The 144,179-nt window shown below is 40.6% G+C and overlaps 1 protein-coding gene and 1 pseudogene across 1 annotated transcript; both read left to right on the top strand.

Moving 5' to 3' along the window:
- The first annotated feature begins 52,310 nt into the window (after positions 1 to 52,310).
- LOC122026283 (cytochrome P450 714B3-like) lies at positions 52,311 to 54,353 on the top strand. The gene is made up of 5 exons (XM_042584954.1): positions 52,311 to 52,632; positions 52,742 to 52,968; positions 53,058 to 53,305; positions 53,400 to 53,751; positions 53,903 to 54,353. Exons 1-5 carry the CDS (start codon positions 52,347 to 52,349, stop codon positions 54,326 to 54,328), a joined length of 1,539 nt encoding a protein of 512 aa, XP_042440888.1. The 5' UTR covers positions 52,311 to 52,346; the 3' UTR covers positions 54,329 to 54,353.
- A 19,079-nt stretch (positions 54,354 to 73,432) lies between these two features.
- LOC121998746 lies at positions 73,433 to 101,839 on the top strand (annotated as a pseudogene).
- Positions 101,840 to 144,179: the final 42,340 nt, after the last annotated feature.

The raw sequence follows: 144,179 nt of genomic DNA, 5'->3' as shown, positions 1-144,179 counted from the left end.
TAATTTCATACTTATCATCATGCTGATTATTTAAGCTACTATTAGTAGGGGTATTTTGGTAAATATTACTCACCTTGAGTGCAACCCCTAATTCAGTAGGCTTCTCCATTGGATTTGACTCGAGCCCATATTTGACATTAACTTGATCTTCTAGCTCCATCGGCGTCTCGTGAAGCTTGATCAACTGGGTCCACAACTCATATGCATTCTTGTACTTTTCTAATCTGCATAAAATATTGTTAGGTAAAACATTACAAATAATGTTACTTACCTTTTTGTTCAGTTCCGAGTTTTGAGAAGGTTTCCTCAAAATTAACATATAATCGATGTCTACGCTTCCTAAGAAGCATTCCATTAATCGTTCCAGTAGTTGAAGTCTTCATGATCGTATGGTGGTGGTTCGCAGGGGTTCCGTCCTTCTAGAAGAGTCATAATTTCTTGCACACAAAGAAACAAACAAAAGATCCCAAGTCTTGGATTAGCAGTGCTGAAAGAAAATAATATTTCACTATTTTCGAAAAAAAAAACTAATAAAATATTATTAAAATATTAATAAAAAATATTATTTCAAATTTTTGAAAATGTAATATCTTGTCAATACTAAGCAATGGTGAAGAGATGGCGATGTAATTTTCAAAAATAATTTTGGAGGGAAAAAAACGAAAGGTGTAAGGTTTTATTTTAAAGACAAACGATATCTAATATTTCTTTCAAAAAGTCCCCCCTTTGCCTGACTGGTGGTTGCACCAAATCAGAGCGGTACCTGCTCTGATACCACTTGTAGGACCGTAGATTCGATAGAGGGGGGGGGGTGAATATCGATTCGAAAATACAGAGTATAAGCGTAGCGGAAAAGTAAAATAGACACAAATGTTTTTTTACTTCGTTCGGAGCCTGTGACGACTCCTACTCGAAGGCCCGTACTCCGTGAGTACTTTCGTTGGGCAATTCACTAGCAGTTCGAAATAATGATTACAAAAAACAGTACAATGAATTCTAATGAAAATGAAAAGCAAATACCGACAATAAAGACAAGAAAGGAGCGTAGTGTCGGAGCTTTGTTAGCGTCGCAGAAGTGCAGAGCAGTGGAAGACTTTTCTTTTCGTTGTTGTTCTGAAGCTCTCCTCTGACCCTTCTTTTATATGAGGCTCGGGGCGCCCTGGATGCCTTCCGGGCGCCCTGGTGAGACGTGGCAAGTCCAACCAGCGAGCTCCACGTGGCGACGCGCGATCAGGATGAAATTTCCCTCCCGGGCGCCCGGATCCCTTCCGGGCGCCCGGATTCCTTCCGGGCGCCCGGACCCTGTTTTCTCGCAGAATCCGTCCTGCAAGACAAATGTTAGTCCGGAGGCAAATTTACCCTGCAACACAGATTGTTAGCAAAAGCAAAGTGAGTATGAATTAGCAAAAAGGAGTATGACTTAGATTCCGTCTTTCCGAGACCGGAATCTAGTCACGATCTTGACTTAGATATCCGAAATGGATCTAAGCCGGATCGACGCCTAATGTTCCCTTCCCGGGAACGCGTCCTCGCAGTCACTCCCCTCCAGTGACTTACCTCACTTACCTGCCAGACGTCCGGTCAGCCCTTCGACCCGTCTGGACTTCTTGCCAGCTATCCGGTCAGCCCGTCGACCTAGTTGGACTTCTCGCCAAGCGTCCGGTCAGCCCGTCGACCCGCTTGGACTTCTCGCCAGCTATCCGGTTAGCTCGTCGACCTAGCTGGACTTCGTGCCAGACATCCGGTCAGCCCGTCGACCTGTCTGGACTTCTCCTGCACACTCGATCAGAGTGTTAGATCAACAATAGACTAACTTAACCTGATTTGTCATTCATCAAAACCTGGGTTAAATCGTTAGTGTTAACCGCACCAACACATTCATTCCCTCAACTCCTCTTTTCCCTCACTCCTTTAATTCCCACGAAAATAGAGAGAGGAAGGGAAGTAGGCAATTCATCTTTTGCTTGCTTCTTTTCTTAACCAAGAGGAAGAGAAGGTAAGCAACTTGGTTTTTCTTGCTTTTTTGCTTAGTTTTTCTTTTATTTTCTTCTCATCTTTAACTAAATTTCCATTCCTTCCTATCCATATATTATTCATTATTCTAGTGGTTATCATACATCAATTTATCTCCATTATTTATGGAAGGTTCAAGGTTCAATCCTTGACCTCACCTCTTCTTATTCTATTTTTGGTTTCTATTTTCCCTTTTCTCTTATCCTTTTTATTTCTATGCTCTAAAGAAAATAATACCCATATACTTATCTTATAATTTTGTGGGTGTTACAGTTAACCCTATAGGTAGGAACCTCTATTGGGTTCCGAAAACATGTTTAACTTGAATTTAAAATTAAACTTAGCATTTTCAGCAAGAAAGTTAAACATGTAATTTTTTTATGCGGCTTTGTCTAAGGAAGTGGTTGTTGCTCCAATAACCAAGAAGGTCTAGTACCTCGCTATGACCTGGAAGCCAAAATACTGAAATCAAATGTTTAATTAACTTTCTAGAAAAAGTATTAAAGTTAGAATTAAATAATACTTAAAAGTTTTTAAACATTTGTTTTGAAAATTTTATTTAAACTTAGAAAATGTGTCTGTTGCAAATAATGATTTAAAAGAGTTATTCAATTTGCTTTAGAAAATATATTCAAAAACTTAGAAATTTTTTAGTTAGAAAATTTTTCCATTGCAAATTAAAATATTGTCTTAAAAGTTAAAAAAAAAAATTGGTATCTATTGTGTCACACAAAATTTTGTAGAAAATTATTGTTTTACTTAGAAAGTTTTGCAAACACTTAAATTTTTGAAAAATTAACACATTTTTTTTAGAAGATTAAAGTTTGAAATTTTCTTACTTAGAAACTATTTTGCAGACCCTTAAAATTTTTTTTTTAACTTTGATTAAGAAAGTGTTTAAAATCTTCTTACTTAAGGATTCATTTAACCTTAGGCTTGTGTAGGAACCCCAATTTTTTATGTCATCAAAGGGGGAGAAGTATGTTAAGTCTAGGGGGAGGTATATACTAATTTTTTTAATTGACAAATCTTGGACTTATTTTCATATTAATTATTTTTATTGCATTTGGTTTATCCTAGCTTAACTTGGGTTGCTCACATCAAAAAGGGGGAGATTGTTGGAACTCCAAGGTATTTTGATGTGATCAAACAAGTTAAGCTAGGTCCTGTTTTGCCTAACCCTTGTGTCTAAGTGAGCTTAGGAACACAGGAATGCAACACCCACTAAGCTTTTAAGATAAATAAGAGAATGATGAATTTTGCCTTAGAAAAATAATAAGAAGTGAGTTGAAGCAAAAAGAAATAAAGTGAAATAAAAAGAAGAGGAGGTCAAGGATTGAACCTTGAACCTCTTATACTATAATAGATAGAATTAATTAGTAGAAACCAATTGGGATAGAGAGAAGATATGGATAGCAAAGGAGGGAAACTCATGATAAGGGTGAGAGTAAAAGTTAGCCAAAAGAAAACAAGAAAAGAGCAAGAGAAAGGCAATTTGCCTTCCTCCCTTCCTCTCTCTTTTCCCTCTCTTGCCGTGACCTTAAATGAAGAATTAAGGGGATTCATTCCCCCTTGTTTCATCATGAATGATGAGAATAAATTAGAAAACAAAATAAAGAAAAGAAAATAGAAAAAAAGGCTAAGGGAGAAGGAAAGCAAAAACCAAGTTTGCTACCTCTTCCCCCTTAACATAAAAGAGAATATGTAAAGGGAAAATTCTATTTTCTCTCATTTTTCTCATTCTCCCTCTCCCTCACCGAAACCTCAGTCCCCTCTCCTCCATCTTCGGCCCCAAGCCAAGGTTTTCTCCTAAGAAAGCCTATGATACAAGGAGGACTTAGCAAGGGAATCAAGGGAAGGGAACAAGAAGAAGAGGCTACTTCTTCCATCATCACACCTTAGATCCACAAGCGAAAAGGATGTAAGCTTCCCCTCACCTGTGGTACAAGGATTTTTATGTGATTTTCGTATTTTATGTGGATTAGAAAACCTAGAAAAGAATTTAAGAAAATTCGGCCAAAGAAGAGTTTTTCAAATCTAGGAAGGTTTAAACAAGTCCTCACTTCATGATATTTTTCTATGCTATGTAGGAAGGTTTTTCCTTCATGTTTTTATACCTATATGATGCTTGATCAGAGGAGTACCTAACCCTAGAATTTCAGCCAAAAATATTTTCAAAAGGTTGGAGAAATCATTGTTTAACCAAACTAGTACAAGATTTCCCCCATGAACTACTAAGGGTCTTTTATTGGTTTTCTTGCTTGAAAGTTACTTGGAACCAAAAGAAATCCACTCATATGTTTCGGCCAAGAAAAGGGCTTAGGGTTAGGAAGACCTTTAAATTTAAGTAACCATGTTTGTATGATAGAATATAGAGTTCTCTTAAAGAATTGCATGTTGAATATTGCTAGAAATTCATGAACTCTTATTTTAGATTTTCGGCCATGATAAGATGGATAGCTTAGAAAAGCTTAAACAAAATTTTAACATGCTCAAGACCTCTGTAATATTATGATATGGAAGTTGTTTGATGCTCTTATGCTTAATTAGAGTATAGAAAATTTAGTTACATGATATATGACATGTAAGATCACAAGGGTCCTAGCTTGTTTATGAACCAACTTTGTATATGATGTTCTTAGTAATTTTTACCATGAAACTTACTTAGGTTTTGTAATGACCCGCCTTCTACTACTAAGCTGTAAGGCCGATCGCTACAGTTATGTTGTGCTATACTGCGTCGAAAGCTGGGCTAATTAAAATTTTACTCTACTAAGGACGGATACAACTGATAAGAAAGGTCTAAAGACCTTCTTTGCTGGTGTACACATGCTAAGGAGGGGAAACTGAACATCCCAACTGAGCTAGGGACTAGAAACTAAACTTCCCAACTACCTACAGACCTGCCGATCGATCCACAGATCGATCGGAGCTGCGGTCGCTCTGTTCCCAACTAGATCGGTCGACAGACCGATCTAGGTGTGGCTGGATCGGTCGGCAGACCGATCCAGGTATGTCTGGATCGGTCGGCTGACCGATCCAGGCACCTGAAACTCTCCTGGAACGCTACTGTATCGTGCTGGATCGGTCGGCTGACCGATCCAGGAAGATACAGTAGCATACTGTATCTGTCTGGATCGGTCGGCTAACCGATCCAGTGGCACAGCCCAGGCCCTGATCGGTCTGGAGACCGATCAGAGTTCTGATTTCGCCCGGGAACTCTGATTTCAGCACTTCGGCGTGCCAAAACTTCACACAACAATTCTAACATGGCTAAGAAACACTCTAACAATGGCAACTAACATTCTCACATCATAAGAGAAGGGTTCTAAGCATAATAGAGTGCATAGCTAACTAATTCATAGTGATTGACAACTAGAGTGCAAATAACAAAATACTGTAAAGTTCTGATGCTTAAATAAAACTTGCTAAAATCCCTTAGAATCTTTTATTCCAGTTCCTGCCACACACATCTTGATCTGCATTGACCTCCAGCCTCCACTGCTAGTCCATTTTCCTTTTACCTGTATCTGCAGTATAAGGAAAATAGTATCTGTAAGCTAAAAAGCTTAGTAAGAAACCATCTACCTCACTAAAATATGCATACGATGCAAATATGATTTTAAATCATGCTGTTTGAAAGGGTATGCTGAGTATACTGAATAAACTAAACATGGCATGACATATAAGCATACAATCATGGCATACCTAAAGCTGAACATAAAGTCATCATGCATATTCACAAGGAAAAAGTAAGCTAATACTAAGAACTGAGCTACTGCTAGAACTGTACTGAATTCACGAACTAATTTCTGAAAGGTTGAAAACCATATACATATAGTAAGTGAAAATACTAAACATGCTGCTGAGGGGCCCGGCAACTGTACGTGCTATGCGCGCATCTCTAACTAGACCCGGGGTTGCAAGTCCCGAATTTAGTAGAGCTACTAGGTTATCTAAACCTAGGGACCGACTATGGGAGCCTAGCCCAATGGATATCTAATCCAGTACAGTGCCAACTGAAAAGTAAAATACTGAGTATAGCTAAACTGTTCTAAATTGCTGTTTCTAGGTTATCTGAACCTAGAGCTAGGTGGTCTGAACCTAGAGGCGACTGTGGGAGCCCACCCATTTGACCGTAGTCCCATATAAGCTAGAATAAAACTAATTTGCTGTTTTAAATGCTTCTAGTGCATTTAATAAATTAATTAAGCTGTCTAGTACTAAGTTAGACCTTTAATCGAGCACCTAGGATGCCCTAACTCTTCTCTGTTAGTTAGAGCCCTAGAGCCAATCATTTGATGATTGTATGGACTCATTGTATCATATTCTTGTATATTAATAAAGGCATTTGTTTGGTTATTATACTTATTTGTATTAGTGTCAAATAGACTAAGTATAATAGCGTCCTTGAGTAGAAGGTTCATACCTATATCAATCGATTAGTTGAATCGATAGTGAGATGATATAGGGAACACTACTCTAAATCATTCCTAGTCGAGTATTAACATTCAGGGACAATGTTAATGCAATAAGACTAGCATGTAGGTCAGCTCGATGACTTGATCTCACAAGTCATGGATATAGAGATATCATGCTGACACATGGGTATACATTGGAGAATGTATACTGAATGACCCGCCATGAGAAAGTATCATGGATCGTTATATGAGTGTCATATACTTTCTCATGTGGCTATTAGTATGACTATTAGTCCTTAGACCTGAAGTCACCATGGATCCCTACATAAGGAGTTATGTACTTTAGTTTCGTCAAACGTCACCCGTAACAAGGTGGACTATAAAGGCGATTACTGGGTATGTAACGAATTATGCAGAGGGATGTGAGTGATGTAGATGGGATCTATCCCTCCCATATGACGGGAGCGACATCGCTATTCTTGATAGAGTGAGACCACGAAGTGCATGGCCATGCCCAAATGAGTCAACATTAGATGTTGAGCTCATTTGATCGAGTGAGTCTACTTGGAGTTCAAGATTTAGATTGATTAGAGGATGACACGGTCTATGCCTCACATTAATCAATCTAGATGTCTAGGATAGAAGGACACTTGTCACATATTGTGAGGAGTCACAATTAGTAGTCACAAGGTGATGTTGGATCTCAACATTCTTGTAACTTGGGTAGCAATGATGTATTGCTAGATGCCGCTCATTGCTTATGTTTCTAAAGGAGTTTAGAAACATTGCCAACGTTACAAGAACCTATTGTGTCACACACAAAGAACAAGTGGATGGAGATTAGGTTCATATGATGAACCAATTGGATTAGGTTCATGTGATGAACCAAATTGGATTAAGAGTAATCCAAATTGGGCTAATTGAGTTAGACTCAAGTTGATTCATGTGTTCAATGAGTCTAATTTGGATTATGACTAATTGAATCAATTTAATTAAATGAATTAGATTCATTATATTAAGTTGGCTTGAATCAAATGGTTAGATTAGATCAACCATGAGAGAGATTTGATCAAGTTTGACTTGATTTGAGAAGGAAGATCAAAGGTCAATTTTGAATTGACCATTTGCCACCTCATTTGTGAGTTGGCATAAGGTGGACCATTGATGATGCTCCACATCATCATGGTTGCACATGTGTGTGACACCTCATGGAGGTTACAAATCCCCTCTTTAATGACCACATTAAATGGGAAGGGGGTTACACACACATGAAGGAGAGTGAATGCAATTCATTCTCATTCATTCCATCTTCTTCCTCCTTAGCTCTCTCTTGCTTTCTCCTCTCTTTTGGTCGTGGGTTCCATGAAGGGAGAGAAGGTGGTTGAGTTGTATTCCAAGAGAAGAAAGAAAGGGTGAAGGTCACAAAAGAGGAGACTACTTCTTGAGTGTAAGAGTTTCCTTTCTTCTTTCTTTTTCCCTCCATTTAAATCCTATCCGAGAGCTCTAGAAAGTGCTAGCACACTTGGGGCTCTCTTCTCCATCCTTTGAGTGTGAGAGACACTCCTTGTTCGTGTGGATATCACTAGAGAAGTATCTACCTTGATACTTTGGAGATCCGACAAGTACCTTGGACGAGCGGGATTTTGCAAGGGCACGCATCGAAGGTAAAATGGTTTTTCCTTTGTAGATCTACTGTAGATCGTAGTATAAAACTCGTATTTGTGTTTTCGAAATTTTTCCTTGCACGGATCTACGGCTTTGGGTGATTCAGGGTTTCCGCGACGCGAAAAGCGGTTTTCGCGGCCCGAAAATCCCAACATTCTCCCTATTAGGGAGACCACCTCTAGGCACCCGACAACGTCTAACCTCCTATCTAAAGAGGTAAAACGTGTCCGGCCCCTCTAGAGGTGCTCAACTAAATCCCTAATCTGCGAAGAGAGTTAAATACACCCTAGATATCGATAAAAATCTACATACACCCTAACTAAAGCATAAAAACTCAAACGGAAGCTATTATACTGCAGGTGAGGGGTTTCTTACCTCCTGTTCATAATTTCTTACGATTCTAATCGCTAGAGTTCCGGTGGAGATGATCTTCTCGACGATCCGCTCGCGTCTACGTGCTCTTCTCGCGAAGGGGAACGTCCTCGTATCGAAGATCTCGCCGGAAGAAGTTCCCTTGGCCCTTGGGGCTTGGTGTGCCGTGCGTGAGGAAGAGGAGAAGAAGGGAGAGGCGGCGGTGGTGTTGGGTCTCGGTGGAAAAGGATGTTGCCGAACCAAGTTCTCAAAATAAACCAACCCCAACTTAACCTTCCTATTTATACTAAGTAATTAATTCGGCCAAACCAATTATAAATATAATTGATTCCCTCTCCTTTCAGTACGGCCCTGCTGGGTTCACCGGTTACTAAGGCTAACTAAAGGTTTAGCGGACCCGAGAGATCCCGGGTTCGATTCCCGCTTAAACCACTTTACTTTTCTATTCATTTTTGCTACTCCCGATACTCGGAAAATTCCGAAAAAATATCTAAAAATTCCAGAAAATCCTAGAATAATTCTAATGCAAGTTTGAGAATTTTCGGGCGTTACAATCCCCCATACCTTATAAAAAGTTCATCCTCGAACTTAGAACAATTCTGGGTACTTCTGTCTCCCAAGTTGCCTCTTCTGCTGTGTGACTATGCCAAATGACTTTGACTATGGTACTTCCTTGTTCCGCAATTTCTTAACTGCTCGGTCTATTATCTGAATAGGCCGACTATCATAGCTGAGGTCTTCGCGGATCTGTACCGACTGGGGCTCAATCACCTGGGTGGCATCTGGGGTATGCTTCTTCAGCATAGATACATGAAATACGTTGTGGACAGCTGACATTTCCTGGGGTAGCTCTAGCTCATATGCTACCTTGCCCACTCTTCTGCTGATAAGGTATGGTCCCACATATCTGGGACTTAGCTTGCCCTTCTTCCCAAAATGCATTACTCCCTTCATGGGAGCTACTCTGAGGAACACCGAATCCCCAACTGAAAACTCTAAGGGTCTGCGCCGTGTATCAGCATAGCTCTCTATCCTCTGGCGGATCTGCTGTATGGCTGTTGTGGTATCTGCTACTAGATCTGTCTGAAGCTCTAGTTCTTTCTGTTCACCACCCTCATACCAGCAGATTGGAGATCTACACCTCCGCCCATAGAGAGCCTCGTAAGGTGCCATACCGATAGTGGCCTGATAGCTGTTGTTGTATGCAAATTCTGCTAAGCTCAGATATTTGCACCAACTTCCTTTGAAGTCTAGGGCACACGCTCAGAGCATATCTTCGAGTACTTGATTTACTCGCTCTGTCTGACCATCTGTCTGCGGATGGAATGCTGTGCTGAACTTTAACTTCATGCCCAATGCTGACTGTACACACTCCCAGAAGTGTGATGTAAACCTACTGTCTCTGTCTGAAATAATGGTACGTGGGACTCCATGAAGTCTGACGATCTCCTGGAGATACAACTGAGCTAGCTTCTCCATGGAGTAGAATATCTTGATAGCTAAAAAGTGGGCTGATTTAATCAACCTGTCAACTATTACCCAGATGGCATCAAAACCATTCGTGGTTCTGGGTAGTCCCACTATGAAGTCCATAGAGATATCCTCCCACTTCCATTCTGGAATCTGTATAGGCTGCAGAACTCCTCCTGGTCGCTGATGTTCTGCCTTGACCCTCTGACAGGTGAGGCAGATGCTAACATATCTGGCGATGTCTCGCTTCATCCCGGGCCACCAAAAACGTTTCTTCAGGTCTTGATACATTTTGGTGGATCCTGGATGCATTGCATAGGGAGTCCTGTGAGCCTCATCTAAAATCTGTCTCCATAGCTCCTCCTGATCTGGAACACAGAGTCTGTCACCAAAATACAACACCCCGCTATCGGACACTCTGAATTCTCTACTTTCTGATTCTGTTAGCCCTTGCTTGATTTTCTGTATTTCAGGGTCCTGCTCCTGAGCTGACTGAATATCACCAAGAAAGGTAGACTCTAAGTCATAGTAGAGAGCTGTCCCACTATAAGCTCGAGACCGAAATCTATGATCTCCTTCTGTAGGGGCGGTGACATGGCTGCGATAGATAATAAGGTAGCACTGGACTTTCTGCTGAGTGTGTTTGCTACCTTATTGGCTTTTCCGGGATGGTAGAGGATATCAATATCATAGTCTTTGACCAGCTCTAGCCATCTGCGCTGTCGCATATTCAGATCCTTCTGAGTGAAGAAGTACTTCAGACTCTGATGATCTATATATACTCTACACTGGGCTCCATACAAGTAATGTCTCCAAATCTTGAGAGCGAACACTACTGCTGCAAGCTCAAGGTCATGAGTAGGGTAATTCTTCTCATAATCCTTGAGTTGTCTGGAGGCATAGGCAATCACCTTTCCGTCTTGCATCAGCACTGCTCCTAATCCCAATTTAGAGGCATCACTGTAAATGTCGAAGCTATCTGTATTTCCTGGTAAGGCTAAGATAGGAGCACTGGTCAATCTCCTTTTGAGCTCGCTGAAGCTGTTCTCACAGTCCTCTGTCCATTGAAATTTTCTGTTCTTTCTGGTGAGAGCTGTCAGTGGGGAGGCTATCCTGGAGAAGTCCTCTACAAACTTTCTGTAATAACCTGCTAATCCCAGAAAGCTTTTGATTTCACTGGCATTCTTCGGTCTTTTCCAGTTACTTACTGCTTCTATTTTGCTGGGGTCTACCATGACACCATCCTTTGAGATGATGTGACCCAGGAAGGACACCTGATCAAGCCAGAATTCACATTTCGTGAACTTGGCATATAGCTGATTCTGCTGAAGTGTCTGTAGTACTGTCTTCAGGTGCTCTGCATGTTCTTCCTGAGTTCCTGAGTAGATAAGGATGTCATCGATGAACACGATAACAAACTTATCTAAGTACTCTCTGAATACTCTGTTCATGAGATCCATGAATGTAGCTGGAGCATTTGTCATGCCAAAAGGCATGACTACGAACTCATAATGTCCGTATCTAGTCCTGAATGCTGTCTTCGGTATATCACCTTCCTTGATTCTGACTTGGTGATATCCTGATCTGAGGTCAATCTTAGAGAACACTGCTGCTCCCTTTAACTGGTCGAACAGGTCATCTATCCTGGGAAGAGGATACCTGTTCTTGATCGTGACCTGATTCAGTGCTTTGTAGTCTATGCATAGCCGCATGCTTCCATCCTTCTTCTTCGCGAACAGTACAGGCGCTCCCCATGGTGAGTGACTAGGGCGTATGAAGCCCTTGTCAAGTAGCTCCTGTAGTTGCTCATGAAGTTCCTTCAGCTCGGCTGGAGCCATGCGGTAAGGCGCTTTGGAAATAGGATTGGTGCCGGGGAAGAGCTCTATCTCAAATTCAATCTCCCTGACTGGTGCTAGGCCTGGTAACTCTTCAGGAAAGACTGCTGGGTAGTCACATACAACTCGGACCTCTGCTAGCTGTTGGTCCTGTCCTGGCTGGTATTGACTACATGTGCTAGGTACCCCGTACATCCTGAATCCATCACCTTCTTTGCCTTCATAGCTGAGAGAAATTTTCTGGCTTTTCTCTTTGGTTCTCCGATGTACTCGAACTGTGCTTCTGCTTCGGGTTGGAACACGACTTTCTGTTTACGGCACTCTATGGAAGCACCGTATCTGATTAGGAAATCCATTCCAAGGATGACGTCGTAGTCAGTCTTTTCTAGCAGGATCAGATCACAAAAGAGTTCCCTGTCTGCTATAATGACTGGCACTGCCCTGAGCCAGTGCGTGGACGCCATTACTTCTCCCGAAGGTAGTGTCGTCAGAAACTGACCACTGAGTACCTCTGGAGCTATTGCTGACTTTGCGGTGAACGCCCTAGCTATATAAGAATGGGTTGCCCCAGTATCAAATAGAACAGTTGCTACTTGCTGAAAAATGCTAAGCTGACCTGTAACAACTGTCGAGGCATTGGCTACGTCCTCTCTGGTGAGTGAGTAGATCCTCGCATTCGCCATAGCTGGAGGGGCTTCTATTCTGCCCTGGCTGATAAGTGGACCTTCTAGAGCGGCCTGCATCTGATATAACTGAGCTGGCTGGCCTGCATACTGAATCTGCTGTGGCTGAGGAAGACCGGTCTTGTTCGGGCACTGCTTGGCCATGTGCCCTTCTTGTCCACATTCAAAGCATCCTCGTGTGCCCTTGCGACAAATCCCTGGGTGGAATTTCCCACAAGTAGCACACTTTGGATAACTAGGTCGCTTGCTAGATGGTCCTCCTTTTGGGTCACTCCCTGATTTGCACTTGCTGTTGGAGTTCCCTTTCCAGTTAGAGTTGTGGCCTTGCTGTTTTTGAGTGTGAGAGTTTCCTTGGCCTTTGGACTCTGAGGAGGCTTGCTTTTGCTGCTTTATGTTGTTCTGGTAATGCTCCGTGGTCAAGGCACTGCTCACTAGCTCCTCTGTGGTTTGTGGCCTATGTATGCCATCAACCACGTTCACTGCTATCTTTGGCCTCAGCATCTTGAGCATCAACCGGATTCGTTCCTTCTCTGTGCTGACTAGCTCTGGGCACAGACGAGCCAACCTGTTGTTCGCTCTCCGCAAGTATACGGAAATGTCGCAAGTAATATAAAAGATTATCGTATCCATAGGGACTGGAATAAGAAATAGAAATGTCTCAATGCGAATTAGCTAAACAACTATCCAATCGTTTCAAAAGCAAAGTAAAGGTAAACAAATCTAATCTTAAAGATCAACAAACAAGAGTTTAGTGTTTTGGGTTATGATAAAGGGAGATTCTAGGAGTTTCGGTTTCTTTGTAAGATTTCTTGAATGTTAATGGTTCACCAATTCTTATCCCTCAATTGCCAAACATGTAGAAAGTTGTCGGTTCCCTCTTGCAATAGACAACCGGCTAAGGACTGAGAAATGTATCTAAATAGGATTAATTAGACATGAACCTACGTTGTCCTTACACAGAAGCGCACCTATTACTATGCCTTCATCGGATATCAACATAGAAGCCCACAACTTATTAATCTATCAAGATACAAGAAGCTAATCATAAAATCCATCCTACTCTCTTGAATGTTCCTATTTCCTCTTCAAGATTATCTCTCATACGTCCTTACACGGGCTTGCACCTGTCACGTGGATCCCTCGGATGATCAAGTGAGAGTTTATCTTTACAAAGTCCATAAGAAATCCAAACAATTAATCAAGAATGAGAATTAAGCACAAATCACCATTAATCATTCAAGATCTAATTGATACAAGCAAGATAATGTCATTGAAACAAGAAAATGGCAAATTCATAAGAGATTACATCAATCCATCATACAAATACTCCCTTAATCCTAGAATACAAGATCTACTCCATGAATCGAGGAAGAATACCCAAAGAAATAGAGATTACAAGCATTTCTTGAATCCCCAATCCAAGAAAACAAGAAGAGGGGGAAAGAGAAAACTTATCTATGAAGAAGCCTTGTCTTCGGATCCAATCCTCGCTCCGGAGTCGAAATCATCGAGATCTCCCTTAGAATCGCCCAGAAATCCTCCCAAGAATGGGAGGAAACCACCAAATTTTGCCTTCTCCCAAAGGGGGAGAGATCCCCTTTCAATTCATGAAGAAGGGTTTAAATAGAGGAGGGAATCGGCCACACGGTCCGTGACACGGCTTGTGTGATTCACACGACCATGTCCGATTCCCTCTCGCCAAAGTGCAGTGTGTGACTCCACACGCCATAACTCTTCTCTCTGGAAATGCTACACGGCCGTGTGGTGCACACGGCCACAGCCTGCTTGGTCTCTGCAAACCTCACACGGCCGTGTAGATCCACACGGCCATGCAAGGCTTCTGCTCTGGTTGGCTTCAAATCTTGACACGGTCGTGCGAGATTCACACGGCCATGTCATCTTCCTCTTCTGTTGGTGCCAAACTCCACACGGCCCGAGCTCCATACCAGTGCAGGGCCGTGTGAGGTACACGGCCCGGTGCTTTCTCCCTTTGTTTCCTCCAATGCATGCCTAAAGATGTAGATTCTTCACCAAATCGACTCCTTTGTACAGAAAATGCACAAAAAGCAGATCTCCGAACCAAAAGAGTAAATATGCTAAAAGGAAAGCTGGAAGTATAAAAATGCATAGATCAAGGATGCTCAAAATATGTAAATGTGCGTAAAAACATGCATAAAAGAGTATATAATCTACGCACATCACACCCCCAGACTTAAACCTTTGCTTGTCCTCAAGCAAAATGCTGCAGTCTAAATTCATATGTTCTACAACACATTCATAAAACCCAGTGCACTTTCCTAACTCCTTTTATATTGATGGGTGGGAGTAATTTGTCTATTACTTCCACTTTTGCTGGATCTACCACAATACCACGCTCTGAAATTTTATGCCCCAAAACTATTCCTTCCTTAACCATAAAATGACATTTTTCCCAGTTCAACACTAGGTTTGTATCTTCACACCTTTTTAGAACAGTAGAAAGATTTGACAAACAAGAATCAAAGTCATTCCCATAAACTGAGAAGTCATCCATGAAAACCTCCATAATTTTCTCTATTAAATCTGAAAAAACTGCCATCATGCACCTCTGAAAAGTGGCTGGAGCATTACAAAGCCCAAATGGCATCCGACGATAGGCAAAAGTACCATAAGGACAAGTAAAAGTAGTCTTCTCCTGGTCTTGAGGATGAATCGGAATTTGAAAAAAATCCAGAATATCCGTCCAAGTAACAAAAATAAGAATGTTTAGCCAATCTTTCAAGCATTTCATCAATAAATGTTAAAGGGAAATGATCCTTCCTTGTTTCTTTATTCAACTTCCGATAATCAATGCACATTCGCCACCCCGTCACTGTTCGTGGTGAAATAAGCTTATCTTCTTTATTATTGATAACAGTCATCCCTCCTTTTTTTGGAACCACGTGGACTGGACTCACCCATGCACTATCCGAAATTGGGTAAATAATCCCCGCATCAAGTGTTTAATCACTTCCTTCTTTACTACCTCTTTTAAATTTGGATTTAGTCTCCTTTGATGCTCAATTGAGTTCTTGTGCCCCTCTTCAAGTAAAATTCTATGCATACAGAGAGATGGACTAATCCCTTTTATATCATCTATTGTATATCCAATGGCCTTTCTATGCAACCTTAACTCATCCAACAGTCTCTTTGTTTCAAACTCATTTAACTGAGCATTAATTATAACTGGATAAGTAGAATTTGGCCCAAGAAATTCATACTTAAGATTTGGGGGTAATGGTTTAAGTTCAAGTTGAGGTGATACTATTTCTGGAAAAACTGGCTCTTGTTCTATCAACATAGTCTCCTCCTCAGCCAAGCTTTCTTCTAACAACTCTTCATTGTCTAAAGATAGATCTTCCTCCTTATGATCACCAAGACATACCCCCTTTTCTGTTGAAAATGCTTTTTCGCCAAACATTTTTGATAATGATGCACAACACCAAGGAAATAATGTTTGGAAATCACTTTGATTCAAGATAAGCCCTTTTTCAACATCATCCTTTCCTCTAATGATATCCATTGTCAAGAATGAACTATCTTGCTCTGCCCAATCATTGGAATTTTGCGTGATTCTGCCAACTATCTCAAAAGTTTCTTCTAGACTTTTGTTCAAAAATGATCCTCCAGATGCTAAATCCAGTTGATTCTTATTTGAGAAAGAAAGCCCAACATAGAACAGATGCATAATTAACCATTTCTCAATTCCATGATGTGGACATAACTGCAAAAGAGAAGAATATCTTTCCCAGGCTTGGTACAATTTTTCTCCATCCAATTGCTTAAAATTTAAAATTTGACTTCTCAAATAAGTAGTTTTCCTTGAAGGGAAATATTGGTCAAGGAATTTTTGCTCTAACTCATCCCATGTTCTGATACTTTGTGACTTTAGAGAATTGTACCATCTTTTTGCAGCACCCTTCAGACTAAAAGGAAAAACAAGCAGCTGAATAATATCAGATGAAACTTCTTCATATTTCAAAGTACAACAATATCTATAAAACTCCATCAAATGGGAATAAGGATTTTCAATCTCCAATCCTCCAAACTGAGTTTTCTGAACCATGGAAATAAAAGATGGTTTGAGTATAAAATTTCTTGCTTGTATGTTAGGGTAAACAATTGCTCCCATTTGTTTTGCAGACTTCGAAGCTCCATAATCTCCTAGTGACTTGCACACCATGTTTAGATATTCTTGTTCTTCGATTCGCCTTTGCAGAATTCTTCTTTTATGGAAATTTCTATCAATCTCAGGGTCAAAAGGAAAGAATTCCCCTACAAAGTTAGATCTTCGCATACACAAGAACAAGATAGCAGATGGCAATTCGACACAAAAAGAAAAATAGAAGGATCAAAAATGCAGAATTGAATTTGTACAAAAAGAATTAACAAGAAGTGAAAGTTATACAAGAGAGTAAAAACAGAAATCTACTGATTAGTTACAACTATGCAATATGAAAGGAAAACAAATGTTATGTTTAGTCTAACTCAATTGATAATTCCTAACGTTATAGCGCAGTCCCCGGTAACGGCGCCAAAAACTTGTTCGCTCTCCGCAAGTATACGGAAATGTCGCAAGTAATATAAAAGATTATCGTATCCACAGGGACTGGAATAAGCACTAGAAATGTCTCAATGCGAATTAGCTAAACAACTATCCAATCGTTTCAAAAGCAAAGTAAAGGTAAACAAATCTAATCTTAAAGATCAACAAACAAGAGTTTAGTGTTTTGGGTTATGATAAAGGGAGATTCTAGGAGTTTCGGTTTCTTTGTAAGATTTCTTGAATGTAAATGGTTCACCAATTCTTATCCCTCAATTGCCAAACATGTAGAAAGTTGTCGGTTCCCTCTTGCAATAGACAACCGGCTAAGGACTGAGAAATGTATCTAAATAGGATTAATTAGACATGAACCTACGTTGTCCTTACACAGAAGCGCACCTATTACTATGCCTTCCTCGGATATCAACATAGAAGCCCACAACTTATTAATCTATCAAGATACAAGAAGCTAATCATAAAATCCATCCTACTCTCTTGAATGTTCCTATTTCCTCTTCAAGATTATCTCTCAAACATCCTTACACCTGTCACGTGGATCCCTCGGATGATCAAGTGAGAGTTTATCTTTACAAAGTCCATAAGAAATCCAAACAATTAATCAAGAATGAGAATTAAGCACAAATCACCATTAATCATTCAAGATCTAATTGATACAAGCAAGATAATGTCATTGAAACAAGAAAATGGCAAATCCATAAGAGATTACATCAATCCATCATACAAATACTCCCTTAATCCTAGAATACAAGATCTACTCCATGAATCGAGGAAGAATACCCAAAGAAATAGAGATTACAAGCATTTCTTGAATCCCCAATCTAAGAAAACAAGAAGAGGGGGAAAGAGAAAACTTATCTACGAAGAAGCCTTGTCTTCGGATCCAATCCTCGCTCCGGAGTCGAAATCATCGAGATCTCCCTTAGAATTGCCCAGAAATCCTCCCAAGAATGGGAGGAAACCACCAAATCTTGCCTTCTCCCAAAGGGGGAGAGATCCCCTTTCAATTCATGAAGAAGGGTTTAAATAGAGGAGGGAATCGGGCGCCACACGGTCCCGTGACACGGCCGTGTGTGATTCACACGGCCATGTCCAGTTCCCTCTCTGCCAAAGCTGCACGGCCGTGTGACTCCACACGGCCATAACCCTTCTGCTCTCTGGAAATGCTACACGGCCGTGTGGTGCACACGGCCACAGCCTTCTTGGTCTCTGCAAACCTCACACGGCCGTGTAGATCCACACGGCCATGTAAGGCTTCTACTCTGGTTGGCTTCAAATCTTGACACGGCCGTGCGAAATGTTAGGATCCTTTGTACGCGGCTAGAGAGGGGGGTGTGAATAGCCGACCCCAATTTCTCGTTTTTCTTCCTACAATTCGTTAGCGCAGCGGAAAAACAAACAAGGAAACGAAAACAAGAAGATCAAACCTCAACGCGTCGATGTAACGAGGTTCGGAGATTAGGGCTCCTACTCCTCGGCATGTCCGTAAGGTGGACGAGTCCAGTCAATCCGTCGGTGGATGAGTCCCCGGAGAACCGGCTAATACAATATACTCCTTGTGGGTGGAGAAACCTCGCCACAATATTCTTGCAACAGCAAGAAAGGAATACAACAAGAAATACAAGAAGACAAGAACAATGAATGTAAAAACACAGGTTTTCTTGCCTCCTCGCCGACTGGATTTCGTTGAAGCAGCAGCTCCTCAGAACACCTACAACAGCAGGATATCCCAGTCGAGAAGCTCACGCGAAGCTTGCGAAGAAGAGCTCAACAAAGCTCAAGCACCAGAACAGCAGCTCTGTAGCAGAAGAGAAGAGGAAGAAGCAGCCCTGTAGAAGCCCTCAGCCCCTTTATACCTGCGAAGAAGAAACAGCGAAGAAACTAGCCGTTGCGTCGCAACGGCTAGAACTCTGATCGGTCTGCAGACCGATCAGGGAAGAGGTGGATCGTCTCTGATCGGTCTGTGGACCGATCAGAGAGGAGGTGGATCGGTTCACAGACCGATCCCCTTCCTTTCCCCTTCTCGCGATGCTCTCGATCGGTCCACGCCGATCGATATGGCCCGATCGATGCCGTGGATCGATCGGCACCGCTTTTTCGCCTCTGTTAGCGCGATGGTCACGGACGATCGATGGCAAGAAACTTCGATGTCGATCGGTCACCATACCGATCGAGCAAACAGGTATCCGGATCGGTCGGTGGCCGATCCGAGCTATTTTGCCCAAACCAAGTCCCAAGACTTCAAACCAATATCTGGTCAACCTTGACCTATTGGTACTTCATCCCTAGCATCCGGTCACTCCTTGACCTGCTACTCCCTCCCCAAGTGTCCGGTCAATCCTTTGACCTACTTGGACTTTCCAACACAAGTCCGATCATCCCGATCCATCTGGATTTTCCTTGCAGCTTCACTCACGGGACTTTCACCTGCCTCACCAGGATTTCCACACCGCCTAACATCCCAGGTTAGGACTTTCTCCTGGCTTCACTCACCAGGACTTTCCCACTGCCTGGCTTCACTCACCAGGACTTTCCACACTGCCTAACATCCCAGTTAGGACTTTCTCATTCACCTAGCTTCACTCACTAGGATTTTCACCTGGCTTCACTCACCAGGATTTTCCCGAATGCCTGGCTTCACTCACCAGGACTTTCACCTTCACCTAGCTTCACTCACTAGGATTTTTCCCCGTGCCAAACTCCCTGTTTGGACTTTTCCGTGCCAAGTCTCCATACTTGGACTTTTCCCGTGCCAAGTCTCCATACTTGGACTTTTCGCGTGCCAAGCTCCCTGCTTGGACTTTTCCGTGCCAAGTCTCCATACTTGGACTTTTCCAGTGCCAAGCTCCCTGCTTGGACTTTTCCGTGCCAAGTCTTCATACTTGGACTTTTCCCGAATCAGGTCAACCAGGTCAACCTTGACCTACGGTTGCACCAATAATCTCCCAAACATCTATTCTTGTCCCACATCAAGAATAGAACTCTCTCACGAGTGTCAAACATCAACATGCAACACAACTAGGTCAACCTTGACCTAAGGTTGCACCGACAATCTTCCCAAGTCAAACATCAAAATACAACTCGAGTCACGTCAACTCGAGTCGGGTCAACCAGGTCAACCTTGACCTAAGGTTGCACCAACAATCTCCCCCTTTTTGATGTTTGACAAAACCATAATCAAGTTAGGTTTTCAATCATCTTCCAATGTCCAATGTTCTTTCCTTGAACATTCTCTGGACATTCTCCCCTTAGGTTAACCCGATAACCTAACTTGGGGTCTCCAATAATTCTCCCCCTTTTTGACACACATCAAAAAGAATTCCAATGTTCTTCCTTGACATTCTTTCCCTAGCTTAGGTTAAACCGATAACCTAACTTGGGTTCTCCAATAATTCTCCAATGAACACTCTCCCCTTTTTGACACACATCAAAAAGAAAAAGGAGAGTATCAAGGTCAAGAGTTTCTTCCTAATAAAAGTCCCATACCTTTCATTGAAACTCTTAATTTCCCCCTTGATACTAAACTCAACAATCAATTTAGTGATAATCCCATATCACTAATCCTCAAAAGTCTTAAGGAGTACAAACTCCCCCTAAAAGTCAACTTCTCTTGACAATTAGGTAAAACTCCCCCTAAAAGTCAACTCCCCCTTGACCATTGCACCAACAATGTCTTTGAGAGTTCCAAACCTTTAGAAATCCACAAAACCCAACTTCCAGCTGAAATTTCAGACCAACAGCTGAAATCAGAAACTGGCACGCTCTGATCGGTCCCCAGACCGATCAGAAACCCCATGGATCGGTCCCCAGACCGATCAGGCCTTCACCAGATCGCACCCGTGCTACTGGAACCTACTGGATCGGTCTGCAGACCGATCCATGCTTCACTGGATCGGTCCGCAGACCGATCAGGACTTACCTGGATCGGTCCCCAGACCGATCCAGACTCTGATAGGCAGATTTCTGAAATTTCCTTCCCGAAATTCAGAAACTCCTAGAAAATTCCAGAAAATTCGAAAAAATGTGAAATTTTGAGGATACATTCCTCATAACATACACTATCATGGAAAAATAGTTTTCTATGAGAATAACTTCCATTTTCAAATCTTGATACAAAATTCAAAAACTTTGAAATAGTTCAAAGTTAAGTCAACTTTGTATCACAATGTTCAATGATGAATGCTATCACTAGGAAAGCTTCATCAAGGTTTTTCAAAACAATTTTGAAATGATTTCAAACCCTTTAATTTGGGACCACAATCTTAGGGCTATATGCACATGACTTGTACACAAGCTTTCCCTATGATCCCAATTTTCTTGAATTAGGCTCATCTAGGTACAAAAACTATGCACCTTGATCCTAACTCATGATCCTAATATCTCACACACATCTAAAGTGTATCAAACACATCCAAGTCAATTTTGATGTGAGATATGGGTTTAGGTATCTTAGACTAAGGTCTCATGCATTTTCTAAACACAAATTTGATCTCAATATCAAAGTGTGTTTTTCATCCTTAAATCAATTCAATTGATTACTAATGCAAGAGATGATGACATGGCATAAAATGGTATCATAAATGAAAACATGTGCCAATGTCATGATGTCATGGCATAAAGTTTGAAACGAAACTAACACATGACATATAGATAACCTAAGCATTATCATGACATTTCAAATGATAATAAAATAAATATGATGTCATGGCATGGCATATGGCAACCAATCATGGCAAGTTAGCACAAATAACATACCTAAATCCCTATCTAAGTATCCTTAGCCTTAGCTAACTTAAAATCTAACCCTAGATTGCCCATATATCCCTAAGAGAAAACTAAAATCCCAATTATAGTATTTCTCTAGGTTTTCCTCAAATTGTGCCACTTAAGATTAAAAATGATATTTCCACCATTAGGCACATTTAGCTCTTCAAAGGAGTAAATGATAATTCCATTTCATTTTCAAAAGTTCTCAAAACCTTGAAAATGCTCCTTGAGTGTCAATTTCCTCAAAGTTGGGTTAACTACCCTTCTAATTGGAGTTGACACTCTCTAACCCATTTATGGGGTAGAGAAGATGCTCCTAGGAACCCAATACCTATTAGAGCTCATTGGGTTCACTAAATATTCACTAGGGATAACTTCTCTAGCAACCCTCCTAATGACCTTCTTAGGCTTTGAAGCCTTGGTCATTTGGGTCTCATCAAGGTCAACTATAGGGGTGACTCCCCTTGTAACCTTGGTAATGGTCTTCCTAGCCCTAGGTTTTGTTCCATAATCAAATGGAACATTGTGGTAAGTGGGCTTGACCATTTGGGACTTAGGTTTGTGACCCAAACCTTTCTTGTCCTTGGACTTGGGTTTTTGACTCTTAAACCATAGAGATGACTTCTCCATGTTTTTAAGAGCCTTTTCTAAATTATCAAGTCTTGACCTCAAGACTTGATTTTCCCTCTCCAATACCTCAAGTTTTAATTTGTCATTTTCTCTTGAGATATTCCTAGGCATGTGTCTAGTCTTCTTGGGATTTCTACCTAGGTTTTCCTTAACTTTAGAAGCGTTAATCCTAGGGTTGGTATTTCTAGTGTTATCCTTACCTAGGCTAACATGTTTAGCTCCTAAGCACATGTATTGGTTCCTAAAGTTAACATGCTTATCATTATTAACAATTGCAACAAAACTACTAGCATGAGTTTTATTAGTATTGCAAAAATGAACCTTAGAGGTTACCTTAGAGTTCGCCTTAGCTCCCCCTATCGATGTGCTCGGTCTCTTGCCCTTGTGAGGTTGCCTCCCCCTCGGACAATGGCTCCTATAGTGTCCCCTTTGCTTGCATTGGAAGCACACGATGTGCTCCTTGCCCTTGCGTTTCGGGACTCCGGCTTCCTTGACCCTTGGCGCCGGTGGAGTCTTTCTTACCCTCTTTGGACACTTACTCTTGTAATGTCCATGTTCCCTACACTCAAAGCACATAATGTGTAATTTAATTGAGCTTAAATTGCTTGAGTTACCTAGGGTCGAAGGTGGATGCGAGCTCTCTTCTTCATCCCTTTCGGAGGTAGAAGCTTCTTCTTCTTGCTCCGAACTTGAAGAAGAACTCTCCTCCTCTTCGTCCTTAGATGTTGAGTAACCCTCAACTTCTAATTCCTCTCCTCCATGATGTGAGCTACTTGATGACTCACTTGTCTCCTCTTCATGGCTTGAAGTGGAGCTCTCCTCATGGTACTTGGCCAAGTTATCCCATAATTCCTTGGCATTGTTGTAACCTATCTTACACAAGATGTTAGTAGGCAATGAAAATTCAATTATTCTCGTTACCTCTTCGTTGATTTCGGATTTGTGAATTTGTTCTTTCGTCCACTCCTTCTCAAGAGGCTTTCCTTCCTTATCCACCGGAGGAGTAAAACCTTCTTGTACACAAAACCAATTCATTATGTTAGTCATAAGAAAGTACTTCATCCTTACCTTCCAATACGCGAAGTCGCCGCATTCGTAGAAGGGTGGAATGGTGACGTCTTCTCCATAGAGATCCATCTCTAGCCCGTGCTCCCCCGGGTGTTGATCCGATGAAGAGTGACCTCGCTCTGATACCACTTGTTAGGATCCTTTGTACGCGGCTAGAGAGGGGGGTGTGAATAGCCGACCCCAATTTCTCGTTTTTCTTCCTACAATTCGTTAGCGCAGCGGAAAAACAAACATGGAAACGAAAACAAGAAGATCAAACCTCAACGCGTCGATGTAACGAGGTTCGGAGATTAGGGCTCCTACTCCTCGGCGTGTCCGTAAGGTGGACGAGTCCAGTCAATCCGTCGGTGGATGAGTCCCCGGAGAACCGGCTAATACAATATACTCCTTGTGGGTGGAGAAACCTTGCCACAATATTCTTGCAACAGCAAGAAAGGAATACAACAAGAAATACAAGAAGACAAGAACAATGAATGTAAAAACACAGGTTTTCTTGCCTCCTCGCCGACTGGATTTCGTTGAAGCAGCAGCTCCTCAGAACACCTACAACAGCAGGATATCCCAGTCGAGAAGCTCACGCGAAGCTTGCGAAGAAGAGCTCAACAAAGCTCAAGCACCAGAACAGCAGCTCTGTAGCAGAAGAGAAGAGGAAGAAGAAGCCCTGTAGAAGCCCTCAGCCCCTTTATACCTGCGAAGAAGAAACAGCGAAGAAACTAGCCGTTGCGTCGCAACGGCTAGAACTCTGATCGGTCTGCAGACCGATCAGGGAAGAGGTGGATCGTCTCTGATCGGTCTGTGGACCGATCAGAGAGGAGGTGGATCGGTTCACAGACCGATCCCCTTCCTTTCCCCTTCTCGCGATGCTCGTCTCTGATCGGTCCACAGACCGATCAGGACATGGCCTGATCGGTCTGTGGATCGATCAGCCTGCCTTTCTTTTCGCCTCTGTTCGCTTGCTGATCGGTCACCAGACCGACTGTTCGGTATCTGATCGGTCACCAGACCGATCAGAGCAAACAAGGTATCACTGGATCGGTCTGGTGACCGATCCAGAGCTTGGTTTTTGCCCAAACCAAGTCCCAAGACTTCCAAACCAATATCCGGTCAACCTTGACCTATTGGTACTTCATCCCTAGCATCTGGTCACTCCCTTGACCTGCTAGAACTCCCTGCCAAGTGTCCGGTCAATCCCTTTGACCTACTTGGACTTTCCAACACCAGAAGTCCGATCATCCCTGATCCATCTGGATTTTCCCTTGCCTGGCTTCACTCACCAGGACTTTCACCTGGCTCCACTCACCAGGATTTCCACACTGCCTAACATCCCAGTTAGGACTTTCTCACTGCCTGGCTTCACTCACCAGGACTTTCCCACTGCCTGGCTTCACTCACCAGGACTTTCCACACTGCCTAACATCCCAGTTAGGACTTTTTCATTCACCTAGCTTCACTCACTAGGATTTTCACCTGGCTTCACTCACCAGGATTTCCCGAATGCCTGGCTTCACTCACCAGGACTTTCACCTTCACCTAGCTTCACTCACTAGGATTTTTCCCCGTGCCAAACTCCCTGTTTGGACTTTCCCCATGCCAAGTCTCCATACTTGGACTTTTCCAGTGCCAAGTCTCCGTACTTGGACTTTTTGCGTGCCAAGCTCCCTGCTTGGACTTTTCCGTGCCAAGTCTCCATACTTGGACTTTTCCAGTGCCAAGCTCCCTGCTTGGACTTTTCCGTGCCAAGTCTTCATACTTGGACTTTTCCCGAATCAGGTCAACCAGGTCAACCTTGACCTACGGTTGCACCAATAATCTCCCAAACATCTATTCTTGTCCCACATCAAGAATAGAACTCTCTCACGAGTGTCAAACATCAACATGCAACACAACTAGGTCAACCTTGACCTAAGGTTGCACCGACAATCTTCCCAAGTCAAACATCAAAATACAACTCGAGTCACGTCAACTCGAGTCGGGTCAACCAGGTCAACCTTGACCTAAGGTTGCACCAACACGAGATTCACACGGCCATGTCATCTTCCTCTTCTGTTGGTGCTAAACTCCACACAGCCCGAGCTCCATACCAGTGCAGGGCCGTGTGAGGTACACGGCCCGGTGCTTTCTCCCTTTGTTTCCTCCAATGCATGCCTAAAGATGTAGATTCTTCACCAAATCGACTCCTGTGTACAGAAAATGCACAAAAAGCAGATATCCGAACCAAAAGAGTAAATATGCTAAAAGGAAAGCTGGAAGTATAAAAATGCATAGATCAAGCATGCTCAAAATATGTAAATGTGCGTAAAAACATGCATAAAATGTTGGATCGAGACCACGCTAGAGGGGGGGTGAATAGCGTTCGTGGCTATTTCTTTCGATTCGTAAAACAAACGAGTAAAAGCGCAACGGAATAAAGAAATAACAAACACAGAGAGACAGGAAGATTTACTTCGTTCGGAGCCTAAGGCGACTCCTACTCGAAGGCCCGCGATCCTTGATCGCTTTCCGTGGGCAACAACTATAAGCACGATAAAACTATTACAGATTAACTATAATTTAAAGCAGTAAACAGATTATACCGACAACAAAAGACTAAATCGAAGCTCCGGGTTGTCGGGGTGTCGTTGCAGCACTTTCTGGATCGAGTCGTTAGCAGCTTGTCGCAGGGAGATTACTTAGATTCTTGTGTGTCCTTGAAGCTGCACCTTGACCCTTCTTTTATATGATGTTCCGGGCGCCTGGAGTGTGACGTGGCCAGCCCACCAGGATGCTGCATGTGTCAACTTCGCGCAGGGGATAAACTTTGGTCCCAGGCGCCCGGACAGCCTTTTTCCAGCAGGTTCCTCACCTGCAAACAAAGGTTAGTCCGAGCAAAATCCCTGCAAGACAGTGTTAGAATAAGACAAAACATCATAAAGAAGAATTGATAGTCTTGGACTGTCCGAGTCTGACTTAGGATTTCCAACCGGAAATCCTAGGTCGACCCGACGCCCTCTCGAGGAGAGTTTACATTTTGCCAGTCGATCCTCCGGATCGACTGGACTTTGCTCAGCACTCGATGCTTCTGGACTTTCTGCTGGACATCCGCTTCCCGGCTAGTCCAGACTTTCACCTGGTTCGCGACACCAGGACTTTCCACCTAGGGTTACCACCCCCTAGGACTTTTGCCTGAAGCCATCGACCTGCCAAGACTTTCCGCATTGGGTTACCACCCCCTATGACCTAGGGTTACCACCCCCTAGGGTTTTTCCCTTTGCCTAACCGTAGCTAGGACTTTCCTGAAATACTCATTCAACCATGTTAGATTACAACAACCCTTAACTTTGAATCCTTTGCCATTATCAAAACTCAGGTTCGATCGTCGGATGCTTCCTGCACCAACAATCTCCCCCTTTTTGATTATGGCAACCCAAATTCAAAGTTAAGTGAAAAAACAAACGCATAAGTATATTAAGCAAGCTTAAGTATCTAAATTCAAATGAACGCCTAACTTAAGCTAACACTTAATCTTTTTGTGAAGCTCCCCCTTAATACAGGGTTTCCTTTTTCTTTTGAATTTCTCTACTTTGAATTTCTCTACTCTCCCCCTTTGCCATATATCAAAAATGAGCTAGTTTTAAAAAACTTAATTTTCAAGATAGAATTAAAAAACATTTTATCTTAGTCAAGGAAAGTGAAGGAGAATACCTTAGAATTTATTTTGTTTGAATAGACATAGGAAAACATGAGCTCTTTTTTGAGTCTATAGAGTCTATAGAAAAACATTGGTTTCCAAAATTTTCATAGAAATTTTTTTTTCAAAATACAGGTTTCAACTTCAGAGATTTTCAAATAAATTTGCAAGGAAAAATAATTTTTAAAGCTTTAACAACTTAATGAATTTTCAAAAGGGTTTTAAAAAAATTTTCAAAGAAGAAAATATTTGAAAGTTAAGTTTGGAGAAAATTTTGATAAAACTGTTTAAGGAATGTTTTCGAGATAAATTTCAGGAATACTTAAGGCAAAGGAGAGGAGATAACCTTAATTTAGTTTTAGTAAGGTTTCAGTGTTCTAAAGTCCAAGCATGAGTCAAGATTTAGTTTTGATCAGGTATCAGAGCCCTTAAGTACAAACATGCTTAAACTTTAATATTGCCTCCACCAACTGTCTAACCATTTAGCTACTTGCTGATTGCCGAGGGAAACAGTGTTCACCTGGTTAGTCATGTCAAGTCAATTGATCCAGTTAGATTTGACTAAGGCTGGAAGACTTGATTTGATTACTGTTAATTATGTATTTAATGCCCAGACTCATATTGATGCACAGAAATAAGCATTCTTGAGTCCAGGCTGTACCCTATGCATCTCACACCGTTCTATGTTTTACAAACACAATCAAGGTAAACCTAGGTGTTTGTGAGATGCTCTGGCTTAATTCTAGGGGAACATGATGTCTAGGGGAAATCCTAAACTAAACCCAACTTTTGAAAGTTTATTAAAATTGCAGTTTTGAAAAACTGTTTTTCCTAGAATTTATAAAAGAATGTGACTAAAGGACTAATTTATTAGGTTAAGGTATAGTTAATCAAGCCTGAAGTGAAACTGTCCATTAGACTAAAAAGTCGATATAGATACAAGAGTCATAATAGAGCTGCTACAAGCTGTACTAGAGTCATAATAGAGCAACAGTAGGAACTACTGAGATGATGAGGGAGGTGGTCCGGAACCCAGCGACCGGAGTAGTGTCAGGATCTCAGTGTGACGAGCTCGGTCGTCCTCTCGTAGATCTCGACGCAAGTCGGAGAGCTCCTGTCGTACGTCTCGTCGTAAGTCAGAGACCTCCTGTCGAACCTCTCGTCGAAGATCAGAGACTTCTCGTCACATGGACTGATGAAACTCGGAGTTCTCGTGCTGGAGACTCGATCAGCGAGAGTGCGGGGAGCTGGGTGTGGTGCTCGAGGAGGTGGTGGGGCAGGAGCAGCCTCCTCAGGAAATAGTGCCAACATGAACTCATCATGCTCTGCCTCCTCCGCCTGCTGGTGCTGTGCCCCCCTACGCCAGGACATGGTACCCTCATCGTCTATATGGATATTCGCTAGGGAAAAGTTCCTAGCTCCTATGATGTCAAACTCGGTCATGTAGCGGATGTCACCTGTGGTGACGTCAATGTGTAATGAGGCCATGTAAGCTGTCAGAATATGACAATAAGGCATATGTACTCGTCTGCTGGTCACGAATCCAGCTGCATAAATGATAGTGGAAAAGATGTGAAGACTGATGTCTATATCTAACCTCTGACACAGGGCATAGAGCAGGAAGGAGTGAAATGGACGCATCACCGCAATGTCGTGAGTGGTAAGCGGTAGAATACAAAGTACTAGAACCCTATAAAGGGCGTAGTCCTGAATTCTAAGGTTAAGTGACCTAAATTGGGTCTCAGTGGGATCACGCTGGTCCTCAAAGAAGGACGAATAGATCGTATCAAGGGTAATATGTGAGTAGGGATCTCCAAAAGGTAGCTCCCTAAGAGGGTAGCATAAAAAGGTGCATGGTGACTCTCGTAACCCTAGAAACTCACGAATGGTGGTGGGAGATAATGTGATATCCGTGCTAGCTGCCCTAGTGGTATAGGTGTAGTCGTCTACTTTCACTAGGTTGTTGTAAAATTCGGCACATAGACTTATGTTTACTGCGCTAGCGCACTCAACTAGGTTTCGCAGCCTATAGTGGTTTATAGTCTCGGAGACTGGAATGCAGGAGAGTAAAAAGAACGATCTGTCTATACATTTGGTTCTAATGGCCATGTAATTTGTTGACATAAACTTAATCCTAAGTTCTTCGGTGGGAAACCTAGGGTCAATGCTAGGGGTAGAGGGCCCAGCACCAGATTTAGTACGCTTCCTAAATATCAAACTAACATTACACTAAGAAAATATTATAAGAAAGAAAGTTTAGGAGGGGATAAAAATTTTACCGAGGAGCCATTGTAATAAATTTTAGAACTGACGACCTCGGTTGAGTTGTGACTCGGGATCAACCGCGAAAAATTTTAATTTTCAAAATCTTCGCAAATAAGCTAAGAAGCTGAGGAAGATTTGAGTGCAAGGGTAGGGGGCGCCTGCTGCCCCCTATATATAAGGGGTTCCGGGCGCCCAGACGTGTTCCGGGCGCCCGGGGTCGTGTGAGGCGGGGCGCCCGGGATCGCTGCGGGCGCCCGGGGTCTAAATACCGGGGGCGCCTGGCCCCGGTTTTTGACCGTGGTATTATTATTAAGCTTTAATTTTTAATTTAATCTTAATGCAAGTATGATTAAAGATGCTTAAATAAAATTGATTCTTAACCATCTTTAATTGAGAATTAATTCAAATTTTGAAATTGAGTTAGAATTAATTTGGAAAAAATAATTTTGAAATTCATTTTGAAAAATTTTGAAATTCATTTTGAAAAATTTTGAAATTCATTTTGAAAAGATTTTTAAGTAATTTTGAGCTTAATTTTGAAAAAGATTTAAATAATTTTGAAATTGATTTTTGAAAAGATTTTTAGATAATTTTGAAATTGATTTTTGAAAAGATTAAATAATTTTGAAATTGATTTTTGAAAAGATTAAATAATTTTGAAATTCATTTTGAAAAGATTTTTAAGTAATTTTGAAATTGATTTTGAAAAAGATTTAAATAATTTTGAAATTGACTTTGAAAAGATTTTTAAATAATTTTGAAATTGATTTTGAACAGATTTTTAAATAATTTTGAAATTGATTTTGAACAGATTTTTAAATAATTTTGAAATTGATTTTGAGAAGTTTTTTAAATAATTTTGAAATTGATTTTGAACAGATTTTTAAATAATTTTGAAATTAATTTTGAGAAGTTTTTTAAATAATTTTGAAATTGATTTTGAACAGATTTTTAAATAATTTTGAAATTAATTTTGAGAAGTTTTTTAAATAATTTTGAAATTGATTTTTGAAAAGATTTTGAAAAGATTTTTAAATAATTTTGAACTTCATTTGAAATTGATTTTAAAGTAATTTTGAAATTCATTTGAAATTGAGTTTAAAGTAATTTTGAAATTCATTTGAAATTGATTTTTCAAATAAATTTTTAAAAGAATTTTGAGTTATGAATCAGTTTGATTTTAATTACTTAGTCATCTCACCCGATCTAAATTTTCAATCAGGGAATCCTATAATTGTTGTGAGATGAATTGAGGTTCAATTTAAGGGTTTTGTTTAGTCTTGTGTTAGATTCAGATTTAGCTTTGGATTCAACAAGTAAGCATTCTTTGGATAAACTTCTGGGCTATGGTGAGTCACAAGGAGCTCATTAAAGTAACCATGCCTTCGAGGTCTTCCAAATAGTCCTACCCATTGAACTTAATACTAAAACTTGGTCTAACTAGTTAGGATCCATTTAAGGGTAGCTTCGGTCAGTTCCACTTGGCCAAATGCACCAGGTCGAAGCCATATCTTCCTAGACATGCGATGCCCAAGTTTCCCTAACGTACTATCATCCAAAAACTTCACCAGTACTGTGGTTCAAGTTAAACTTATCCCTTTTTAATCTAACCTTAAATACCCTGCCAGGTAATCCATTCTTGTTTTACCCATTCCGGGTAAATTAGGTTCAGTTACCCTGTCGGGTAGTTCAGTTGGAGGTGCCAGCTAGTTTGGACCCTCCTTCTATTTTTCATTTATAATTTTGATTTGTTTAATTTTGAATTTCGAATTTTAATTTTTGATTTTTAATTTAATTTTGAATTTTGAGTTTCATTTTTGAATTTATAATTTAATTTCAAATTTTGAGTTTCATTTTTGAATTTATAATTTAATTTTGAATTTTGAGTTTCATTTTTGAATTTATAATCTAATTTCGAATTTTGAGTTTCATTTTTGAATTTCAAATTTTGAATTTAATTTTTGAATTTATAATTTAATTTCGAATTTTGAATTTAATTTTTGAATTTATAATTTAATTTCGAATTTTGAATTTAATTTTTGAATTTATAATTTAATTTCGAATTATCGTTTTTCTCTTTGCTCCCCCTGGATCACGACCTCGATATGGTCTATCGAGATAATGTATTTGATCCTTCGGGACCCAGTATTGACCAAGTCCAACTTGATTGATCAATTTGGACTTGGGGACCCATGCTTGGGCTGTGTTACTACTTTGTTTGTTTATTAAGGATAAGTAAGATTTATATTTACTTTTATATCCTAGCCCAGTTCTATTGTAAATGGTCCTTTGTGTCCCAAGAATCCCAAAGAAAACCGTTCTAAAGTAGTTTTTAAATCTTTAACCTGATTTTTTAGACTTGAATTTTCTTCCTCAAGTTTATGAACTTGATTTAGAAATTCAGTCTGACTCTGGTCAGGTAAGGTTTTAGTGTCAGCCACTTCTTTAAGGACAGATACTTCCTTTAGAAGTGACTTAACTTTCAGGTTTGACTTAGCTAATTTGCGCAATAAATAACTAACTAAAATGTTTAACCGGGAGATACTTACAGCGGGGTCTGGTCCTTCGGAAACGGATACGGATCCGTCGCTTTGCTCGGACTCCGCCTCGGACTCGCTTCCGGATTCGACGATTTGGTCCCGGGCCATTAATGCGAGTAGACTCGTCTATTCAAGCTCATCGTCGTCGTCCTCCGATGAAGATTCGTCCCATGTTGCCTTAAGGACCTTTTTCCTTCTTTGCTTTTTGACCTCCTTTAGGTTAGGGCAGTTGGATTTGATGTGCCCTTTTTGGTTGCAGCCGTAGCATGTAACTTCAAACTTCATCTTTGAGTTCTGTGAACCTTCCTTCGTTTTTACTACCTTTTTTAGATCTCTTTTGTTGAAGCCCTTCGTTTTGTAGAGCTTCTTTACGAGGTTTACCAGCTCAGTTGTAATTTCAATGTCTTCATCGTCTAAGTCTGGTTCAACCTCCGACTCCGGTTCCGTTCTTCGTCTTGATCTCGGTTCCCGTGTTCGACTTGTACCTGCAATCAACGCAATACCTTTCTCGGTTGGCTGTGCATTAGTCTGCTCATGAAGTTTAAATTCACAAAATAATTCGTCTAATTTTATTGAAGACAAGTCCTTGGAAACTTTGTAGGCATCTACCATTGATGCCCACAATGTGTTCCTTGGAAATGAGTTTAAAACATACCTTATGACGTCCCGATTCTCTATCTTCTGTCCGATTCCGTGAAGAGAATTGAGGATGTCTTGGATTCTCGCATGTAGAGAACTTGCCGTCTCGCCTTCCTACATCTTTAGATTATATAATTTATTAAGTAAAAAGATCTCTTTTACTTACCTTGGTGTCGTTAGTGCCTTCGTGAAGTTCGACTAGCTTTTCCCAGAGCTCCTTTGCGGAAGAGAACGGGCCGACTCTGTTGAGTTCTTCTTTGGTAAGGCCGCACTGGAGGGTGCAGGTAGCTTTGGCGTCGGCTTCCACCTTTTTGATTAGAGAGGCGTCCCACTTCTCGCAGGGGGTTGGTTTGCCGTCGTCATCGGAAGGTAGCTGAAGTCCCGTCTTAATGATCATCCATGTTTTGAACTGAATCTTCAGATACGTCTCCATTCTTCCCTTCCAATAACCGAAATCATCTCCGGAGAATAGTGGGGGACGAATAGTACTGAACCCCTCTTGTTGAGCCATTTGTAATATGCAACAAAACAAAAAAAATATATGTTCCAAGACTACGTCTTGGATTAGTAGTGCGGGAATAAAGAATAGTAATAATAACGAGCTCGAGTGGTGTTGCACCAACTTCGGGCAAAAGCCGATTCGATAAAAGAATTAGAATAAAACTTTAAGGCTAAATTCTAATTGACTCCGAAAAATATAAAATCGAAAGAAAAATTTGTTTTGAAAGGTGGTTGCACCAATTCAAAACGACCCCGCTCTGATACCAATTGTTGGATCGAGACCACGCTAGAGGGGGGGGTGAATAGCGTTCGTGGCTATTTCTTTCAATTCGTAAAACAAACGAGTAAAAGCGCAGCGGAATAAAGAAATAACAAACACAGAGAGACAGGAAGATTTACTTCGTTCGGAGCCTAAGGCGACTCCTACTCGAAGGCCCGTGATCCTTGATCGCTTTCCGTGGGCAACAACTATAAGCACGATAAAACTATTACAGATTAACTACAATTTAAAGCAGTAAACAGATTATACCGACAACAAAAGACTAAATCGAAGCTCCGGGTTGTCGGGGTGTCATTGCAGCACTTTCTGGATCGAGTCGTTAGCAGCTTGTCGCAGGGAGATTACTTAGATTCTTGTCTATCTTGAAGCTGCACCTTGACCCTTCTTTTATATGATGTTCCGGGCGCCTGGATCCCTTCCGGGCGCCTGGAGTGTGACGTGGCCAGCCAACCAGGATGCTGCACGTGTCAACTTCGCGCAGGGGATAAACTTTGGTCCCGGGCGCCCGGACCTGTTCCGGGCGCTCGGACCTCCGGGCGCTCGGATCCATCCCGGGCGCCCGGACAGCCTATTTCCAGCAGGTTCCTCACCTGCAAACAAAGGTTAGTCCGAGCAAAATCCCCTGCAAGACAGTGTTAGAATAAGACAAAACATCATAAAGAAGAATTGACAGTCTTCGGACTGTCCGAGTCTGACTTCAGATTTCCAACCGGAAATCCTAGGTCGACCCGACGCCTACTGTTCCCTCTACGGGGAGCGCGTCCTCACCTACTCCTCTCAGGAGATTTACCTATTGCCAGTCAATCCTCCAGATCGACTGGACTTTTGCTCAGCACTCGATGCTTCCGGAATTTCTGCTGGACATCCGCTTCCCGGCTAGTCCAGACTTTCACCTGGTTCGCGACACCAGGACTTTCCACCTAGGGTTACCACCCCCTAAGACTTTTGCCTGAAGCCATCGACCTGCCAAGACTTTCCGCATTGGATTACCACCCCCTATGACCTAGGGTTACCACCCCCTAGGGTTTTTCCCTTTGCCTAACCGCAGCTAGGACTTTCCTGAAATACTCATTCAACCATGTTAGATTACAACAACCCTTAACTTTGAATCCTTTGCCATTATCAAAACTCAGGTTCGATCGTCGGATGCTTCCCGCACCAACATAAAAGAGTATATAATCTACGCACATCACCTGTTGAATTTCTTCACGACTTCCTCAACTGAAAGGTTGCCCTGACGAAACTCAGTGAACTCGTCGTAGTGGCGGTTTGTAACCCGTATGTGAAAGAACTCCTCAAAGAACTCCTTCTCGAAGTCAGCCCATGACATCTGGTTCACTGGGCGCTTCGTTCTGTTTCTCTCCCACCACATGCGTGCGTCTCCTGTCAGGCAGAAGGAGACACACTTCACCTTCTCGTGTTCTGGCCAGTCCAGAAGCTCCATTGTGCTCTCCAGTGTTTTGAACCACGCTTGTGCATCCCATGGTTCACTAGTGCCTGAGAAGTTCTCTGGCTTGACCCGCTACCACTGGATCAGATAGGCTTCCTTTCTTGGCTCAGCTGCTGGGGCTGCTGGTGCTGGTGCTGATGCTGTAGGCTGAGCTGGTGGAACCTCCAAGACCACCGGAGTAGTCAAATTCGGTTCGGGGTGACTGTGGGGTACTCTGCTGATTAGCCTTTAAGGTGGCTATTTCCTGTTGCTGCTGTAACTGAGCCACTAATGCTGTAAGGTCTGGAGGAGGCACTGAACTGCCTGCCTCTTGCTGGGGCTCAGTAGCTAATGCCCTTCTAGCTGGGCGTCCCCGTGCCATTTCTAAAGACATAGAGAACATAACATAACTAATGTAATCACAGTTATATAACTACTGATGTCATATTTAAAAGCTATCACATACTAACAAGCAGTAGACATATAAACATGAACTGTAATAACAAAACAAGGAGCATAAATAAAGTAGATGTATTCTTACTTGGAAGCTGCAGGTTCAATGCTGATGTGTGTGTAGGAAGTATGGAACACTGCTTTGATACCACTCTGTAACGACCCGCCTTCTACTACTAAGCTGTAAGGCCGATCGCTACAGTTATGCTGTGCTATACTGCGCGGAAAGCTGGGCTAATTAAAATGTTACTCTACTAAGGACGGATACAACTGATAAGAAAGGTCTAAATACCTTCTTTGCTGATGTACACATGCTAAGGAGGGGAAACTGAACATTCCAACTGAGCTAGGGACTAGAAACTAAACTTCCCAACTACCTACAGACCTGCCGATCGATCCACAGATCGATCGGAGCTACGGTCGCTCTGTTCCCAACTGGATCGGTCGACAGACTGATCCAGGTGTGGCTGGATCGGTCGGCAGACCGATCCAGGTATGTCTGGATCGGTCGGTTGACCGATCCAGGCACCTGAAACTCTCCTGGAACGCAACTGTATCGTGTTGGATCGGTCGGCTGACCGATCCAGGAGGATACAGTAGCATACTGTATCTGTCTGGATCGGTCGGCTGACCGATCCAGTGGCACAGCCCAGGCCCTGATCGGTCTGGAGACCGATCAGAGTTCTGATTTCGCCCGGGAACTCTGATTTCAACACTTCGGCGTGCCAAAACTTCACACAACAATTCTAACAAGGCTAAGAAACACTCTAATAATGGCAACTAACATTCTCACATCATAAGAGAAGGGTTCTAAGCATAATAGAGTGCATAGCTAACTAATTCATAGTGATTGACAACTAGAGTGCAAATAACAAAATACTGTAAAGTTCTGATGCTTAAATAAAACTTGCTAAAATCCCTTAGAATCTTTTATTCCAGTTCCAGCCACACACATCGTGATCTGCATTGACCTCCAGCCTCCACTGCTAGTCCATTTTCCTTTTACCTGTATTTGCAGTATAAGGAAAATAGTATCTGTAAGCTAAAAAGCTTAGTAAAAAACCATCTACCTCACTAAAACATGCATACGATGCAAATATGATTTTAAATCATGCTGTTTGAAAGGGTATGCTGAGTATACTGAATAAACTAAACATGGCATGGCATATAAGCATACAATCATGGCATACCTAAAGCTGAACATAAAGTCATCATGCATATTCACAAGGAAATAGTAAGCTGATACTAAGAACTGAGCTACTGCTAGAACTGTACTGAATTCACGAACTAATTTCTGAAAGGTTGAAAACCATATACATATAGTAAGTGAAAATACTAAACATGCTGCTGAGGGGCCTGACAACTGTACGTGCTATGCGCGCATCTCTAACTAGACCCGGGGTTGCAAGTCCCGAATTTAGTAAAGCTACTAGGTTATCTAAACCTAGGGACCGACTATGGGAGCCCAACCCAATGGATATCTAATCCAGTACAGTGCCAACTGAAAAGTAAAATACTGAGTATAGCTAAACTGTTCTAAATTGCTGTTTCTAGGTTATCTGAACCTAGAGCTAGGTGGTCTGAACCTAGAGGTGACTGTGGGAGCCCACCCATTGGACCGTAGTCCCATATAAGCTAGAATAAAACTAATTTACTGTTTTAAATGCTTCTAGTGCATTTAATAAATTAATTAAGCTGTCTAGTACTGAGTTAGACCTTTAATCGAGCACCTAGGATGCCCTAACTCTTCTCCCTATTAGGGAGACCACCTCTAGGCACCCGACAACGTCTAACCTCCTATCTGAAGAGGGAAAACGTGTCCGGCCCCTCTAGAGGTGCTCAACTAAATCCCTAATCTGCGAAGAGAGTTAAATACACCCTAGATATCGATAAAAATCTACATACACCCTAACTAAAGTATAAAAACTCAAACGCAAGCTATTATACTGCAAGTGAGGGGTTTCTTACCTCCTATTCGTAATTTCTTACGATTCTAATCGCTAGAGTTCCGGTGGAGATGATCTTCTCGACGATCCGCTCGCGTCTACGTGCTCTTCTCGCGAAGGGGAACGTCCTCGTATCGAAGATCTCGCCGGAAGAAGTTCCCTTGGCCCTTGGGGCTTGGTGTGCCATGTGTGAGGAAGAGGAGAAGAAGGGAGAGGCGGCGGTGGTGTTGGGTCTCGGTGGAAAAGGATGTTGCCGAACCAAGTTCTCAAAATAAACCAACCCCAACTTAACCTTCCTATTTATACTAAGTAATTAATTCGGCCAAACCAATTATAAATATAATTGATTCCCTCTCCTTTCAGCACAGCCCTGCTGGATTCACCGGTTACTAAGGCTAACTAAAGGTTTAGTGGACCCGAGAGATCCCGGGTTCGATTCCCGCTTAAACCACTTTACTTTTCTATTCATTTTTGCTACTCCCGATACTCGGAAAATTCCGAAAAAATATCTAAAAATTCCAGAAAATCCTAGAATAATTCTAATGCAAGTTTGAGAATTTTCGGGCGTTACAGGTTTCCATGCTTTAGGCCACTTAAAACCTAGTTTAGGGATTGGTAGGTTTCGGCCATGAGGAAAAATAAAAGAAAAAGGGAAAGAAACCTAGGAAGCCTAAGACACAATTCACATGTATGTTTATTATGCTTGTCTTTATATATGCTATGAAACTTGTAAGACTTCTTATGCTTTTAGGCTATTTGAAGCAAGTTTATACACTGATGAGTCTCGGCCAAGTAGGGTTTAAAAGACCTAGAAGCCTTAGAATTGAAACCAATGGTGTTAAAAATGCTTCTTATTGAAAATATGATAATATGTTGATTGTGTCACATGCTTGTATAATTTTTCCATGACCTAAATGGACCATTGTATGTTTCGGCCATGAAGGGATAGATGCCCTAGAAACCCTAGAACAAAAATTAAATATGCTTATGTCACTCTACATGAAATATGATAAGTAGAAAACCAAAGTTCTCATGCTATATGTTATTTAGTGACCTAAATGAGGTTAGGGTAAGTTTCGGCCATACCTATTGTATGATGTCTTATTATGAATTTATACATGATGTTAGTTCAAGTTCACATGCTTGTATACTTGTTTTTAGCTCTAAGGGAATACTTGTTAAAAGTTTGGCCATGACATATGTTAAGGGCTTGAAGAACTTAGTAACTAGCTCAAACGTGCTTACTATGTTACTTGAAAAAAAATGCTATAAATATGGTTTAAGGTTTCCATGATTTCATGACATTTGAGACCTTGTTTCACATCTGATAGGGTTCGGCCACATGAGTTTAGGGACTTGGAAAACTTAGAAACCAAGTTAATCATGCTTATAATGCTTCCTATGAAATTGATGTGATGATAATTTAGGTTCCACATGCTTGGAAGTTGTTTTTACCTAAATTGAGATCTAAGGGGGTTCGGCCATGATAAGAACCCAAGGGATTAGGAAGCTTAGAACCCAAGTTAACTATGTTACCATGTTTCTTATGTTAGTATAATCACATGATACACCCTTATGCTTAAACATGTATGCTTGTGATTTATACTTTCCATGATATGCTATGTGGATAGAAATATGCATGCTTTGATGATATGTGATGTGCTTAGAATATGCATGCTTTCATGATATGCTATGTGGTTAAATTATGCATGCTTGATGATATGCTTTATGCTTAAGATATGCATGTTTTTATGAGCTATGCCTAAGTGATGCATAATATTATGATATGATGTATGCCTAAGTGATGCATATCTTTATGACATGATGTATGCCTAAGTGATGCATACTTTTTATGATATGATGTATGCCTAAGTGATGCATACTTTTATGACATAATGTATGTCTAAGTGATGCATACTTCTATGATATGCTATGAGACTAAATGATGCATTTTTATACATGCTACTTTACTTTGTAAGGCTTGTACCAAGGGTGGACTCCAAATCAGTCCCTAGGCCTTGCTGTGTGATCCAGGCTAGTAAGGGATGGGCTCCTTAGTACGCCTCTAGGTCTATGGCTGTGTGATCCTGACCTAGTTCCTAATATGATTCAAGACTTGCTACCTTGGATATACTTAGGACGCGCGCATCTATGTTATCTATGTATGGTACAAGCCGGGGCCCTGAATATGTTGATATTATGTTCAAGTATATATGTAAGAAGAAATGGTTTTAAAGATCATGAGACATACACATGTTTTTCGGATACATGTTTTCAAAATCATATTGCATATACCTTATGATCATGTTGTGATAATGCTATGATTTATGATATGCCATGATTAGATATGATTATGTTATATTTCATGCTATGCTTGATATGCCATGCTACCTTATGATGATGCTATGATATGCCATGATTAGATATGATTATGTTATGTATCATGCTATGCTTTAATACAACACAAAAGACTTCTATAAATTTAAATAGTGGTGTAGCTAAAGAAACTATTTTCTTCACTACTGATCAAATTTGGAAAGTAGTTTGTATCAATTACTTCGCTACATTTGAATTTTTTGTTGTAGTAAAATATGCTCTATTACTTCTATACGACGATGAAGTAGTACGATAATGAATACTTTGACTAAGTCAAATTATGCGGAAGTAAAATAAAATATTTACTATACCAAAATTTAAAAAATGTGAAGTCGTATACATATTTTACTTCGTCAAATAACGTAACTTATGAAGTAATATAACGATTTTACTTCGATATTTTTAAAGGTCTTGATGAAGTAATATAACTTTTTTACTTCAAAATCGGTTCGATTTTGAACCGGTTTTGAACCGGTGATAGACTTCGATAATGTGTGGTGAAGTAAAAAATTTACCCTTTTACTTCACGTGCATCTACTTCGGTAATTAATTACCTATTACTTCGGATAATATCCAAAGTCTATTAACGATTTTCACATAGTGTCTACTTATTTTTTTACTTGGTAATAATAGAGGATTTTGAGTGAAACTTCTAACAGCTAGGCCTTGTTGATTCATATTGGACTAGGGTGGTGATTAGATGCGTAAGATTAGATGGGAACAAGGACCCAAAATGTAAAATATCGGAAAATAGGCGAATATTAATAAGGGAATTTTTCGGAATATTTAGAAATTTTTCGGAGCTCGTATGGACGAGTTAACGGGGACAAAAACGGGGTCCGGAAAAGCCTGTTTTGGCTACCCCATTTAAATAAGGAAAAGTTGATTTTTCTTAATTCTTTTTTTTCTATTTTCTTTTTCCTTGTTTTTATTTGCTCTCTTCTCCTCACGCCGAACCTGTGCTTCTCCTCCCGACTCCTTCCCCCGCGTCTGCTCCCCCTCGCGGCGAATCTGCCCTAACCGCCGGCTGTAGCAGTTCCTCCCTTTATCTTCTCCTCTTCTCAGTGAAGCCGAGCCTTTCCTCCCGACGCCACCCCATGCCCTAGCCTCTCCTCCCTCACGCGAGCCACTGCCGTTCCGACGCCGAGACACCGCCGGCCACAGGAACTCCAGTCGCTTGAGACCTAGCCGGTGCCACCACAGTCCTCTTCCTCTACAGACTTGGTGTCACTCTGCCCTAGCGCCGGCCCGCCGCCGAGCCCTAGCATCTCCGCCACATCGCCGAGCCTCACACCTGTTGAACACTGCCGACGCCGCCCGATTGCTGACCGCTCGTGTCTCCTCTCTTCTTCGGCCATCTCCGCACGGACGCACCTCGGCAGAGCACCCCCTTCACTGATCTCTCTGTCAGTTTGATCGAGCCGGCACCGTGTGTTCATTTCACGTGCCCTAATCGATCATGGGAGGTAAGTTAGTTGGAATTAGGTTAATTCTTGGCAGGAATCTCCAATCTTGATCGTGATCTTCTCTTTGCTACTAATTTAGGTCACAGAATTGGTGAGGACGTGGGGCTGTGGCGTTATTTGATCAGCAACAGTAGACTTAGTCCACAGAAGTGAGAGCTGTGAATTGAAGGAAGAATTACAGCGGGTTTCTGTGTGCGGTAGATCAACAAACAATTGCTTGTTCAAATTTCAACAGCAAGCAACCTTCACTTGGATTGTGAATTAGGGTAAGGATTAAGTGTATTTGAGTTCTGTTGTAGATCATGTTCTGAATTGGAGGATTTAGTTAGACGATCATGTGTATATTGATTATGTGTATGTGTTTTTGGTTTAGGGTTTTGCCCTAAATAGTTTTAGGAATTTTGTTTAGCTAAATTGTACGATTTATCACAGGAATTTGACGTGAGACGAGTATCTCGGAGTCAGATTTGGATCATTTTATCGGAGGCGGGTACTTTTGACTTATTGTCTTTGATATGCATAGTAGTGAAATTAACAAGTTGCATTAATTATGTTCTTTATTTGTTTCGGTTAATCACTACCCGATTACCTATTACCTGCTTGATTGATTGTTTGTTTTGCATTTCGAGTCATTATGTACCTGATTACACATGCTCATAGGGGTAGTGATATAACCATGCTTCACCATGTTCAGGACCTAGGTTTGATACCTTATTTGATCAATGTACTTTGATATGATTTATTTACTATGGTGCACATCATTATATGTCCATAGACTGGTTTAGTATATTACCATGCTTAGTGTCATGCACCATTCGCATGATTGCATGCTGTGTGATAGATTGCTCCATTATTGTCGAGCACATCGCCAGTTTCATCACTGTTCGGTGCTCCGTTGTTGACGCTCATGGGTAGCGTGACGCTGCGTGGTAGCACGTCAGTTTGCTCTTCTGGTGCTCCGTTGGTCCGCTCAGGGGTAGTGTGACGCAACGTGTAGCACGTTAGAGATCCCTCCCCGTCATAGTGTACCGGGAGATGAGAGCACTGAGCTCCCCCATTTACGATTTGGGGTAGGAGTATGTATGTATTCCGACAGCATCCCGTTCTCTCGATCACTCATCAGGAGTAGTGATGCGGAGTGCACGGTCGTCACAACCCTACCCACTTGGTCCCACTTTTGTTGTGAGTTGGCTGACTGGCGTCAGGGGTGACCATGACATTGGCATCATATGCATGATGCATTTATTGGTTGTGTTTGTTTTTGCTGCATTTATATGCTGCATATTGTTTGGATACCTATGTTTGACATGCATACAGAATTTCCCTATCACTCGGACTGTTTGTCCTTATACCCAGGTCCTGGTTAATACAGTTTCTCTCCTATTTTACTTCGATTTGCATTTACCTTTATTTTATCAGGAGACTGTATACATGATTAGTGCTAGGTGTTATTTCCTTACTTTGCATATCAATTGTACCTGCTGAGTGTTGGACTCACCCCGCCTCCATTGTTGTTATATTTCAGGATGATGCTGTCAGGAGAGAGTTCTAGTTGCTGGTCCCCTGAAGACCCCGAAGACTTATGGATCTTTTGATTTTGTTTTGCTTCTTATTTGACCATGTTTACACTTAGTTTTCGTTTGATACCTGGATATTGTATGGATTGTCCTTGTTGATGGATTTTTATTCGATATGTTTTACTACATGCCTGCTTAGGTGGCAGAAGAGGTAAGTTGGTTTTATTGCCGGTTTTGAGCTTTACGAGTGTAGTGGAGTAGGAATATGTTTTGAGCTTTACGAGTGTAGTTGAGTAGGGTTGTTTTCGAGTCATCTTATTACTGCTATATTTGTCTACTATTAAACTGCGTGGTGATTGGTTTATTTACATGTTATTATTCCAGCCGCATGTGGCTGAGGTATATATAGTGATTGTAGAAAGTTTCAGATTGTCCGCCGTACAAGGGAGGTGATACCGAAATTTCTTCGGACAGGGACTCCTCCGGGGCATGACAATTTAGTGGTATCAGAGCCAGTTGGCGATACTTGTTTGATTTTCGTGTTACGAATTTCGAGATTTATCTGATATCAATTTATTGGTATCAGAGCGAGTTATGATACCTGCTTATGGTGTTCTATATTTTTGGAGTTAGCCTGAGTTTACTAGTAAACTTGGGTATTTATTTCGGAGCTACGAATTTCCATTATGTTTATGCTTCGGACTTCTATTTTGGATTTATATGGATTTCCGGTGATTTTCATGTTCGGAATTTTGAGGTCAGAAGTTGGGGATTGGACAGCGATGGAACATCTCCAGACGGCATATTGGTATGATGTTTAATTTAATAGTTTATGACATGTATTAGCATTCTTTATTTAGTGTCTGTCTGGTTGTTGTAGCACATAGTACATGTGATGGGTTAGCCATTGAGCATGGTTGACCTTAATAGAGATCAAGGATTATAGTCTCTGGTGATTTTTCATATCATACCATCAGTAGTTTTAGCTTCTATTACTACTAGTAGGAGATGGAGGCACATACCAACCTCTGATATTGTTTGATGGGTAGTGGATGATACCTATATATTCCTGTTGACTTAGCCAGTAGAGTTTTTATACTCATATCTTTTGGATATTAGGGTACCTGATATGATGAAAATTGGTCATTTGGGAGTTATCATGTTTGATGATTGTTGAGAATAGTTTGAGGTTGAGGGATATTGTGAGATCAGATATTTTGACATGTTGATTTCTATTGATTTATGAGAGTAAATGTTTTGTGGTTGTCTGATGATAAATTACTAGATATTTATTTTGATGATCTATTAGTGAATAAATATTTTGATGATCTATTATTTGGGTTGTCGTTGATGTTGACATAGTGAGTGTCATGTATATTATTCATAGGTTTGATGATTATAGTTGGTGATCAGATTATAAATCGGGTGCTAGAGAGTTTACGGTTGAGTGTGCCTATGAGATTTTAATAAATCTGGTTAGTTGTGGTTAGTTAACAGGATGATAAAAATTGATAATTGCTTCCTCTGATATTGGACTATGTGGATAAATAATGATTGATGTTTTGAATGCTAACTTACTCTCATGGGGAGTAGAGACTTATTCATTTGATATTATGTGGGCTGATATTTTTGAGGATAAAAATGAGGGTGTCTTGATGTTCTTGAATTATGACTTTTTCTTTTGGGTCGTACACATTTATACATATGATATTATGTGGGTTGACATTTTCTAGTTTGAGTTGATGTAATTAGTGTTGAATTGACCTATGAGCTGATTTAGTTATTTGATATTGTAGTATACCATTTTATCTTAGTTAATTTTCATTAGTGAATATTGATTTACTCTTGTTAGATCGGTCAGTAGAAGACTGATTTACGTTTGTCGAGTTGGGTAGTCATGGTTTGATATACCTTAGTTGCTTGTGGATGATTAAGGTATTCTTGATTAGTTAGTAGAAGAATGATTTAGTTTTGTTGGTTGATCAGTAGAGGATTGCCATACTCTATTTTTAGAGGTTCAAACCTTTAGGTTATTTGTGCTTAGTTATGTATCTAGAGCACTTTTGAGTACATGTTTGGTATTGACGTGGAAAGGACTGATTTAGTCATATACCATTATCAGCTTGGATAGTTGTAAGAAGATCAATGTAACTTGTTCCATAGGGTACTTTAATTTTTGACTGTACGTACCTAGTTGGATAACTTGGAAGGTAACATAGGGAATGCTAGGTTGATTGGGTTAAGTATGTTGATTTTTCATATGATTGTCATGTGTTGTAGGAGTCCTGTAATAGACTGCCATTTGCGAGTAGTATTTGTATACATGTTCTGATATGGTTATTATAGGTTCCTTGTGAATTTTTAGCTATGTAGTTAGATGTACGTGTCTGACTGTATTATTGAAGATATCTTGTCGATTAAATCCGAGTTGTAGTATAAGTACATCTGTGGTGTTTTGATGGAGGTATCTTGTCGATTTAATCTGAGTTGTGATATGTACATATGTGTTTGGTGTGGTATCTGAGGTATTTTTTTTATTATGTTTGATTTGTGAGTGCACCTGGGTTTAGTATGGTTTATTGGAAGTATATGTTAGTTATACTCTTGGCATAGGTGTATATATGTCATGTGAGTGTTGTTTGAGGTGTATTGTTGATTTTACCTATGCTGATTTTTGCACACGGGTTCGGTATGCATTGTTAGAGGTATCACGATGAATTATACCTTTGTTGTGAGTATGTGTGGTGTGTACAAATTGGAGGATTATGTCGATCATTACATATGTTGTGTGAGCAAGTGTGCCAGGTGTATTGTTGGTAGCAGCATGATGATTCTACTTATGTTGAATGCAGGATGTGGAGTGTCTGCATTATGTCATTTGTTGGATTACCCTGTTAGCCCATATTCTTATCAGTGGGTGATTCACTACGATGTTGATAGATTTGACGATGAGTTGATGTGATTGTTGGATTGTTATACCTTTGGCTGCCCACAGTAATATGTGGTTGAGTGATCTTGTGCAGTCTCTAGTTGGATAGCTAGGTGCCTTAGACTTATGGATCGTTTGTGGTGGAGCGGAGCTCCCACATATTATTGTTGGTTTGTGATAGAGTGTTGCTCTTACATATTTTGGATTATTGTGGTGGAGCGTTACTCCCACCTATTACGGATTGTTTGTGGTAGAGCGTTGCTCCCACATATGTGGTATTGCGTGTGATGGAGTGTTGCTCTCATACTGGAGGATCTATTTTTTTGGTGATTTATATCGTTGGTGATTAGATCTGTTTATTGTCGAGGATCTTATGGATTGGGAATGTCTGTGATACGGACATTATGTGTATTGATTTTACCATTAGGGCTTGCGGAGCCTTAGATGTTTTCATGGACTAGATGATTTGGGTATCCCTAAGATATTGGATCAGAATTCGTTATCGTTATTGACGATGTGGTGTTTTATTCCTGATCTGAGATGTATCACACACATCATCTTTGCATAGTTCTAGAGATGTTTCGATGGAAATGTCTAGATGTGAAGATCAGTAGTGCGTATTTTGATTGTCTTCTGTGAGATGATTGAGACACACGGTCACCAGTAGGAGTAGACCGTGGTTCCACAGGAGATCGAGGTTGTTACCGTTGGAAGTAGACGGAGTCTATAGAAGAGGCTCGCAACTTCCTTTGTTTGGTTCGATATTTCCGGAGATACGTTGAGGGTTTCTCTCGGATAGCTATGTCACTGACACGCCTGACCTGGAAAGGCGTGAAGTTCACTTGGACTGAGGATGACAAGACCAGCTTCTAGGAGCTGAAGTGGAGACTAGTGTCGGCTCCGATTTTGAATTTTTACCTTCTGGAGAGGACGGATATGTCCTCTGCACCGACGCATCTATTCAGGGTGTGAGCGCTGTTCTGATGCAGCACGATATGGTAGTCTCTTATGCTTCTCGTCGGTTGAAGGAGCATGAGAAGGTCTACCCTGTACATGATCTAGAGTTGGCCGCTATTATTTTTGCCCTAAAGATTTGGCGGCATTACCTTTATGATATTACATTGAGATTCTCACTGACCATCAGAGTCTCAAATATCTGTTCACTTAGAAGGAACTTAATCTTCGATAGAGGAGATGGATGGAGTTCCTGAAGGATTATGTTTGTACCATTAGCTATCACCCGGGAAAGCTAATGTGGTTGCTGATGCACTTAGCCGGAAGTCCAGAGGACTTTAGCTTGTCACCGAGTTGTAGTCACAGACTTGATTCAGAGTTTCTCCGAGTTAGACCCTGAGGAGCAGGGTATTCTTGTTACCCTAGTTGCTCGGTCGTCAATCAGGACGAGAATCCGAGAGGCCAAATTGTTGGAACCTCATAGAGCTCAGCGTGTGGCAGAGTTGGTCCATACTATCAGACCGAGGATGTTAGAGGCACAGGATCGCCAGAAGTGTTATGCTGATCGGATACGAAGACCCCTAGCGTTCTCTATTGGCGACCATGTGTTTCTGCGAGTTTCACCCACGAAAGGGGTGAAGAGATTTGGCCTCAGAGGTAAGTTAGCTCCGCGGTATATTGGCCCTTTCGAGATCTTGGAGAGGATCGGAGCGGTAGCTTACCGACTGGCACTACCACCGTTCCTGGCAGGCGTACATGATGTATTCCACGTATCTATGCTGCGGAGATACGTGCCCGACCCGACGCATGTGTTGGCAGATATTCCAGTTCCAGTTCAGCCTGACATTACATATGAGGAGATTCCGGTACGAATTCTGGATCGGAAAGAGCGTCAGTTGCGGAACAAGACTATCCGGATGGTTAAAGTCGGATGACAGTATCATTCGAACGAGGAGACTACTTGGGAGCTCGAGGATATGATCCGAGCTCGATATCCCCATCTTTTCACTTGAGGTATGTGATTTATTTACCGTTCAGCATTTATACTCTATATCTGTTGTTAGTACTTGCTGATGGTAGATAATGAAAATTTGGGGATCAAATTTTTATTAGTGGGGGAGAATGTAAAATACGGGAAAATAAGCGAATATTAATAAGGGAATTTTCCGGAATTTTTGGAAATTTTTCGGGAATTTTTCGGAGCTCGTATGGACGAGTTAACGGGGAATAAAACGGGGTCCGGAAAAGCCTGTTTTGGCTACCCCATTTAAATAAGGAAAAGTTGATTTTTCTTAATTCTTTTTTTTCTATTTTCTTTTTCCTTGTTTTTATTTGCTCTCTTCTCCTCACGTCGAACCTGTGCTTCTCCTCCCGACTCCTTCCCCCGCGTCTGCTCCCCCTCGCGGCGAATCTGCCCTAACCGCCGGCTGTAGCGGTTCCTCCCTTTATCTTCTCCTCTTCTCGGTGAAGCCGAGCCTTTCCTCCCGACGCCACCCCATGCCCTAGCCTCTCCTCCCTCACGCGAGCCACTGCCGTTCCGACGCCGAGACACCGCCGGCCACAGGAACTCCAGTCGCCTGAGCCCTAGCCGGTGCCACCACAGTCCTCTTCCTCTACAGACTTGGTGTCTCTCTGCCCTAGCGCCGGCCCGCCGCCGAGCCCTAGCATCTCCGCCACATCGCCGAGCCTCACACCTGTTGAACACTGCCGACTTCACTACCGGCGCCCGCCCGATTGCTGACCGCTCGTGTCTCCTCTCTTCTTCGGCCATCTCCGCATGGACGCACCTCGGCAGAGCACCCCCTTCACTGATCTCTCTGTCATTTTGATCGAGCCGGCACCGTGTGTTCATTTCACGTGCCCTAATCGATCTTGGGAGGTAAGTTAGTTGGAATTAGGTTAATTCTTGGCAGGAATCTCCAATCTTGATTGTGATCTTCTCTTTGCTACTAATTTAGGTCATAGAATTGGTGAGGAAGTGGGGATGTGGCGTTATTTGATCAGCAACAGTAGACTTAGTCCACAGAAGTGAGGGCTGTGAATTGAAGGAAGAATTACAGCGGGTTTCTGTGTGCGGTGGATCAACAAACAATTGCTTGTTCAAATTTCAGCAGCAAGCAACCTTCACTTGGATTGTGAATTAGGGTAAGGATTAAGTGTATTTGAGTTCTGTTGTAGATCATGTTCTGAATTGGAGGATTTAGTTAGACGATCATGTGTATATTGATTATGTGTATGTGTTTTTGGTTTAGGGTTTTGCCCTAAATAGTTTTAGGAATTTTGTTTAGCTAAATTGTACGATTTATCACAGGACTTTGACGCGAGACGAGTATCTCGGAGTCAGATTTAGATCATTTTATCGGAGGCGGGTACTTTTGACTTATTGTCTTTGATATGCATAGTAGTGACATTAACAAGTTGCATTAATTATGTTCTTCATTTGTTTCGGTTAATCACTACCCGATTACCTGTTACCTGCTTGATTGATTGTTTGTTTTGCATTTCGAGTCATTATGTACCTGATTACACATGCTCATAGGGGTAGTGATATAACCATGCTTCACCATGTTCAGGACCTAGGTTTGATACCTTATTTGATCAGTGTACTTTGATATGATTAATTTACTATGGTGCACATCATTATATGTCCATAGACTGGTTTAGTATATTACCATGCTTAGTGTCATGTACCATTCGCATGATTGCATGCTGTGTGATAGATTGCTCCATTATTGTCGAGCACATCGCCAGTTTCATCAATGTTCGGTGCTCCGTTGTTGACGCTCATGGGTAGCGTGACGCAGCGTGGTAGCACGTCAGTTTGCTCTTCCGGTGCTCCGTTGGTCCGCTCAGGGGTAGTGTGACGCAGCGTGTAGAACGTTAGAGATCCCTCCCTGTCATAGTGTACCAGGAGATGAGAGCACTGAGCTCCCCCATTTACGATTTGGGGTAGGAGTATGTATGTACTTCGACAGCATCCCGTTCTCTCGATCACTCATCAGGAGTAGTGATGCGGAGTGCACGGTCGTCATAGCCCTACCCACTTGGTCCCACTTTTGTTGTGAGTTGGCTGACTGACGTCAGGGGTGACCATGACATTGGCATCATATGCATGATGCTTTTATTGGTTGTGTTTGTGCTTGCTGCATTTATATGCTGCATATTGTTTGGATACCTATATTTGACATGCATACAGGATTTCCCTATCACTCGGACTGTTTGTCCTTATACCCAGGTCCTGGTTAGTACAGTTTCTCTCCTGTTTTACTTCGGTTTGCATTTACCTTTATTTTATCAGGAGACTGTACGCATGATTAGTGCTAGGTGTTATTTCCTTACTTTGCATATCAATTGTACCTACTGAGTGTTGGACTCACCCCGCCTCCATTGTTGTTATATTTCAGGATGATGCTGTCAGGAGAGAGTTCTAGTTGCTGGTCCCCTGAAGACCCCGAAGACTTATGGATCTTTTGATTTTGTTTTGCTTCTTATTTGACCATGTTTACACTTATTTTCGTTTGATACCTGGATATTGTATGGATTGTCCTTGTTGATGGATTTTTATTCGATATGTTTTACTACATGCCTGCTTAGGTGGCAGAAGAGGTAAGTTGGTTTTATTGCCGGTTTTGAGCTTTACGAGTGTAGTGGAGTAGGAATATGTTTTGAGCTTTACGAGTGTAGTTGAGTAGGGTTGTTTTCGAGTCATCTTATTACTGCTATATTTGTCTACTATTAAATTGCGCGGTGATTGGTTTATTTACATGTTATTATTCCAGCCGCATGTGGCTGAGGTATTTATAGTGATTGTAGAAAGTTTCAGATTGTCCGCCGTACAGGAGAGGTGCTGTCGAAATTTTTTCGGACAAGGACTCCTCCGGAACATGACACAAAAAGTAAGATGGATCAAGCTATGACAAACCAGAGTAACAATGTACTCATGCTTACTAAAGTTACGTTCTGAATTCTGGGAGCTAGGAAGAAAGTGCTAAACCAAAGACGGACAAACAATTAGCTTGTCAAGGAATAGCAAAAGTATTTAAGACTATAGAGTTTGTCATTGTGTAAATAGAGAGATTGGTAGGGTCCGAACAAAATGCCACATTAATTATTATAGATCAAGAGTTATCTTGACAAGTAATAGGAATAAATCAACGAAGATTTTGAAACTTATACGAGAGGCAACCAATGTTGGTAAGATTACCTAGCAATCATGATTGTTTTTGACATGGCACGCATGTATTTGTGATGGTTCGCAGTGGAAACAGAATCAGTATATTTGCACCAAGCCCAACAATTTTGTCTAGGTAGTGCTCAATTAACAATAAAGTAAATTCACTACAAAGATAAGTTGTATGTAGCAATCAGTTGTATTAAATTAAGCAGTACTGCTCAGGAGAAAGATATAGAAAAAGCAAATCCCATGGACAAGCCCTCTATGGACTACCTTCAAAGAATAAAGACAAGTCAGTCTCATCCAAACAAAAGGTACTACAAAGATTTTCTCCACCTAGGGCATCTTAAAACCTAACAATTTTCTCCACTTCAACTCAACATCTTCATACAGTCGATGCATCGTCTCCACCATTTGAAGCATCAACCACGTCAACTAGCTAGCAGAACCTTCAACCTTGGATGAGTTTTTATTCTCTCTCTCTCTCTCTCTCTCTCTCTCTCTCTCTCTCTCATATAGCTAAATTGAACTTTCACTACGTACTGTTGATCGAACTCAAATGATTTCAACAAGTAAATCCAATTATTTTCCATCCTCAACCTGATTGAGTGGACATCAGTATTGGCTTGTAGTGCTAACAAACTCCATCGCGTTGTAAAATACATATGGATAGTCTTCGGACTTTGTTGGGAATAGATAGCTTGATGATGCAGCTTCAACAATATAATAACTAATCCATCTCCATCCTTATCTGGACTTAAATGCTCCACGAGATTCCTTCCTCCATATTCACATTGCTGTCTAATCAAAGATTAAACTAATGTGACGACGGAAGGAGATAATTATGATAATTATGCAATAAAGCAATTGGTGTGTAGATACTACTTTAAAAAAACATTGAAAGATGTATCGGAAAATGAAAAACAAAGGACAGCTAATTTTTTTTTTTTTTGTTATCCATTAAGTTAACAATAGGGCTATTAAAAATAAATTTAATATGATTTAATCTGAATCCATCTAAAAAAAATAAAATAAGGTTTAGGTCTAATATTTTTAAATTTGGATCAAGTTTAGGTGGAAGGATTTTTAAGTTGAAAATTTTTAAATTAATTTTGGATTAGATTCGGGTTGATCCTAGATTGATCTGAATTTAATATTTAGTGAATTTTTTAACATTAAATTAAATTTTATTTTTAAAATTAAGATATTTTTATATATATTAATACTAATGTTAGTATGATAATGATAAAACATTGAGATAAAAATGATAAATTATAAGGAAAATAATTTAAAAAAAATCATTTTAAATTAAATTTTCAGATTATTCGGATCGGATTTGGGTTGGTTGAGTTTGGATTCGGATTTAAAGATTTCGAATTGAATTTTGGTTCGGATTGAAATTTTTTTTAAAAAAAAAATCCAATGCGATCCAAATTCGATCGGATCCACCTAAATTGAAACCCTTAATTAATAGGATGTTTGGATGCACGAAATTCTCATTAATGTGGTGTTTAAAAAAGAATTTATTACATATCATTAATTTTTAGACTCGAATTCATAACTCCTAAGTCACAACACAATCATTTTATTATTCAATGAACTAAACATAAAGCAATCAATTAAGTCTGAGTATTATAATTATAAACACCACCTATATATATTCTTGTTGCGCTCTCAAACAAATAAAAGAAATATACAGACGTAGAGATGTTTGATATGGAACTACGCTTGCAGATGTTGCTTTGCTTGTGCTTGACAGGAGTGTGCACCTTGATTTTGTATTGGTATTATATCGTTTGGTTGAAGCCACAAAGTATCCTTAGAAAGCTGCGGCAGCAAGGAATAGTAGGCCCTCGACCTTCATTTCTCTTTGGAAATTCAAAGGAAATAAAGAGGCTTCAAATGGCAGTAAATTCTCGAGGAGGACACGAAATAAAGCATGGATATACTCCCACGGTGTTTCCATACTTCGACAAATGGAGGAAAGACTATGGTGATTTCTGAGTTTTGCTTATTCTCTATACTTGCATATACTATATATCATGCATTTATATTTACCTTCGCATAGAACAGTTAATTATCAGCATGAATTTTTCATGCAGGTCCAGTATTTAGCTACTCGGTCTGCAATGTGGTCGCCTTGCATCTCTGCCAGACAGATTTAATTAGGGAAATAAGCCTTTCTTCATCTTTAAGCTTGGGAAAGGCTTCTCACCAGAAGAAGACACATGAACTTCTCTTCGGTCAAGGCATTCTAAAGTCCAGTGGAGAAGTTTGGGCTCGCCAAAGAAAAATTTTGGCACCAGAATTCTTCTCTGACAAAGTCAAGGTAAACTCCATTTTTTTTTTTCCATTTTTTATTTCGTTATAATTGGAAGTCATGGAAACATGTGTATAAAATAGAAATTGTAAATGCAGGGGATGGTGGATTTGATGGTAGATTCTGCAAGTTCACTGTTGGCGTCATGGGAGGAAACGTTGCGTGGGCAAGGAGGAAGTGTAGAAATAGAAGTAGAAGAGGAGTTGAGGTGCTATTCGGCAGACGTTATTTCAAGAACATGTTTTGGCAGCGATTATGTCCAAGGGAAGGATATCTTCTTGAAGTTGAGAGAACTCCAAGAGAATGTTTCAGCATCAAATATTTTTTCTGAAATGTTTGGTTTAAGGTAATTAATCAACTTTTTTTTAATATAAAGGTAGTACCTCATCATTAATTACTTAATCTTCTACTCCTACTATTGTTATTGTTAAATATGTCAGATTTCTACCCACAAAACAAGCCCGGGAAGCGCGGAGACTAAACGAAGAGATTAAGTCCCTGATCACGAAAACAGTGGTGAGGCAGCGGGAAGTCGACGGAGGCGAGCAGAAGCAGCAAAACTTGCTGCAAGCCATCATAAGAAGCGCCGGCAGCGACGAAGCTAGTAGCTTCGTGGTGGACAACTGCAAGAACATTTACTTTGCCGGCCACGAGACGACGGCCGTCACCGCCTCATGGTGCCTCATGTTGCTGGCTCTGCACCCGGAGTGGCAGGCACGGGCGCGAGCTGAGGCGGTGGAGCTCTGCCGCCGTGGGCTGCTGGATGCCACTTCCCTTCACAAGATAAAGATCGTGAGTAAACAATTGAAATTTCCTAAATCACATAAATCAATTTGTCATCTGATTTATTTTTGTATTTTGCAATAAAATGCATTCTAATTATCATCATTGATTTCGTTTTTGCACATATCTACTGTGTTTTCCACTATGGTTTTGGTGGTAGTTAACCATGGTGATCCAAGAGACGCTGAGATTGTACCCACCTGGAGCCTTTGTGGCAAGAGAGACGCTGCAAGACATGGACTTTGGAGGCATTCACATCCCCAAAGGAGTGAATATCTTTATTCCAGTCTCCACTTTGCATCACGATCCCACCATTTGGGGGTCCGATGTGCTTGAATTCAAGCCGGAGAGGTTTTCAGGAGGTATCCTTAAAGCTTGTCGACTGCCACAGACATACTTGCCCTTTGGATTGGGCCCTCGAACTTGCCTCGGCCAACACTTTGCCATGGTTGAGCTGAAGGTTATACTCTCACTGTTACTTGTTAAGTTTAGCTTCACATTATCGCCAAACTACCGCCACTCTCCCATCTTAAGGTTGATTGTAGTGCCTGAATTTGGAATGCAGCTTCTATTGAAGAAGGCTTGAAAAAAAACAAAAAAATTTATGCGTATCTGTTGAAGATTGAGGTAGATTTCAAATTCACGTCAATCATAAGGAAAGCGTATAAATAATTGATTTGCATATGACCCAAGGATTATAATTAAAATTTTAAAAAATCATTTTAAAATAGTTTTAAAAAAATCTTAATGTTATCTACCGGTGTTAGAAGTCACCATTGATGGTGATCATGTCTGAAGGTGATGAGATGATGCACTGACTCTGATAGATAGTTGATCGACGAATAATAAGTTTCTTAAGATATGAAGAAAACTTCTCAACAATTTTGCGTATAGTCAAACGAGCCAACAAAGCGTTAGTGACCTAAGTCCGGGGTGGAAATCCCTGGCTAGGCCCTCCGACACTCAAGTCAGTCTCCTCTCTTGAAAATTGGCAAAAGAATAGTAACGAAAAATGCAGGAAAGTAGGGTTTCAAATGCAGTTGTTTGCGTTGAGTACATTGCCAATAAAGAGGATTGTCCATTTTATACCAACTTACATAACCTCTGCAATCATGAAATGGTCCCCGATTTGTTAGAGTTTGTTAGAAGATGAGAGAAGTACAACCTAGACGTTGTGCAATAATCTTCCGAGGAATTTTTTTTCTATCCCAGATGTACCTCCTTTGTCGTTTATAACATGGGTCCTTGATGAAATACTCAAAGGAGTGTATCGCTGTAATTGATTAATTAATGAAGAAGTTTCAAGGGAATATTTTCCGACAAGTTTGCTAGGTTGTCATAAGGTTGTTGACTACCTGTCTGCTAGATATATCTCGACCGGTCATTAAGCCGGTCGTATATTGAGAATACCCTCTATTGATTGTATCTCGGCCAGTCATTAAGTCGGTCATATATTGAAAATACCTTGTATTGAATATATCCCCGCTGGTCATTAAGTCTGTTGTATATTGAAAATACCTTCTGTTGAATATATCCACACCGATCATTAAGCCTGTTGTATATTGAGAATACCTTCTATTGAATATATCCCGACCGATCATTAAGACGATCGTATATTGAGAATACCTTCTGTTGAATATATCTCGGTTGGTCATTAAGTTGGTCATATATTGAGAATGCCTTCTATTGAATATATCTCAGTTGGTCATTTAGCCGGTCGTATATTGAAATTCTTATAAGGTTGAGTACCTTTAAAATTGATCGGGCTTTGGCCTATCAAGTGCACACAGACAACCTTATGTTCGTTCAGCTTTCGCTCGGCCGATTGTATGCTAAAAGCTTTAAAAAGTTAAATAACTTTAAGCTCGATCGGGCTTTACCCGATCGAGCATTCACAGACAACATTATGTTCGTTTAGCCTTTGCTACACCGATCATATTCTAAAAGTTTTATAAGGCTAAGTACCTTAAACCTCGATCGACCTTTGTCCAGTAGAGAGAACAAAGGCAACCTTATGTTCGTCCGGCCTTCACTCGGTCGATCGTATGCTAAGAGCTTTATAAGGCTAAGTACCTCTAAGCTCGATCAGGCTTTGCCCAGCCGAGCACACACAGGAAACCTTATGTTCATTCAACTTTTGCTCGGTCGATCGTATGTTAAAAGCATTATAAGACTAAGTACCTTAAGATCGATTGGGCTTTGCCCAGTCGAGCGCACACAGGCAACCTTATGTTCATTCGGCCTTCGCTTGGCCGATCGTATGCTAAGAGTTTTATAAGGATGAGTACCTTTAAGCTCGATCGGGCTTTTCCCGGTTGAGCACACACATGCAACCTTATGTTCGTTTGGCCTTCGCTCGGCTGATCGTATGCTAAGAGTTTTATAAGGCTAAATACCTTTAAGCTCGATCGGGTTTTCCTCAGTTAAGCACACACAGGTAACCTTATGTTAGATCAGGTTTATAACCGGTCTGTTGGTGCAATATCCCCTGGATCTGCTTGACCAGGTTGAGTAAGCTTGAGTCTTGATGGTTGGGTTTCGATGTTTGACAATATGTGGAGATTACAGATGCGATCGTCCGATTGGGGAGTTTGTTGGTGCAATTCCCCACTAGTCAAGGGATGACCAGTTTGATGTGAAGAGAAGTCAAGTAGGTCAAGGTTGACTGGATACTTGATTAGGAAAGTTCTAACTGGAGGTTAGGCAGTTGAAAGTTCTAGTGGGTGAAGCTAGGCAATTGGGAAATCCTGGTGAGTGAAGCTAGGTGAAAGACCTAATGAGTGAAGCTAGGCAAGTGAAAGTCCCGACGAGTGAAGCCGAGCAATGTGAAAGTCCTGGAGAGTGAAGCCAAGTAGATGGAAAGTCCTAGTGAGTGAAGCTAGGCAAATGGAAAGTCCTGGTAAGTGAAGTCAGGCAAGTGGAAATCCAGGTGGGTCAAGGTGGACCGGACACCTAGTATTAGGAAGTCCAAGTAGGTCAAAGGAGTCACTGGATACTTGGCATGAGGAAGTCCAGATGGGTCAAGAGTGACTAGACATCTGGTGGAAGTCCAAGTGGGTCATGGAGGATCGGACACTTGGCATGAGACGACAAGTCCAAGTGGGTCAAGGTTGATCGGACACTTGGTACAAAGAGAAAAGTCCAAGTGGGTCAAAGCATTGACCGAAGACTTGGTAAAGAAGTCCCAACAGGTCAAGGTTGACCGGATGCTAGGCACGAGGAGTTCCAACATGTCACGGTTGATCGAATGTTGGGTTTGGGTGCCCTAGACTTGAATCAGACAAGCTAGGGTTGGTCAATTTGATCAAGTGATCAAATTAGACCAAGTCCAATCGATCAACTGATCGATTGGGCACAGTGTTGCGATAAATGGCAGCCCAATCGATTAGCCGATCAATTGGGAGTTTAAATTGCGAGCACAGAATGCAACCCAATTGATTGATCGATCGATTTGGCACCACCAATCGATTGGTTGATCGATTGGGGGTTGGTTTTCTCGTGCGATTGCGAGGAAGCCTGAATCTATTGGTCGATCGATTTAATCCTCTCCAATTGATTGGTCAATCGATTGGATGTGACCGTTGCGAAGGAAGCGTCGAGTTTAAAGTCATCTTCTTCGCAGCGATTTGTAACTTCTTTCTCTCCACCTCTTGCGATTATCTCTCATAGGTTTACACCAGTTCTTGAAGTTTCTTGGAGTAAAATGTTGTTGTACTTCCAAGGTTAAGAGGCGTTCCACACATGAAGAAGAAGGTAGCTAGGGTTTTCATTTGTATAAATCTTGTAAGGGATTCTTTGTATTTGCTTCTTCTTTTCTTCTTGTTGTATTGAGAGGTTGTACAAGGCTTCTCCGCCTTTGGTAGTTACCGAAAAGGAGTTATTTCATAGTGGATGAGTGAGTGAGGGTCGTATAGTCACCTCTTCTTGAGGTGGATACAAAGTAAATCCCTTGTGTTAGCATTGTGAGAGTTACTTGAGTGTTTTCCGCTACAACAACATCATCAAATAAGCAACCGAAGTGCGACGAGCTATTCACACCCCCCTCTAGCTATAAATCGACCCTAACAAGTGGTATCAGAGTGAGGTCGCTCTTCACCAGAATCATTGCCGGAAAGGGCAACAAGCTAGTGGGAGAAGAAATTGGAGCAAATTTCAACAATTCAAAGACTTCATCAAAGACTCAACTTCAAGATGGAATTCTGAGATTGACTCGGTTTCGACACAAGGGTGCCTCCAAAATTCACATAAATGAGGTTCGATTCCTGGAAATCAAGAATAAAATATTTTCTTATGATGGACATAGAGCAATGGTTTGCTCTAATGGAAGGTCTCCAAGCTCCAACAAATAGCAAAGGCAAAATTCTCAAGAAGAGCAAGTGGAGATAAGGGCAAGTTCAAAGATGTGAGGCCAATGATAAAGTGACCAAGCTATTGGTCAATCTATTTCCTAGCCACCTCTTGAAGCAAGTGGGAGAATTTTTGAATATGCCAAGGAGCTATGGAACAAATTGGCTAAACTCCATGAGATCCCCTCCACTGCACCAAATCAAGAAGAGCCCAAAGAGGACGACTCATGGGATCAAGACCGAGATAAAGAGGACTCCGAAGTTGAGAGATGCTCAACTTCCGAAGAAGAAGTCCGAGAAGCTTCATCCTCAAAGGAGTGCAACCAAAAGAGCAAAGAGGGAGCATACTCTTTGTTTCATTTGAAAGAGGATGAAGGTGAAGAGGACTCCACCTCTAGGATTGAGGGGGAGCGTCATTCAATGACACCGGAGTAAGAAGAGGCTTCCACCTCCAGGTCAAGTGAAGAAGAAGAATATGGTACCACCTCTACAAATCAAGAAAAATCAAATGGAGGATCATGTGCCACCCCTACAAGCAAAGGTATAACAATTTCAATTGTTAATAATAAAAATCATATCATTTGCTTTGAGTGTAGGGAACATAGACACTATAAGAGTAAGTACCCCAAATTGGTCAAGAAGGACCAAGTGGTACCTAAAGGCGAGGAGAAGCCCAAAAAGACCGTCCCCGTGACAAAGAAGAGCAAAGAGCATATAGTGTGCTTCTTGTGCAATCAAAGAGGACATCACCAGAGTCAGTGTCCTAAGGGGAAGAAACCGGTCAAAGTCAAAGGAGAAAGCTCAAGTAAAGGGAGAGTTTCTAAAAGGGAACTCAAGGTATCATTTATTGAATCAATTCCTTTGACACATGATAAAAAACATGTTAGGTCTAGTTTATACCATTTTAATACTATTTATCATGAAAATAAAAGGAATGATAGAATTAAGAAAAAATATGTAACTTATCTGTGTTGGGTTCTTCGGGCCGCGAAAACCACTTTTCCGCGTCAGGGAAACCCCGAGTCACCCAAAGCCGTAGATCCGTGCAAAGATTTGTAAACAAAACTTTTCGAAAAACCTTTTCTTGTACGAGTTTGTAAAACCTTTAGATCTACACTAGATAAGGGTTATACCTTCGAAGCGTGCCTTTCGCTTATCCCGCTCGTCCAAGGAGTTGCCGGATCTCTAGACCGTCAAGCGCCGGTCCTCTAGAAGTATCCACACGGACACGTAGGTGGAGAAAACCTCACACAAAGGTGTGCTAGCACCTTGGTGAGATTCGGCCAAGCAAGGAGGAGCGGGAGAGGGAGAGCTTGAGAGGAAGATGGAGGAAGATTCACCACACTTGAATTGAAAATGAATGAAAATCAATCCCAATTCAAAAGTGGCCGGCCACTTCTCATCAAGTGTAACTCCCCATTAAATGCAATTAATGTGAAGTTAATAAGAAAATGGCTTTGTAACTTCCATGAGGTGGCACACCATGATGATGTGGAACATCATCATTGGTCCACCTAATGCCAACTCACCAATGAGGTGGAAAAGGGTCAAGTCAAAATTGACCTTTGGTCTTCCTTCTCTAGTCAAGTCAAACTTGACCCAATCTCTACCATGGTTGATCTAATCCAACCATTTGATTCGAGCCAACTTAATATAATGAATCTAATTCATTAAATTAAATTGATTTAATAAGTCATAATCTAAATTAGACTCATTAAATACATGACTCAACTTGAGTCGAACTCAAGTTAGCCCAATTAGGATTACTCTTAATCCAATTTTATTCATTAAATGAATCTAATCCTCTTGGTTCATCATATGAACCTAATCTCCATCTAATTGTCCTAAGTGTGTGACCCTATAGGTTCTTGTAACGTTGGCAATGCCCTAAACCCATTTAGGAGCATAAGTAATGAGCGGTATCTAGCAACACATCATTACTACCCAAGTTACAAGAATGTCGAGATCCGACATCATCTTGTGACTACTAATTGTGACTCCTCACAATATGTGACATTGTCCTTCTCTCCTAGACATCTAGATTGATCAATGTGAGGCATAGACCGTGTCATCCTCTAATCAATCTAAATATTGAACTCCAAGTAGACTCACTCGATCAAATGAGCTCAACATCTAATATTGACTCATTTGGGCATGGCCATGCACTTAGTGGTCTCATTCTATCAAGAATACCGATGTCGCTCCCGTCATATGGGAGGGATAGATTCCATCTACATCACTCACATCCCTCCGCATAATTTGTTACATACCCAGTAATCGCCTTTATAGTCCACCCAGTTACGGGTGACGTTTGACGAAACTAAAGTACATAACTCCTTATGTAGGGATCCATGGTGACTTCAGGTCTAAGGACTAATAGTCATACTAATAGCCACATGAGAAAGTATATGACACTCATATAACGATCCACGATACTTTCTCATGGCGGGTCATTCAGTATACATTCTCTAATGCATCCCCATGTGTCAGCTTGATATCTCTATATCCATGACTAGTGAGATCAAGTCATCGAGCTGACCTACATGCTAGTCTTATTGTATTAACATTGTCCCTGAATGCTAATACTCGACTAGGAATGATTTAGAGTAGTGTTCCCTATATCATCTCACTATCGATTCAACTAATCGATTGATATAGGTATGAACCTTCTACTCAAGGACGCTATTATACTTAGTCTATTTGGCACTAATATAAATAAGTATAATAACCAAACAAATGCCTTTATTAATATACAAGAGTATGATATACATGAGTCCATACAATCATCAAATGATTGGCTCTAGGGCTCTAACTAACAATCTCCCACTAGCACTAGTGCTAATCAGTATAGGCTCTAAGGCCTAAAGACCTAGTGTGACCATCATGCTTCCTCTGTGCCAAAGCCTTGGTCAAGGGATCTGCGATGTTAGCCTCTGTAGGTACTCTGCAAATCTTCACATCTCCTCTATCAATAATCTCTCGAATGAGATGGAAGCGCCGTAGTATATGCTTGGTCTGCTGGTGTGAGCGAGGTTCCTTCGCTGTTATAGCTCCATTGTTGTCACAATAGAGCTCAACTGGTCGCGATGTTAGGAACCACCCCAAGTTCAATAATGAACTTGCGGATCCAAATCGCCTCCTTTGCCTCAAGCAATATACTCGGCTTCATTGTAGAATCAGCCATCTGATCATGCTTGAACTCTTCTAGTGACAAAGACCACCATTAATGCAAAATACGAACCCTGACTGCGATCGGTAATCATCCTGATCGGTCTGAAAGCTGGCATCACTGTAACCCTTTACAGTTAGCTCATCATTGCCTTCATATATCAAGAAATATTTTTTAGTCCTTCGTAAGTACTTAAGAATATTCTTGACCGCTATCCAGTGACTTTCATCTGGATCTGACTGGTATCTGCTCGTCATGCTCAAAGCATACGAGACATCAGGTCGAGTACACAGCATGGCGTACATGATCGATCCTATGGCTGAGGCATAAGGGATCTGATCCATGCGGTCTCTCTTCTCTCTAGAAGAGGGACCTTGAGTCTTCGAAAGACTCACGCCATGTGACATCGGCAGAAATCCCTTCTTGGAGTTCTGCATGGCAAACAGAAGGAGTACCTTGTCAATATATGTACTCTGACTTAGGCCAAGCAATCTCTTAGATCTATCTCTATAGATTTGTATCCCAAGAATGCGGGATCCCTCACCTAGGTCCTTCATTGAGAAGCAACTCCCTAGCCAGGTCTTGACAGACTGAAGCATAGGGATGTACTTCCCAATGAGTAGTATGTCATCCACATACAATATGAGGAAGACAACTATATCCCCTACAACCTTCTTGTAGACACAAGGCTCATCTTCGTTCTTAATGAAACCAAACTGTTTGATTGCATCATCAAAACGAAGATTCCAGCTCCGAGAAGCTTGCTTTAATCCATAAATGGACTTATGCTGCTTGCATACTCTGCTAGTATACTGTGGATCTACAAAACCCTCAGGTTGTGTCATGTACACATCCTTAAGTAGGTTTCCATTCAGAAACGCGGTTTTGACATCCATCTGCCATATCTCATAGTCATGGTAGGCTGCAATAGCAAGCATGATCCGAATGGACTTAAACATCGCTACTGGAGAAAAAGTTTCATCATAGTCAATACCATGAATCTGCTTGAAACCTTTAGCTACCAAGGGACCCTTATAAATAAGTCCATCCATGTCAGTCTTTCTCTTAAAGACCCACTTACACCCAATGGGTTTTACCCCTTCAGGTGGATCAACCAAAGTCCATACTTGGTTGGTGTACATGGATTCCATTTCGGATCTCATGACTTCTAGTCATTTCTCGGAATCTGGTCTTATCACAGCTTCCTGATAGGTGGTAGGCTCATCCTCTATGAGCACAATGTCATCATGGTCAGACAAGAGAAATGAGTATCTCTCAGGCTGACGACGTACCCTATCAGACTTGCGAAGAGGTATGTCTACTTGAACTGGTTGTTGTTCCTCAACTCCTTGTGGAACAACATCATCCACAACACTTTGTGGTTCCAGTTCAATTTCCATCGAGGCATTAGTGCTATTGTTCGCATCTTGAACTTCTTCAAGATCGAACGTGCTCCCACTAGTCTTTCTAGAAACAAAGTCCCTTTCTAAAAAGACCCCAGTCTTTGCCACAACCACCTTGTGCTGACTGGGAATGTAGAAGTAATATCCCTTAGTTTCCTTGGGATATCCGATAAAATAGCACTTGTCGGATTTGGGTCCTAACTTGTCTGAGACTTGACGTCGTACGTAAGCCTCACAACCCCAAATCCTCATGAAAGACACCTGGGCATCTCTCCCAGTCCATATCCTATATGGTGTCTTTATCACGGCCTTTGATGGAACTCGGTTGAGTATGAAAGCTGCCGTGTCTAGAGCATATCCCCATAGATATGTCGGAAGATCTGTGTGACTCATCATAGATCGTACCATATCTAATAAGGTACGATTCCTTCTTTCGGATACACCATTCCACTGTGGTGTTCCAGGAGGAGTGAGTTGAGATAAAATCCCACACTCAGCTAAGTAGTCACGAAACTCATGGCTTAAGTATTCACCACCTCGATCTGATCGAAGTACCTTAATACTCTTGCCAAGCTGGTTCTGTACTTCATTCTTAAATTCTTTGAACTTTTAAAAGGATTCAGACTTATGTGTCATCAAGTACACATAACCGTATCTACTGAAATCATCAGTAAATGTGATGAAGTACCTATAACCGCCTCTAGCAGCTACATTGAAAGGGCCACATACATCACTATGTATCAGTCCTAACAAATCAGTTGCTCTCTCGCTATGCCCACTAAAGGGCGTCTTGGTCATCTTGCCTCGTAGGCATGACTCGCATATCTCATATGATTCTAAATCAAATGAGTCCAGCAAACCATCCTTATGGAGCTGGGATAAGCGCTTGTCATTTATATGACCTAAGCGACAGTGCCAGAGGTAGGTTTGGTTCATGTTATTTGACTTGAACCTCTTGGTACTTATGTTATAGATAGGGCTCTCAAGGTCTAGAATATAGAGTCCGTTTATTAATGGTGTACTACAATAGAACATATCTTTTAAATAAACAGAACAACATTTGTCTTTTATTATAAAAGAGTATCCTTTCTTGTCTAAACAAGAAACTAAAACTATGTTCTTAGTAAGAGCAGGCACATAACAACAATCATCTAAATCTAGTACAAGCCCAGAGGGCAGAAACAGCTGATAAGTTCCTACAGCAACAGCAGCAACCCGTGCTCCATTGCCTACTCGTAGGTCCACCTCGCCCTTTGCCAATGCTCTGCTATTTCTCAGCGCCTGCACATCAGTACAAATGTGAGAAGCACATCCAGTATCTAATACCCATGATGTAGAAATAGATAGATTGACTTCTATAACATATATACCTGAAGTGGAAGTCTCACTTCGCTTCTTCTTAAGATCCTCCAAGTATACCTTGCAGTTCCTCTTCCAGTGCCCGGTCTGACCGCAGTGGAAGCAGGTAGCATCCTTGGCGACCCCTCCTTTAGGCTTCAGTGCCTTGCCTTTGCCCTTGGTTTGGGACTTTCCCTTACCTTTGGGCTTGCCCTTGCCCTTGTGCTTCTGGACCATCAGAATGGGCTTAACCTTCTTAAGGTTAATCTCAGCAGTTCGTAATATACTAAGTAGCTCGGGCAGTGTCTTGTCAATCGCGTTCATGTTATAGTTGAGAACGAATTGACTATAGCTATATGGCAAGGACTACAAGATCAAGTCAGTGGCCAGCTCTTGGCCAAGTGGGAACCCTAGTCTTTGTAGGTTCTCTATGTACCCAATCATCTTGAGTACATAAGGACCTACAGGAGCCCCGTCTGACATCTTGCACTGAAACAGTGCCATCGAGATCTCAAATCTCTCATGCCTCGCTTGTCCCTGATATAGTTGGCGAAGATGCTCAACCATATCAAAAGCGCCCATCAACTCATGTTGCTTCTGAAGCTCTGAGTTCATGGTCGCGAGCATTAGACAGGACACATCTAATGCGTCGTCTTGATGCTTCTTGTAAGCATCTTTGTCGGCTCGCGGGGCATTGGCAGGAGGAGCCTCCGGAATGGGCTGCTCCAGAACGTACAACTTACTCTCCTGGGTGAGAACTATTCTCAAGTTCCTGTACCAGTCCAGGAAATTCGCTCCGTTGAGCTTGTCCTTCTCAAGGACAGATCGCAGGGAGAAGGAATTCGTGTTCGACGTCATGGTTATCTACAACAGAAAATTTGCAGAAATAAATATCATATTCTTTAAAAATCATTTAATTAGGCCTTTAATTAAATGATGCTCCCACTGAATTCTATAATTCTTGTGGGACAAGATCCACATCATACTAACCCTTGAGTTAGCTTTGGCTAATACGCCCAAGACTTAGTATGATCGGTAGGTAACGATTACCAATTACATCTCTATGCAACTCTTGTTTATAGAATCAATATCCGCATTTATATTAAAACTCGAGTTAGCTTTGGCTAATACGCCCGAGAGTTAATATAGATGTGATTTTGACCTATCTTTCCAACTATTGGAAGAATGCCTATAGTTGACTCGATCCAACCGAGTAACTATGAATACTCAATCTAATTGAGTTTGTATTCACCCATGCGTTGATAGACGGGACGAAGATTGTCCCTCCGTACCCTACCAAGATAATATGTATTGCTCTGCTTTGGCAGATTCAACAATACATGTGATCGAGGTAGTGATAGGTATCACGGCACGGTTAGGCATTAGAGTTGAGTCGATTGAGATCTAATCTAATCGAAAGGGATGCATCTTGTGCACGACTTAGATCTAATCTAATCGCAAGGGTGCATCATGTGCACGACTTAGATCTAATCTAATCGTAAGGCACTATTTAATTAACTACTTATTAAATATGTATCACATACACAAGCAATTAATTAATCTATTTGTGATTTAGTCATGGCCCTACTACGATCTTCTCAAGCCAATGAGAAAATTGATTGGTCAACCTAGGGTCAACAGCTTCTTCAAGCTCCTCCCTTTGACCACCTTGTGTTGCTCGTGCCCGCCTCGGAACTCCGTCTCGTGTGGACCCTCCACCGCTCCAATTTGTACATTACAATTTGAAACTCGAGTTACATTCGAGTCTAAATCTAATTTACAACAAGAATATAAGAGAAGGCACGACGCGTAGGTCGCGAATAAATAAAAACATACAACACGCGCAAACACATAACGACACGCAGGCCGTATTATGAATTACAACACAACCAATCATATTGACTTTTTGGGCCATGACTATCACAAAATTTATATATAATTCAAAATTATATATTTTCATAATTTTCTATAATTTTAAAATTAATTTTTAAAATTTTCACGAGTAAAATTTCCCGGCGGTCCCGTTTAGCGGTTTCGGGCGCAATCGAATCCCCTTGCAGGGCCAGGGGCAGCGCCCCTACCCGCGATCTAACCATCGCGAGGGTTCCTTATCGATCTAACAGCGCCTAAACCCGCTGTCCCAAAATGATTTTGGGGCGAGACTTTGCCGTTTGGAAAAATCTTCCCAGCGATTTCGGGTGCAACCGCGGAGCAAATCCCCTTGCGGGGTTAGGGGCAGTACCCCTACCCACGATCTAACCATCGTGAGTTGCTCCTTTGCGATCTAATGGCACCCGACCCCGCTGTCCCAAATGTATTTGGGGCAAAACGAAGCCGTTTAAAAGAAAACTTTCCGGTAGCCGAAGCCTACAAGTGCCAAGACACTTGTGCTTCGCTTCTACGGAAAAATTACTCATAAAAACTCTAAAAACTCAATTTTTTACAGAAAATCAGAGAAGGTATATTTTTCATAAAAAATACAAACGAACTCGTACAAGTCTTTGCACGTGGCTCTGATACCACTGTTGGGTTCTTCGGGCCGCGAAAACTGCTTTTCCGCGTCGCGGAAACCCCGAGTCACCCAAAGCCGTAGATCCATGCAAAGATTCGTAAACAAAACTTTTCAAAAAACCTTTTCTTGTACGAGTTTGTAAAACCTTTAGATCTACACTAGATAAGGGTTATACCTTCGAAGTGTGCCTTTCGCTTATCCCGCTCGTCCAAGGAGTTGCCGGATCTCTAGACCGTCAAGCGTCGGTCCTCTAGAAGTATCCACACGGACACGTAGGTGGAGAAAACCTCACACAAAGGTGTGCTAGCACCTTGGTGAGATTCGGCCAAGCAAGGAGGAGAGGGAGAGGGAGAGCTTGAGAGGAAGATGGAGGAAGATTCACCACACTTGAATTGAAAATGAATGAAAATCAATCCCAATTCAAAAGTGGCCAGCCACTTCTCATCAAGTGTAACTCCCCATTAAATGCAATTAATGTGAAGTTAATAAGAAAATGGCTTTGTAACTTCCATGAGGTGGCACACCATGATGATGTGGAACATCATCATTGGTCCACCTAATGCCAACTCACCAATGAGGTGGCAAAAGGTCAAGTCAAAATTGACCTTTGGTCTTCCTTCTCTAGTCAAGTCAAACTTGACCCAATCTCTACCATGGTTGATCTAATCCAACCATTTGATTCGATCCAACTTAATATAATGAATCTAATTCATTAAATTAAATTGATTTAATAAGTCATAATCTAAATTAGACTCATTAAATACATGACTCAACTTGAGTCGAACTCAAGTTAGCCCAATTAGGATTACTCTTAATCCAATTTTATTCATCAAATGAATCTAATCCTCTTGGTTCATCATATGAACCTAATCTCCATCTAATTGTCCTAAGTGTGTGACCCTATAGGTTCTTGTAACGTTGGCAATGCCCTAAACCCATTTAGGAGCATAAGTAATGAGCGGTATCTAGCAACACATCATTACTACCCAAGTTACAAGAATGTCGAGATCCGACATCACCTTGTGACTACTAATTGTGACTCCTCACAATATATGACATTGTCCTTCTCTCCTAGACATCTAGATTGATCAATGTGAGGCATAGACCGTGTCATCCTCTAATCAATCTAAATCTTGAACTCCAAGTAGACTCACTCGATCAAATGAGCTCAACATCTAATGTTAACTCATTTGGGCATGGCCATGCACTTAGTGGTCTCACTCTATCAAGAATACCGATGTCGCTCCCGTCATATGGGAGGGATAGATTCCATCTACATCACTCACATCCCTCCGCATAATTTGTTACATACCCAGTAATCGCCTTTATAGTTTGACGAAACTAAAGTACATAACTCCTTATGTAGGGATCCATGGTGACTTCAGGTCTAAGGACTAATAGTCATACTAATAGCCACATGAGAAAGTATATGACACTCATATAACGATCCACGATACTTTCTCATGGCGGGTCATTCAGTATACATTCTCTAATGCATCCCCATGTGTCAGCTTGATATCTCTATATCCATGACTAGTGAGATCAAGTCATCGAGCTGACCTACATGCTAGTCTTATTGTATTAACATTGTCCCTGAATGCTAATACTCGACTAGGAATGATTTAGAGTAGTGTTCCCTATATCATCTCACTATCGATTCAACTAATCGATTGATATAGGTATGAACCTTCTACTCAAGGACGCTATTATACTTAGTCTATTTGGCACTAATATAAATAAGTATAATAACCAAACAAATGCCTTTATTAATATACAAGAGTATGATATACATGAGTCCATACAATCATCAAATGATTGGCTCTAGGGCTCTAACTAACATTCTATTGGTTGCTACTCGGAAAACCCAATGGCTCCACTGTACAAAAATTTTATACGTGATCTGAACCTTTCCTAGCTACCATGTGTTCTTTTAAACTTGTATCTCCTGCGGAACTTAACATGTTTGATTCCAAGTTTAACTTATATGCTTTTTAGGTTTAGATTTGGATCTCCTGCGGAACTTAACACGTTTGATCCAAATCACCTAGGTTATAAATTCAATTAAATATTAGTTTCCAAAATTAGCTTCCAGTGCTGCATGGCGAGGCACTTGGCCTTCTTAGATATGGGAGCAACCACCACCAACTAGACAAAGACTTTTAAGGAAAGTTAATATTTAATTTCCTTATATAACTTTAGGTTAACCAAAAGGAACAATCAAATCACAAGGAAAAAAGAAAAAGAACACAACATCAAAATTAAGTTCGAAAAACAAGAATCGAATGCCTCTTGTATTTGGTATTTATACAAAGAAAAATTAACTAGTATGATGCGGAAAGTAAATACTAGTTATACCTCTTCCTTGTATGCTAAAAACCTCGAGATCTTCTGCCGTATCCCTCGCCTCCTCTTAGACGTCGTGTGGGCGACGATCCTCCAAGACGAACACCACCCGGAAAGCTTCTCCTTCTTCTCTAGAATTCGGCCACCATCACCACAAAGGAGCAAAAGAGAGCAAAGGGAAGAGAGGGAGAGGGGCCGGCCACTTGATGATCTCCAACAATACAATATCAATTGTTATATTTTTCAAGGCCTCCCCTTCCCCTTTTTTTATATTAGTTTCCCAACGGAAAATTATGGAAAGAGTTTTATAAAAAATTAGACTCATTCCTATTTCCTTTTAATTTTTTCTTTTTCTTTCCTTTTAATTAATCAATTCTAGATTGATTTATTAATTAAACAACTATTTGTTGATGTTTAATTATTTGACCGGCCCCTTGCTTGGGCACCAAGCAAGGTGGTCGGCCACTTATTAAAAGGGAAAGAAAGGAAAATTTTTTATAAAATTTTAAAAGAAGAAAACTTCTAATAAAATTTTACAAACTCTCTTTTTTTTTTCTAATGTGGATATTAAAAGGACAGTTTTAAAATTTAAACCAAGTTTTAAAATTTAAAACATCTCAAATAATATTTCTTTTTAAAGGAAAGTTTTATAAATTTTACAACTCTCTTTTAAAACCTTGTGGCCTAATTTAAATTAGGAAAATTTTATAAATTTTTAAAATCTCTCTTTTTACAAATTGTAAATATATGAGGAAATTTAAAAATTCAAAAACAACCTTCCTAATTTAAATATTGAGGCCGGCCCCCTTGCCCAAGGCAAGGGCCGGCCACTCCTAGAGAATATGTGGCCGACCATTGCTTGGTCACCAAGCAATGAACTGGCCCCTTCTTGGACACCAAGATAGGCTTTTCTTTGGATGGACTTGAGGCTTTATTGAGGCTACAACAGGGACCTAGAGGAGAAATTGGTTTTGGCCTTCCGATGAGCTTGAGTATCCCGTGCTCGCCCTGAACACACAACTCAAGTTCATCGATAATAACTCATTCCACTAGAGAGTTATTACAGCACTACTGCACCAATCCCAAATTACATTATGGGCTTCTTCTTATCATGAGTGTGTTAGTCTCCCTGTTGTTAGTTAGAGCCCTAGAGCCAATCATTTGATGATTGTATTATAGACTCATTGTATCATATTGTTATATAAATAAAGACATTTTTGTTTTGGTTATTATACTTACTTGTATTGGTGCCAAATAAACTAAGTATAATAACGTCCTTGAGTAGAGGGTTCTCATCTATATCAATCGGTTAGTTAAACCGATAGTGAGATGATATAGGGAACACTACTCTAAATCATTCCTAGTCGAGTATTAACATTCAGGGACAATGTTAATGCAATAAGACTAGCATGTAGGTCAACTCGATGACTTGATCTCACAAGTCATGGATATACAGATATCAAGTTGACACATGGGTATGCATTGGAGAATGTATACTGAATGACCCGCCATGAGAAAGTATCATGGATCGTTATATGAGTGTCATATACTTTCTCATGTGGCTATTAGTATGACCACTAGTCCTTGGACCTGAAGTCACCATGGATCCCTACATAAGGAGTTATGTACTTTGATTTCGTCAAACGTCACCCGTAACTGGGTGGACTATAAAGGCGATTACTGGGTGTGTAACAAATTATGCAGAAGGATGTGAGTGATGTAGATGGGATCTATCCCTCCTATATGACGGGAGCGACATCGATATTCTTGATAGAGTGAGACCATGAAGTGCATGGCCATGCCCAAATGAGTCAATATGAGATATTGAGCTCATTCGATTTAGTGAGTCTACTTGGAGTTCAAGATTTAGATTGGTCAGAGGATGACATGGTCTATGCCTCACATTGATCAATCTAGATGTCTAGGATAGAAGGACACTTGTCATATATTGTGAGGAGTCACAATTAGTAGTCACAAGGTGATGTTGGATCTCAACATTCATGTAACTTGGGTAGTAATGATGTATTGCTAGATACTGCTCATTACTTATGGTCCTAAATGTGTTTAGGGGCATTGCCAACGTTACAAGAACCTATTGGGTCACACACAAAGAACAAGTGGATGGAGATTAGGTTCATATGATGAACCAAGAGGATTATATTCATGTGATGAATCAAATTGGATTAAGAGTAATCCTAATTGGGCTAATTGAGTTGGACTCAAGTTGATTCATGTGTTCAATGAGTCTAATTTAGATTATGACTCATTGAATCAATTTAATTAAATGAATTAGATTCATTATATTAAATTGGCTTGAATTAAATGGTTGGATTAGATCAACCATGAGAGAGATTAAGTCAAGTTTGACTTGACTTGAGAGGAAGAGGAAGAGTCAAGTTTGACTTGACTATTTGCCACATCATTAGTGATTTGGCATTAGGAGGACTAATGATGATGTGCCACATCATCAAAGTGTGCCACCTCATGGGGGTTACAAATCTATTCTCTTTAATGGCCACATTTAATGAGAATGGGGGTTACCTTTTTGGTTTTTAATGAGAATGAATTTTTCATTCACTCACATTCACATCATCTTCTTCCTCAAGCTCTCTTTTTGCTCCTTCTCTTCTCTTGGTTGTGGGTTTCACGCAAGGGAGAAGAAAGGAGACTGAGTCTAATCCAAGAAGAAAGGTTAGTGAAAGTCACATAGAGATTTTTTAGAGGAGTGTGCTCTCTTCTTTTCCTTTCTTCTTCTTCCAATCCTATCCGAGAGCATCAAGAAGTTCTAGCACACTTGTGGTGTTCTCTTCTCCATCCTTGTGTGTTAGAGAACACATCTTGTTCGTGTGGATACTTCTAGAGGATTGTGTACGTTGACAATCTTGAGATCCGACACTTCCTTGGACGAGCGGGATTCGAAAAGGGCACGCATCAAGGGTAATTTTCTAAACATATAGATCTAAGAGTAGATCTAGTTAGTAAACTCATACATGTAAAAAATTTTGTTCTATACTCTTCGCACGGATCCGTTGGCTAGGGAGTTTCGGGGTTTTCGCGACGCAAAAAAGAGGTTTTCGCGGCCCGAAAATCCCAACACCTGTGTTTAAGATTACGAATGTCCACTAATTGAGTGAGTTACTGACAACTCATTTAATTAATATCTAGCTCCAAGAGTAGTACCACTCAACTTTATTGTCATGTTGGACTAGGTCCACCTGCAAGGTTTAACATGGCAATCCTTATGAGCTCCTCTTGGGGACATTCTCAACCTAGATAACTAGGACACAGATTCCTTCTATAATCAACAACACATACTATAAGTAATATCATTTCCCAACTTATCGGGCATATTGATTTATCGAGCTAAACCTCACCCTTTGATAAGTCAAAGAAATAAATATTAAATATACATGCTTGTTATTATATTAGGATTAAGAGCACACACTTCTATAATAACTAAGGTCTAGTTCTTTTACTAAGTCAGTACAAAAAGAACTTACCTAAATGATCCTACTTAATACACTTAAAGTGTATCAGTGTAATTTATTAGTCAAGATAAACTAATACTTAATTACACTACGTCTATTCTGATGGTTTGTTCCTTTCCATCTTAGTCGTGAGCAACTGTTTATAATTTATAGAGAACCGACAACATGATCTTCTAAGTGTGACTCCACACTCCATTTTATCTATTATATAAATTAATTGAACAATTACATTTAACAAATAAATGTAAACATTTGACCAATGTGATTCTTTATTTCAAAATAAATGTGTACAAAAGCTAAACTTTTAAGTATACACTCCAACATTATCATTCTAAAACCACTAAATTTAAGGCTAGAAAAATAGATAACAAATTAATAATAAATCTAAGGATTTAAGGTTGGAAAACCAAACCTTGAGATCAAGGCTTGATAAATTAGAAAAGACCCTAAATAAAATGGAAAATATTATTAAGGGTCATCTAATAGTCATAGAGGTTTGGGGTACAAACCTAAGGCTAAGAAAGATGTGACATCTTATCATAGGGTTCCATATAGCTATAGAACCAACCTTAATTCTAGTGGTCAAGTCAAAAATACAAGGAAAGTTAACCCTAGGAGGATTTTTGGAAAGACTAATGTAACTAAGACTTCTAAGAAGTCAAAGAAAATCACCAAGAAGGTCATAAGGGAAGCTATCCCTAGAGTTGACCTAGAGAAAGTGACCAAGGTTTCTAAGAAGCTTAGAAAGGTCATTAGGAAGGTATCTAGGGAGATTATTCCTAGTGAGTACCTAGAGCATCCAAGGAGCACCAATAGATTTTGGCTTCCGAGGAGCATATTCTCTACACCCTAGATGGGCTTAGAGAGTGTCAACTCTAAATGGGTAGGATGGTTAACCCAATCTTGATGAAGTTGACACTTGGAGGCATTTTCAAGATTTTTGTTAACCTTTGAAAATAATAAGGATTAATTAATTACTCTTTGGAAGAGTAAAATGTGCCAAAATTTGATAAATTGGACTTAATTTTATTTGGCACAACAAATAAAGAGTAAAAGAAATGCCAAGTTGGGTTTTGACATTCTCTTGAGAAATGAGGGTAAATCTAGGATTAATTTTAGGTTTAGCTAAGGATTAAGGACACTTAAATAGAATATCTAAGTATATTTTACTTATGCTAATTGCCAAGATTGTTTGCCCATCATATGTTATGACATCATATGTTGCATTCATATTTATTATAAAAAATAAATAAAAATATCATGTCATGTCATACATATATCATGTAGCATTAGTATATTTTCTTTTGAAAATTATTTCTTTTTTATATATGCCATAACTCATCATACATTATTTTAATTTCTTTGTAAATAAGGACAATGACATTTACTAATAAGTGACATCCTAGGTGGATGTTCAAAATTTCTAAAATGCCTAGACAGATATGCGTGATCCCTAATTTAGGATAAAATCAAAATCTACATCTCACAAAAACTATATGGTGGCTTGTATGTGTTTTAGTGCATATTAGATACAAGTGAGATGTTAGGATGATGAAGAAGACTCAAGATGTTAATTTAGTGCATCTACTTGAGTTTTGATTTTATCAAAACACATAGTTGTGTGTACTCCAATTATTGGGAAAGTAATGTACAAGCCATGTGCATTGAGCCCAAAGAACATGGTTGGAAATTAGTTTTAAAAATTATTTTAAATATATTTTGGAAAACCTTGGTGAATGTTGTCTTTTGATAGTAATCATCATTGAAAAGTTAGACATAAAATAGAAGATAACACTGAAGTTTTTGCAAGTTTCCAAGTTTGTAAATCTTTGAAAATAGGAAGTATTTTCATAGAAAACTATATATTCCCATGATAGTATATACCCTAAATAATATCTGCAAGAGTTTTCATGATTTTTTAAAATTTTGTAAAATTTTTGGGGTATTTTTGAATTTCGCTAAAATTCACTTTCAGGAAATCAGAGCTTCAATCGATTGCCCAATCAATTGAAGTGTCTCAATCGATCGGGTGATCAATTGAGATAGGGTTTTCTTGTGAGCAAAGGCTCGTGGAATCAATCAGCCGATTGATTCACTCATGCCTGGATCGATCGGTCAATCGATTAAGAAGCATTTTCTATGAATAGAAGCTCGTAGAATCGATCAGGCAATAGATTTAACAAGTGACAATCGATTGAGTCCCAACTCAATAAATTGAAAAGGCTGATTTTGGTTGGGAAAGTCTGATTTCAACACTTTAAGCCATTTTTAGTCCCTTTAACCACTCCGAACCCCTTGGAATATATTTATATACATCTAAGGATAGTTTTCATAATGAAAATAAGGAGAAATTATTAAGGACTACTAGATTGGAGTTTATGATGAGGTTGGTTTCAATATTGAATTTGTTAAACCTCAAAACTTCAAGTTTTTGGGTTTCCTAAAGGCTTAGGGACTCCAAGTCATTGTTGGTACAATGACAGAAATTTGAAGCATGTCTTTAGAGGGAGTTACTTTTAAGGACATGAAAATTAATTCTTTCAACCACCTTGGAAGGTGGTTAACCCTTTTTAGAGTGAATGTTCAAGGTTGAGTATTAAAAAATAATGGAGAGTGGATATCTTCGTTGTTAAGTTATGAATGCTTAAGGGTGAGAATTGGCTACAATGAAGGATATGTGACCTTCACTGCTGGAATGATGAATGCTCTAGGATGAGCATTGTGAAGAGGTTTAATGCTCAAGGGTGAGCATTGGATACAATGAAGGGTATGAGACCCTCATTGTGGTGTTGTGACCAACATGGTAGGTTGTGAACAATGTTGAGTAACTCTTCAAGGGAGAGTTTTTGATTGTGTCAATAAGGGGAGAATGTAGAGTTTAAGTTAGACCTTCATTGCCCCTCTAGAAAAATTTGGGGAAGAATATAGGGTATAAATTATGCCTTCATTATCTAAAGAGGGAGCTTGTCCTCTAGGAAAGAAAGAAATGAAGGAACCCCTCATTCATGCATTAGCATGAAGAAAAAGTTGAGACTATGGGATTAGCCTAACTTAAAGGTATTATCAAACATCAAAAAGGGGGGGATTGTTGGTGTAATATCCCCAAAGTCCGGTTGACCAGGTTGAGTAAGCTTGAGTTGGCTCAAGCTTGAGTCTTGATGGTTGGGTTTCGATGTTTGACAATATGTGGAGATTGAAAATGCGATCTTCCAATTGGGGAGTTTGTTGGTGCAATTCCCCTTTGGTCAAGGGATGCCCAATTTGATGTGAAGAGAAGTCAAGTAGGTCAAGGTTGACTGGATACTTGATTGGGAAAGTCCTAACTAAAGGTTAGGCAGTTGAAAGTCCTAGTGAGTGAAGCTTGGCAATTGAGAAATCCTGGTGAGTGAAGCCAGGTGAAAGACCTTGTGAGTAAAGCTAGGCAGGTGAAAGTATCGGTGAGTGAAGTCGGGCAGTGTAAAAGTCCTGGTGAGTGAAGCCAGGAAGATGGAAAGTCCTAGTGAGTGAAGCCAGACAGATGGAAAGTCCTAGTAAATGAAGCTAGGCAGATGGAAAGTCCTGATGAGTGAAGCCAAGCACGTGAAAATCTAGGTGGGTCAAGGTGAACCGAACACATGGTGTTGGGAAGTTCAAGTAGGTCAAAGGAGTGACTGGATACTTGGCACGAGGAAGTCTAGATGGGTCAAGGGTGACTGGATATCGGTGGAAGTCCAAGTGGGTCATGGAGGACCGGACACTTCGCACGAGACGGTAAGTCCAAGTGGGTCAAGGTTGACCAGACACTTGGCACGAGGAGAAAAGTCCAAGTGGGTTAAATCATTGACCGGATACTTGGTGACGAAGGCCCAACAGATCAAGATTAACCGAATGCTAAGCATGAGGACCCCCAATAGGTCACGGTTGACCGGATGTTGGGTTTGGGTGCCCTAGAAATGACTTGGGCAAGCTAGGGTTGGTCAATTTGATCAAGTGATCAAATTAGACCAAGGTCAATCGATCAGCTGATCGATTGGGTACGGTGCTACGATAAATGGAGACCCAATTGATCATCTGACTGATTGGGAGCTTTAATTGCAAGCACAGAATGCAATCCAATCGATTAGTTGATCGATTGGGCACCACCAATCGATCGATCGATCGATTGGGGGCAAATTTTCTCGCGTGATCGCGAGGAAGCCTGAATCGATCGACTGATCGATTCAGACAGTTCCCAGCAAAGCACAAAGGTACTCTGAATCGATCAGTCGATCGATTCAAGCCTCTCCAATCGATTGGGATGTGACCGTTGTGAAGGAAGCGTCAAGTTTAAAGTCGTCTTCTTCGCAGCGATTCGTAACTTCTTTCTCTCCACCTCTTGCAATTATCTCTCATAGGTTTACGCCAGTTCTTGATCAATTGAGTTACTAATCAACTTAAGAATTTATAAACTTATTGATCAATTAGTAGTTAATTCGATTGATTAATATTGGGTAACTGATATAAAGGAATTATTAGAGTTTGATTGGTGTGAACAAATAATTATTTAGTTATTATTTGGATTAAGGAATTTACAGGTTATTATTAAGTTGAGTAATTATTAAATTCATTAATAACTAATTGAGTAATTAACAAGTTCATTAATTGTTTTGATTATTAATTAATAGGAATTAATTAACAAGATTGATTGATTAATGAATGAATTGAATTATTAAATAGATTAATGGGTTAATTCTTGGTATACCTTATATGTAGGTTTTAGTTAGAGACATGCTCTTTGATTTGAAAAATCAAGAACATTCTACATTGAGAGTGTAATAAACTATAGCGCTAAATACGTTGAAAAGCGCGGCGAAAAATAAGTTCCTTCCAGAAAATCCACGCGAAGGAAAATCATATACTAAGTTTAATAAAGGGAGTTATACCTTTGCTGTGTGCCCTTCGCAATCCCGGCAACAACATTTCTTTAGATGTAGATCTTAACACAATCAAGTGGCCGCACCTCTATGATATCCACACGAATAAGCCTCATTTGTCTAACAAACTTACGAAGTGGAGATTGAAAACAACCAAAGGTTGTGCTAGCAACCCTTCTTGGAGGTTTCGGCCAAGTGAAGAGAGGAGGAGGAAGAAGAGCAAGAACACGATTTTTTTTTCATGAAAATGAATCCAAAACCCCCTTTTATTCTTTCATGAAATTGCCTTAATGTCAATTGCCTTAATTGACATTAATATTTGTGTTCATCCAATGAATCCAATGCATCCAATGCATGAGCAATTCAAATTATCCACTCTTCATCCAATGCATCCAATGCATAGTAATTCAATTTGTACACTCCTCTTTTTTCATGAATTCAAATTCATCAAATAATGAGTCTAACTCACTAATCATCAATCTAATTGACTCGATGAATCTAATTTGAATTGGACTCAATCCAATAGTTGGATCCAATTGAGTCTAACTCAATTGAGTTCAATTTGAATTAGACTTAATCCAATGATCCATCATATGAATATATCTACAAATCAACTTGTTCTTTATGTGTGACCCAATAGGTTCTCATAATGTTGGCAATGTCTCTAAAACTATTTTAGATACATAAATAATGAGTGACATCTAGCAAGGCATCATTATTACCCAAGTCGCGAGAATGTCGAGATCCGACTTAACCTTTTCCTATCTATTATCATGTATAACTTAATCCTTCTATTTTTGATATCTAGATTAATCAATGAGGTATAGACCATGTTATCCTCTTATCAATCTTTGTGTCTCAATATCGCATATTGACTCATTTAAATATAGCCATGCATTTTTATATCGTACTAATCAAGGGGCCCACATATATCACTTCCGTCATATGGAAGGGATAGATCTCATCTACATCACTCACATCGCTCCAGATAACTTATTACATATCTAGTGATTGACTTTATGGTCCACCCTGTTACGGGTGACGTTTGTCGATACTAAAGTATACAACTCCTTATGTAGGGAACCGTAGTGATTTCTGGTCTAAGGACTATTCATACTAATCACTACAACAAAAACCCTCATAGACATCAGTGGAACAACAACGGTTTTAAGCAAAAACCGATGTCTTTGAATATTTTACACCGATTTTTCCAAAAACCGGTGTCTATGAGCGCAGATTTTCGCTCATAGACATCGGTTTTTTAGGCGATGTCTATGAGCATCCGTTTTTTCGTTAATAGACATCGATTTTAACATCGGTTTTTAAAATATGATGTCTATGATAATTTTCCCACCAATACTTAGCTAAAATTTTCAACTCTTCCCTCTAACCTAACCCTATATGATGCCGTCCACGGGAGGCAGAGAGAGAGAGAGAGAGCTGTCTTCGGGCGACTCACCTTCTCCGCCTCTATCTTCTCCTCCCCTCCCATCGCCGACCCAATCTCGACCTCCTTTATTCTCCCAATTCGAAGCAGACAGAAACAGAGATTGGAGATCTGTGCTTCTGATTCACCGCTCGATCCGCCAAGATGTAGATAGGTTCCGAGAAGGCGTCGTCCCTTGATCTCTTGTCGGTCGTCGTCGCCTCCCTCTTCGACGGATATGGGCTCAATTCTAGCACCGGGGATGCGTTCGTGGAGAACCGGCTGCTGATCGCCGTCCTGAGCATAGTCATCACCGTGCTTGTCGGTTGCGTGGCAATCTTCTTCGTCCGACGATCGAGCGGAAGGAAGCCCGCCGAGCCGCCGAAGCCGCTAGTGGTGAAGACCCAGATGGATACAGAGGAGGACCAAGGGAAGAAGAAGGTCACCGTCTTCTTCGGGACGCAGACCAGGACAGCTAAGGGGTTCACAAAGGTTAGGGTTTTTATCCGAGTAGTTCATTTTTTGAATTTTTCTCCCATGATCTTAGATTTTCCCCCCTTCTAGGCGCTGGCTGAGGAGGCAAAAGCACGGTACCCTAATGCCATATTTAAAGTCATGGATATTGTAAGATTATCTTCCTTCTGTTTCAGATAATTGGAAATACTACTGATTAATTGACTGATCTGTAGTTAGTTTCCTCAATTATAGGACGAATATGCTACTGAGGATGATGAGTACGAGGAGAACCTGAAAAAGGAGAGCTTGGCTTTGCTCTTCTTGGCTACATAAGTTGAAAGCCAGGAATTTTTTGTTTGTATAAACAATCATCTTCCTCAAAGTTCGAGCTGATCCCTTTGTTTTCTTTAGGTATGGAGATGGTGAGCCTACTGATAATGCTGCCCGGTTCTACAAATAGTTTACAGAGGTTTTGGAAGCATGAACATTTAGTTAATCTATTCTACCAATAATCCTTTTGCCTTGATCGATTGCTGATTATTAGTTTTTTATAGGGGAAAGAGAGAGGAATCTGGTTGGAAAATCTTCAATTTGGTGTGTTTGGTTTGGGCAATCGGCAATATGAACATTTTAATAAGGTTTGGCATGATGAAATTGTCAGTATTCTTTTTGTGGGAATTGCTTGGCTGATATATTTGTGTATTGTGTCCTTGCAAAGGTTGCTGTGGTGGTCTATGAACTGCTTCATGAGCAAGGTATATACTCGATTTATTTAGTTTGTGATTTGACTAAGTCACATATGCTCCTTAAGCTGATTTTAAATCCTATCTTCAGTTGCAATCTCAAAGTTCATGCATTTCATTTTCCTAAAGAATTTAACTTGTTTTGTAGACTAATTGTTACTCTAAAAACTTGTAAGTCAACATGGTCTGAGGAGTTACTAAGAAACAGTTGAGTAGTCATGTTATCTGTGAGTTTCATAAATACAACTGTAATGTAGTAGTCATGTGCAAGTTTGTAGATGTGTTTAATGAATTTAAGCATCATTCTTACTTGCATATTCTTCTATCTTTTTTTCCTCTGCATAGGCGCCAAGCACATTGTCCAAGTGGGGTTGGGAGATGATGATTAGTGTATTGAGGATGACTTCTCTGCATGGTATGTAGTATCGGCAAACTTTTATGCATGCCATCCAAATTCCAATGTCAGCTACAGTTATTTTTCAGTTTTCTGTTCTTTTTTCTCTTTTGCCCATCACTATCTCATTACTCCTTTGTGGAATATGAAATATCAACTGTACTTTCAGGAGGGAGCTTCTTTGGTCGGAGTTGGATAAGTTGCTTCAGGATGAAAATGAGACAGGTGCATCTACTCCTTATATAGCTGCCATTCCTGAATACCGGGTAGTATTTATCAAGCCTGAAGAAGTTCCATATCTGGACAAAAGTTTGAGTTTTGCAAATGGCCATGCCATTCATGACATACAACATCCATGCAGGTAGAGATGCTCTTTACAAAGACAATTTAAAAACAGTACTGGTTAGGATTTTCCAGTCCGTGAAAAGTATATCTAACACAACTTTTGTATCTTCAAGGGCTAATGTGGCTGTGAGACGAGAGCTTCATACTTCAGCTTCGGACCGGTCCTGCATCCATTTGGAGTTTAACATAGATGGCACTGGCCTTACGTATGTGTATAAATTATATCATTCTGAAATCATGATTTCTTATTTATCTTTACAATGACAATTATTTTAAATTTCTTCTAGCAATGCTCCCCCATCAATGAATTTGGTTTTGAGTAAATAATAAAATATATTATGGAAGGAAATCTGTAATGCATGCAAAATGTGTTGAGGCCACTAATGTGCAAATGCTAGCTAATTCTAAAGTTCAATCACATAATTCTGAATCTGATACATGTCATTATTAAAGAACAGCTGTTAGCCTAATCAAAGGCCATATATCTGATACTATTGTAATTATAAGTTTTAGAATGATGTTCTTGATTTTGCATACAACACTTCTACCAGACATCTAAACTTTGTTGGTCCCGGGGCTCGATAGTAGTGAAACTTATCCTTCCTGAACTTTACTTATTGCATGGAACTTTTTTTTTAAATTTGTGAACCGCTTGTTGAATTACCATGGGACAGCCTTCCATGAGTAATAATTTTGTGGACACATCTACCCTCTTGACACTCATTTAATCACAAATACTTATGTTTTCTTTAAGGAAATTTTACATGGATAGTCTAGCAATCAGTCATGTTGAGTGAAATTCAGATTCTTTTTTTTTCATTGTTTATTACACATAATATTAAGCCCATTTTAGTGATTGTGTGGTTACATCCTCTCATTTTTTTTTCATCTTCACATTCATACTGCTTAAGATTAAGTTTTTCAATTTGTATGTTAATCATTATGGATCATTGTGATATTCTAAAAGTTGATATGTTCTGCATTCTTGCACTGGATTGCTTTTCCTTTTTTGCTCGCCTCTTGTTAACAAGTAGCCAAATTTTTGTGTCGTTTAGCATCTCATTAGTTTTTTTCCAAGTCTCAGGCAGCAGAGGAAGTTGATTTTTCTGGCAATGGGATTATAGCAGTTGGCCTAAAGGCACTTTATGGTGTTCTTCAGACGAATACCATGCTTAAAACTCTGAACCTATCAGGAAATAATATTGGCGATGAAGGAGCTAAGGTAAGTCCATTTTTTAATTTTAATTTTACTAATTTTTATGTTTGCGCCTATTCATCTGGAAATAAGCAATTTGATTCTGCTGGAAGTACAGTAGTGTATTGGAATACAAGAAAAATTAAAGTTCATTATCACCATTAATTGATAATTTGATATTAGATGATTTCTTTGACGGTAAATGACAAAATTCTTGAATGGTATTAGATAAATTTACTGTGGTTGATATAGTAGGAATTCACACAAAGTAATTAGCATACAAACAAAATTCTTTAATGGTATTAGATAAATTTACTGTGGTTGATATAGTAGGAATTCACACAAAGTAATTAGCATACAAGCATCCTAATTGTAGTTGCTAAATGCAAATACCCTACTATGTTTAGCTAGTTCATTTAACTGTATTTATCTTAGTTTGTTTAGGTCAGTTTAATGGGGTTTTCATGGGGTAGTGAATTTTTTTTAATATATTTGTGTTCTAGCAGTGATGAGATAATTATTTGCTTGCCATGAAATTTATCTTTGCTTGGCTGATTTATTTCAGTTTTAAATAACTATAGTTTTTACATGATTCTTGCTTTGTAAATATATATATATATATATATATATATATATATATATATATATATATATATATATATATATTCGTTTTTAGATTTCCTTCTTGGATGATGATGCAGTTCTCCAATTTGCTGTTATTTTTTGTTCATTTCAGTATTTACCTAGTTGCATCACTCTTAACCATGTTTCTTTATAGCCCAGTTGTGCATGCAGTAGTGATTAGCATATCATGTCACATGGGAGATATACCTCATGTTATGATATTTTCTGTTGTCAAACTTTTTGTGAATGATTGGTATAGTGCATGATGATTTAAACTAGTCTTTTTGACTTCAGAAGAACATGCTGAATTTTCCATGTATGCTGGCCTTTAATATAGAGGGCTACAAGAGGATTATATCTTAGGTCAAGACACTCCAAATCCATCATAAACCAAAGGGAAAATAGTTTCTACTTACTAGAGGATTGAATGGACCCAAAAGGAAGCTCTAACTTGTTGTTTTGGGTGCTGAACTAAGGAAGCAGCTGCCTTCTTGCCGCATTCCTTGCTGCTGTGGTTGGTAGCAGAAATCACAGAAAATAGGGGGCTTAGTGCAGGATATTCAGGATACCAAGATGGCATTAGAGGTAGTACAATAAATAGTATATCTCTTCATCAGAGGTAGATTTGTTCTTCTATGATTCCTTCACTGGATTTGTTATGTAGTTATATTTCTTTGTTTAACCATTATCATGGCTAGTAAGTTGTTGTATGATGCTGTCGGTTCTTATCAATCTGTACACTTGAATTAGAAGGAGCAAATTATCTATGTTATATTCTAAGCAGCATATACTAAGTGTCATATATGAAAGTTTTAGATTCTATGTTATATTCGTTATCTTCCACAGCATCTTTTAAAAACTCAGTATTCTATTTTATTTGATACATGTACACATTTGTTTTAGTTATTTGACATATGGTGGATCTATGTGTTTTTACAGTTTACAAATCTCAAGTACTCTAGAGTTGAAATTGATGAAGTGCGGTTCGAGTGGGCTGAATGCATGCTAGATTACATTTGAAGTGCGGTTCTACCTTGATGTGTTAAAAGAATGTTCTACCTTGATTTTGATATCTATTAGCTAGCTTTTGATGTAAAAAGAATGTTTGGGTATTTTATGGATATTGTTGTAAGAAGATTATTTATATAATTTGTTAATATTTATGTATTTTATGGATATTATTGAATGAAGAATATTTGTATAATTTTTGAATATTTGTGTATTTTTTTTTGTTATTGTCGGTTTTTCATTGTTTCGGAAATCAAATTTGTGAAAAAATATACATATTACATCGATTTTCCACCGCTACAAAACCGGTGTTATTAACTAATATTACATCGGTCATTTACCGCTACCAAAACTGGTGTTATTAACATACAATATTACATCGATTTTACACCGTTGATGAAACGGTGTCGTTAAGTGATACTACACCGGTTAATAACCGATTCGAAGACCGGTGTCGTTAAGTGATACTACACCGGTTTTAACCCGATGTCTAAAATGGCAGACTTTTAACATCGGCTTCATAGACATCGGTCGAAAATGAAATAGACACCGATGGAAAACCGATGTCTATGAAGGTTTTTGTTATAGTGAATGGTCACATGAGAATACTTATGACCCTCATATAACGATCCATGAAATATTCTCATAGCGGGTCATTCAGTATACATTCTCTAATATATACCCACGTGTTAACCTGATATCTTATATACATGATTTATGAGATTAAGTCATCCGTTGACCTACATGCTAGTCTCAACACATTAATATTATCCTTGTATATTAATACTTTACTAGGAATAGCTAAGAATAGTGTTCAATATATCCACAACATCCTATTATCAATTCAACCAATTGATACATTGTAGACTAAAATCTACTACCCTAAGATATTATTATACTTATTCATTCAACACTGAACTGAAGTGAATATAATAACCAACTTTACCTTTTATTAATAAGTGAAATATGATACAAAAAGTGTCCTTCTCAATCATCTCATAATTGATACTAGGGCTAATACTAATAATCTCCCGCTAGCACTAGTATCAATCACTGAAATATTTAATACCTAGTGACCTAATGTGATCATCACGCTTTATCTATGCCAAAACCTTGGTCAAAGGATCCACAATGTTAGCATCGGTTGGGACTCTGCATATCTTCACATCTCCTCTATCGATGATCTCTCGAATGAGATGGAATCGCCATAGTATGTGTTTGGATCACTGATGAGATGAGGTTCCTTAGCCTGTGCAATAGCCCTACTGTTATCATAATAGAGGTCTATTAGGTTTGGTATACTAGGAACAATACCAAACTCTGTAATGAATTTCTGGATCCAAACAGACTCTTTAGCTACAACTGAAGCAGCAATGTACTCGGCCTTTGTTGTAGAATCAGCGACTATGTCTTGCTTTGAACTCTTCTAGCTCACAACACCACTATTTAAGTAAAATACATACCCTGACTATGATCTATAATCATCCTTGTCAGTTTGGAAGCTAGCATCAGTGTAACCCTTTACAACAAGCTCTTCATTGCCTCCAAAGATCAAGAAATAATCTTGAGTTATTCTCAAGTACCTAAGAATATTCTTGACAGCTGTCTAGTGGTCTTCACCTGGATTTGACTGATATCTGCTCATCATGCTTAACCCATACGAGACATCTGGGCAAGTACAAAGCATGGCGTAAATGATAGACCCTGTAGCAGATGCATAAGGAATCTGATCCATGCAGTCCCTCTCTTCCTTAGAAGAGGGGCATTGAGTGTTCGAAAGACTCACACCATGTAACATCAACAGAAAGCCCTTTTTGGAATTTTGCATGGCCAAATGTTTAAGCACCTTGTCAATATATGTACCCTGACTTAGGCTAAGCAATCTCTTATATCTATCTCTATAGATCTTAATGCCTAAAATGTAGGATGTTTCACCTACGTCCTTCATCAAGAAACAATTTCCAAGTCATGTCTTCACTAACTAAAGAGTAGAGATATCATTTCTAATGAGAAGTATGCCATCTACATACAATTTGAGAAACATAAATGTGCTCCCACTAACCCTCTTGTAGATACAAAGTTCATCTTTGATACGGGTTATGATAGGTCAGCCTGTCAAATGAAAAAGTTAGGATTGAGAAGGATGGGAGAAGTATATAACCAGGTGAATGTATAATTAATAAGATAATGAATGACTAAGTAAAAGGTATTTTTGCGGGTGCTCAGTTCGGCAAAGCCCGACTGAGCATAGAGGTACTTAGCCTTATAAGAAGCTCGTAGCATATTATCGGCCAAGCGAAGGCCGAGCGAGCACCACGATGCTTGCACGCGCTTGGTTAGGCAAAGACTGACCGAGCATAAAGCATTTAGCCCTATGGAAATTCTTAGTATATTACCGGCAGAGTGAAGGCCGAGTGAGCATTGATGTGCCTTCGCACGCTCAGTTGGGCAAAGCCCGACCGAGCGTAGAGGCACTTAGCCTTATAAGAAGCTCTCAATATATTACTGATCGAGTGAAGGTCGAGTGGGCACCAATGAGTGGCTACACGCGCTCAATTAGGCAAACCCTGATCGAGCGTAAAAGCATTTAGCCTTATAGAAGCTCGTAGTATATTATCGGTCGAGCGAAGGCCGAGCGAGCACCAAGGTGCCTGCATGCGCTCGGTTAGGCAAAGCCCGACCTAGCATAAAGACATTTAGCCTTATAGAAGCTCGTAGTATATTACCCGCCGAGTGAAGGCCGAGCGAGCACCAAGGTGCTTGCATGTGCTCGGTTAGGTAAAGCCCGACCGAGTGTAAAGGCATTTAGCCTTATAAGAAGCAATCAATATATTACCGACAGAGTGAAGGTCGAGCGAGCACTAATGAGTCTGCATGCGCTTGGTTAGGCAAACCCCGACCTAGCGTAAAGGCATTTAGTCTTCTATAACCTCGTAGTATATTACCGGCCAAGCGAAGGCCGAGCAAGCACCAAGGTGCTTGCATGCACTCTGTTAGGCAAAGCCTGACCGAGCGTAAAGGTATTTAGCCTTATAGAAGCTCGTAGTATATTATCGTCCGAGCGAACGCCGAGTGAGCACCAACGTGCCTGCATGCGCTCGGTTAGACAAAGCCCGAACGAGTGTAAAGACATTTAGTCTTATAAGAAGCTCTCAATATATTACTAGCCGAGTGAAGTTCGAGCGGGTATCAATGTGTGCCTGCACATGCTCGATCAGGCAAAGCCCGACCAAGCATAGAGGTACTTAACCTTATGTATAGTTTTTAATATATTACCGGTCGATCGAAGGCCGAGCGAGCACCCATGTGCTCGTATACACTCGGCCGAGCAAAGCCCAACCAACTTAAAGATACTTAGATTTATAGAAACCTTTAGTATATTCCTGGCCGAGTTAAAATCAAGCGAGCATCAACATACTTACATACGCTTGGCCGAGCAAAGCCCGGCCGAGCTCAGAGACTCTTAGCCTTATACAACTTTCAATATATTATCGGCCAAGCGAGCACTAATGTGATTATATACACCCGATCAAGTCAAGGCTCAGCGAGCGTTAAGGTGCTTACATGTGCTCGACCGGCAGAGCCAGATCGAGCGTAAAGTCACTCAGCCTTATAGTACATTCCTGGATGGAACATGCTCAACAGAAGGTATATTCTTAACAACATATGTGGCCAGTACAAATGACCGACCGAAATACACTTAACAGATTGTGCTCTTATTATATATGCGACGAGGTTAAAGGACCAGCTAGAAATATGACAACCTAGCAAATTTAGCGTGAAATATCTTCTAAAAGCTTCTTCAGTTATAATGACGCATTCCTATGCATACCTCATAACAAATATTAGTCACAAATGATAAAAGAGGTATATCTGGGGTACGAAAAAGATTCCTTAAAGGATTATTACACGAAACTCGGGAGATGACTTTATCTCCTAACAAACCCTAATAACCCAAGAACTAGTTCATGATTACGGAGGTCACATGAAGTAGTATAAAAAGGGGGATCCTCTCCGTTGGCAAGGTATGCAAGTTCTTGCATCTAAACTCTATTTTAAAGTACTTCAGTTACTGTTCTTCTTCTTCTTCTTCTCCTTCCATCCTTGAGAGAGAAACTAACTTGAGCGTTGGAGGGCTTAGCCAGGGATCCCCACCCTGGTCTTAGGTCACTAACGCTTTGTTGGTTTGTCTCACTGTGCACAAGATTGTGGCGGCGTTCTTTTAGGTCTCCAGGAGGATATCTTCATCAAGGATCATCGTTCACCGGAGTCAGCACATCATTTTGTAGATTTCAAATAGGATCAAATTTGGCATCGTATGCGGGAAACTATTCACCTGAATTTGAAGCTACGAAGATGGAAAACCCCAACACTATTACCATATCACAGGAGGATCTGGAGTTGCTCATCAATGCTAGAGTGCAGAAGATATTGCAACAAGAACAACAACAACAAGTCAATACTGGTGGTACGCTACTGGTAGCCCCTCATCCAGTGATGTTTATAAATTCTCATCATAGGGAAAGAGGGATCGAAGGGGGGGATCCGGTTCATTTGCTCTCTACCCCTCTCTCTCCCACCCGACATCCTAAAGCGTATTTCCAGACACCTCTTAAACAAAGGGGATGAAAAGAAATTCTTCATGAGTCTTCTGGAGAGACCCTTGTAAGAGAAAAATGAAAAGGGAAGATTGTAGCCAGTGATAGTTCTCCTGAAAGAATTATCACTCTATTTTCTCAATGAGTGCTAGATGATCCTTTGCCAAAGCATGATCAAAATTCAAATGTCGGAGAATACTAAGGAACAACGGATCCCGAGGATCATCTTCTTAAATTTGAACATGCGATGCTCCTCCAACAATTTACGGATGTTGTTAAATGTCGGATGTTCCTTATTACATTTGGGGGAGCAACTCAGAGGTGGTTCAAGTGACTACAGGAAAATTCTCTTCGGTGCTTTAAGGATTTCTACAAGGTGTTCCTGCATCATTTTTCCAGCAATCAGAGGTATCATAAAACCTCTTGGAGTCTCTTTTCAATCAAGCAAGGACCTAAAGAATCTTTCAGAGCTTATATTAAAAAGTTCAACCAAGTGCCCATCGATGTCCCTACAGCCACCACGGAGATCCTGGTAAGCACCTTCTCTCACATACTTAATGATAATGACTTCTTTAAGGATTTGGTTAGAAACCCTCCTACTAATTTTGATATATTAATTGAGAAGGATTCGGACTTCATCAATGTGGAAGAAGCTCAAGCTGCTTGGAGGAAGGATGCCACTACTTCCACACCCGCTCTTGCTGCGGTACATCCTGCGGGGCCTATTCAGCCTCCTAAGGGGCCTCAGTCATATCAGCATCATCATCATCTGGAACCTGAACCTTAAGCAGTACAACATGTGGAGGTTCCTCAATGCTTTCCTCAAAGATGGTGCACATATCATCTGACAAGTACTCATAATACTAAAAATTATTTTGCTCTAAAGAATCAACAAGCGGGTAACACCCACTACCATCGGTGTTCCCCAATTTCAAATCGCCAGCGATATCCATGGAAGAATAGCCCGCTTAAGATTGAATAGCAGTCGAGCGGATCACAAGCAGGAATATTTCCTCTCCCCGCTGTATAGGCACAAATACTGGACCAAGTACAATCAGAACAACCATCGACTCGACAAGAAGAGAATCACAATAACGCTGCTCATGGCAATATCAATATGCGAGCGGGAGGACCTACTAATGGTCATTCTAACTGGATGAGGAAGTCATATGCTCGGCGATTAATGATACACGCTATCAGATGCAGTGCCGAAAAGGCGGTGGGACCGAAAATCAATTTCGAGCTCAAAGATTTAGTAGGGGTAGAAGTGCCTCATGATGATGCATTAATAATTAAGGCTGTCATAGCCAATTACAACATTTCTTATACTTTTATTGACACTGATAGTTTTGTTAATATTATCTTTAAACAAGCTTTTGATCAGCTGCAGATCGACCCAAGCGAGCTTCAGCCTATGGTTACTCCACTATATGGTTTATAGGTAATAAAGTGCAGTCGCTAGGTCAAATCAAATTGGCCATATCTTTAGGGGAGGAGCCTCTTATGAGGACACGCCAATATTCCTTCATGGTGGTTGACACCCCATCAGCTTATAATGTTATCTTGGGTCGGCCGACCTTGAATGAATTTAGGACAGTCGTTTCTACTTTCTGTCAGAAGATAAAATTCCTTGTGGAAGATCATGTGGTGGAAGTCAAGGGAGATCAAATAGTAGCTCGTAAGTGCTATGTGGAGGTTGTGAGAGCGGAAGCAAATGCCGCCCAAAAAGCTATGAGGATGGATATCAATGCTACCCATGAAAAACTGCACACCCTTGTATATAAGGAGAAAGAGGAAGTGCAAATACAAATCGGCCGACCGGAAGCTACTACCCACATCGGGTCTGATCTTGCTCCTGATCTCAAGGAGGACTTGATAAAGTACCTGATGAAAAATAGCGATGTGTTCGCCTGGACACCTAAGGAGGTGAAAGGTGTAGCACCAATGATTTTGGAGCACACTCTTCATGCATATCCAGATGTCCGACCGGTCAAACAAAGGAAAAGGGATTTCAGAGCTGATTAGAATAAAAATATCAAGGAAGAAGTCAATAAATTTTTGGAGGCTGGATATATTCGGGAAGTTCAATTTCTAAGCTGGCTGGCTAACGTCGTCTTGGTTTCTAAGTCAGGTAATAAGTGGTGAGTATGTATTGATTTTAGGGATCTCAACAAGGTTTGCCCAAAGGATTATTATCCTCTGCCTCATATAGATCAAGTGGTGGATTCTATGGTTGGATGTGAATTTATTAGTATGTTGGACGCCTATCAGGGGTATCACCAAGTTCCACTTGCTAAGGCAGATAAGGAAAAGATTAGCTTTATGACTACTGAATGTTAGTTAGAGCCCTAGAGCCAATCATTTGATGATTGTATGGACTCATTGTATCATATTCTTGTATATTAATAAAGGTATTTGTTTGGTTATTATACTTATTTGTATTAGTGCCAAATAGACTAAGTATAATAGCGTCCTTGAGTAGAAGGTTCATACCTATATCAATCGATTAGTTGAATCGATAGTGAGATGATATAGGGAACACTACTCTAAATCATTCCTAGTCGAATATTAACATTCAGGGACAATGTTAATACAATAAGACTAGCATGTAGGTCAGCTCGATGACTTGATCTCACAAGTCATGGATATAGAGATATCAAGCTGACACATGGGTATGCATTAGAGAATGTATATTGAATGACCCGCCGTGAGAAAATATCATGGATCGTTATATGAGTGTCATATACTTTCTCATGTGGCTATTAGTATGACTATTAGTCCTTTGACCTGAAGTCACCATGGATCCCTACATAAGGAGTTATGTACTTTAGTTTCGTCAAACGTCACCCGTAACAGGGTGGACTATAAAGGCGATTACTGGGTATGTAACAAATTATGCAGAGGGATGTGAGTGATGTAGATGGGATCTATCCCTCTCATATGACGGGAGCGACATCAATATTCTTGATAGAGTTAGACCACGAAGTGCATGGCCATGCCCAAATGAGTCAACATTAGATGTTGAGCTCATTTGATCGAGTGAGTCTACTTGGAGTTCAAGATTTAGATTGATTAGAGGATGACACGGTCTATGCCTCACATTGATCAATCTAGATGTCTAGGATAGAAGGACAATGTCATATATTGTGAGGAGTTACAATTAGTAGTCACAAGGTGATGTTGGATCTCGACATTTCTTGTAACTTGGGTAGTAATGATGTGTTGCTAGATACCGCTCATTACTTATGCTCCTAAATGGATTTAGGGCATTGCCAACGTTACAAGAACCTATAGGGTCACACACTTAGGACAATTAGATGGAGATTTGGTTCATATGATGAACCAAGAGGATTAGATTCATTTGATGAATCAAATTGGATTAAGAGTAATCCAAATTGGGCTAATTGAGTTAGACTCAAATTGATTCATGTATTTAATGAGTCTAATTTAGATTATGACTCATTAGATCAATTTAATTTAATGAATTAGATTCATTATATTAAGTTGGCTTGAATCAAATGGTTTGATTAGATCAACCATGAGAGAGATTGAGTCAAGTTTGACTTGACTAGAGAGGAAGAGGAAGAGTCAAGTTTGACTTGACTCTTTGCCACATCATGAGTGAGGTGGCAAGATGTGGACCAATAGTGTTGTTCCACATCATCTTGTTTTGCCACCTCATGGAGGTTACAAGCCTCCATTGCATTTAATGTGGGTTGGCCACATTAAATGAGTGGAGGTTACTCATTTGCCACATCATTGTGAGGTGGCAAGATGTGGACCAATGGTAATGGTCCACATCTTCATGATGTGCCACATCATAGGAGTTACACAACACCTCTTAATGGCCTCCACTTAATTGTAATTAAGTGGAAATGGGGGTTACACACTAAAATGTGGCCGGCCACTTTAGAGGTGGGGATGAAAATTCATTTTTCATTCAACTCCTCATTTACTCCTTCTTCTTCCTTGTGCTCTCTCCTTGCTCTCCCTCCTCTTCCTTGCCGTGACCTATCAAGGTGCTAGCACACCTTTGTTTAGGTTTTCTCCATCAAGAATTGTTCGTGTGGATACTTCTAGAGGACCGACACTTGACGGTCTCGAGATCCGGCGTACCGTTGGATGAGCGGGATTTGCAAGGGCACGCTTCGAAGGTATAACTCTCATCTAGTGTAGATCTAGAGGTTTTTTTAAACTCATACTCGCAATTTTATTTCGGTTTTCCTTGCACGGATCTATGGCTTTGGGTAAATTCGAGGTTTCCGCGACGCGAAAAGCAGTTTTCGCGGCCCGAAAAACCCAACACTGAAGGTACTTATTATTACAATGTTTGCCTTTTGGTCTAAATAATGCAGGAGTTACTTATCAAAGACTCATGAACAAGATTTTTCAGAAAAAAATTGGAAGAAACATGGAAGTTTACGTGGATGACATACTTATTAAATCTATACGGGCTTCTAGATTATGTACTAACACAGAAGAAACTTATAGGACCCTGGGGAGATATAGACTCAAACTCAATCCTAGTAAATGTTTATTTGGAGCCAAGAGTGGGAAATTCCTGGGATACATGGTTACCGAGTGGGGAATATAAGCAAATCCCAGCAAAGTAAAAGCACTACAAGACATGACTCCTCCACGAAACCTAAATGAAGCATAAAGATTGACAAAAAGGATTACCGCCATGTCTCGCTTCATCTCTCGGTCAGCCGATCAGAGTCTCCCCTTCTTCAAAATACTCCGATGAGAAACTAAATTTCAATGGGATGAGGACTGCAGCAAGGCGTTTGAGGAGTTGAAAGAATATTTGTCTACTCTCCCTGTATTAGCTAAACCAGTAGTAGGAGAGACCTTGTGGATGCACTTATTAGCCAATGAGCATGCTGTTGGTTTTGCATTAGTGAGGTAGGAAGAAAAAGAATAGTTACATGTGTATTTTTTGAGCCATTTATTAAAAGGAGCAGAGTGTCGATATACGACACTTGAAAAATTAGCTTATGGATTAGTTTTAGCAGCTCGGAGATTACGGTCTTACTTTCTGTCACACCCAATTATAGTATTGACTAATAGTACTCTGCGTTGGGTACTCATTAACCCAGAAGTGTCTCGAAGATTGATCAAGTGGACTACCGAGCTTAGTGAATATGATATATAGTATTAGCCTCGGACGACCATCAAGGCTCAACCTTTGACAGATTTCATAAAAGAAATACCAAATCCAGAAACAGAGGAAACCTGGATCATCTATGTGGATGAATCTTCTACTCAACAAGTTAGTGGAATAGAGAATTTTCTTATATCTCCTAGAGAAGATCGAATATAGCTATCCATTAGATTGAATTATAGAGCCACCAACAATGAGGCCAAATATGAATCATTGATAGCAGGCTTACAGGCTATTAAGCATGTGGGAGCTACTCGAGTAGTAATTCATTCTGATTCTCAATTGGCAACACAACAATTAACAGGTAATTTTGGAATTATCAATGAGCGACTCAAGCTATATATAGAGACATTTGATAAATTAAAAGTTGAATTTCATGAAGTCAGTATAAAGAAAATCTCCGAACAGATAATCAAGCAGTAGATGAATTAGCTAAATTAGCTTCTGCCATTATATCTTGGAATTTAGATAGACCAGTATAGCAAACATTATTAGTATCTCGTGTTGAGCAACAAGCCAATCTAGAAATCTAGAATGATTTGAGAACACCTATCATTCTATTTTTACGGCAAGGAATTCTACCCATTAATGCAGAATAAGCTAGGGTATTCATGAAAAGGGTAGACCAATATACTATGATTGGAGATCATCTATATAAAAGGGCCTTCTCTAGTCCTTTACTTAAATGTGTTGGATCAGATAATATACAGTATATCTTACAAGAGATGCATCAAGACTCTTGTGGTAGTCATATGGGAGGTCGATCTCTTGCTGTAAAGATATTATTGTTAATTAGAGCCCTAGAGCCAATCATTTGATGATTGTTGTATGGACTCGTTGTATCATATTCTTATATATAAAGGCATTTGTTTATGGTTATTTTGCTTACTTGTATTGGTGCCAAATAACTAAGTATAATAGCGTCCTTGAGTAGAAGGTTCTTACATATATCAATCGGTTAGTTGAATCGATAGTGAGATGATATAGGGAACACTACTCTTAATCAATACTAGTCAAGTATTAACATTCAGGGACAATGTTAATGCGACGAGACTAGCATGTAGGTCAACTCGATGACTTGATCTCACAAGTCAAGGATATGGAGATATCAAGTTGACACATGGGTATGCATTGGAGAATGTATACAGAATGACCCACCATGAGAAAGTATCATGGATCATTATATGAGTGTCATATACTTTCTCATGTGGCTATTAGTATGACTACTAGTCCTTGGACCTGAAGTCACTCACCATGGTTCCCTACATAAGGAGTTACGTACTTTGGCTTCGTCAAACGTCACCCGTAACTAGGTGGACTATAAAGACGATTACTGGGCATGTAACAAATTATGCATAGGGATATGAGTGATGTAGATGGGATCTATCCTCCTATATGATGGGAGTGACATCGATATTCTTGATAGAGTGAGACCACGAAGTGCATGGCCATGCCCAAATGAGTCAATATGAGATATTGAGCTCATTTGATTGAGTGAGTCTACTTGGGATTCAAGATTTAGATTGATTAGAGGATGACACGGTCTATGCCTCATATTGATCAATCTAGATGTCTAGGATAGAAGGACACTTGTCATATTTTGTGAGGAGTCACAATTAGTAGTCACAAGGTGATGTTGGATCTCAACATTCTTGTAACTTGGGTAGTAATGACGTGTTGCTAGATACCGCTCATTACTTATGCTCCTAAATGGGTTTAGGGGCATTGCCAACATTACAAGAACCTATAAGATCACACACTAAGGACAATTAGATGGAGATTAGGTTCATATGATGAACCAAGAAAATTAGATTCATATAATGAATCAAATTGGATTAAGAGTAATCCTAATTAGGCTAATTGAGTTGGACTCAAATTGATTCATGTGTTCAATGAGTCTAATTTAGATTATGACTCTTTGAATTAATTTAATTAAATGAATTAGATTCATTATATTAAATTGGCTTGAATTAAATGGTTGGATTAGATCAACCATGAGAGAGATTAAGTCAAGTTTGACTTGACTTGAGAGGAAGAGGAAGAGTCAAGTTTGACTTGACCATTTGCCACCTCATTGGTGAGTTGGCATTAAGTGGGCCAATGGTAATGCTCCACATCATCATGGTTGCTTAAGTGGGATGCCACCTCATGGGAGTTACCAAGAGTTGTGACTCTTGGTATCCCATGGAGATAAAACTCCCTCTTAATGTGGCCGACCAAATCAATTCATTGTGTGGTTTTCATTTCTTTTGTGTAACTTTCCTTCTTCTTCCTCAAGCTCTCAACCTATCTCCCTCTCCTCCTCTTTAGACGAACCTTTCATAGGTGCTAGCACACCTTTTGTTTGATTTCTCCATCTCTTGCTTGTGTGGATACACATAGAGGAGTATCTACTTTGATACTCTCGAGATCCGATGAACCTTGGACGTGCTGGATTAAGCGAAGGGCATCGTATCAAGGGTAAAGCTCTTCTCCTTTGTAGATCTAGGCTTAGAAAACTCGTACGTGAAAGTTTTTACAAAATTTTAATCTTCGCACGAATCCGGTGGCATGGGAATTTCGGGGTTTTTGCAAGGCAAAAATTGATTTTTACGGGCCGAAAAACCCAACAATTATTAGCTGGATATTTTTAGCCTACTTAACAAGCATATGCTGCTCAACTTGTGAGAACATGTTTATCTTGTCGAAAGCATCAAAATATTCCTCATCATCCTCCTAAATTGTTGAAGTCCTCTATAGTATCTTGTCCTTTTGATCAATGGGGCATGGATATAGTTGGGCCTTTTACTCTTAGCTTGCACCTGCTCAAAGGATATTCTTATTAGTAGCTGTGAATTAGTTTTCTAAATGGGTAGAGGCAGAACCACTGGCTAGAATTACTGAACATGCAAGAGGAAGGCAATTTGGTTATCAAATTTCTATGGTAGCATATTGTTTGCAGATTTGGTATTCCACACAAAATAGTTTATGATAATGGACGGCAATTTCAGGACAGAAAAATTAAAAAATGGTGTTCTGATTATGGCATCATACAAGTTTTTACCTCTGTGACATATTTACAGAGTATTAGGCAAGCCGAAATAACCAACAGGGAAATTATCAGAGGACTCAAAACCAAATTAGATCATATTGGTGGTAGCTGGGTAGATGAATTACCTAGTGTATTATGGGCATATCGTACCACTCCTTGAGAAGCTACGTGGATTACTCCTTTTTACCTGGTTTATGGGGGTAAAGCAGTTATTTCGATTGAAGTCGGAGTGGAATCCGACCGAAGAAGGCTTTATGATGATAGGAATGTAGATCGATGCCTCATGGATCTTGATTTAATAGAGGAAGCATGGGACAAAGCGGTAACCCGGCTCATTTCATATCGTCAAAGAATGAGACAAAATTATAACAAAAAAATTATTTCGAGGTTTTTTCAGGTAGGTGATCTTGTATGAAAGTGCATCAAGCCTGTTGGAGATATTAACAAGATGGAACCCCAATGGGGAAGACCTTATAAAATCATACAGAAACTTGTATTGAGCTCCTCCTGCCTCCAAGATGCAGAAGGGAGAAAACTCGAACGACCTTAGAGTGCTAATCATTTGCAACCATATAGAACTTAGCAAACATGCCTGTAAGTCATTCACATATTTTGTACAAACATTGTTGATATGAGTAACAGAAAAGATACAAGCAATATTATTTGGAGGGGTCATATACTTCTCTTAAAACCATCATACAGTCGATTGGGGACCTTAAGAAGTGACTGAACAGGCTTCCTTAATGGGAACTAGAGACTTTAAACCATCATATAGTCGATCGGGGACCTTTAGGAGTGGCCAGACAGGCTTCCTTAAGGGGAACCAGAGACTTTAAACTATCATACAATTGGGGACCTTAAGGAGTGACCGGACAGACTTTCTTAAGGGAAACTGGAAACTTTAAACCATCATACAGTCGATCAGGGACCTTAAAGAATGACCGGACAGGCTTCCTTAAGGGGAACCAGAGACTTTAAACTATTATATAGTCGATCGGGGACCTTAAGTAGTGATCGAACATGCTTCCTTAAGGAGAACCGGAGATTTTAAACCATCATCCAGTTGATCAGGGACCTTAAGGAGTGACCGGATAGGCTTCCTTAAGGGGAATCAGAGACTTTAAACCATCATACAGTCAATATGGGACCTTAAGAAGTGACCAGACAAGCTTCCTTAAGGTGAATCAGAGACTTTAAACCATCATACGGTCGATCGGGGACCTTAAGGAGTGACCGGACAAGCTTCCTTAAGGGGAACCAGAGACTTTAAACCATTATACAGTCAATTGGGGATCTTAAGGAGTGACCGGGTAGGTTTCCTTATGTGGAACCGAAGACTTTAAACCATCATACAGTCGATCAGGGACCTTAAGGAGTGATTAGATAAGCTTCTTTAAGGGGAACTGGAGACTTTAAACCATTATGTAGTCGATCAGGGACCTTAAATAGTGACCAGACAGACTTCCTTAAGGGGAACCGAAGACTTTAAATCCTCCTTAAGATCAACCATGGGTTTTAGCATCAACATTACTTATTGTGCAGAAAATTAATTTCGCTCGGGCATACAAATCCGATCGGTCCATCATACAGTCAGGGGAAATCCCAAAGAAGCATTTATATTGCAGATGTTTAATCTTGCTCGAGGATATAACTTCGACTGGTCCATCATACAGTCGGGAAAAGCCCAAAGGGGCATTTACATTGCAGATGTTTAATCTCGCCCGGGTATATAACTTTGACCGATCCATCATACAGTTGAGGAAAGCCCAAAGGGGCATTTACATTGCAGATGTTTAATCTTGCCCGGGTATGTAAATCCAACCGGTCTATTATATCGACGGAAATAGTCCAAAGGAGCATTTATATTGTATGATTATTTCATCCTGAAATATACGTCCGATCGACCTATTAGACAGGTCGGGGATTCTTGCATTTAACTCATCAAACAAACCCAGAGATCATCAAAAAAATGTTTATTTAGCATATGGTGAGTACATTAAAAAAAGTTCATTTATATGAACACTGGGATGGTTCTGAAGATAAGGAAGTTACACAAGGAAAGATAGGTAAGTGCAAATTTTCATTAACATTTGATAAACAATAAGTAGTATACAGTAGTGATGAAATGATAAAAAAAATATAGATACAAGATCCCTAGTTCACTCAAATTTGCTTAGAAAATCTCTTGGAAGTTTTTGGTTAAGTCATCAGTGATCTACGAACAAGGGAGGAGGTTCTCTTGATAGGTAACCTCCATCTCTTAACTGTTTAATTACACCTTCAATAGAATGGGTAAGGGTTCCTAGATGCGCTGAGCGTATTCTCCACCAAACTCAGGAGAATCCAAATAGGATCTGCGCTTGCTCTGCCAATGCTCTTCCTCACTTGCCTTATATGCTTGAAATTTAGATTGTAGGCTATCCTTTTCCCCCTGTAAAGTAGCTTTCTCTACCTTAGCCTCCTCTAGTTCTTGCAAGAGTGTGTTTATCTATGAGTCCTAGGCTCGTGATCCTTCCTATTGTTGAAACAAGGTAAAATCTTTAGAATCTAACTCTAGGGCTAACTTAGGTGACTTCGACTTATAGGACAGCTGTAATTGGTCTAGAAGAGCAATTTTATGAGCAACATCCGAGAGAACTTTATCTTTTAAGGCCTTTTCAACATCAAGCTCAGAATTAAGCCCTTGTAATTGTAGTTCCAAGTTTTTCTTCTCTTCTTCTTGAGACTGTAGCAATTGACGATAGTCTTGTAGAGGTTTTACTAAGCTAGCATTGAGTTCAGTATGTGAATGCACCTTATCCTGTAGTTGAATGAGTTCATTATTAGGGAGGTTGGAACTAGCTTGTAATTCCTCCCCCTTATCATTCAAAGTTCGGTTAGTCCTTTCTAAATCCTCAACTAGCTTGCTCTAATGTAGGCTTAAAGCATAGAGCTGAATAGAATAAAACATGAGCATATTTTGTGGTTACCAATTAAGAAAGTTTAATCAGAAACTTACTGTAGTAGCTTGACGACTGATCCTGTCCAAGTGCTGAGTCGACAGTCGCTGGGGACGTGGTCCTCTAGTTGACTCCACGTAGCCCTGTGAGTGACGTAGACCTTCGACGAGGACCTGCAAGCACAAAACCGAGCCAGGAAAGGGCTCCCGGCAACGACCCTCCGACGCTCAACTTAGCCTCATGCAGCAAGAAATCGAAGTAGAATGGCGAGAACTGTAGCTATAGTGATGAATCGCGCGTACCTCTGTTGGAGTATGGGGATCCTTATTTAGGGCTTCCTAAAGGTGTGTGCACGCTTATCGAGATGTGCACGCTTCTCAAAGCATACCTGTAATGAGTGTGCCAAGAAAGCGTGTCTGACGCCATACCTCAATAGCGCGAGCATATCTCTGACGCAACAGTGGAAACTTCCACCGTACGATTCTCTATCTGATCCGACCACCTACCATGCTGCCTGTCGGTGACACTTGTCTCGAGGAAGATAGAGGTACTTGCCCCTTCTGTCTCATACCAAGCCAAACGAATGAACCGCTCGGCTAACGTCGCGGTCGGCCAAGCAGGACATCTGCTCAGCCGATCATATGAAGGCCCTAGCGCTACTCGTACAAACGAGAGAACCTCGATGGCCATGGTTCCCGTTCGGTCGAGACAAAAACCATTCAGCCTTCGTCCACTGCTGTCAAGCCATGCTAGTCACTCGCCGGGCGTCAGGAGCTCGGGCCCGAGTTGAGCCAATTTGTCGAGATGCCGAGTCGGCTTTTCGCTGATCGGGGAGGTGATTCGCCCGATCGGGCGCCTACAGGGTGTTGACCACCTTGACCTCCTACCAGACGGGCCCCCTTTTACCACTGGATCACATGCCTTCCCCTCAAGTCTAGTCGAAGGAGGCTAAAAGTCCGACTAACTAGACAAATAGTCTGGTGATGAATTGGCTGGTCGGCCAGCAGATGAGATGGATCCCACTGGTTCCCGTAGGACTGACCTTTTTCTCCCTGTCGATGCTTCGTGCATTTGTACTTTTTCTCCTGTAGGATATTTTTCCTCACCGATGTCGAGGGGTGCGAGCCGGTTGGCTATTGCTGACGTCGTCCGAATCTCCTTGTGATATGTGCAGATCACTCCCATTAAGGCCAAGCACGCGCCCATTAAATGTTGACCCGTGGGGGGACGCCACGTGTCGCTGGTGCAGTCACCGCACGTTCGAGGTGACAGCTGCTGATGTGACGTTTGGCAGTTTGAATTCAACGGTCAGATGTACACTTCGATCCTTGTGCCCTAGATCGGACGGCTCAGCTCAGCCGTGCCCATCTTTATAAATCTTTAACGTCGCCGCTTCCCCGGTGCTCTATTTTCACTTTTTCCCCGTTTGCTCCGGCAACTTCGTTTGCTTCGGCAACTTCGTTTGCTTCCAACGTTCTGTTCTAGTGTTCTGGCGATCCTGAGCTTCCTTCTCCAGCACTCTATTTCCTTGTAAGCTCTAATCTTCTATTTCCCTATCTTTTCTCCTGGTCTTTACCGCTTTACGGCGCTCCGTCGCCTCTCGTCGATCCCTTTTTTGCTTTCCCGTTGAGTTTCCTAGCAAATCCTTTTCCGGCTATGGCCAGTTCCTCCCAGCCAGTCGATCCAGCCCCTGGTCCATGGTACACCACCATGGAGACCAAGTTTGACATGGACGACTCGATGCATCTTATAAATGCTTTTGACCTTCCGCCCGACCATGAAATTGTCCTGGCCTGACCTTACGATCGACCCATAATCCGTCGACCGACACTATCTGTTTCTTTCGGGACCAGTTTGTGGCCGGCCTTCGATTTCCCATCCACCCGTTCATTATCGAAGTTTGCAATTTCTTTCACATCCCGCTCGCCCAGCTTGTTCCCAATTCCTTCCGCTTGTTATATGGTGTAGTTGTGTTATTCAAAGTCTTTCACATCCCCCTCGGGTGTTCCACTACTTCTACTACCCTAAACAGTCTGAGCTGGGTACCTACCTATTCCAATCTAGCATTGGCCTAGTCTTCTTCAACAGGATGCCCATCTCCAACAAGCACTGGAAGGAGTATTTCTTCTACATCAGACTCCCCGAGCGTCCGAGCTTCGGGACCAAGTGGCAGGTCGGACTTCCCCTTCAGCCAGATTTGAAGAGGTACAAGACACGGCCAGACTATCTTCATGCTGCCAATATGCTGGCCGACCTAAAGTTTAATATTCACAAATTGCTCCCCAAGGGCGTACTGGATATCTTTGGACTGAGTCCGAGCCGAGTACAGCTTCCGAGTAGCCTAGGTACAAGCTTTCTCTATCCTCCTTCCTTTGAGTCTAACTGATTCTGTTATTCTTTTGCAGCTGACATCATGATGCGCGCTCGAGCCACCGGGATAATGAAGGCCAAGCAGGCCGAGATCGAGGCGGCTGCAGCCAAGGAGATGAAGCAGCTCGGCTTGACCCCGATCGGCTCGCAAGAGGGGACGGCTGGGGAAACTGCCATAGCTGGAGAGTACACAACTGCGGGCGACGAGACCATCGAGCGGACCCCTAGCGTGGGTGTGGAAACCGAGCCAGACTTGGTTCATGATGTGCCGCCCGTCATTCCTGTAAGAGGGATTGGGATCCTCGGGCGATGAAGTTCCGCTATCCCTCAAGAGGCGCCGACCGACCTACACTCTCCGTCCTGCACGTCCGTTGTGCAAACTTCTGCGGGAGCCGTGTCCAGCTCTTGGAGGGTATTCCTAACGAGGCCTTTGAATATATCGAGTAAGCAAGGAGCCGCTATTTTGTAAAAGCCTTGTTTCTTGTAAGCCTTAATGGCTTTCCTGCCGTTCGACAATCAATGTCTATGAATGAAATCTTGTCTCTTTCATATGCTGTCGGTTCGCTATGTATGTGGTCGCGTAGTCCCGATCGGCAATGACGCCCAGGATATTATTGAAAGATTCTCTTAGGATTATACTTCTGGGGTTTAGAATCGCTGCCTAACCTCAGCTTTAGTGTCTGTGTTTAGGCAATTTTTCAAGGCTGGGGTTTAATGTCGCCGCTCGACGGTCTTCTAGGTGGGTTATTTAAAGTCGTCGCGTCGACTTTGGGGTTTAACATTGCCGCTCGACGGTCTTCAGGCCGGGTTATTTATAGCCGCCAGTTCGGCTCTGGCGTTTAACGTCGCCGCTCGACGGTCTTCAGGCAGGGTATTTATAGCCGTCGGTTCGGATCTGGCATTTTACGTCGCCGCTCGACGGTCTTCAGGCCGAGTATTTATAGTCGCCGGTTCGGCTTTGGCGTTTAACGTCGATGCTCGACGATCTTCAGGCCTGGTATTTATAGCCCCTGGTTCGGCTCTAGCGTTTAATGTCGCCGCTCGACGGTCTTCATGCCGGGTATTTATAGCCGCGGGTTCGGCTCTGGCGTTTAACGTTGCCGCTCGACGGTCTTCAGGCCGGGTATTTAGAGCCGCCGGTTCAGCTCTGGCATTTAATGTCACCGCTCGACGGTCTTCTGAGTTGCCCAGTCGTTCCGCAATGATCTTGCAATCCTTTGCTTTTCTATTTTAACCCTGCAGTCAAAATGCATAGGGCAAAGAAGAGATACATGACACTAAATATATCGACGCACCTTTCACCCAGCTCGGTACTGCTGGAGATGGTTCGCACTCCATGGACGTTCTAGTCGTCGTCCGTCTTCATCTTCTTAATAGTAAGCTCCTGAGCGGAGCTTCTCCACGATCTTGAACGGTCCAGCCCACGGAGCCTCCAACTTGCCGACATCGCCGACTGGTTTCACCTTTGTCCATACTAGGTCGCCGCCCGAAGGATTCCGAGATGCCCAGCCGTTAGCGATGAGCTTGCATCCTTTGCTTTGTCGATAACCCTGCAGTCAAATGGCCTAGGGCATTGACGAGATCCACGACACTAAATACATCGGCGCACCTTTCACCCAGCTCGGTGACGAGAATGACTGCGTCGCCCTCATACACCAAGTGGAAAGGCGTGACACCCGTCCCCTCCTTTAGCGTCGTTCGGATTGCCCACAATATGCCTAGAAGTGCGTCCACCTAGCTGCCCCCGACGTGTTCAAGTCGAACTCGGAGAATCTACAGGATCTCCCGATTGGCTACTTCGACTTGCCCATTGCTCTGGGGGTAAACCACTGAGGTGAAGGCCTGCTGGATGTCGTATCGTTTGCACCACTCTCCAAGTTGTTAACCGACAAACTATCTTCCGTTGTCTGAGATGAGCCAACACGGGATGCCAAACCGACTAATAAGGTGTTGCCAGATGAACTTCTTGACCATTTGTTTAGTGATCCTGGCCAGCGGCTCGACCTCTACCCACTTGGAGAAGTAATCAACGACAATGAGTAAAAACTTCCGTTGACCAGTTGCCATGGGGAAGGGCCCCACTATGTCCAGGCCCCACTAGTTGAACGGGCAGGATACCGCGGATGTCTTCATTTCTGTCGTCGGGCGGTGTGAGAGATTGTGGTACTTTTGGCAAGACAGGCAAGTGGATATGGTCCGAGCGCCGTCCTCCTGAAGGGTCGTCCAAAAGTATCCAGCCAGAAAAATCTTCCTTGCTAGCAAACGACCGACCGGATGTCCACCACAGGAGCCTTGGTGTACCTCCTGTAGTATGTAGTCGATGTCTTCCAGCCCGACGCATTTGAGAAGCGGTCAGGAGAAAGCTTTCTTGTACAGCTGATCTCCGATTAATGTGAATCTGCCTGCTCGCCTTCTTAGCAGGTGAGCCTCTTCCCGATAAGAAGGCTTAGCTCCTGCTCGCAGAAACTCTATCAGCGTCGTTCTCCAGTCATTGGGAAAGGTGAGTCCCTCCATCCGGTCGATATGGGCCTCGAGGGGCATTTGCTCGATCGACTGCTGCATGACGATCGGCGATATGGAGCTGGCTAGTTTTGACAGCTCGTCTGCCGCTTGATTCTCCGCTCGGGGTACCTTCCTTATAACCACCTCCCGGAAATTGGCTTTCAACTTTTCGAAGGCCTCGACGTAGAGCCTGAGCTTAGCGTTGTTGATCTCGAATGTTCCGGAGAGCTACTGGGCGGCTAACTGCGAGTCCGAATGAATCAGAACTCTGATGGCGCCCACGTGCCGAGCGGCTTGAAGCCCGGCTATGAGAGCCTCGTACTCGGCCTATTGTTGGTTGCTCGGTGGTCCAACCGAACAGATAGCTGCATCCGCTCTTCTTTGGGGGAGATCAATAGTATTCCCACCCCACTCCCTTGCCGGGTGGAAGACCCATCCACGTATACCTTCCAGGTGACTTCGGGCTCAGGGTCTTGCACCTCGGTGATGAAGTCTGCCAGAGATTGTGCCTTTATGTTTGTCCGGGGCTGATACTGAATATCAAACTCACTGAGAACCATGGTCCACTTGATCAGCCTCCCTGATGCTTCTGGATTGAGGAGGACCCTGCTCAACGAGCTGTTAGTCATTACTATAATAGTATGCATGAGAAAGTACGGATGGAGCCTCCGAGCGGCGAGGACCAGTGCAAAGGCGAGCTTCTCGAGACTGGTGTAGCGGGATTCAAAGCCTTTTAATATATGGCTCAAGAAGTATACAGGCTATTCCTCGCCGTCCGGCCTTACAAGGGCCAAGCCGACCGCATGATCAGTCGAGGATAGGTAAATCTTGAGGGGTTCACCAGCTATCAGCTTGGCTAGCACTGGTAGGGAGTTGAGATTGACTTTGAACTCCTCGAATGCCCGATCACACTCCTCGTCTCACTGGAACTTCGTGGCTCCGCGTAGGATCTTGAAAAATGGTAGGCTCTGGTCAGCAGACTTTGAAATGAACCTTGATAAAGTTGTTATCCGACTGGTAAGACGCTGCACTTCCTTTAGGTTTCTCAGTGGTAGCATATCTTGTAGCACTTTAACCTTGCTGGGATTAGCCTCAATGCCCCGCTCGGTCACAATGTATCCCAAGAAACGTCTGCTTTTAGCGCTGAACAGACATTTCTGGGGGTTGAGATTGATTCTATACGTCCGTAGCGTATGGCAAGTCTCCTTTATATCTGCACAGAGATCGGTAGTCTGGAGCGATTTAAACAATATATCGTCTACATATACCTCCATATTACGCTTGATCTACCGCCTGAATACTTTGTTCATATGACGTTGGTAAGTGGCCCCAACATTCTTCAAGACGAACGACATCACGTTGTAGCAGTAGGTGTCGGTGTCGTCCGCCGTTATGAAGCTAACCTTCTCCTGGTGCTCGCGGGCGAGCAACAACTGGCGGTATCCCTGGTATGCATCCAGCATACATATTAGCTCGCACCTGGCGGTTGAATCTACCATCTGATTGATTCTGGGCAGAGGATAAAATTCCTTCGGGCATGCTTTATTCAGGTCCCGAAAGTCGATGCAGACTCTCCATTTGTTGTTTGGCTTGGAGACGAGCACTAGGATAGCGAGCCAGCTCGGGAATTGCACCTCGCGTATGTGGCCGGCCTCCAGGAGCTTCTCAATCTCCGCTCGGATTATTTGATTCTATTTGGCACTGAAATCTCTCTTTTGTTTCTTTACCTGCCGGGCGTCCGGTCGGACGTGGAGCTCGTGCTGAGCTACGCTTGGGGAAATTCTAGGCAGTTCGTGCATTGACCATGCGAAGACATCATGGTTTTGTTGAAGGCATTCGATGAGCTCTTTCCTCTATTCCCCCTCCAGGTCAGATGCTATAAAGGTGGTGGCCTCCAGTCGGCAAGGATGAATCTACACTTCCTCCTTTTCCTCATAAACTAAAATAGGAGGTTTCTAGGTTATAGTGTTTACCTCGATTTGGGGTGTCTTCCGTGCGGATCTAGCTTCAAAGCGGACCATTTCCACGTAGCAGTGCCGAGCTGCTAGCTGGTCTCCTCGGACCTCTCCTACTTGGTCCTCGACGGGGAATTTTATCTTCTGACAAAAAGTCAAGACGACCGCTCGAAACTTGTTGAGGGAGGGGCGCCCCAGGACCACATTGTAGGCGGAGGGGGCGTCTACCATGATAAAGTTAGTGGCCCACGTCCTCAGGAGCGGCTCCTCTCCCAGCGATATGGCTAGTTTGGTCTGTCCGACTGGAAAAATCTCGTTTCCTGTGAACCCGTACAATGGGGTTGTCATGGGCAACAGCTCGGCTCTGTCAATCTAGAGTTGGTCGAATGCCTTCTTGAAGATATGTTGACCGAGCTGCCAGTGTTAATAAATATACAGTGAATAGTGTAATTGGCTATTACCGCTTTGATGATGAGACCATCGTCATGCGGTACTTCGACTCCCTCGAGGTCTCTCGGACCAAAGCTAATCTCGAGCCCGTTCGCCTTCTCTCTGCTGTAGCCCACAACGTGGATCCTTAGCTACCGAGCATGCGACTTCCGGGCCCGGTTAGAATCCCCGCCTGTGGGCCCTCCTGCTATGATATTGATCTCCCCCCGAGCGGCGTTGCTTCTATTTTTTTCCTCCCGTGCAGACGGTCTAGCTCGCTCGTGAGAGGTCCGGGGCTGATCACCGTGATGTGGCCGTTCGGATGATCGCCTAACTTCTCGTCACCCAACGTCCCGGTGCCAATGCCGCTGGTTGGGCGAGGGCGATCGGCGGCGATAGTTTCTTGGTGTTAGCGAGACAATTTGTTAGTTAGAGCCCTAAAGACAATCATTTGATGATTGTTGTATAGACTCATTGTATCATATTCTTATATATAAATAAAGGCATTTGTTTATGGTTATTATGCTTACTTGTATTGGTGCCAAATAACTAAGTATAATAGCGTCCTTGAGTAGAAGGTTCTTACCTATATCAATCGGTTAGTTGAATCGATAGTGAGATGATATAGGGAATACTACTCTTAATCATTACTAGTCAAGTATTAACATTCAGGAACAATGTTAATGCGACGAGACTAGCATGTAGGTCAACTCGATGACTTGATCTCACAAGTCAAGCATATGGAGATATCAAGTTGACACATGGGTATGCATTGGAGAATGTCTACAGAATAATCCACCATGAGAAAGTATCATGGATCATTATATGAGTGTCATATACTTTCTCATGTGGCTATTAGTATGATTACTAGTCCTCGGACCTGAAGTCACTCACCATGGTTCCCTACATAAGGAGTTACGTACTTTGGCTTCGTCAAACGTCACCCGTAACTAGGTGGACTATAAAGACGATTACTGGGCATGTAACAAATTATGCAGAGGGATGTGAGTGATGTAGATGAGATCTATCCCTCCTATATGACGGGAGTGACATCGATATTCTTGATAGAGTGAGACCACGAAGTGCATGGCCATGCCCAATGAGTCAATATGAGATATTGAGCTCATTTGATTGAGTGAGTCTACTTGGGATTCAAGATTTAGATTGATTAGAGGATGACACGGTCTATGCCTCATATTGATCAATCTAGATGTCTAGGATAGAAGGACACTTGTCATATATTGTGAGGAGTCACAATTAGTAGTCACAAGGTGATGTTGGATCTCAACATTCATGTAACTTGGGTGGTAATGATGTGTTGCTAGATACCACTCATTACTTATGCTCCTATATGGGTTTAGGGGCATTGCCAACGTTACAAGAACCTATAAGGTCACACACTAAGGACAATTAAATGGAGATTAGGTTCATTTGATGAACCTAAAGGATTAGGTTCATGTGATGAACCAAATTGGATTAAGAGTAATCCAAATTGAGCTAATTGAGTTGGACTCAATTTGGTTCATGTGTTAAGTGAGTCTAATTTGGACTTAGACTCATTTAATTAATTTAATTCAATGAATAGAGATTCATTAAATTAAAATTAACTTGAACCAATGGTTAGATTAGATCAACCAAGGAAGAGAAGTGGTCAAGTTTGACTTGACTTGAGAGGAAGATGAAGGGTCAAGTTTGACTTGACCATTTGCCACCTCATTGGTGAGTTGGCATTGAGTGGCTAATGGTGATGTGTCACATCATCAAGGCTAGCACATGTGTGTGCCACCTCATGAGGGATATCAAGAGTTTTTGACTCTTGAAATTCCATGGAGTATATAAACCTTTTCTTGAAAGTGGCCGGCCACTTGTGATTATTGTGTGAGTTTCATTTTTGGTGTAACTCCCATCTTCTTCCTCCTCTCATCTTCTTCTCCCTCTCTTCCTCCTTGCCGTGACCATCAAAGGTGCTAGCACACCTTTTGTTTGGTTCTCTCCATCTCTTGCTTGTGTGGATACACATAGAGGAGTATTTACTTTGATACTCTCGAGATCCGGCGAACCGTGGACGAGCGGGATTAAGCGAAGGGCTTCGCATCAAGGGTAAAACTCTTCTCTTTTGTAGATCTAGTTTAGATCTAGGTTAGAAAACTCATACTCAAAGTTTTATGAAATTTAAATCTTCGCACGGATCCGTGGCATGGGGATTTCGGGGTTTCCGCAATGCAAAAAGCGGTTTTTGCGGCCCGAAAAAATCCAACAGTGGTATCAGAGCCACGTGCGAAGCGTATACATGTTTTAATTTGTATTTTTATGAAAATTACAGATCTGTAACTTTTTGTGATTTTATGTTTTTATAGTTTTTATGGGTATTTTTCTCGTAGAAGCGAAGCACAAGTGTTTAGACACTTGTAGGCTTCGACTACCGAGAAGATTTTTCTGAAACGGCAAGGTTTCACCCCAAATCATTTTGGGACAGCGGGCTAAGGTGCTGTAGGATCGCTAAGGAACACTCGCTATGGTTATATCGCGGGTAGGGGTGCTTCCCCTGACCTCGCAAGGGGATTCGTTCCGCGATTGCGCCCGAAAATTGCTAAACGGGACCGCCGGGAATTTTTACTCATAAAAATTGTAAGAAAAATTACAGAATTTTATAGAAATTACATAATTTATAATTATGTATTATTTTGTGATGGTCAAGGCCCAAAAGACCCAATTAGATTGGAAATTTGTGTTGTAATTCATAATATGACCTGCGTGCCATTTTGTGTTTGTACGTGTTGTACTTGATTCGCGACCTGCGCGTCGTACCTTCCTCTATTATATTCCTGTTGTAAAATAGTTTTTAGACTCGAATGTAACTCGAGTTTTACCTTTATAATGTACAAATTAGAGCGGTGGAAGATTTACTCGAGATGGTGTTACGAGGAGGGCGCGAGCAACACAAGGTGGTCAAGGAAGGAGCTTGAGAAGCTGTTGACCATAGGTTGACCATCTGATCTTCTCATTGGCTTGAGAAGATCGTAGTAGGGTCATGACTAATCATAAAATATTTAATTAATTTCTTGTGTGTGTATATGTGATGCATGCTAGAATAAGTAATTAATTAGCGCCTTAACGATTCGATTCGATCAATCGCGTATATGATACACCTCGACGATTAGATTAGATCTAAATCGCGTACATGATGCACCCTAACGATTAGATTAGATCTAAATCGCGTATATGATACACCTCGTAGATTAGATTAGATCTCAATCGCGTCAACTCGAAATGCCTACCATGCCGTGATACCCATCACTACCTCGATCGCATGTTGTTGTTGAATCTGCCAAAGCAGAGGAACACATACTATCTTGGTAGGGTGCGGAGGGACAATCTTGGTCCCGCCTATCAATGCATGGGTGAGTACAACTCAATTAGATTGAGTAACTAGTTAATTCAATTGGATCGAGTTTAACTATAGGCATTTTTCAATTGTTGGTAGATAGGTCAAAAAAATGTTTATATTAACTCTTGGGCGTATTAGCCAAAGCTAACTCGAGTTTTAATATAAATGCGGATCTTGATCCTATAAAAAAGAGTTGCATAAAGATGTAATTGGTAATTAGTTACCTACCGATCATACTAAGTCTTGGGTGATTTAGCCAAAGCTAACTCAAGGCATAGTATGATGTGGATCTTGTCCCACATGAATTATAGACTTTAATGGGAGCATCATTTAATTAAAGGCCTAATTAAATGATTACTAGAATATGATGTTTATTTATTTTCTTCAATTTCTGTTGTAGATTTCCATGACGTCAAATACGAACTCTTTCTCCCTGCGTTCTGTCCTTAAGAAGGACAAGCTCAACGGAGCTAATTTCCTAGACTGGTACAGAAATCTGAGAATAGTTCTCACTCAAGAAAGAAAATTGTACGTCCTAGAGCAGCACATTCCCGAGGCACCTCCTGCCACTGCCACGCGAGCTGATCGTGATGCTTACAAGAAGCATCAAGATGACGCATTAGATGTGTCCTGTCTCATGCTCGCGACCATGAACTTTGAACTTCAGAAGCAACATGAGTTGATGGGTTCTTATGATATGGTTGAACATCTTCGTCAACTGTATCAAGGACAAGCAGGGCACTGGAAGAGGAACTACACAGGATACCTGGAAGATCTTAAGAAGAAGAGAAATAAGATTTCTACTTCAGGTATACATGTTATGGAAGTCAACCTCTCTATTTCTTCATTGTGGGTATTAGATACCGGATGTGCTTCTCACATTTGTACTAATGTACAAGTGTTGAGAAATAGCAGAGCATTGACGAAGGGTGAGATAGACCTACGAGTAGGTAATGGAGCACGGGTTGCTGTTGTTATTGTAGGAACTTACTATCTATCTCTACCCTCTGGGCTTGTACTAGAATTAGATGAATGTTGTTATGTGCCTGCCTTGACTAAAAACATAATTTCAGTTTCTTGTTTGGACAAGAAAGGTTTTTTATTAACAATAAAGAACAAATGTTGTTCAGTTTATTTAAATGATATGTTCTATTGTAGTGCACCTCTGATGAACGGACTCTATATTCTAGACCTTGAGAACCCTATCTATAACATAAGTGCCAAGAGATTCAAGTCAAAAGACATGAACCAAACCTATATCTGGCACTGTCGCTTAGGTCATATAAATGACAAACGCTTATCCCAGCTCCATAAAGATGGTTTGCTGGACTCATTTGATTTTGAATCATATGAGACTTGCGAGTCATGCCTTTTAGGCAAGATGACCAAGACTCCCTTTAGTGGACACAGTGAGAGAGCGACTGACTTGTTAGGTCTTATACATAGTGATGTATGTGACCCTTTCAATGTCACTGCTAGAGGTGGTTATAGGTACTTCATTACATTTACTAATGACTTTAGTAGATATGGTTATGTGTATCTGATGACACATAAGTTAGAATCCTTTGAAAAGTTCAAAGAATTCAATAATGAAGTATAAAACTAGCTTGACAAAAGTATTAAGATACTTCGATCAGATCAAGATGGTGAATACCTTAGCCATGAGTTTCATGACTATCTAGCTAAGTGTGGGATTCTATCTTAACTCACTCCTCCTGGAACACCACAGTGGAATGGTGTATCTGAAAGGAGGAATCGTACTTTATTAGATATGATATGATCTATGATGAGTCACACAGATCTTCCTATGTATCTTTGGGGCTATGCTCTAGACACAGCAACCTTCATTCTCAACCGAGTTCCATCTAAGGTTGTAATAAAGACACCATATAGGATATGGAATGGGAGAGATGCTCAGGTGTCTTTTATGAGGATTTAGAGTTGTGAGGCTTACGTTAGACGTCAAGTCTTGGACAAACTGGGACCCAAATCCGACAAGTGCTATTTCATTGGATATCCCAAGGAAACGAAGGGATATTACTTCTACATTCCCAGTCAACACAAGGTAGTTGTGGCTAAGACTGGGGTATTTCTAGAAAGGGACTTTGTTTCTAGAAAGACTAGTGGGAGTACGTTCGTTCTTGAAGAAGTTCAAGATGTGAACAATAGCACTGAAGCCTCGATGGAAGTTGAACTGGAACCACAAAGTGTTGTGGATAATGTTGTTCCACAAGGAGTTAAGGGACAACAACCAGTTCAAGTAGACCTACCTCTTCGCAGGTCTGATAGTGTTGGAGTGTATACTTAAAAGTTTAGCTTTTGTACACATTTATTTTGATATAAAGAATCACATTGGCCAAATGTTTACATTTATTTGTTAAATGTAATTGTTCAATTAATTTATATAGTAGATAACATGGAGTGTGGAGTCACACTTAGAAGATCCTGTTGTCGGTTCTCTATAAATTATAAACAGTTGCTCACGACTAAGATGGAAAGGAACAAACCATCAGAATAGACGTAGTGTAATTAAGTATTAGTTTATCTTGACTAATAAATTACACTGATACACTTTAAGTGTATTGAGTAGGATCATTTAGGTAAGTTATTTTTTACTGACTTAGTAAAAGAACTAGACCTTAGTTATTATAGAAGTGTGTGCTCTTAATCCTAATATAATAACAAGCATGTATATTTAATATTTATTTCTTTGACTTATCAAAGGGTGAGGTTTAGCTCGATAAATCAATATGCCATGTTGTTGATATTACTTATAGTATTGTTGATTATAGTATGTGTTGTTGATTATAAGCATGATATTATTTATAGTATGTGTTGTTGATTATAGAAGGAATCTGTGTCCTAGTTATCTAGGTTGAGAATGTCCCCAAGAGGAGCTCATAAGGATTGCCATGTTAAACCTTGCAGGTGGACCTAGTCCAACATGACAATAAAGTTGAGCGGTACTACTCTTGGAGCTAGATATTAATTAAATGAGTTGTCAGTAACTCATTTAATTAGTAGGCATTCATAATTTTAAACACAGGGAGACTAACTCACTCATGATAAGAAGAAGCCCATAATGTAATTTGGGATTGGTACGGTAGTGCGGTAATAACTCTCTAGTGGAATGAGTTATTATCGATGAACTTGAGTTGTGTGTTCGGGGCGAACACGGGATACTCAAGCTCATTGGAAGGCCAAAACCAATTTCTCCTATAGGTCCCTGTTGTAGCCTCAATAAAGCCTCAAGTCCATCCAATGAAAAGCCTATCTTGGTGTCCAAGAAGGGGTCGGTTCATTGCTTGGTGACCAGGCAATGGCCGGCCACATATTCTCTAGAAGTGGCCGACCCTTGCCTTGGGCAAGGGGGTCGGCCGCAATATTTAAATTAGGAAGGTTGTTTTTGAATTTCTAAATTTCCTCAAATATTTACAATTTGTAAAAAGAGAGATTTTTAAAATTTATAAAATTTTCCTAATTTAAATTAGGCCACAAGGTTTTAAAAGAGAGTTGTAAAATTTATAAAATTTTCTTTTAAAAAGAAATATTATTAGAGGTGTTTTAAATTTTAAAACTTGGTTTTAAATTTTAAAACTTTCCTTTTAATATCCACATTAGAAAAAAAGATAGTTTGTAAAATTTTATTCGAAGTTTTCTTCTTTTAAAATTTTATAAAAAATTTTTCTTTCTTTCCCTTTTAATAAGTGATCGGCCACCTTGCTTGGTGCCCAAGCAAGGGGCCGGTCAAATAATTAAACATCAACAAATGGTTGTTTAATTAATAAATCAATCTAGGATTGATTAATTAAAAGGAAAGAAAAAGAAAAAATTAAAAGGAAATAGGAATGAGTCTAATTTTTATAAAACTCTTTCCATAATTTTCCGTTGGGAAACTAATATAAAAGGGGGGGAAGGGGAGGCCTTGAAAAAGATAACAATTGATACTGTGTTGTTGGAGATCATTAAGTGGCCGACCCCTCTCCCTCTCTTCCCTTTGCTCTCTTTTGCTCCTTTATGGTGGTGGTGGCCGAATTCTAGAGAAGGAGGAGAAGCTTTCCGGGTGGTGTTCGTCTTGGAGGATCGTCGCCCACACGACGTCTAAGAGGAGGCGAGGGATACGGCAGAAGATCTCGAGGTTTTTAGCATACAAGGAAGAGGTATAACTAGTATTTAATTTCCGCATCATACTAGTTAATTTTTCTTTGTATAAATACCAAATACACGAGGCATTCAATTCTTGTTTTTCGAATTTAATTTCGATGTTGTGTTCTTTTTCTTTTTTCCTTGTGATTTGATTGTTCCTTTTGGTTAACCTAGAGTTATATAAGGAAATTAAATATTAACTTTCCTAAAAAGGCTTTGTCTAGTCGGTGGTTGTTGCTCCCATATCCAAGAAGGCCAAGTGCCTTGCCATGCAGCACTGGAAGCCAATTTTAGAAACTAATATTTAATTGAATTTATAACCTAGGTGATTTGGATCAAACGTTTTAAGTTCCGCAGGAGATCCAAATCTAAACCTAAAAGAACATATAAGTTAAACTTGGAATCAAACGTGTTAAGTTCCGCAGGAGATACAAGTTTAACTTAAAAGAACACATGATAGCTAGGAAATGTTCAGATCACGTACAAAATTTTTGTACAGTGGAGCCATTGGGTTTTCCGAGTAGCAACCAATAATTGGTATCAGAGCTAGGGTTTTGCCTCTGTGTATTTGGTATTAGTTTAATTATGCACATGTCATACATAATTAGGCAGGTTAATAGTAGGATGTGCTAACTTTGTGGATGCAGGATCCAACTATTATGGCTTATAGTTATTATGTGTGTGATTGGACCCTTGGACATGTCAAGGGCATTTATTATGTGTGCATGATTGTATTATAAAATACAGCAGGAGTTGTATTTAGTTTTATTAGGATTTTATTTTTTAATCTAGATACATGTACATTCCTTTTATGGAATATAGTATTGATGGATGTAAATTTTATTTTATGTTCGATCTAGTTTACATCTACTTTCCTTCGTTGAATATAGGATCGAAAAAATGTAAAATTCTATTTATGTCGCGGATCGAATCTTGCAAGGCGTGGAACCTTTTGAGGATCATAGTGGTGCAGCGGAACAAGGAGCAAGATGGATACGACAACTAGACCCGGTGGTTGTGGCCAAAGATGGCAGCAGCTAGGGATGACGACACACGGAGGACAACAATAGATAAAAGTCATAATAGTTGAAAATTAGTTTTTCTATTTATTGCTTTTGTATTGTGCTGTGTGTGAATGTTAGTGTACATGTTTAGTAGGCTAGCATCATCAAAATTCCTGACTTTAAATAACTAATTGGGAGAGGAATTTATTTTAGTGAATTCCACGGTCTCCATTACTGGTTTGCAAGTGATGCAAACAAACTTGCGCGTTGGCTCTGAGTGCCTTCCTCCATATTGGATGAGTTTGTTTGCGGATCACTAGACCAAACTTCCATTTTGGATGACCATAGGAAATTAATTAAGAGCGTGTGATCTTCCCCATCGGAAGGGGCACAATCTTATTAATGGACTTAGTGTCAAGTAATGGTATACACTTAGGCACATCTAATAATATCCTCCCCATCGGAGTCACTGCTATTATTTGTGTGACCGAAGGAAACCAACTACTAATTTTATTTGTCAAAAAGTTAGGTTGACAAGATAATAAAATTAATGGGATATACCCTCCTTTTACAAATGTTGAATTTGTATACGTCCACACTATCGTGGCATACAAAATTCACGGTGTTTTTAGGTGTTGGTTAATTTAAAATAGTATTGTTTGAGAAAGCAATATTATTCTTAATTTAGAGTTCTGACCAAAATTTATTTTGTGATTCTTAGGATGACTTTCAACCCACTGGCCATTATTCTAAAAGAAAACAGACTTACTTGTCCCAACTATATAGATTGGAAAAGAAACCTGGACATTGTTTTAACTGTTGAGGGCTATAAGTTTGTACTGTCAGAGGAATGCCCAGAAACACCTAGCAATGATTCTACCCCAGAGGAGATTCAGTATCATAGTAAATGGGTAAAAGTTGATGAGATGGCGCGGTGTTACATCTTGGCTTCGATGTCAAATGTATTGCAACATCAGCATCAGGACTTACCAACAGCCTATGATATAATGAACAATCTCAAGGAACTCTTCGGACATCAGAATCGGGCTGCTAGGCAAGAGGCAATGAGAAACTGATGACAACCACCATGACTGAGGGGACTCCCGTGAGGGATCATATTCTCAAGATGATGGCTTACTTAAATGAAATACAAGTTATTGGAGGGGAAATTGATGGGGAAACCCAGGTCGATATCATCCTCCAAACGCTACCCAGAAGTTTTGAGCATTTTCGCCTAAACTATAATATGAATAAAAGGATGTATTCATTGGCGGAACTTCTGATAGAACTTCAGGCAGCCAAAGGGTTGTTTCGTCAACATTCTCAAATTCACTATGCTGAAAATGGTTCTACTTCTAAGCCGAAAGGCAAGAAGAAGAAGAAACAAAATGGCTCAGCAAAGAAGGTGAATAAACCTCAAGGTGCAGGACAAAAAGCTGGAATAAAGAAGCCGAAGGGAAAGTGCTTTATTTGCAAGCAGACTGGACATTGGAAGGCGGACTGTCCTCGTAGGAAACAAAACAATAAAGGTATATCTCATACTCTAGTAGTTGAAACATGTTTAGCGGTGTTATCTACCAGCACCTGGTGTGTAGATACGGGAGCCACTGATCATGTCTGCAATTCTTTGCAGGGGTTCCAGGAAACTCGGCTACTATTTGATAGAGAGATAACTGTCTACATGGGCAATGCTACTAAGGTGGCGGCTGTTGCAGTGGGAGACGTCTACTTATCATTTGATAGGAATAGGAAATTGGTTTTAAAGAATTGTCTTTATGTACCCAGTTTTAGAAAGAATTTAATTTCAGTTTCTAAACTGTATTTGGATGGATATTCAGTTTCCGTTAGTAATAATGTGGTTATAAAGAGAAATAAAGTGATTATCTGTTCTGGTGCATTGGTTGGCAATTTATATACTTTAAATCCAATTTCTCCCACAAAGCAAAATATGGAAATTAATAACACATCTTCTAACTCTAATAAGAGAAAAGAACCTTCGGAAATGAACCAAACACATCTTTGGCATCTAAGGCTTGGTCATATTAACTTAAGTAGGATTCAAAGGCTTGTAGCCGATGGACTCTTGGGTCCATTAGAGTTGGAAAACTTTCTAATGTGTGAATCCTGCTTGGAAGGTAAGATGACCAAGAGACCTTTTAAGGCCAAGGGGTATAGAGCCAAAGAAGCGTTAGAATTGGTTCATTCTGATTTGTGTGGTCCTATGTCTATCCAGGCTAGAGGTGGCTTTGAATATTTTGTCTCTTTTATAGATGATTATTCAAGATATGGATACATTTACCTAATGCGCCGCAAGTCTGAGTGCTTTGATAAGTTCAAAGAGTACAAGGCTGATGTGGAGAAACGTCTAGGTAAAAGTGTCAAGACACTACGGTCTGATCGTGGTGGCAAATACCTCTTAGGAGAGTTTAGGAATTACTTATCAGAGGCCGGGATTCAATCCCAATTATTCGCACCTGGTACACCCCAACAAAATGGTGTGGCAGAATGAAGGAATAGGACTCTTATGGAGATGGTTAGATCGATGATGAGTTATTCAGAATTACCAAATTCGTTTTGGGGATACGCTCTGGAAACAGCAACGCACATTCTGAACTTAGTACCTTCTAAATCAGTATCTTCTACTCCCATAGAATTATGGAATGGGCGGAAGCCCAGTCTAAGACATATTCGGATTTGGGGTAGTCCAGCACATGTGCTGAAACAAGATGCTGATAACTTAGAATCTCGTACAGAAGTTCGTATGTTTGTGGGCTACCCCAGAGGAACAAAAGGCGGTTTATTTTATAGTCCTAAAGACCAGAAGGTCATTGTTAGCACCAATGCCCAGTTTTTAGAAGAAGACTATATAATGGATCACAAGCCCAGTAGTAAAATCATTCTAGAAGAACTTAGAGAGGACACGTCTACTTCAGTACCAACAGTACAAGATGAAGTACCACGTGTCACACATGATACACAACCACAGACGGTGCCTCGTCGTAGTGGGAGGGTTGTAAGGCAGCCCGAGAGATTCATGTTTTTGGGTGAGTCTTCGGACTTGATCCTAGGCAAACATAAACCAGATCCCCGGACATATGATGAAGCACTCCAAGATATAGATGCTGTATCGTGGCAAAAGGCAATGAATTCTGAAATAGAATCTATGTATTCTAATAAGGTCTTGGAGCTTGTAGAACCACCTGATGGTGTAAAATCCATTGGATGCAAGTGGATCTATAAAAGGAAAAGAGGGACAGATGGGAAGGTAGAAACCTTCAAAGCAAGGCTTGTTGCGAAGGGGTACACTCAGAAAGAGGGAATCGAATATGAGGAGACCTTTTCGCCGGTAGCTATGCTTAAGTCTATCCGGATACTCTTATCCATTGCCGCTCATATGGATTATGAGATTTGGCAAATGGATGTCAAGACAGCTTTCCTTAATGGAAGTCTTGAAGAAAACATCCATATGAAGCAACCAGAAGGGTTCATTGAAAAGGGCAAAGAGCATCTAGTGTGCAAGCTTAATCGGTCCATTTATGGACTGAAGCAAGCTTTAAGATCTTGAAACATCCGGTTTAATGAAGTAATCCAATCATATGGATTTATTCAGTGTCCAGATGAGTCTTGTGTATACAAGAAGTGTAACGAAAACATGGTGGTATTTCTTGTACTATACGTAGATGATATTTTGTTAATTGGCAACAATGTCAAGGTATTATCAGACGTAAGGGTATGGTTGTCCAAACAATTTGATATGAAGGACTTAGGAGAATGTGCACACATCCTTGGGATCAAAGTTATAAGGGATCACAAGAAAAGAATGTTGTGCCTATCCCAAGCTTTATATATAGATACAATCCTTGCTCGTTTTAGCATGCAAAACTACAAGAAAGGTTTCTTACCTTTTAGGCATGGAGTAGCCTTATCTAAAGAGATGTCTCCAAAAACATCAAAGGAGATTGAGGACATGAAGGCAGTTCCTTATGCTTCGGCTGTAGGAAGCCTCATGTATGCAATGTTGTGTACGAGACCTGATATCTGTTTTACCGTGGGTATGGTTAGCAGATATCAAAGTAACCCTGGACAAGGACATTGGACTGCAGTAAAGCATATATTAATGTACCTGAGAAGGACTAGAGATTATATGCTAGTTTACCAAGCAGACGATTTACTCCCTGTGGGTTACACGGATTCGGACTTCCAATCAGATAGGGACAACAGTAAGTCTACATCAGGCTATGTGTTTACTTTAGGAGGTGGAGCCATTGCATGGAGGAGTGTTAAGGAGAAATGTGTCTCAGACTCAACCATGGAAGCTCAGTATGTGGCAGCCTCTAAGGCAGTCAAAGAAGCTGTATGGCTCAGGAACTTTCTAATGGACTTAGATGTGATTCCTAGTTTGCCCAAGATTGTCACAATTTATTGTGATTATAGTGGAGCAGTTGCAAACTCGAAGGAACCACGAGCCCATAAGGCATATAGAGCGCAAGTACCACCTAATACGAGACATCGTCAAGTGAGGAGAGGTTGTCGTCGCCAAGATCACATCAGCAGATAACCTAGCAGATCCTTTCACTAAGGCCCTTCCGGCGAAAGCTTTTGATCGGCATGTGGAGGGGATGAGAATCAGATGTATGGCAACAGATATGGCAGCTTAGACTTTTAGTATAAGTGGGAGATTGTTGGAGTGTATACTTAAAAGTTTAGTTTTTGTACACATTTATTTTGAAATAAAGAATCACATTGGTCAAATGTTTACATTTATTTGTTAAATGTAATTGTTCAATTAATTTATATAGTAGATAACATGGAGTGTGGAGTCACACTTAGAAGATCATGTTGTCGGTTCTCTATAAATTATAAACAGTTGCTCACGACTAAGATGGAAAGGAACAAACCATCAGAATAGACGTAGTGTAATTAAGTATTAGTTTATCATGACTAATAAATTACACTGATACACTTTAAGTGTATTGAGTAGCATCATTTAGGTAAGTTCTTTTTGTACTGACTTAGTAAAAGAACTCGACCTTAGTTATTATGGAAGTGTGTGCTCGTAATCCTAATATAATAACAAGCATGTATATTTAATATTTATTTCTTTGACTTATCAAAGGGTGAGGTTTAGCTCGATAAATCAATATGCCCGATAAGTTGGGAAATGATATTACTTATAGTATGTGTTGTTGATTATAGAAGGAATCTGTGTCCTAGTTATCTAGGTTGAGAAGGTCCCCAAGAGGAGCTCATAAGGATTGTCATGTTAAACCCTGTAGGTGGACCTAGTCCAACATGACAATAAAGTTGAGTGGTACTACTCTTGGAGTTAGATATTAATTAAATGAGTTGTCAGTAACTCACTTAATTAGTGGACATTCATAATCTTAAACACAGGGAGACTAACACACTCATGATAAGAAGGAGCCCATAATGTAATTTGGGATTGGTGCGGTAGTGCGGTAATAACTCTCTAGTGGAATGAGTTATTATCGATGAACTTGAGTTGTGTGTTCGAGGCGAGCACGGGATACTCAAGCTCATCGGAAGGCCAAAACCAACTTCTCCTCTAGGTCCCTGTTGTAGCCTCAATAAAGCCTCAAGTCCATCCAAAGAAAAGCCTATCTTGGTGTCCAAGAAGGGGTCGGTTCATTGCTTGGTGACCAAGCAATGGCCGGCCACATATTTTCTAGAAGTGGCCGGCCCTTGCCTTGGGCAAGGGGGCCGGCCGTAATATTTAAATTAGGAAGGTTGTTTTTGAATTTTTAAATTTCCTCAAATATTTACAATTTGTAAAAAGAGAGATTTTTAAAATTTATAAAATTTTCCTAATTTAAATTAGGCCATAAGGTTTTAAAAGAGAGTTGTAAAATTTATAAAACTTTCTTTTAAAAAGAAATATTATTAGAGATATTTTAAATTTTAAAACTTGGTTTTAAATTTTAAAACTTGATTTTAATTTTTAAAACTTTCCTTTTAATATCCACATTAGAAAAAAAAGAGTTTGTAAAATTTTATTAGAAGTTTTCTTCTTTTAAAATTTTATAAAAAAATTTTCTTTCTTTCCCTTTTAATAAGTGGCCGGCCACCTTGCTTGGTGCCTAAGCAAGGGGCCGGTCAAATAATTAAACATCAATAAATGGTTGTTTATTTAATAAATCAATCTAGGATTGATTAATTAAAAAGAAAGAAAAAGAAAAAATTAAAAGGAAATAGGAATGAGTCTAATTTTTATAAAACTCTTTCCATAATTTTTCGTTGGGAAACTAATATAAAAGGGGGGGAAGGGGAGGCCTTGAAAAAGATAACAATTGATATTGTGTTGTTGGAGATCATCAAGTGGTCAGCCCCTCTCCCTCTCTTCCCTTTGCTCTCTTTTGCTCCTTTGTGGTGGTGGTGGCCGAATTCTAGAGAAGGAGGAGAAGCTTTTCGGGTGGTGTTCGTCTTGGAGTATCGTCGCCCACACGACGTCTAAGAGGAGGCGAGGGATACGGCAGAAGATCTCGAGGTTTTTAGCATACAAGGAAGAGGTATAACTAGTATTTAATTTCTGCATCATACTAGTAAATTTTTCTTTGTATAAATACCAAATACAAGAGGCATTCGATTCTTGTTTTTCGAATTTAATTTCGATGTTGTGTTCTTTTTCTTTTTTCCTTGTGATTTGATTGTTCCTTTTGGTTAACCTAGAGTTATATAAGGAAATTAAATATTAACTTTCCTTAAAAGACTTTGTCTAGTCGGTGGTGGTTGCTCCCATATCCAAGAAGGCCAAGTACCTCGCCATGCAGCACTGGAAGCCAATTTTGGAAACTAATATTTAATTGAATTTATAACCTAGGTGATTTGGATCAAACGTGTTAAGTTCCGTAGGAGATCCAAATCTAAACCAAAATGAACATATAAGTTAAACTTGGAATCAAACGTGTTAAGTTCCGCAGGAGATACAAGTTTAACTTAAAAGAACACATGGTAGCTAGGAAAGGTTCAGATCACGTACAAAATTTTTGTACAGTGGAGCCATTGGGTTTTCCGAGTAGCAACCAACAGATAGGATACGTCGTCAGCCTGAGAGATACTCATTTCTCTTGTCTGACCATGATGACGTTGTGCTCATAGAGGATGAGCCCACCTCCTATCAGGAAGTTGTGATGAACCCAGATTCTGAGAAATGGCTAGAGGTCATGAGATCCGAGATGGAGTCCATGTACACCAACCAAGTATGGACTTTGGTTGATCCACCTGAAGGGGTAAAACCCATTGGGTGTAAGTGGGTCTTTAAGAGAAAGACTAACATGGATGGACTTATCTATAAGGGTCGCTTGGTAGCTAAAGGTTTCAAGCAAATTCATGGTATTGACTATGATGAAACCTTTTCTCCAGTAGCGATGTTTAAGTCCATTCAGATCATGCTTGCCATTGCAGCATACCATGACTATGAGATCTGGCAGATGGATGTCAAAACCACATTTCTGAATGGAAACCTGCTCGAGGATGTGTACATGACACAACCTGAGGGTTTTGTAGATCCACAGCATACTAGCAGAGTATGCAAGCTGCATAGGTCCATTTATGGACTAAAGCAAGCTTCTCGGAGATGGAATCTTCGATTCGATGATGCAATCAAACTGTTTGGTTTCATCAAGAATGAAGATGAACCTTGTGTCTACAAGAAGGTTGTTGGGAGCACAGTTGTCTTCCTTATATTATATGTGGATGACATACTACTCATTTAGAAAAACATCCCTTTGCTACAGTTTGTCAAGACTTGGCTAGGGACTTGTTTCTCAATGAATGACTTAGGTGAAGCATCCCGCATTCTAGGCATACAGATCTATAGAGATAGATCTAAGAGATTGCTTGGCCTAAGTCAGAGTACATACATTGACAAGGTACTCCTTCGATTTGCCATGCAGAACTCAAAGAAGGAATTTCTGCCGATGTCACATGGTGTGAGTCTTTCGAAGACTCAAGGTCCCTCTTCTAGAGAGGAGAGAGACCTCATGGATCAGATCCCTCCATAGGATCTATCATGTACGCCATGCTATGTACTCGTCCTGATGTCTCGTATGCTTTGAGCATGACGAGCAGATACCAGTCAGATCCAGTGAAAGTCACTGGATAACGGTCAAGAATATTCTTAAGTACTTGAGAAGCACTAAAGAATATTTCTTGATATATGGAGGCGATGACAAGCTAGCTGTAAAGGGTTACAGTGATGCCAGCTTCCAGACCAACCAAGATGATTATCGATCGCAGTCAGGGTTCGTGTTTTGCATAAATGGTGGTGCTGTGAGCTGGAAGAGTTCGAAGCAGGACACAGTTGCTAATTCTACAATAGAGGCCGAGTATATTGCTGCATCAGAAGCAGCAAATGAGGCAGTTTGGATCCGCAAGTTCATTACTGAGCTTGGGGTGGTTCCTAGCATAGCTGATCCCATAGAGCTCTATTATGACAACAATGGAGCAATAGCACAGGCAAAGGAACCTCGCTCACACCAGCGGACCAAACACATACTACGGTGCTTCCATCTCATTCGAGAGATTATCGAGAGAGGAGATATGAAGATTTGCAGAGTACCCATAGAGGCTAACATCGCTGATCCCTTGACCAAGGATTTGGCACAGAGAAAGCATGATGGTCACACTAGGTCATTAGGCCTTAGAGCCTACACTGATTGACACTAGTGCTAGTGGGAGATTGTTAGTTAGAGCCCTAGAGCCAATCATTTGATGATTGTTCGATGGACTCATTGTATCATATTCTTAAATATAAATAAAGGCATTTGTTTATGGTTATTATGCTTACTTGTATTGGTGCCAAATAACTAAGTATAATAGCGTTCTTGAGTAGAAGGTTCTTACCTATATCAATCGGTTAGTTGAATCGATAGTGCGATGATATAGGGAACACTACTCTTAATCATTACTAGTCAAGTATTAACATTCAGGGACAATGTTAATGCGACGAGATTAGCATGTAGGTCAATTCGATGACTTGATCTCACAAGTCATGGATATGGAGATATCAAGTTGACATATGGGTATGCATTGGAGAATGTATACTGAATGACCCGCCATGAGAAAGTATCATGGATCGCTATATGAGTGTCATATATTTTCTCATGTGGCTATAAGTATGACAACTAGTCCTTGGACCTGAAGTCATCATGGTTCCCTACATAAGGAGTTACATACTTTGGCTTCGTCAAACCTCACCCGTAACTGGGTGGGTTATAAAGATGATTACTGGGCATGTAACAAATTATGCAGGGGGATGTGAGCGATGTAGATGGGATCTATCCCTTCTATATGACGGGAGTGACATCGATATTCTTGATAGAGTGAGACCACGAAGTGCATGGCCATGCCCAATGAGTCAATATGAGATATTGAGCTCATTTGATTGAGTGAGTCTACATGGGATTCAAGATTTAGATTAATTAGAGGATGACACCGTCTATGCCTCATATTGATCAATCTAGATGTCTAGGATAGAAGGACACTTGTCATATATTGTGAGGAGTCACAATTAGTAGTCACAAGGTGATGTTGGATCTCAACATTCTTATAACTTGGGTAGTAATGATGTGTTGCTAGATACCGCTCATTAATTACGCTTCTAAATGGGTTTAGGAGCATTGCCAATGTTATAAGAACCTATAGGGTCACACACATAGGGAAATTAGATGGAGATTAGGTTCATTTGATGAAGCTAAAGGATTAGGTTCATGTGATGAACCAAATTGGATTAAGAGTAATCCAAATTGAGCTAATTGAGTTGGACTCAATTTGGTTCATGTGTTAAGTGAGTCTAATTTGGACTTAGACTCATTTAATTAATTTAATTCAATGAATAGAGATTTATTAAATTAAAATTGACTTGAACCAATGGTTAGATTAGATCAACCAAGGGAGAGAAGTGGTCAAGTTTGACTTGACTTGAGAGGAAGATGAAGGGTCAAGTTTGACTTGACCATTTGCCACCTCATTGGTGAGTTGGCATTGATTGGCTAATGGTGATGTGCCACATCATCAAGGCTAGCACATGTGTGTGCCACCTCATGAGGGATATCAAGAGTTTTTGACTCTTGAAATTCCATGGAGTATATAAACCTTTTCTTGAAAGTGGTCGGCCACTCGTGATTATTGTGTGAGTTTCATTTTTGGTGTAACTCCCATCTTCTTCCTCCTCTCATCTTCTTCTCCCTCTCTTCCTCCTTGCCGTGACCATCAAAGGTGCTAGCACACCTTTTGTTTGGTTCTCTCCATCTCTTGCTTGTGTGGATACACATAGAGGAGTATCTACTTTGATACTCTCGAGATCCGACGAACCGTGGATGAGCGGGATTAAGCGAAGGGCTTCGCATCAAGGGTAAAACTCTTCTCTTTTGTAGATCTAGGTTAGAAAACTCATACTCAAAGTTTTACAAAATTGTAATCTTCGCATGGATCCGTGGCATGGGGATTTCGGGGTTTTTGCAACGCAAAAAGCGATTTTTGCGGCCCGAAAAAACCCAACACAACTGGGGCAAACCCTCGACAATCGTGGGTGTTGTGGCTAGCCGACTGGTGTAGGGAACAAAACATGAGAGTCCATACCTTTCCCTTCGGCCTCGACCATTCGGCAACCACGTGTTGGACGACATGCATCTTGACCTCGTAATGCTATCGGGCCGCCTCAGCTCGGGGCCCTCTAGGGGGCTGGTGGCTAATAGGTGGCCTCCTTTCAGTTGGCGCGGATGGTTCTGACGGTGCCTCCTTCCTTCTGGTCGCTTGTGCTTCCTCCACGTTGATGTATTAGCTCGCCTTTTTCAGCATATGGTCGTAATCGCAGGGCGGCTTTCAGATGAGCGAATGGAAGAAATCCCCATTGACCAGCCCTTGGGTGAAGGCGTGCATCATGGTCTCGGATGAAACTGTCGGGATGTCCATGGCTGCCTAGTTGAATCGTTGGATGTAGGTTCGGAGAGTTTCTCTGGGCCCCTGCTTCATGGAGAACAGGCTAACGCTAGTCTTCTAGTAGCGCATACTACTTGCGAAGTGGTGGAGGAACGCCGTACGGAAGTCCTTAAAACTCCAAATCGATTCGTCCGGCAACCTCCGGAACCATCGTTGCGCCGAGCCGGACAGGGTGGTGAGGAAGACCCGGCACTTAACTCCGTCAGTGTATTGATGTAGAGTAGCGGCGTTATCAAACTTACCGAGATAGTCGTCCACGTCAGTTGTACCACTGTATTCTCCAATTGCCAGGGGGCATAGTGCCTCGAGAGCAGATCCTGCAGAATCACCTCTGAGAACTGGCGATTGATCCGCTCGGGAGAAGAATCGGTTCGAGGCGCCTTGCCTTTCTTGATGTCCTGCGTGGGTGCTTCATCGGCTAACGATCCTTGGTTGGCCTACGCGAGTTCGGAGGGGGTCTGGAATAGGGCCCGATGGAAGGGAATTGGCGCGGGTGGTGCGTCTCCTGGTGTGCCAGTTTTCCCTTTGTTCTGCACCCAAGTAGAAAATTGTTCCGGTCGATCTTCCAACACCGCTCGGCCACTGGATGCCGAGGTGGCCGGGTGCGCAAGCCGCTCGGCTTGTGCCCTCTGCTGTTGCTCCACTATTTTTACTGCTCATGCCTAGATGAGCATGTTGAGTTCTTCTGGAGAGAGCATCACAGTGTGTGAGTAACCAGCTTCCTCCATCTTCTCGGCTCGGATTCAGGTGCGTTCCCACAGACGACGCCAATTTGATCTTGTGCGAGTGCTGAGTCAACAGTCGTTAGGGACATGGTGCTCTCGTTGACTCCGTGTAGCCCTGTGAGTGACGTAAACCTTCGACGAGGACATGCAAGCACAAAACTGAGCCAGGAAGGGGTTCTCGGCGACGACCCTCCGACGCTCTAGTCAGCCTCCAGCAGCAAGAAATCGAAGTAGAATGGCGAGAACTGTAGCTACAGTGATGAATCGCGCGTACCTCTGTTGGAGTCTGGGGATCCTTATATAGGGCTTCCTAAAGGCGCGTGCACACTTACCGAGACATGCACGTTTCTCAAAGCATATCTGTAATGAGTGTGTTAAGAAAGCGTGCCTACCACCATACCTCAATGGCACGAGCATATCTCTAACGTGACAGTGGAAACTTCCGCCATATGATTCTCTGTCTGATCCGGCCGCCTACCATGCTGCCTGTCGGCGACACTTGTCTCGAGGAAGATAGAGTTACCTGCCCCTTTTGTCTTATACCAAGCCGGACGAACGAACCGCTTGGCTAACGTCGCGGTCAGCCTAGCGGGACATCTGCTGAGCCGATCATATGAAGGCCTTGGCGCTGCTCGTACGAACGGGAGAACCTTGGTGGCCATGGTTCCCGTTTGGTCGAGACGAAAATCGTTCAGCCTTCGTCTCCTACTGTCAAGCCGTGTTAGTCACTCGCCGGGCGTCAGAAGCTCAGGCCAGGGTAGAGCCGATCTATCGAGATGCTGAGTTGGCTTTCCACCGATCGGGGAGGTGATTCGCCCAGTCGGGAGCCTACAGGGTGTTGACCACCTTGACCTCCTACCGGACGGGCTCCCCCCTTTATCACCGGATCAACGACTATAATCATTAGCACTTTCAAATATTGTATTCCTTTTCATATGTGCTTGTGACTATAACCAGGACTTAGCTAATGATCCTTTCAGTTGAAGTCACCCATATGAGGTGGGAGCAGAGGTGTGACCAAGTTGGGATGGTAGCCCATGAGTTTGTTTGAAAATGATAGAGGAGCTGGTAGAGGCAATAAATGGTGAAGAAGAAGAAGGAAGAAGTTCAGAAGCCTGTGAAGAGGGATCAGGAGATGAAGGGCTAGCTAATGAAGGATCTTGTTCAGTGGATGTTCTGATGGGCCCGAAGATAATTGATCTCCTGCAAGGAGTTCTTTTGGCATGGGTCTTGGTAGAAGAATAAGGTAAAGCCAAAAGAAGGGATAATAAAGCCACAGGAATAGTTGGTTCTTCCTCAAGTGAAGGAACAGCTGGAGGAATATCAATAGACTTAGGAATAAGAAGTCCTAACCTCATCATATTCAGAGAAAAATTAGAACAAGCATATGTAGCAATGGCAAGTTTCTTACCTCTGCTGAGGGAGATATCAAAAAAAGTAATAGGAATATATTCAAAAGTAGCTATGGTGGAAGAAAGTGGGCACGGGGAGGAAACACGAGGCTTTTTACGCTTCACAACAAAGGGACCTTCTTGATCTGATGAGCTTAATGATTCTTGAGGTTGCTCAGATAGAGGTAGTAAACCAAGAGAGGAGGAAGAGTGATTGAGACAATGATCCCTTAATAATTCTTCCCGCATTCTAGTCAAGATTGCTCTTATGAGTCGAGTATTCTTGTACATGAAAGCGGAAAGGATAGTATTGGCTAGAAAAAAGAAAAATTCATGTTAGAAACAATATTATGATGGTTAAAAACATGTGTAAAGACAATAATCTTACCAAAAGAGACGTCCAAGGTTGTGTCGGCTGTGCTAATACCAAAAGCAAATAATAAGCCTTTGTTGATTAGGGAAGGAAAGTAAACTTTGTGCCTTTTAATTTCCCTATAGAAGAATGAAGAATGGGATCTTCGAAAATATCACCTAATGGGCGACTATGGGAAAGATTTCGATGCCAAGTTATCGGGTATGGTGGTGGAGAAGGAAGATGCATAAAAAAGAAGTTATCCCGCCATTCTCCTTGAGGGGGAATTCTATGGAACAAAGTGGTTTTAGGGCATGATTGAAACTTAAAAATGCTGTCTTCCACTTGATAAGGAATGAAAAAGTGATAGAATAGCCGAGGAGATAAAGGACAATTAAGTAAACGAGAAACAACAACAAAACCAACCATAATAGAGAATGATTGGGGGACGAGTTGATTCAGGGGAAGGTTAAAATTGTAACACCCATGGAGTACTTAGCAAGATTTTAGATATTTTTATCATGAATAAAAATAGGCCTTATGTGGAATTTGCAAAAATAATAAAAATAAAAATAGAACCAAAAAGAGAGATGACCAAGGCTTGAACCTTAGATCTCTTACTAGATATATGCATGTGTTAACCAATAAACCAAGAGAAATTATTGTTAAAGAAAGAGGTGACAATATAGTTAAGGGTAAGAAAAGAGATTTTTTTTCATTGAGAAGGAGAGGTTAGAGTTGCCTTCTCCCTCTCAAAAGAAAAGAGGATTTTTACTTCCTCTTTTCATTAAGGAGAAGTAAAAGAAAGGAGAAGGAAAAATACATTTTCCCTTCCTCCTCTCATGATGAATAAAAGGAGAAATTAAGAAGAAACTTCATTTTCTTCTCTTCCTCCTTCCTCCTCTTCCTCACCGTGACCAAGAAACCTCCCCCACCTCTCCTTGCCGAAACCCAAAACCAAAGAAGACCCCTCTCTAGGAAGGCTCCACAAGCAAGATCCCTCTTTCCTTAAGCGAATAAGGATGTAAGTATTCCCTCACCTGTGGTACAAGTTGCTTACGGTTTTCTCGAAAGACTTGAACTCTTAGAATTAGAAATAAAAGAAGAGAAGAAACCATGCTTATGAACTTTGATAGGTGATGATATGAATTTAGTTAGAAAGGAAATTATGTGTGTGATGTTAAGCTTGATCTTCTTATTGAGATGTTTATTAACTTTCTCTCCTTTTTATAAGTTTCGGCCAAGATAAAAAATATAGGGTTCATGAGGCTTAAAACCTAATCTAACTTGCTCATAGATTTATGCATGATGTGTTATGAAAGTTGCTAGAGATTCATGTCCACATGTTATCTAGAATTTATGTTCTTGCTTGAAGAAAGTTTCGGCCAAGGTAGAAATATAGGGTTCATGAGGCTTAAAACCAAATCTAACTTGCTCATAGGTTTATTTATGATGTGTTATGAAATTTGCTAGGGATTCATGTTCATATGTTATCTAGAATTTATGTTCTTGCTTGAAGAAAGTTTCGGCCAAGATAGAAATATAGGGTTCATGAGGCTTAAAACCTAATCTAACTTGCTCATAGATTTATGTAGGATGTGTTATGAAATTTGCTAGAGATTCATGTTCATATGTTGTATAGAATTTATGTCTTTGCTTGAAGGAAGTTTCGGCCATGATGGAAATATTAGGGTTCATGAAACTCAAAACCTAATTTAGTATGATCATAGACCTCCATGTGATATGTTATGAAATTAACTAAAAAGATTTATGTTTACATGTTGTTCATAAGTTTATTTCCTAGTTGTGAAGGTTCGGCCAAGATAGTGATTTAGGGTTTCATAAAGCTCTAAACCTAATTTAGCATGTTCATAGGCTTCCTTGTGATATGATATCAAATTGGCTAAGTATTCATGTTAAGAGATTTATTAGAGGTCTACTTCTTGTTGCATGATGTTTTGGCTATGATAATTTTTAGGGTTCATGAAGCCCAAAACCTAAGTTAGTATACTCATAGGTTTCTTGATGATATGTTATAAAATGGGATAGAAACTTGTACTTATGTGTTGCTTAGAAGTGCATTTCCTACATGATGGAGTTTTGGCCATAATGAATCCTTAGGGTTCATGAAGCTCCAAACCTAATTTAGTGTGCTTATAGACTTCTTTATGATATATGATGGAATTAGCAAGGTGTTCATGCTACATGTTGTTTAGAAGTGTATATCCTTGGCTTATGAAGTTTCGGCCATGATAAGAATTTAGGGTTTCACAAAGCTTAAACCTAATCTAGTATGTTCATAGACTTCCTTATGATATGTTAGCAATTTGGCTAAGTATTTATGTTCATGTGTTGCTTAGAAGTTTACTTCTTGTTACATGATGTTTCGGCTATGATAAGATGTTAGGGTTCATGAAACCCAAAACCTAATTTAGTATGTTCATAGACTTCTTATGATATGTTATGAGATTTGCTAAGTATTCATGTTGTATGTGGCTTAGGAGTATTCTTTTGTTATGAACTTTCGGCCACGACCATAACTTAGAATTCAAGAAAGTTTTAAACTTAAACTTAGCAAGCCATGAAATTTGTTTATGATATGTTTTATGTTTAAGTGTGCATGCTTTATGATAAGATCAGTAACATGTTGATTATGTACGTTATGAATTATGCATGAGATGATCCTTATGATGATTATGTACTCAAGTATGTATGATTTCAATATGTTGCATGCTCATCCATGTAAGCTTATGAACCAAGCATGATAATGGTTTTATATGATGGCCATGTACCAAGAATGCATGCCTTATGATATGATAAGAAATGGCAAGGAGTTGCTTCCCTTAAGTTGGGATTAAGAGCACTCTTTATGTTAAGACAAGAGCATGACATTTATGATGATATGATATGACACTTATGATGATATGATATGACAATTATGATGATATGATATGCATGACATGTATTTTACTTTGTATGGCTTGTACCAAGGGTGGGCTCCATAAGCGCCCCTAGACCGACGGACTATGAACGGGTCTAGTAAAAAGGGATGGGCTCCTTAGTACGCCCCTAGACCGACGGACTATGAACGGGTCTAGATCCCTAGTAGGTTCGGGGCTAGCTACCCTGTCCTAGGGATTTGCGCGCATTTATGTATGTATGTGGTACAAGCCGGGCCCTCATGATGATGATATTATGTTCAAGTATTAAAAGATATGTATAAAGACATTTTGCACTCGACATGGCATATGTTTTAAAAAGACATTTTGCATAATGCACCCATTCATATATGATATGTTGCTTTCTATGTTTCATGATATGTTATGTTTCTCATGATTTACCTCATATGATTCCTTTATTTATGACATGTTAGAAACATGATTCATAATGATATGTTATGATAAGAAACTATGCTCACATATGGATGATTTTGTTATTTGTTCATTGATGATATGCTTGTATGATTATACTTGAGATACGGATTTTGTGAGTAGGAAAGAATCTTACTGAGCTCGTGTGCTCATAGCTTACTTCCTTGTACCATAGATAAGGGCAAGGGATGGATGACCTAAGGGTGCTGCAGGAGAGGCAAGGAGGTGTGTGTGGCAGTGGCTCGGCTGAGACAAATAAGACCTGCTATAATCTTTTGTTATGTTTGACATGAACCGTTGTAATTATGTTACATTCCAGTATAACTCTATGATATTTCCGCTGCTTTATGTTATAAGAAAGAATTTTTGCATATATATGTATCCTCGAATAGTTAAGTAAGTAAGTAGCCCCGTCCCTTTGAGTAGCAGGGAGGGCGGGCATTACAAAAATACTTACTAACATTAACAAAAAAGGGATGAATGGGAAATCTGAAACCACATGAAACCTGTTCCCAAAAAATAGCCACATTCTCTGGAAGAGGAAGATGAGGACGATCCCTAGAAATAGGGGTGGCCAATTATGGAGGAAAGTTATAGTTCTATTGAAGCTCACAGGCTTCATGTGCAGTAAACTTGGAAGAGCATTGAGCATACCACTCATCGAAGGTTGACATTGTTAATAGGAAGGAGTAGTAAAAACAAGAATAGTTAGCGGAAGGCAAAGAATAAGAAATACGTAAACTAGAGGAAAAAGACGAAGTGTTAGGGATTTTCCTCTCTTTTCTCTTTAAAAGACTTGGTAGGATATCAAAAAAGGTGTTTCAAGTAGAAATGTTAGATTAAGATGATAAGAAAATTAGGACCGAAGAGGAGCCATTGGATGGATTGATAAGGCGGCAGACATAATGAGATAGGTGCATATCCAACGTCATTTGGCATGCGTGTCACCAATAGGAAAATAGTGTGGATAACAGATACAAAAGGTTACGTTCCTAAGATATTAAAACCATTACCAAAGTTGAACTTAAAAATTATGAGATCCCAAAAGAGATTAAAAATTACATACTTCTTGTATTATGAATTCGATCGGTCATTACCAACTGATCGAATTTTAGGACTAGTTCAGAATATATATATATATAAGCTCGATCAGTCGTTGCTGGCTGATCGAGTCTAAAAATAAGGTAAAGATATATGTATATAAACTCGACCGGTCATTAAAGACCGGTCGAGTATTAAGTTTGAATGAAATTAAAAATAGAAGAGAACTTGCCCGACCGGTAAAGGTTGGACAAAAATTGTTATCAAGAAATGAGGTATAGATTAAAATAATGATAATCTACTTGTATGAAGATTAATAAATAGTGACCCTAAGGACAATGACACAAATCCGAACATAAACTTTGATTGAAAATAGTAATTCAACCCTTCATTAGTGAAATCAAATCAATTACAATCAACATAATGCCATACAAATTTTTGGGTACTCAACAAGTAAGGATAGAAACAAATTGTGCATATAGTTAAAACATCATGAAAGGGTTAACATTCAGAATTGATCTACATTATAAAAACTTGTTGTCAATCAGATCAAAAACTAGATTAGCTTAGTGAACAAGTCAGGGGGTATGGTGTCAAGCAGTTGCCGACAATCGAGGAAGTTAGCCAAAGGGTCAGAAGCTAAATGCCCTTTGTTTTTTAGTTACTTTATACCCCCCCCCCCCCCTTCAGCTCCATGAGTGAAAGATCTGGCAATCGAGGCAACAATGGGAGCATTGAATTCAGGAGATTCTAACAGTATTCTTTTTCTCTTCTTAAATCTATCATCTTCACCCGCTTTATAATCTGCCAAAGCATCTTGAAAGGCTTTCAATTTAGACTCTTTGGAAGAAATATTTGTCTGAGTTGTGTTTAAAGATGAACGTAGAAGGTCTATCTCAAAAGCCTTAGATCGCAAATTAAAGTCCTTAGCAGCCAATTCTAAAGCACGAGCATCCTTCAATGCTTGCAATTGAGAAGATAATTGAGCATTTTCTATAGTATATTTATCTAGTTTGTATGCTAGCTTAGCACAAAGGTTAGCCTCTAATTTAAGTTGAGACTCAAAATTCTCTACAGAGGCTTTCCATTGATTCAGATTCTTAGATTTAGCCTCCAGAAGTTTGCGAGTCTCATGTAGCTGGCTAGATAACTCTGCTAATTCTCTAGAGGCATGAGAAGAGGGCGCTCCAGGGGTTTACTACTTGAGTATGTTGTTTTCTTAAGACAAATAATATAATTGGTGGGCCACACTCATATTAATGACCCATCATTGTAGAAAGGAAAGTTGTTGTTAAAGTGCATTAATGAAAAAACAAAGGGACGAAGGGCATGTTACCTTAGTTTCCTCGAAAGAAAACTTATCAGCCAACTTAGCAGAGGTGAGTTTTTCAAGTTGTTGACGTGCCTCTACCTAAACAGTGGTTAAAGAACCCCCCCCCCCCCCCCCCAAAAAAAATAATAATAATAATATTGGGAGAGTGGAAGAAGATGTGGACGAGGATGATAGAGAATTGTGAAGTGAAGGAGGAGAGAATAGAAGAATAGGAGGACCCTAAGCTCCTTGGTTAGGTAAAGAAATTGGTTCTAGAAAGGTCATCATGAACTCAGGATCCAAACTAGCACTTGGAAGGGAAGGATCCTCTAGTGGTTGAATAGGTGGGGAAGCAAGCATAGGGTATAAGGAAGAGAGGGTAGGTTCCAGAGAAAAGGGTTGAATATCTCCTGCAGGTATATCCTCAGAAATAGAAATAGCCTGTTTCTTGGTGAGAGGCACTAAGGTTAACCTCCGCCAAGGGTATTTTCTTGTAGGAGTAGTTTTGGGTGCTTGCTCTTGTAGGTCCAAAGGGGTATCCCCCATCAGGGGAAGTAAACTTGTGGAGGTCTCCTCTGGAGTGGTGTGAGAACTAGAAGCGAGTGTAGATGTCTCAGGTAAAGGAGCATTAGAAGCTTAGCTGATGCAATGTTAAGCTCCGCATTGAGCTCCCGTTCCTTAGCTAATAATGCCTCCTCTTCTAGGCATATTTCCTTATCAACCAAAGCTTTGAATATAGCATCCACTACAACAAATAAAAGAGTATTTTAGTTAGTAAATGAGTAATAGTTAAAATATCAAAACTTACCAAAGGAACATTGTAGGCTCTTTTGAATAGGGCTTAGGCCAAAAAGGTATAGAAGATCACCACGTATCCATTTGTGAATGTAAAAGCGATGACCCAGTAATTTGTTGGAATATTCAAAGAAAACTGGTGGTTGATGAAGCTCTCTTATGTCAGGAAAAGGGGGAAAAGAAGATTTCTACTTAGTAGACCATGTGATAGGCCTAGGAAACTTGATAAAGAAAAAACGTGATTTCCAACCCTTGATGGATGAAGGTATTTCTTTAAAGAACACCATCTTCGGGCAAGATTGAAAAAGAAATATTTCTGGCTCTAATTTTTTAGGATAAGAGAACATGAAAAAATTTTGAGGAGTAGGAGGAATACTGAAGAGGCGAAATATCATGTACAGCCTGCATAGATATCTAAAAGCATTTGAGACAAATTGTTGTAAGGGAATACCAAAATATTGACTTATATCTGTCAAGAATGGAGGAATAGGAAAGTGTAAACCTACAACTAGATGATCTTTAAAAAAAGTAATGCAGTTGTCAGGAGGGAGATAGATATGAGAATCAGGTTACGAGACCTTAATGCAATATTCTTTAGGGATTTCATATTGAGAGCGGATGGAAGTTTGATCGGAAGTAGTAAAGGAATAATGAATTTTAGCATACCAAGAAGTTAAGGATTCTTCAGCCATGGTGAAAAACAAAAATGCTTAAGGAATAAGCGATTTACTGAAGCCTTCAGGATGGAAGGAAACAGTAAAAGGTCAGGGAAGATGAAGAAGTGCAAAATGTTGAAGAAGGTCGAAAAAACAGAAACGCTAGAAAATGAGTTAAGGAAGATGAAGAGTAAAGAAATAAAAAAAGAGTTAGGGTTTAAGAGGGTATAAGGATCTCCGTCAAAATGAAATGGCTCGAGATGGGAAAGGCGTTGATTTGTTAAAGGGCATGTGATAAGACGTCAATAAAGAAGCTGTCACGCCCCCAAAGGAGTCCCTGCTAGACAAAAATCCGGCAGAGTCTCCCCTGTACCAGTGACAATATGAAGCACCACTACAAGCAAAATACATCAGCCACATGCGACTAGAATATTTATATACACAACCACGCAGTTATAATAACAGCCCACACGGCTGGAATGAAACAATCACAACCACGCAGTTATATATAAAACAGCCCACACGGCTGTACTAAAAACCAACACAGCAGAAAAACGGAAACGGAAAGCCCACACAAGACAAATAGATACAATGCATGCCGGCACAGCTTAAACACAAATACAACACCAAAAGAATAAGATAGCCACATGGCTAAACACAAATACAATGCCACGAATAAGAAAAGAACATAGAATAGAAAACGAACACAGTCTTCAGATGTGACGTAGGACCCGACAGACAGGATTCTCCGAGCGACACCAACCATCTACAGGCTACCTGAGAACATAAATGTATACATGCGGTGGTGAGTATAGGTAACTCAGCGGGTAATAGAAAAGATAGTGCATGGTCCATAAACAACATGGAGATCACAAGTATACAGTCTCAGTAGGGAATAAGAACATGATCATACTATCATAATCAATGTATCTGAACATACCTGACATAATAACCTGACATAAACTGTACAAACCACAACTAACATAATGACAGATACATACCCAAATCTGGAATCGACACATGGTACAATGATCAGTAAACTCACCGGATCTGCAACAGATATACCCGTGACACCTGTGCAATATAAATATGACTGCATATACATGTAAAATAAATGACATGTATGCAGCATGGCAACCAAATGCAACAACCATATCTCAATCAAGTGCAACAACGACAATCACATGCAACTAGTATCTACTAGGCATGTATGCAAATATAACCCCCAGATGCACCGTGCATCATATGCAAAAGTGCATGCATGCTCCATGGTCACCCCCGCCACCTCTCCGAACACCACGACCCCTGTATGGCCGAGAGGCTTGGGTCTGTGACAACTGTACTACCCTCCAGCCCACTATATAGTGGTCGAGGCGGACAGTCCGCTAATAGCTATCTAGCTAAATAGCATCAGGGTCCCTGACTGCTCACAACGCCGGATCTCACTAAACCTCGTGACCGGGAGGCACGACAGGACTAGCAGCAACTGCTCCAACTACCACTACCCATGAGTGTCCGAGTGTGCGGTGCTAAACCAAACCAACTGATGACTCTCTCAACCACAAGGGAGACAATGGTCATCAGATGCAATGAATGATGAACATGATATATATATATATAATCACCATCCATGCAACAACCCCAAACCTCAAAAAAAAATACCTCCAACAAGAGTATAATCGTCATGATACCTCCACGTATCCCACCAAACATATGTACACACTACACATGTATAATCAACCAAAAATCTCCAATAATCCCACTAGACACATGTACACAAAATATAAATACAATCAACATGTATCCTCCTGTAAAAACACAACAGACATGTGTATACATCTCAAACATACAATCAACACAACTCCTCCAAAAGTACATGACAAATACGTATGTACACACCTCATGTAAATGCACGGTCAACAAGATGACTCCTATAACACATACCCACCTATGTACAGTCCACATCATATACCCAATCAGCATGGTAATACTAACAACCCAACAAACCCTACAAGACATACTCTACACGTGTAATCACAACAGAGTAGATATCAAGAGTGGAGACTGTATATGAATTAAATAGATCATCACAAGGGTCAAGCATAAGTATCATGCAGGAAAAAATAGCAACCGATCATGATAGAAGATAAAGCAGCCTAAATCATCCAGTAAAAAAAACCATGCACTAAGTACGAGAAAATCTACATAGAGGTCAAGGAAGAAATACCCGCCTTTATCTATCGACCATGCCAAAATAAATCTCACATCATGATGAACGTCCCATATCAAAATCCTGCATAAATCAATACATATATTTCATTTAGCTAAATTCATATGAATTAAATAGCTAAATAAAAGCCCCTAATCCAATTAGGATCACTCTAATCAAATCTGATCCTGACTAATCCTCCAAATAATCCTTAATCACCATATCTGCTAACCTTACCAACAATCAATCCAATAATCCAAAGAATGATCACATAACAATCTATATCAACCAATCACCATATCCACAAATTCCAACCTAAAACAAACCCCAATCAAACACTAATCCAAACTCATCATATACTAATCAATCCAATACAACTTAATTTAAATTCCTACAATCCATCACTACTAATCCAAACCAATGTAGAAATAAAATCACCTTAATTCTTAATCCACAATAATTCATCCAATCCACATCACACCACTCATAAATCAAAGCAAGCACAAACCCTACCATCCTCTAAAAAGCTAATATAGCAACATGCTACTAAGAATCAAAAGTGCATCACTGAAATAAACTCACCTTGAGATAGAGCAGCTAAAGCCAGTATCTCGCAACCCTACCCCCACTGTCCAGAAGCTACAAAAGCGCACAAACACCTATGCTTCCAAGAAACAATCCAAAACATACCAATAATGATCATGTATCCATCTACATAAATCATTCACCAAATAATCATTACAAATCAATTCCAAAACATACCCAAATTCAGATGCACTGTGCATAATCCAAATTCGAGTATGGCTGCTGGATATTGGTAGCTAGGGTATGGTGGGGTTGCTAAACTCCTAAATGAATATCCTAAAACACAATCAACATCTCAACATATGAGCATTAGATTCAAATCTCAATTCATCAACGAAACCAACCAACTTACCCTATTTGGATTGCTCCTCCATCGACTCACGGCCGGAGAGGTCACTGTCGGAACAGGAATGGCCAGAACCATGGTTATCCAGCGAACAAGGATGGCCAAAGCTACAAAGACTAGTCAAGAATCACATCTCAACATCCCCATTCGAAAATGGTGATTAGATCGCTAGAAAACTGATATGAGCCTTACCTTACTTCAATTCTGTGTCGGTAACCCGTCACACTCCAAGGACCAGCAGGTGATCCATGTCGGCAGAGAAGAGGAATCGGAATCCAATGGAGTTGGACCTCCCTGCTCCAAGCTCCGACGACAAGGAGGCGCTGGACACCCACAATAGGTAACTAGGGCTCGAATCTCCCCTCCCTTACCGAGCCTTAGCCTTACCGTGCCCTAGCCGCCGATCTCCCATCGACCGCACACAAGAAATGGCCGAAGGGCCAACCGCTCAGCCGAAGATGATCTGGACAAAGCTGGTATTGTCAAGGTCCGGCGGCTCTTCCTCAGGGACTCGACGAGGACAATCGTGGGCAGAAAGAGCTCTCCGTCGGCGATCCAGAGCAGAGACATGAGGAAGAGGAAAGGAGAGGGCGTCGGTAAAGCACGCAGAGGGAAGGACGAGGGGAGGACTGCTGCTGCCGGTGATGAGCCTGTGGCGATCGGCGTCGGGGAATCGCGAGAAGAAATCGCCGGAGAGGGAAAAAGGGCTTCCGGGGAGAAGGAATCGGAGAGAAAGAGTAAGAATCGAGGGAGAAATTAAGGAAATTGGGATTTAAACCTATGTTAGATTAATTAAAGTCTAATTCCATTCCCAAATCAACTCCCACTTAAATGGGTATTCCAAACAGGCCTCCAATTAGACCCACCGGTTCATCCCCTCAAAACAGGTCATACAGACTCCGTTTAAATCCCGAAAAATTTTTAAAAATTTCCAAAAAATCCAATAAGATTTTTCGTCTAATAATATTTATTATTAAATTTTACAGAATCTTACAGAAGCATCTTAAAGGTTGCTTCAAGAAATAGAAAAAAAGGTCATGTGGCGATCACCCATAAAGATGCATTTATGATAGACAGAACAGACCAAATCATATGCCGAGACGCCATATCTTCAAGCGCCTCTGACATTCTCTTTCCATTGAAGGACCAATTACCAAAGAGATAATTTCAAAAAATCGTGTGATTCTCAAGGTATAAAAAGAGAAGAAAGAAAAAACTAATGACTTAGGCAAATAAAGCAAACAAACAAAATTGAAATTCGTATCTAGTCAGTCGGTCATACCTCCTTCGACTAGACTTGAAAGGGAGGCTAGTGATATGGGTTATAATAGGTTAGCCTGTCAAATGAAGAAGGAGTTAGGATTGAGAAGGATAGGGGAAGTATATAGCTGGACGAATGTATAATTAATAAGATAATGAATGACTAAGTAAAAGACTTTTTTACGAGTGCTCGATCAGGCAAAACCCGACCAAGCGTAGAGGTACTTAGCCTTATAAGAAGCTCGTAGTATATTACCAACCAAGTGAAGGCCGAACGAGCACCAAGGTGCTTTTGTGCGCGCTTGGTTAGGCAAAGCCTGACCGAGCGTCAAGGCATTTAGCCCTATGGAAATTCTTAGTATATTACAGGCTGAGTGAAGGCTGAGTGAGCACTAATTGCCTTGACACGCTTGGTCAGGCAAAGCCCAACCGAGCGTAGAGGCACTTATCCTTATAAGAAGCTCTCAATATATTACCAATGAGTACCTGCATGCGCTCGGTTAGGCAAACCCCGATTGAGAGTAAAGGTATTTAGCCTTATAGAAGCTCATAGTATATTATCGGCCGAGCAAAGACCGAGGCGAGCACCAAGGTGCCTACATGCACTCTGTTAGGCAAAGCTCGATCGAGCGTAAAGGCATTTAGCCTTATAGAAGCTCATAGTATATTACCAGTCAAGCGAAAGCTGAGCGAGCACCAAAGTGCCTGCATGTGCTCGGTTAGGCAAAGTCCGATCGAGTGTAAAGGCACTTAGTCTTATAAGAAGCTATCAATATATTACCGACCAAGTGAAGGTTGAGCAGGCACCCATGACTTCCTGCACATGCTCGGTTAGGCAAACTTGGACTGAGCATAAAGACATTTAGCCTTCTAGATGCTTGTGGTATATTACCGCCGAACAAAGGCCGAGCGAGCACCAAGGTGCCTGTATGCGCTCGGTTAGGCAAAGCCCAACTGAGTGTAAAGGCATTTAGCCTTATAGAAGCTCGTAGTATATTACCAGCCGAGCGAGCACCAAGATGCCTGCATGCACTCAGTTAGGCAAAGGTCGACCGAGTGTAAAGGCATTTAGCCTTATAAGAAGCTCTCAATATATGATCGGCCGAGTAAAGGTCAAGCAGGTATCAATGTATGCCTGCACATGCTCCATCAGGCAAAGCCTGACCGAGCATAGAGGCACTTAACCTTATGTATAGTTTTTAATATATTACAGGCTGATCAAAGGCAGCGAGCACCCATGTGCTAGTATACGCTCGGCCGAGCAAAGCCCAACCAAGCTTAAAGATACTTAGCTTTTACAAAAGCCTTTAGTATATTCCTAACTGAGTTAAAATCGAGAAAGCATCAAGATACTTATATACGGTCGGCCGAGCAAAGCCCGGTCGAGCTTAGATACTCTTAGCCTTATACAACTTTCAATATATTATCGGCTAAGTGAGGGTCAAGCGAGCACCAATGTGCTTATATACGCCCGGCCGAGTGAAGGCTGGGTGAGCGTTAAGGTGCTTACATGTACTCGATCGGGCAGAGCCCGACAGCGTGTATAGTCACTCAGCCTTATAGTACATTCCAGGACAGAACATGCTCAACAGAAGGTATTCCTAATATATATATATATATATATATTATATGACCGACATGAACGGCCGACCAGACATGTTCAACAAAAGGTATTCTTAACAACATATTTGGCTAGTACAAATGATTGGTCGAAATACATTTAACAGATGGTGTTCTTATTATGTATGTGACCGGGTTAAAGGACTGGTTGGAAATATGACAACCTGGCAAATTTGGCGCGAAAGATATTCTAAAAGCTTCTTCAGTTATAATGATGTGCTCCTATGCATATCTCATAACAAATATTAGTCATAAACGACAAAAGAGGTACATCTGGGATATGAAAAAGATTTCTTAAAGGATTATTACACGAAGCTCGGGAGATGACTTCATCTCGTAACATACCCTAACAAACCGGGGACTACTTCATGACTATGGAGGTCACATGAGGTAGTATAAAAAGGGGGGTCCTCTCCGTTGGTGAGGTACGCAACTTCTAGCATCTAAACTCTGTTTCAAAGTACTTCAATTACTGTTCTTCTTCTTCTTCTTCTCCTTCCACCCTTGAGAGTGAAACTGACTTGAGGGTTGGAGGACCTAGCTAGCCATCCCCACCCCGGTCTTAAGTCACTAACGCTTTGTTGGTTTTTCTCACTGTGCGTAGGATTGTGGAGAGGTTCTTTTAGGTCTCCAGGAGGTTATCTTCATTAAGGATCATCGTTCACCGGAGCCAGCACACCACTTCACAGATTTCAAATAAGATCAATCTTCATTCTTTATGAATCCAAATGCTTTGATTGCATCATCGAATTGAAGATTCTAGGTTCTAGAAGCTTGCTTCAATCCATAAATCGATCGTTGCAACTTACACACCTTTCTAGCATGCTTTGGATTGACAAAACCCTCAGGTTGTATCATGTACACATCCTCGAGTAGATTTCCATTAAGAAATATAGTTTTGACAACCATATACTAGATCTCATAATCATAGTAAGATGCAAAAGCAAGCATGATCCGAATGGACTTGAGCATCATAACTGGTGAAAAGGTTTCATCATAGTATATACCACGAATTGCTTGAATCCTTTAGCCACCAATCTACATTTATAAGTATGCATATAACCATCCATGTTAGTTTTCACTTTGAAGATCCACTTACACCCAATGAGTTTGATTCCTTCAAGTGGATCAACCAAGCTCCATACTTAGTTAGTGTACATAGATTCAATTTCAGTTCTCATGACTTCTAGCCATTTCTCAAAATCTGGACCCTATACACCTTCTTGATAAGATGTAGGCTCATTGAGACCAATAAGCTCTCATCACCATTGTCAGACAAGAGAAAAGAATATCTCTCTGGTTGATGGCGGGTCCTATCAGATCTGCATAGAGATTATGCTACTTGAATAGGTTGTTGTTCCATAACTTCTTGCAATGTAACAAAATCATGATCCACAACATCTTGTGGTACCTATTTAGTTTCTATCAAGGCGTCTATGATAATTTTTGTATCTTGAATTTCTTTAAGCTCGACCTTACTACCACAAGTTCTACTAGAAATAATTTTCCTTTCTAGAAAGACACCAGTTCTGGCAAAAAATACCTTGCCTTGTGTGGGATTATAGAAGTAATATCCTTTTTTTCCTTGGGATATCCTACAAAGTAGCACTTGTTTGATTTGGGTCCTAGTTTATCTGAGACTTGTGGTCGAACATAAGCCTCACATACACAAATCTTCATAAAAGACATCTTGAGACTCTTCCTAGTCCATATAGTATATGGCATCCTTACGACGACCTTAGATGGAACATGTTTAAGTGTGAAAGCGGTTATCTCTAGAGCATTTCCCCTGAAGAAAGTTGGAAGTTCTGTTTAACTCATCATCGATCGTATCATATCTAATAAAGTATGATTTCTTCTTTCTGATACATCATTCTATTGTGGTATTCCAGGTGGAGAGAGTTGAGATATAATCCTACACTCAACGTTGGTTAAGGTATTCCTCATCTTGATCTAATCGAAGCATCTTAATACACTTACCGAGTTAGTTTTATACTTCATTCTTGAATTCTTTGAACTTTTTAAAAGATTTTGACTTGTGTTTCATTAGATACACATAATCATATCTATTGATATCATCAGTAAAAGTAATAAAATATTGATAGTCTCCTTTAGCTATTATTTTCAAAGGGCCACATATATCAGTATGTATAAGTCCTAATAGGTCATTAGCTCTTTCACTATGTCCACTAAATGGAGTCTTTGTCATCTTACCTTGAAGATAAGATTCGCATACCTCATTTGATTCAAAATCAAATGAGTCCAAAAGTCCATCCTTATGGAGTTGGGATATGCGACTCTCTTTTATGTGACCTAAGTGACAATGCCAGAGATATGTTTGGTTCAAATCATTAGACTTGAATCATTCGATATTTATGTTATAGATTGGGTTGTCAAAGTCTAGAACATAGAGTTCATTCACAAGATGTGCACTACAATAAAATATTTCATTGAAATAAACGGAACAATATTTTTCCTTTATTACAAATGAGAATCTTTTCGTGTCCAAACAAGAAACAGAGATGATGTTCTTAGTTAAGGCAGGTACATAACAACACTCTTCAAGTTATAAAACAAGCCTAGTGGGCAAATGTTCATTCTCCGCAA

Source organism: Zingiber officinale, chromosome 1A (assembly GCF_018446385.1).
Source record: "Zingiber officinale cultivar Zhangliang chromosome 1A, Zo_v1.1, whole genome shotgun sequence".
In the NCBI taxonomy this organism is placed as follows: domain Eukaryota; kingdom Viridiplantae; phylum Streptophyta; class Magnoliopsida; order Zingiberales; family Zingiberaceae; genus Zingiber; species Zingiber officinale.
This window is presented reverse-complemented; position numbering and strand designations above follow the sequence as displayed.

Excerpts from the sequence above, each read along its gene's own strand:
- LOC122026283 (XM_042584954.1), top strand. The coding sequence starts at position 52,347 with ATGTTTGATATGGAACTACGCTTGCAGATGTTGCTTTGCTTGTGCTTG. Across the intron at positions 52,633-52,741 it reads CAAATGGAGGAAAGACTATG|GTCCAGTATTTAGCTACTCG; the intron begins GTGATTTCTGAG and ends TTTTTCATGCAG. Across the intron at positions 53,752-53,902 it reads CCCTTCACAAGATAAAGATC|TTAACCATGGTGATCCAAGA; the intron begins GTGAGTAAACAA and ends TTTTGGTGGTAG.